The 121,896-nt window shown below is 46.3% G+C and overlaps 12 protein-coding genes across 13 annotated transcripts; 7 read left to right on the top strand and 5 right to left on the bottom strand.

The window, feature by feature from the left end:
* Positions 1–1,936: 1,936 nt before the first annotated feature.
* On the bottom strand, positions 1,937–7,353 carry CACFD1 (calcium channel flower domain containing 1; the record flags this gene model as incomplete). The annotated part of the gene is made up of 5 exons (XM_079544731.1): positions 1,937–2,030; positions 2,449–2,556; positions 2,640–2,765; positions 3,135–3,207; positions 7,230–7,353. The coding sequence occupies 5 exons, from the start codon at positions 7,351–7,353 to the stop codon at positions 1,937–1,939; spliced, it is 525 nt and encodes a 174-aa protein (XP_079400857.1).
* Positions 7,354–10,135: 2,782 nt separating this feature from the next.
* Positions 10,136–27,893, bottom strand: ADAMTS13 (ADAM metallopeptidase with thrombospondin type 1 motif 13; the record flags this gene model as incomplete). The annotated part of the gene is made up of 30 exons (XM_079544917.1): positions 10,136–10,294; positions 10,568–10,752; positions 11,082–11,258; positions 11,726–11,872; positions 12,216–12,525; positions 12,842–13,046; positions 13,605–13,784; positions 14,371–14,500; positions 14,856–14,973; positions 15,682–15,871; positions 16,055–16,184; positions 17,922–18,057; positions 18,478–18,659; positions 18,907–18,987; positions 19,667–19,787; positions 20,648–20,793; positions 21,015–21,141; positions 21,672–21,735; positions 21,847–21,998; positions 22,405–22,509; positions 23,170–23,320; positions 23,866–24,000; positions 24,318–24,464; positions 24,792–24,916; positions 25,004–25,087; positions 25,486–25,625; positions 26,001–26,142; positions 26,340–26,620; positions 27,448–27,514; positions 27,819–27,893. The coding sequence occupies 30 exons, from the start codon at positions 27,891–27,893 to the stop codon at positions 10,136–10,138; spliced, it is 4,392 nt and encodes a 1,463-aa protein (XP_079401043.1).
* A 623-nt stretch (positions 27,894–28,516) lies between these two features.
* Positions 28,517–32,351, top strand: REXO4 (REX4 homolog, 3'-5' exonuclease; the record flags this gene model as incomplete). Its single annotated transcript, XM_079544707.1, has 8 exons — positions 28,517–28,693; positions 28,934–29,382; positions 29,660–29,815; positions 30,011–30,204; positions 30,356–30,444; positions 30,723–30,797; positions 31,488–31,562; positions 32,259–32,351. The coding sequence occupies 8 exons, from the start codon at positions 28,517–28,519 to the stop codon at positions 32,349–32,351; spliced, it is 1,308 nt and encodes a 435-aa protein (XP_079400833.1).
* A 561-nt stretch (positions 32,352–32,912) lies between these two features.
* Positions 32,913–43,647, bottom strand: STKLD1 (serine/threonine kinase like domain containing 1; the record flags this gene model as incomplete). Its single annotated transcript, XM_079544588.1, has 19 exons — positions 32,913–32,960; positions 33,850–33,929; positions 34,257–34,394; positions 34,886–35,039; positions 35,880–36,010; positions 36,371–36,499; positions 37,108–37,242; positions 37,780–37,896; positions 38,804–38,887; positions 39,554–39,684; positions 40,184–40,344; positions 40,445–40,557; positions 41,046–41,161; positions 41,357–41,427; positions 41,845–41,949; positions 42,575–42,649; positions 42,961–43,005; positions 43,460–43,555; positions 43,633–43,647. 19 exons carry the CDS (start codon positions 43,645–43,647, stop codon positions 32,913–32,915), a joined length of 1,944 nt encoding a protein of 647 aa, XP_079400714.1.
* A 903-nt stretch (positions 43,648–44,550) lies between these two features.
* On the top strand, positions 44,551–54,694 carry SURF4 (surfeit 4; the record flags this gene model as incomplete). Its single annotated transcript, XM_079544721.1, has 6 exons — positions 44,551–44,598; positions 50,954–51,140; positions 52,272–52,348; positions 52,957–53,000; positions 53,946–54,132; positions 54,428–54,694. 6 exons carry the CDS (start codon positions 44,551–44,553, stop codon positions 54,692–54,694), a joined length of 810 nt encoding a protein of 269 aa, XP_079400847.1.
* A 2,879-nt stretch (positions 54,695–57,573) lies between these two features.
* Positions 57,574–60,536, bottom strand: SURF2 (surfeit 2; the record flags this gene model as incomplete). Its single annotated transcript, XM_079544815.1, has 6 exons — positions 57,574–57,657; positions 58,413–58,582; positions 59,156–59,359; positions 59,782–59,885; positions 60,038–60,192; positions 60,450–60,536. 6 exons carry the CDS (start codon positions 60,534–60,536, stop codon positions 57,574–57,576), a joined length of 804 nt encoding a protein of 267 aa, XP_079400941.1.
* A 170-nt stretch (positions 60,537–60,706) lies between these two features.
* Positions 60,707–63,846, top strand: SURF1 (SURF1 cytochrome c oxidase assembly factor; the record flags this gene model as incomplete). The annotated part of the gene is made up of 9 exons (XM_079544630.1): positions 60,707–60,769; positions 61,040–61,118; positions 61,237–61,364; positions 61,740–61,822; positions 61,911–62,102; positions 62,629–62,701; positions 63,007–63,169; positions 63,434–63,515; positions 63,780–63,846. The coding sequence occupies 9 exons, from the start codon at positions 60,707–60,709 to the stop codon at positions 63,844–63,846; spliced, it is 930 nt and encodes a 309-aa protein (XP_079400756.1).
* Positions 63,847–64,956: 1,110 nt separating this feature from the next.
* Positions 64,957–68,344, bottom strand: RPL7A (ribosomal protein L7a; the record flags this gene model as incomplete). The annotated part of the gene is made up of 8 exons (XM_079544706.1): positions 64,957–65,107; positions 65,556–65,625; positions 66,024–66,154; positions 66,472–66,551; positions 66,898–67,038; positions 67,376–67,525; positions 67,948–68,068; positions 68,249–68,344. The coding sequence occupies 8 exons, from the start codon at positions 68,342–68,344 to the stop codon at positions 65,003–65,005; spliced, it is 894 nt and encodes a 297-aa protein (XP_079400832.1). The 3' UTR covers positions 64,957–65,002.
* A 374-nt stretch (positions 68,345–68,718) lies between these two features.
* On the top strand, positions 68,719–73,445 carry MED22 (mediator complex subunit 22; the record flags this gene model as incomplete). 2 transcript variants are annotated; one of them, XM_079544603.1, is made up of 4 exons in its annotated part: positions 68,719–68,841; positions 69,045–69,125; positions 69,467–69,675; positions 73,253–73,445. In XM_079544603.1, 4 exons carry the CDS (start codon positions 68,719–68,721, stop codon positions 73,443–73,445), a joined length of 606 nt encoding a protein of 201 aa, XP_079400729.1. The 2 variants fall into 2 exon arrangements, with proteins under 2 accessions (XP_079400729.1, XP_079400728.1); XM_079544602.1 differs by having other exon boundaries at positions 73,247–73,445.
* Positions 73,446–75,109: 1,664 nt separating this feature from the next.
* Positions 75,110–77,567, top strand: SURF6 (surfeit 6; the record flags this gene model as incomplete). Its single annotated transcript, XM_079544579.1, has 4 exons — positions 75,110–75,203; positions 75,566–75,781; positions 76,391–76,482; positions 76,899–77,567. 4 exons carry the CDS (start codon positions 75,110–75,112, stop codon positions 77,565–77,567), a joined length of 1,071 nt encoding a protein of 356 aa, XP_079400705.1.
* A 470-nt stretch (positions 77,568–78,037) lies between these two features.
* Positions 78,038–96,726, top strand: CCDC180 (coiled-coil domain containing 180; the record flags this gene model as incomplete). The annotated part of the gene is given in 39 exon segments (XM_079544629.1): positions 78,038–78,074; positions 78,077–78,123; positions 78,466–78,605; positions 79,857–79,939; positions 80,290–80,402; positions 80,500–80,628; positions 80,785–80,895; positions 81,163–81,258; positions 81,520–81,683; positions 81,931–82,057; positions 82,061–82,065; positions 82,827–82,906; positions 83,062–83,150; positions 83,671–83,793; positions 84,367–84,540; positions 84,805–84,920; positions 85,597–85,723; positions 85,883–85,922; positions 86,026–86,261; positions 87,173–87,390; positions 87,865–88,040; positions 88,503–88,689; positions 89,135–89,260; positions 89,806–89,950; positions 90,174–90,290; positions 90,608–90,694; positions 90,836–90,949; positions 91,278–91,462; positions 91,754–91,820; positions 92,140–92,282; positions 92,795–92,869; positions 93,083–93,149; positions 93,757–93,898; positions 94,215–94,375; positions 94,586–94,723; positions 95,510–95,621; positions 95,772–95,877; positions 96,183–96,321; positions 96,595–96,726. Coding segments are annotated over 39 exon segments (4,674 nt in total).
* A 1,075-nt stretch (positions 96,727–97,801) lies between these two features.
* On the top strand, positions 97,802–102,943 carry GBGT1 (globoside alpha-1,3-N-acetylgalactosaminyltransferase 1 (FORS blood group); the record flags this gene model as incomplete). The annotated part of the gene is made up of 6 exons (XM_079544525.1): positions 97,802–97,863; positions 98,584–98,646; positions 99,475–99,525; positions 99,612–99,647; positions 101,583–101,717; positions 102,259–102,943. 6 exons carry the CDS (start codon positions 97,802–97,804, stop codon positions 102,941–102,943), a joined length of 1,032 nt encoding a protein of 343 aa, XP_079400651.1.
* Between the last annotated feature and the right edge of the window lie 18,953 nt (positions 102,944–121,896).

Raw genomic sequence — 121,896 nt, 5'->3', positions numbered from 1 at the left:
AGAAAGCCAACACCCCACATACTGCACACAGCCAAAGGACCAGCCCAGAGCTGGGGGGCTCTGAAACAGCAAAAATTTTATTAAAACACGTTGCATCTGGGCTGGCAGTTCTGTACCCCAGACAAGCTGGTGTCAGAGCAAATACAGCACAGAGGCCCCGGGGGGAAAGGGCTTAGCACAAAGCAGCTGCCCAGCAAGGCCCTGCATGTGCAAATCAACTCGCACCAGATTCCTGCCTGGTGCAAATCTTCACACCTCCTTGAACTCCAGCAAAGAACCAACAAGGAGCAGTCGCTGACAGCTTAACCCCCCAGCCTCCAGGGACAGCACTGCTCCTGCTGCAATGCCCACATGCACCAGTGCCCTCCAGCAGCAGCTCTCCCAAATTGCAGGGTGACCCCCCACCCCGGCACCCCAGTAACACAAAGGGGATCCTGAGGTGCCAGCAGGCAGCAGGCATAGGGCCAGAGCTGCTGCCTATTTCCACTGAGCACCAGGCTCAGCAAGGAGAGCCATCTCCTGTCACTGCAATCAGACAAAGGGATCAAAGGAAGGACAGCACGCTTTCCAGAGACCCCTGAAATGAGATGATGCACTCTGACGAGTCTCATCAAAATACTTAAATAAGCAGAAATAAATTATTCTCCCTTCTCCTAAGTAAAACAGATGGCAATCAAGTAAAAACAAATAAATTAACCCTTCCCCTCCCATCCCCCAAAAGAAACTGCGATGAGAGGTGGGGAATCTGGACCCAATGAGCAGTTCTGTTCGGCCTCAAACAAAGCAAACAGAATCAGCACTGCTGATGGTGCTTGGAATAAAGCGGCACCCCACAAAAATGGGATTTTCCTGTTTGCAAAGCAAGGATTTGCCTCCTTCCCATACAAAAACCAGCCTGGGTTGATGCAAAAAAGCATGAGCTCAATGAGAAAGGCTGTACAGACAGAAGCCAAGGGCTGGTCCCACGCTCAGAACAGACTGCAGGAGCAGACACAGGAAGTGAGAGAACAGAGCAGTGTCTGTCTGGGCTCAGAGGGGACTCACTTGCACATTAGCAACCATCCCACCTGCAAACAGCCTCCATTTGCCTCAAGCAACACAATGCCTTTTCAGCCTTGCTTCTCTTCTTGCCCAGTAAAAGAGTGAAGCTGAAGAAAAGTACCCTTATTAAGATTACATAATTAATGCTTATAATTCAAGTAAATTGCATTATCTGCCTGAAGCTGTATCCAGAGAAAGGGCAGACTGTGCTTCTCTCCTCTGGAGGCATTACTGTCTTCATGCTTGGCTTATTTTTTTTGCTGGAAGTCCTTTACTGTGCAAAGATGCCTCCAATGTCTGACCTAACTGGACCCATATTAAAACCTGCATGATGAAAAACACCAAGTGCAAGCATCAGCAGGTACTGCTAAACACTGCATTCTTGTTTTATGCCCGGAAAGAGCCACACCAGAGTGTGCTGCATTAAATGTGTAATGTGCAGCAGCACCCTGGGCATGAGACCACTGGAGCCAAGGAGCTCCAAGAGCAGTCCCCAGAGAGGGTGCTGCCCACACACAGTCCCCAGCAAAATGTGATGGGCATTAAAACAGAGAAAGGCTACGTATTTAGGCTTGTACAGCAGCACACAAAGGGCCAGCACCTCTGCCCAAAAAAAGAAAAAAAAGAAAGAAAGAAAGAAAGAAAGAAAAAGAAGGACCGTGAGACATTTGGTTCTGAGTGGCAGGAGGAGGGAGCAGCCAAAGCACTGAGGTCCAAGTGCTGGTGTGTGAGGGGGGCACAGCCCACCCCAGCCCTGAGAGCTCCAGTTGTTGCCATAGTGTCCAAGGAAATCATGGAGTGACAGAGACGGGGTGGGCAGATGGGAGGGCAGAGTGGGTTCCCAAATCTTCACCACCATCTCAGGGTCCAAAAGGTCACCCAGGGCTCATGCACTTCACAGAGCCTGTCCCTCCAGGCACCCTGTGAGCTTCTCTTCATCCATTTGCTTCTGCTGCTGGTGGATCCGAGCGTAGGAAATGGCATCTCCCCTGCAGAGAGAAGGGACATCAGGGTGATATGAGCACCAGGCACCTGTCAGATCAGTGCAGCACACAGTACAAATGTCTCCCAGCTTGTGCCAAGGCCTCTCCATACCAAGTGACAACAGGAATGAAATGAGACTTGCTGGCCCTCCCCAGCCTCACCCCAGTTGGGACATGAAGGTTTTCCTGAAGCAACCTACACTGAGCTCCCAAGGAAAAAGCTCAGAGGTTCAGCAGACCCCCAGACCTTCTTTCACGGGGTTTTGTTTGAAGAGAAAGCACGCCAGCAGGGACATACCCTGCAGCAGCATTCACACCCAAAAGCATGGTTGATACAAGAGGAAAGCACAGCCTTCCTTAGAGCTGGGGCAGCAAACGGGGCAGGACTGGAGGTCCCCTCGTCAAGCAAGCAAATCTTTCTTACTTCTTGCCAAGAGCTGACAGGCCATAAAGCACCCCGGTCGCAAACGCAATGGCATTTCCAAAGAGCGTGGTGAGCGTCAGGCTGAGAATGACAGGGAACACGGCCATCCTGGAAGAGAGACGCAGCCCTGGGGTGGCATGGAGACACAGCACCCCACACACCCAGCACACCAGCCCTGGCAGCATCCTCACCCGCAGTAGAAAGCAGCTTTCTGCCAGGCCCGCAGCTTGTCTGCCCTCGCAGACACGGCGTTGGCGAACTCGATGAACTGGCAGCAGAATGGAGCCTCACACAGGAACAGGACGAAGGCGTTCAGCCTCCAGGGAGAGCACATGAGAGTTAGTGCTGCCCGCAATGGGGTCAGCCAGCCAGCCCCCAGTCCCACCGATGCTCCAGAGTGGGCAGAAACGTGTGGCAGGGCTGGAACCTGCTTCATTCTCTCCCATTCTTGATAATTCCCAAACCTTGATCCTAGATTCCAGCCATAAAAGGGGTGGGGAAGGGGGTAGGCAATAGACAGGGCTATGAATAAAAAGAAAACGCCCTGTCTCCACCCAGCTAGTCAAACAAGACCCAGTGATTCACAGATAGCAGCATTTCACCCCAGCTCCCCGTGCCTCAGTTCATAGAGCCCAATGGACAGAACCTCCCTCCCAGTGGAAAAAAAGAACAGAAACTCCACTTACATCATCCACACACCGGCTGCAATGTTCAGTGGGTTGATGGTAACACAGTTCCAGAGACCAGCAACAGCACAGGCTGGGAAAGAACAGAGACTTTCATTGACACAAAGAGCAACCCAGTGTGCAGTGAGACCAGGCCGTCACCTCTGCAAGATAAGGTTTTCTGTGCAAAGGAATTCCTGCTTTGTCCCAGGATGAAGAAAGAGGACCCTGCAGGCACACATGTCTGAGCAGCACAGGGAAAAACTCAGGAAAAAAATAATAAGAAAAAGAGTTGTAGCACCAAGGTGTTAGGACTGAAAACAGAAAAGGAGAGGTGAACCCCATCACAGCCACAATCTCCTAGTTCTGTGCCTCACTACTAGAGATGGGCCAAAAAATGCCAAGTCTGGGTCTCCACCTATTCAAATGGAAGTGGATGCTGACTAAAGCAAGGCTCAAAATAGCTCTGTGCTCCTGAATTTGTAATGCAAGGAGGGGAACCAGCCGGCAGCATCCACACACCTGCCTCCTGCCTCATTAAACTTGCAAAGCGTTCCCTGCACTTGATATGGCTGCTCACCCAGGAACCTGATTCCCCAGTAAACAACAGCACAGCACAAAACACCAGCTAAAATCTTACAGCCTTTAAGCTTTCCTGGGATGTGGAGCTGAATAATGAAGAGATCAAGCAGCATGTCTCTGAGATGCAGGAAGTTTATGTTCACATGTGTTTTGCTAAGGGAATCCCTGTGCGAGGCTGCTCTGAGCAGTTCTGACCTTCACATGCCTGGCACATGTTTGCAAGATTTCTTCTAAGCAGTCATTGCTGAATCCTCAAGGTTCCCTTATATACCATACTGAGAAACAGAGCTGCATGCCTAGGACCAGTGTGAGGTCATCCCACAAGCAAGCAGACTCCTATTTCTGCAAAACAACAACACAACTCTTATTTTTTAAAGGATTCTTAGGTCTACCCCATAGAACTCAGGGAGTCCTGCAAGAGCAAGGTTCTAACAGAGTACAAATGCCAGAGAGCACGCTGCCAGCCATGCTCCAACAGCATCTTTCATCCTCCCATCACTAAGGGACAGTGTCAGTGTCCCCACACTGCAAGGGGAAACTGTGGCACGATGTTGGGATGATCTGCTCACAGTCACACATGCAAACAGCTCGAGAGTTGGCAAAGCAAGCAAGCAGTACTGCAGGGAGCAGCAACAACACGTGGAGTTTTATAACTCTTCTCTCTGATCAACGAACCCTTGGATGCTCATGGAAGGAGAGCTCGGGATTTTTGTCCTTAGTCCTTTCTTTTTTATCTAGCCAATCAGCCCTGTTTTGTCCCCAAACATCCCAAAACAACCCCTGAGCAATAAGGTCCTTGCAGGAACCCCAGCTAAGAGCTCAAATCTATTTGCCAGTGGACCCAGCAAGCCTAAGCCGAGCAAGCCCCTGTGTCAGCACAAACACCAACCAGAGAGGAAGGAGTCAGAGCTTTGTAAGCACAGGAACACTGCACTCGATGGTGGTTGCCAAAAGCCAGAGATAATGATTTGGTGACCTTGGCTCTCCTTTGCAGCACAACACATCCTGCAGCAGCCTGGCACTTCCTGGTCCTGCTGGGTGGAATCAGCTCCTGCTTCCATAGCCAAAAGGGGACAGAGCTGCCAGCTCAGTGACTTCTTTTCATAAAACAAAGGCTCAGAAGAGACACAAAATTTAGATAATGCTCGATGGCACGTAAGCTATGGAAGACAGTCCTGCCATTTGTTTAACAGCCGTCCCATCCTGAAAGCCCTGGGGGAGAACAAATAACTGGGAGCTAAAATGAGGAAGAAAAAAAAATAAAAAAAGAATACCCCCCACAAAGACTCTATTCATTCCAAGCAGCTGGTCACTGTCTTCAGTGCAACTCTATTTTTGCTCCTGGAGCATTTTACAAAAGCCACAGACTCTCATCCTTTTACAAACGGGAACAGAAGGGGGAGAAGGGACTCGGCCAAGGTCACCAAGCAGTCTGTGCAGGAGCCAGCAGCAGATCCAATGTTTGCCTTGTTCCTGCTCCAGTCCCTGCACCTTCCTGATTTAATCCTGTGGGCCACAGGTGTTTGCAAGCGCCAGGCATTGCCTCCCCACTGCTAACGAAGTTTCTCATCCTTCCTGCAGGGAATTTTTCATTCTGTAAGAAACATCCCAGCTCTGCAGCAGCCACAATCCAGCTGCCCAAACTCCTTGTAAATGAGTTCCGTTCCTCTGGAGAAACAAGAGGCAAAGTGCAACCTCGCAAGCTGTTATCTGCTCCTTGATCCAGCTGTCCAGCTCCAGCAAGGTGACCCGAACAAGGAGCGTGTTGCAGTCTGCACTGCAGGATTGCTTTCTTCCATGGCATCCATTTCCCTGCTCCTAACAGCAGCCATATCCACAGCTGCCATGGTCTGGACAGCCCTGGTGGAGGTTCCTGATGCCCTGAACTACTGGCAGCCCTGTGGACGGCTGCTTCGCCCAGAAACACCCACAGATGTAAAACTCCTAGAAAACAAGCCAGGAGTTCGGCGTAGTTGTGAACAAAAGGTTGTGAAAAGAATCCAAGCATAACTCAGCTGCTTCGAAAGCTGAAGATAGAGGGGGGAAAAATTGATTTCAAAGCGCTGTGCTGCTGCTAAGCCAGGGTTGAGCTGCTCTGGCACACGGCGTGGGACAGCAGCCGCCATCTTGGGCTCCTCACCCCCCATCCTCACCCCACGAGGGAAAAGGCCACATGAAGGGTGATAAGATTCTGGTTGCAACCCCAGCCCATGGCAAAGCTGCTGCTCTGGGAGCTGCACTCCGACGTGTCCTATCCAGCCTCCTGCCTCCATTACTGATGTGCCTCCATTACTGATGTGCCTCCATTACTGCCTCCCTTACTGGGGCTGGAGGGGCCTCCACCGTAGCCACGGGGCCCATGGGCAGTGTGTTTCACCTCCTAAGAGTGGCCCTGCAAAATCTTTTCATGCCTCTTTCAGCACCTCGGATATAACACAGACCACAGAGGACCACGGGAGGCTGCGTGGAGATGCCTCAGGGTACAGGGCTGGGTAACAAACCCCAGGGCCTGGCTCCATCAGGTGGCAAGGCACAGAGGAGGTCAGGACCAGCCGAAACACTGCAGCAGAGGGAACAGATCTGGGCTGACAGTACTGGCTGAGAAACACTCTTGTTTTAACACTCGAGTCATGGACCCAAAGCAGAAGTTCTCCATCCTGCGCTCTGCAGGAGATCAGACTAAGCAGTCATAACAGTCCCTCCTACTTTTAAGAGCTATTAATCTCCTCACAGAACACAGCTGATTCCTGGCAAAGGTGCAAAAACTCTTTCTCTGGGAAAATTTTCATCAGCACCAGGTAATTCCCAGCCAGCCAATTCGCTTCGCTGCGCACTGTCTCCTGTCTTCTGCATGTCCAAGACTAAACCCCTTAAAAAAACAAACAGTGCAAACCAAGTTTGTTATTTGCCTTCAGAAAACACAGCCAGGGCCCCTGTGATAAACAGCAGGAGTAATGGGAAACATGCTCTGACACTCAGAACAGGGAAGGAAAATAAGTGGAAGGAACACGCAAACACCTGACAGCCCAATAGGATGAATCAAACCCTGTGGCCCCAGTTCAAGCCCTGCACCTGACCCTGCTGAGCCTGGTGCTCGCCGTAAAATCTTTGTCTGCTTTCTCTGCCCACAGCCCTCCCACAGGACTGGGGCTTGGCTGCTGCTCCCATCGCTCCCGGTGATGGGAGATGATTTTTATCCAAGAATAAACTCGAGGATTTGCAGATCCCCCCAGTGACGTCCCTTCTCCCAGGTGCCGAAGTTCAGCAAGTTCAGCAAGCACAAAGCACATCACTCATGCACAAACTAAAATCACCCCTGCTTCAGACATGCCCGCAGCTCTTCCTTCTGCCCAAAACACAGCAAAATACACGCGTAGAGAAGTTACAAACCTGCAATCCCAGATTATCATTCCTTGGCCCGCCTCCCCATGCACAAACCTAACCTAACGACCAGCAGCACGACCCCCGACTTACGCTTTTGCATGCATGAGCAGAGCCAATGGGGAACTGCTGGCTGTAAGAGGGGATACTTACACACGCCCCCGATGACCCCGGCAATCCTGCAGAGCCACCTGTACCACCAGGTCATGCCATCATCAGCGGAGGAAGATGCTGGCTCAGGGGCTGCTGCTTGGAACTGCTCATCCTGAGAGCTCATGGCCTCACTGCTGCTGGGGGGTCAAAGGGCAGCTCCCCGCTCCCCACCTGAGCCCCAGCAGCAAAGGATGCCCTTCTAGGTGACACCCCCCCGTCCAGCAGGACCAGGAGATGGCCCCTAACCCAGCCCTGCTGCTGCTGGACCTCTCCTCGCACCCCCATACAGGGCCGGGCCCCCCAGGGCTGACAATAGAGGGTTTCTGACCGCAGCAGCGATGCCAGCGGCCATGGGAGCAGCCTCCACGTCTCCCTGCCTATTGCATTGTGGGTCCCCTCCTCCAGCAGGGAGGGCTTTGATGTCACACTCATTAAAAAGCCAGTGGGCAGAGCCCGCGTGTGCATATTCATTGGAAGCAGCAGCCTGGGCGGCATGCACACTGTGCTGGGAGCTGGATTGCTTGGGGCGGCCGCTCTGCGCAGGGCAAGGGCAGATGAGTGCATGGGAATGCAGCGGCAGTGAGCCCCAGCACCTCCTGCCAGCCGTCAGGGGAAGCTCTGGACACACAAACCACTGCACGGAAGTTTGGTCTGGGCTGATAATGCAGCTCCTTTCCCCGCATCACAGAGGGAGGTGGTGAAGGTGCCTCATTTCTGAAAGTTGCCCGTGTCTGTTGCACCGTGCCTCAGCTGTGCGGCCAACGTGAGCACACAGCAGTCTGTGCTCTGCTCTTACCTCCAGCCTCACTCCCTTTCACCCCTCTGAGGATCGAGCTTTTGCTCTGGGAGAAAGTGAAGTGATTTGGTCTGATGTCACACAGTAAAGCCAGAAGCAGAAGCCAGCTCCAGGTCCTGCCTCCCCTTTCTAACCACTAGATGTTATCCATCTACAAGCAAAGAGAAATATGATTTTTTGAACGAACATGAATTTCATGTGAACGCTGTTACAGAAATTGTGCCCTCAAGGCAAGACAGAACCACTCCCCTTAGTCTGAATGGAGTTGGGTTTTTGCTCTAGAAACTGGGAGCTGAAGTAGGACTTTGCATATCAGAGATGTCCCAGTTGGCAACGTGCTGGTATCCAAACAGCTGGTATGGTGAGGCAGCATTAATTCTCTTAAATTATCAAGGCAACAGCTGCACATTTTGCAAATTAACATGGAGCACACAGCCAGTGATCAGAGCCCATCCCTGCAGACCAGAAACTCTGCATAGTCGATCTGGAACAATAAACAGTAATGAGGATTGGGATCCAGAGCAGAGGGGGAAGACAGATCCCATCTGCTAAAAGGTTACAAAAAAAGAATTAACAAAAGGATTTTTTTTTTTCTTCTGTTACTGTTACGTCTCTGGTTAGGCAGGAAATAAAGGCCCACTGCCTGTATCACCCACACACTGCAGTGGAACAGCTGATATATTCAGCTCCTCAAGGATCTTGCTTAAAGAATCTACTTTCAAGCTCTTCCAGGAATGGAATGTAAATCTGAAGGCTGGCAAGCAAAAAAACCCAAACAAATCCAGGCAGAACTAGCAAAAATAATCACTAAGAAGACAGAAGAAAATAAGATTTTGTGGTTGTAAAAAGACATCAGAGAATTCAATGAAAAGAAAGCAGAGGTAGCATCAAAATTGCCCAAGCAGAACAATTTATTGCATCTGTCATGAAGTGTAGAGGCAGGTATGTCCAGCCAGGCTCCAGGTTTGGAAAAAACCTCTTTTGTAGGATATTGGGACATTGATGGGGATGATAGATTGGTACCAAAGTAGAGAACTGTTGAAAAGGTTAAAAATGTTAAATAAAAAGAATTTTAAATATGTATTTAAATATATATATTTAAATATATATTTAAAGTCAATCTTGAGTGAATATTTGTTGCTGCTCTAAAGCACATCTTCCTGTTACGACTCATATCACACAGTTTCAACAGCCTCTCTTGACACAGTTCCTGTGGGATGCAGATACAAGTAGATTATTAGCACAGCTACTGTTATTATCTGAAGAAATATCTCTAGGCATCAAACCCATCACTAAGAGACAGGATTATTTCAATTTCCCACAGAGAAGAAGTACTAGCAGCACTGTTAGATCTGTAGAAGCAGAGTCATAGATGTGGTGGCTGGGGAGGGACCTCTGGATGTCATTTACTCCTCCCATGCAAAGCCAATTATCACCAGTACTTGATCAGGCCAACTGCTCTAGTTAACCAGGCCCACTGGTTAGCAAAGTCCTGAAAATACTCCATGATGGAGATTCCATCAGCTTTGTAGGTGACTTTCCCTAGTGCTGCACTACCCTGCTGGGCAAAGAGTCTTGCCCTCATACACTTCTCGAGCTGCTAGGACTCAGGAGGATTCATCTTCTTACACATCTTTGCCTTCTTTTTCATCTTCCAGAATTTCAATAGGCTTCATTTTCAATGGGCATTTACACTGCAGGAGAGTAAACATCACTGTTAAATCATCATCATAACTACCTGTGGTATAGAGAGGTTTCTAAGCCACTGAGAAACGAAATGATTGTCCTAAAAAGTCACAGCATATAAACAGAAGCAGGACCTTGAGACTTCAGTGTCCAAGTCACGAATTTCAGACAAGTGAGATGCATTAATGCCAATTAACGTAGAAAATCTGCATTAGAACTATTTGTGAACTATTTGGTGGTTACATGCTTTTGCATAAACTTTCTAAGTATTAACGGAGATCCCAACGGAGTCAGCAAACTGTTCTTACTCAGTAGATGGGGAAACAGCTGTAAAAGGTTAAATGATGTGTGTGACATCAAGCAGTGAACAGGCAGCAGTGATTAATTGGAGCAGTCTTTCTCAGTGGAGTGGCCCTGATCCCTTTTATTTGGGTTCAGCAGCATGATATTCAGCCCAGAAACTGGTTTGGTGATCCTTAACGTTTTCATGAAATTCAATTTCAGCTTGGCTTCCTGTTGATTGCCAGAAGAATTGCTGTTTCCCACGGAACACCGTTGTCTTCATGGTGCTTACATCACGGATCTGCACGAGGAAAGACCAAACCATTCTATCACAGCAGCCTACACCTCGAGTACCCACAAAACTGGGGTCTTGCCAATTGGTTACTCAGGGCAAAAGCTGCCCTATTCAAAAGTTAGAGCAAAATATGGTAGAATTCAATATTGCTCACTCACACCTACATTTACACAACAGTCTGACCCTCCTGGGCTTTAAACTCGGCACCTGGATGGAAATCTCTAGTGAGCAGCTGGGTCCTCACCCATCTAAACTACCTCCTCTAGGTTTCCAACTCACCAGGATGTAATTAAAGTTTGTTTGGTTGCTCTGATGGCTCAGGTCAACATAGAGGCCTCGGATAGCTATGTGATGCTGAGGAGCCACATTGATGAAGGTCCGACACACCACCTCTTGTTTTTGACCAGGTGATTGAGTAGGATTCACTATTTCACCACGGGGACCAAACAGCTGCTTGTCACATTCTGATAGGGAGCAGAAGAGAAAATGATTTAGTGGAAGTGTCCAGTATCTCTGGGAAAAAGATGTTTAAATCAAATGCAGACGGAAAACACTCTCTAAAGATTTTCATCCGGGAAACTCCAAGCATCAGTAAACACCTGCAGGGAGCTTGGCTTTAAAACAGAAAGGTTGTCCATAAACAATATCCATTCCAACACTCCTTGAAGAGGAGCTTATTAGCTCTTAGAGATGGAGCAAGGCTTCAATAGACTTCCATAGACAGACATGACCTGTGGAACTCTGCCACGGGTCCCTTGAATCTAAAGCAATAGTGAAGCTTCCAGTGAAGTACCTTGGTAATATCTTTTGGTTGCATTTCTGCTGTTGTACTGAAGAACGACCCCATTTCCTGGCAGCAGAACACGCTGTTTCACAATCAATGTATTTGTTCTGGAATTTATCAGAGACAAAATCAGCTTCCTGCAGCCCATTCGCCACATCATTCGTCCGGAAAACAGCACAACCTCACCTGGAATGGATGAGCACAGGGGTTAGAAACACTTCTACTTTAAGTGAGACAGGTCTGAATGCCGTTCAGCCTCCCGTATTACATGGGTCAAATCAAATAATTTCTGTGTCTTGTCCCTATCTCATGAAACAGTTAACTAATCTATCTGTACTGATTCCAACAAGAGGGTATACATTGCAGAGTTTGTAACAGGCCAAAGTAGGAAGCTTCTTTAACCCCATAAGGTACTTGAATCCCATACCTACCAGCAGAAAAAAGAAGAGATCATCGTGCATGGAGAGGAAAGATATCATTTTAAGTGAATCTTATCTGGCAAAGACTTTGTGAAACTGAAAAAATGGTTTCAGAGATTATGCAGGCTCCATCCAAGATAGCAAGAACTACCCAGGGCACCAAAAGCATGCAGGAAAATGAGGTGCACATTTCCCAGCAATCCAAGCTAGTTCCCACTTAGCCCTGGGCAGCACCTGCACTGCAGTTGAGGGAGCTCTCCAGAACGTTGATTGTGATCTCCTCTCCTAGAGGACGCCCAATAGCAACAGTGCAGTCACTGCTCCCTACACCCGTCATGTTGATGATCCCACTGGTATTAAGGAAGAGCTTTCCACAGATGCCTGTGCAACAGAGACAGATGAGAAACACATCCAGCTGTTAAAACACCGCGCTCATTCTTCTCATGGCACTGTGAAGAGATGAGCACCAAGTATGTTCATCTTCTGAGTAAAGCACAGGAGGAGCCTGCTGCCCAAAGAGTCCCAAGTCAGGAGAGCCTTGGGAATCCAACGGAAGGCTGTCATTGTTCCTGGCTTAGACAGCATGGAGAGTTCATGGCATGCTGTCCCCTCGAAGCAGGAGCATTCCCTTCTGTGCTCCTGTCTCTGTATGCCCATAGGGTCACTGCAACCCCATCATAAGCAGTTAGCACCCATCTGTACCTTTTGGTAGTTTTCTCCTCACCTTCACTGGTCTCCATCCGTTCCTGAGGGACAGCTGGCAGAGCAGATGAAGGAAGAATCAGGCCTTTGTATCTCGCCCCCTCAGCATTTGCAGTACTCATCAGATGCACGGCTGGTGTCACTGCCTGCAGTTCTGCTCCATGCAGCCTGGTGTCCATGCTCTGCTCAGGACAGGGCCCTGCAGAGCAGCCACGCAGCACAATGGCCTTGGGGAAGTGCCTGCAGAAGATGGGGCTCACGTGCTTGTGAGTTAGCCGGTTGAGGCAGAAATCGTGCCGCGTCTGAACACCGTTTCCACATGAAGTTGAACACTGCAGAGTAAGAAATCCATAGGTCTTTATGCACGCATTTCAGCTAGTATTCAGAAATAAATAACACTGGCTTGCTCAAGCACGATCCAGAGTTCTGATCTTTTGTTCACTGATGCTGTTCTACAACTTGACTTCTCAGTTCTTTAGTTTTATCGTCTGTCAGATGGAAATAATGAAGCTGGCCCACCTCCCAAGGGACCCTTTAAACTATAACTTTGAACCACAGGACTGCTCCCCCCCAAAAATCCAAGAAGATCTGCATTTGAGAAGAAAACATGCCTGAGGTCACTATTACACAGCTGGAAAAATGTGATACCTCTGTCCATTCACTGAAGCTCCATTCATAAGAGCACATTCGGATGACACAGGGAATGGTGGTAAGGGGCTTCTCTGACTCAGGACATGAATGCTGCTCCAGCAAAATCTCTTTGCCTTGCTGAATCTGCACACAGGTGACCAGCTGAACAGATAAGCCAAGCCCACAGCTGGAGGAACAGGGGCCACCTGGGGTTACCTTCCATCTGACAAAGGACAAGGAGGAGAAAAATCAAGTTAAGGATGAAACCCTACCCTCTACTGTTTCTCACCATAGAGGATGTAATGCAACTCCCTCATCCTTCTCTCTTTTCTGCTTCTCAGCAGCTTTCTTCACCCATCCACCTCACACATTTTGCTGCCTAAGTACTTACAAGGCAGCCTCTGGAACAAGGTGAGGCATTCTGGATTAGGTTTGGTGTTGGGTCCAAAGGAAGGGCACTCGTATTTTACAGGGAACACACAGACTCCAAACTGAGTCTTACTGCATGTCCATCACAATTTCCCTCAGGGTGACATACACAGGCTTAGCAGCAAAAATAATCATATCTCCCTCCAAAATGCACACCACTCTGAACGGCCAGATCAGAAACCAACTTAGGGTTGGTTCATCCTGGGAGTGGCATCCTGTAGCAAGCAAAAAAAAAACCAACTCAGACACCAGTAGCTTTCCAGTCCCCATTTTACAATCCTAAGCCATAGCCTAGATCACACCACACACATGTACAGACAATTGCTCGTGTGGCCCATGTGACCATTTTGACCTTGGGGGGCATGGCTCCAAGTTACACAGCTCCTGCTCTTCTGGACAAGGCAAACCATCACACTGACTGTCTGCCACAATCTCTTCTTCCTTGTCTCTGGTTTCCCTTGCACAGTAGAGGACCTTCTGCATCACGCCTCCTCCACAGCTTACACTGCACGAGCCCATTTTGTAATGCCACCTGGGAACAACACAGCCACCAGTGAGTATCTCCAGCTCTCACCCATCTTCCCTGGAATTTGAATCCAATTCTATCAAAGTACACCTGGGATTCTGTTAATGCAAACATACACACTTGAGAGATACCAGTCACCTCACTGATGACAGTCTGCATCGCTGTAGTTCCTAAGAAAAGTGCAATCAATTTCCTTTAGTTCTCAGAGCAGCTATTCCAGATTCTTAGAGTGTTTAATGTTAGCTACTTTATTGTAGCTGGCACATATGTCACCACATTTTGCAGTTACAGATTTGTTCCCACTTTCTCAGAGTAAAAAAGGACCAAGAAGTTTTCAGATTTGCTGTGGACTCCAACTCCAAAGACTTCACTTAGTTCTTATTGAGAATTTACCAATCCAGAAAACCCTCTGAGTTTGATAAGAATGAATCACTGCTACTGTTTTTGGAGCTGTCTGACCAGGGCAATCTCTGCTTTCAAAGCAGAGAAGAAGAAAATTATATCCCCAGAGTAGCTCAAGCCACGTCACTGGGCATACACAGAAGAAGGAAAAACCTCTCACTAGCTCACTGTCTCCTGGTAACTGCTTTACCTTGGTGGGCAGGGACTGAGATTGCAGTCTTCCAACCTGCTCTCCGGCTTTGCTATTGGATGACAGTTTTCTTCTTGGGTTTTTTCTTTGGTGTCAAAAGCCACACACGCATACTGTATCTGAGTCTGACCTAGAAAATGGCAAAAAGAAAAAAACACCCTACTGCATGGCATACATGCAAGGTTTGAAAATAAGCACATAGTGACAAAAGTAGTGTCACTCATATCTTTGTCAGTGAGACAAGAGAACTGTCCTGGCACACTCATCCCACCCGTTTCCCCAACTCTGGCAGACAGCAGTAGCACCCATTTCCCATTTGATGCCAAGCCTCCTTGTCTCTTCTTGAGATACAAAAAAAATTGTGATCACAGCTTCGCATGCACATTGATCTGCAGGGAGGAAATGATCAGCTCCCTGGGGTTCTTAGGTTCTGAGCTCACACGTACACCCAGGTAACATTTTCTTGCAGCACTGAAGGATCTCACCTCCACCACAGGACACTGAACACTCTCCAGCCAGAGGGCTCCAGACGTAAACACTCTGGTTTCCCAGTTGGATATGTCCAGGGGGCTCTGCAGCCTGAAACAAATCCATGTCTTCCTCCTCAGAACAGAGCAAAAAGAACCAGGCTGACATTGACACCTGTTTTCCCAGAGGTCCTGATCTAATGAAGGCAGGGGATACTTCCAGATCAAATCCACAATATATTCAGAGGCACATTTAAGCTCTATTTCTATTTTTGCAGACCATACAAGTTTAAGCACCAAGAATAGCTAAAGACACCCAACAGCCCAAAGCCAACCTAATTCACACTACTTGAGGCTGAATAGAGATACCTGAGACTGAAGAGAGATGCCTAAAGCAGTCTCTTCCCCTCTGTAAACTGGCAGTGGTTCTCCAGAATGGATTTGGATCTGTGATCCACTGCTGAGAAGCCCTCTTCCCTGTTGGCAATCTTCCCTCCCATATCAGAACCTCTCTGTTTGACAGTGATGTATTTGTCAGTGCAACAAAGGTTGTTTGAGTTTCTGATTTTTTTTTGGGGGGGGGAAGGGGGCTGAGGAGAAACAAAGAAGGAATGTAGTCCACAGCTGCCATAAACAAACCACTGCTAATAACTGTGGAATCTAGCAGCATAAATTAAGAGGGACAGAGCTCTCTAAAGTCACAAAATTAACCTTTAATTGGACAAATTTCCTTTGGGTAAACCACCCTCCCAGACTCCACTAATAAAGTGGTTCCTTCTAACTGACACCCTCGTGTGGATCACAAGTGCAAAGGGTCACCTGAATGCCAAGCTAATAAACTCACTTTGTCCCATCCCAAAGGGCAGACATTAACCACACACGGCACAACAGAGAGTGGTTTTTCTTGTGCAGAACATAAGCTGTCATCCACAACAGTCTCTGATCCGTTATGGAACTGAACACAGGTCAAATTCTGCTGGGCAACACCGCTTCCACAGACAGCAGAACATTCATCTGTCTGCGATATCTTCCACCTAAATGGGAAGTAATTGTATCACCTTATTTCTCATCTGAATTATAGAGATTTGTTGCAGAAAAGGGCCAAAGTATTCAGCTTCTCTATTTCAAGAGCCTACTCTGGATGTGACAGAGGATGGCTGCTGGAAATTCAAGTCCTTGCACAGTGAGAATTCAGCTTAGCTTCCAGGAGCACTGACCTGTATGGGCATGGTTCCACAGCACAGGGTTCATACCCTGGAAGGGGTTGTAGGAGTTCCAGACACAGCTGATTTTCTGTTATTTCATTCTTCGTCTGATCAAAGCACACATGGTTCACCAGTCGCGTACCTTGGATGTGAAAGCAAAAGGAAGGGAATTTATAAGCAGTTTACCTCTATTCTAGGCAGATCCTGTAATTTCACTTTAACCAAATTATCGGCGTAAGAAAAAGAAATTGTATATTTGGGAAGTAGACTTCCTATACAACTCATATTTCTGATGTAACTTTTCCTCAAGAATCTTCCAGTGACTTTCCAGGACAACCGTCTCAGAAGATGAGAAGTTGGATGGATAATCCACTATCAGAATTGAAAGACTGCTTACACTGGCCGTTTGCAAGAACAAGGTTATCAATCATAATTTGATCCAATTACTTCTAATGATCTTGATGTCTGATTGATGAAGGAAAGGTTGCTGAAAAGAAACCCTAGCAGTCAGCCATTGGACTTGCTGTAGAACTAATCGTGTCATACCATCACACTGCCCGTGTGTGATCATCAATATCCAAAACCAGACAAGGGATAGTCAGAAACTGCAGACTTTCAGTGCCTGTGGCATGCAAGTCATAGAATATTCATAATCTACTCCCATAAACAAGATTTTTAACAGTTCTAAACATAAAAAGATGCCCAGTTTAAAATAAACTTGTCCCAGATTTGTGGGAAGACATTACAGTACAAAGCTTAATGGATAAACTGCAAAGAGCCTCCATTGCAGTGAATGAGCCGCCCACAAGGCATTCCTGCATCCCAAAGAACACGACTCTGGGAAGAAAATGTCAGGAACCAGACAGCAAGGTTATCTTCTCACTACCCTCCTGGTTTTGAAATAATGTGAGAAACATTGGTGATAGGTGGACGGTTGGATGGATGATCTCAGAGGTCTTTTCCAACCTTGGTGATCCTACGATTCTAATGTTTATTGATGAGGAGGGCCTGAATTCAGCTTTCAGCTCCCAAGACACAATTTTCTCTTGGTTTCTCAATGTTTTCTGCTCCTTAAAGTCTCAGCTTTCTCATTTTCCTGTTTGTTACCACATTAGCTGGGAGGGCTTCACACATTACAGCATTTTGAGTTCTCTAATTCAGCAATCACTTCACCTACAGAATCTGCAGGATAAACAGTCCAGGCATAATTAGTCTTAAAGAATGACTTCCTTAAGTGGTCATTAATGTATTTACTAAATTCTTGTCATAAATGCCTTGAGAAATTTGCCAGTGTCACCTGTAGGGTGTGGTAAAGAAGATGTCAAACTGTCTACCAGAGTGTTCTGTTACAATCTGCGTTATGATTTCTACAGGGAGACAGAAAGGATTAGCCATGACACAGGAATAGAATTCTAAGAAGGAAGCTGTATAATTAGTTCTGAGGTTTTAACTTGACACCAGATACCACTGTGGTCTCAAACGTTTGACGTTCAACCATCTCCAAATTACAGTCTTCAGTAACTTTGAAAAATCTGAGAGAATTATTCAGTTTTAAAACCAGAAGGTAGGCCAAAACCAACCTAAAAATCCTCTTCTGAATCAAACATTTTCAATACCATTTGGATGATTCAGCTCATTTGCCAATCTGCTAATTCAATTCAAATCCTGTACTACTCTTTTCCTCCACTCGCTTTGGCACTGGCAGCTCCAGTTCACTGTCTGTAATTTGCTTCACATTTAATTTCAACCATTGAATAACTTCTAAGTAAGTGTCTCACACTGATAAGTCACATTCATTTCTGAAGAACTGGGTGATTATCAGCCAGCCAAATTAAAAGCCTATCCAGACCTTCATAAGAAGTAAAGACTGCTGCCTCACCTCCTCCACAGGTCACTGAACACGGCCCCTGCTGAGGAATCCACCTGTATGTCAGATTCTCTTTTGGCACAAAGTAGCTGAAGGTGATGTCTGGGTTGGTGGCATCGCCATATTCTTTTGCATACCTCCTATAAACCTGGTGAAAGAAAAGGTGGTGGTCAGTACACAAATCAACTCACAATCCTTTCTCAGGAGAGACATGAGAGAAGAAAGTCCTTCATTCTTATCCAGTCCTGAGCCTCAATGCTACAACAACCAGTTCTTCCAAGGTACAGTAAGAGTGAAATCTGTGCACTAGGCAGTGAAAAAAAAAGATTAAGCCAAGCAACAGGTTTGACCTGGTATGCCTTTTCCATTCCCTAGAGCTGCAGAAAGCCTGCAGGAAGCACACCCTCAGCATTACCCGGGAAGATGACCATTGCTCTGACTGAACTCCAACTCCAGCAGTCTCGGGCACAAAGCCCACTGCATCTCTGTTGGCTGCACTCAACAGAGCCACACAAACTCAGTATGGCCAGTTCTGACCAGCCCCTTTCCAACTCTGCTGTTTATTTACCTGTATTTCAATTTCTTCTTGTGTTGGCCCATCCACATGGATTTCCTCCAGGCTTGGCAGGTTGTCCTTGGTGAGAAACACTTTGTATTCAATCTGTCTGTCCTCCAGAACTGAGGGATAGGAGACATTCAACGAGATTTTTCCCTTTCCAGCAACCACGTATTCACCTTTTACCTTCACAGCTAGAAGAACAAAGACTGCAGTGAGGTTAAGAGATTTGGTGCAGACAGAGTCCCTCAGTGCTGGCAGCCACAGGTTGCTCATTTGCTAGAAACCAGTTTGATTTAAATCAGATATTCCAAAAGAGAGCATCCCACAAACAAATAAACTGCATAACCCAGAACTTCCCTCATGGATCCTGTCTGCTTGCTTTCACAAACTTGTTTGAGCTCTGCCTGTACCCCCACCTCTCCTTTTCATTCAACTCACCCAAATGTGTGAAGAGTGGTCTCTGATTGATAACACGGACTAAGGTGGCATTATAAGGCAGGGACAAAAACGTAACGTACTCTGAAAAGGTGGAAAGAAAGAACATATGGTCATGATCCCCTCCTGTACCTGTTTGAAAAAGGCAGAGGATTACAGATCAATCCAGCTTTGCCTTATTAGCAAAATATTTCTTGGAGGACAAGCCTTGTAGGCAGCAACAGGACTCATTGCAGGCAGGGGTTATAAAGGCAATACTCATTAAATAAAGACACAACATCAAAGGCCACTTAAATTCATACTGATCTTAGCTCTACCAGCTTGAACACAATGGTAATGATGGAAAGAGCCAACAACTGAATTTTCTGTTCTGTTCTCAGCTTTCTTTTGTTCTTCCTATGTTTATATGCTGATACGTCTGTGTGATACTAAAAGAGCCAAACCAGTTCTCTAACAGATGTTTGTGCTCTCAGGCAGCACCTGATAGAGCTCTCAGACCCCATAAACATGCAGGACTTCCAAATGGCTGCATTTCTTGTCCCTACCCAGAGAAGAACTGTGAAAAGAAGTCACCATGCCCCCACAACAGCTACACCCCTGTTACAGACCTCAGCTGCCTTCTCTGCTGGCTACCCAAACTCCATCACCATACGCTCCATAAAATAAGAGCAAGCAAAACAGAAAGGAGGTCACAAAGAAATGTAAGAACCCCTAATATGCTCTGCATCTCCTACAAGTAGCACTAGGGCTGAGGACTACACACCTTTAGCTTTTCCTTCTGTGTAAGATCCACTCACTTCCATGCAGGTGGTATTATCACCCCCACAGACCTGGCAAGAGTCCATTGCCTTCTTGGAGTCCATTTGGCCATCACACCCGAATGCCTGAGCAAAAAGGAATGTCTCTTAAAACTGGCCTAATTCTGAGAAGAAAGCAAGCAAGTGAAAGCAACGTTACCTGAATTTCTCAAACTTTTTCATCTGTAATTTTGAATTTAAGGCACAGCTACATTTTACACCTGGGTCTGCATATGTACAGCAGCATACAAAACCAGGGATTGGAAAGTCTTAGCTAAGAGCACAAAAAAGTTTCATTAATTGTGTGACATCTTCTTTCCCATAAGAAGCAGCCCAGAAAGATTTCTCCTGTGACCTAAACCCCAAATCCACACCCAGCTCACATGCTTCAGCCTGGCCCTCAATCCCACAGAGCTCAGAGCAGAGATTTTATCCTCATTCCCATGAACAAGAGAAATTCACACAATGCTGCAGGAGGATCTCAGCAGGCTTAGCAGCAAAACACGTGCAACTGCTGAATTTATGCTAGAGGCTTTGGAAGCTGCCATAACGCACATATTTATCACTATTGCCAATGAAGCAGCAGATATCAGAATAGATTATGCCTATGCCCTCTGCTGTTCATTAGCTGGAAATACATGACAAAGCTCTCAACACCAGGAGAACCTGGGCATTGGGGGGGAAATTAACAAGTATACCTCAGGAATGTGAAGGAACAACACAGTCAGCACTGAGGAGTTACTGAGATACACACAACGGGGGAATAATACTGTGAAATTAGTGAAGTACTTTATCTAGAGAGCATTGGATCCAGTGACAAAACGACGTCCAGTAATCTAATAACAAAATTCTCCTATTTTGGAAAGGACTCGGTGTGAGATCCTACTCAACTGATTCCTTTAGCACAGAATGCATCAGAGCTTCCCCTGGATTCCTCAGTCACTTACTCTGCAGCTTCCCGCTACACACAGATGGAAAGTCCCATCGTCAGAGTTATCGGGCTCACATCTGGTTCCATCTATGAAACTGTCCTCACGGCTTACCATGAATGCATCTTCAATTGCCTTGCACATGTGCTTGCACTGCGTGTCCCCTGCAGGAGGCAGGCATGAGGAGCAAGTAGTTACCCTCTCAGGAGGACGCACAACCATCAAACAGTAAGAAGAAGTTAAAAAGAATCTGTCAAAGACAGTATCTAAGTTTCACCTGGAATCTAAAAGCATCATTGAAATGGCCTTTTGATTCAAAAAACACAGTAAAGCTCATCAATGTTTTACTCCACAAAGAAACCAGGGTTTCTCAGCCTTTTCTTACCTTTGGCAAAGCCAACAGCAGAAGTCCAGGTGTAAAAGGCTGGCACTCCTACAGTGAGATACAGTGGCTTTAAATCTGTTGCTGCACACTGTTCAGCCATAAAGTCAAGCTGGGTCATCGGACAGGCCTACATCCCAGAGAGAATTGTATAGACAGTGAAAAATTACCAAGCACAGAATCTTAAGCAGCATTTCACCCACTAGCTAGGGGCAGAAAGCAGTGGCTGATAAGTAAAACAGTGGAATGACTACAAATAAATAGCACCTCTTTAAAGGGAGGCTGCAGGATACGCAAAGAATTGCATTCAGATGATGCTCTTTGCTGCTTACTAAAAAAAAAAAAGGAAAATAGGACCAATGTAAAAATGTCCTTCCAAAGAAGATTAGCATCAAATGAGTCTCTATTTTCCCAGTGCCTGTCCTACTATAAAGGTGTAGAGAGAAATGCTTCCTTACAAGTGAACAATGCGATTAATAAGTACTGCTGTTATCTTCAGGCACAGTGGAACAAATACATCAGACAGAGGGAAGCTGTATACCAGATTTTAGTTCTTCCCACAGCAACTGGCTGTAAAAAGTACAGTCCCAATCCACACAGCTTTCAAAGGGTCAAGCAGCATTAAGAGAACAGCTCAGAAGATGCAATCAGCTGCCAAACCTGAGTACTGCACATCTCTGCTTGAAGGCTGGCACCCTGGCACTCCTTCCCTCCAAAAGCAGGCCTGAAAATGACAGGAAAAGACTCTTCTACAGCAGCAGGCTCACACCAAGCAAAGCTCAGACTCCTTGGCTCTGAAAGGGCCAAAAGCCTTTGCAAGGTCCACACCTCTTACCTGGGGTTATTGCAGAACCGCTGCCTTATCCGAACTCCACCTCCACAGCTGCGGGAGCAGGAGGACAAGGGGCTCCAGCTGGACCACTGCCCATGGACTACAGCCATGGGATTTAGTTCCTTCAGAGAGCTGCACTGTCCCTTGGAGCACCACTAAGACCAAGAATACACAAAATTGGCAGCAGCACCTCATGAACCCAGCAGCTCTGGCATCTACAAGCACGACATAAATCTCCGTCGTTAGGCAGGCCAGTCTGTCACAGAGATGAATGAGGCACTTTTCCACAAGAGTCCCATTCTTAATTGTAGTCTAACATGAGGTTGGAGTTGCAAAAAAAAAAAAAAGCAGCTGATATGTCATTTCAAGTAGAAAGCAAGCCTTAGAGAAGAGCTGTTATCAGACTATGGGACTGCAAAGCAACTCCAGAGATACAGACAGTGTGGAAACACCAAGATCAGCTGGTAGCAGCTTCATGGCCTTAGCTTCTTGGCCAAGAGAGAGCAAATCCACAGCACCCACATCCATTTTTGATTATTCAAGCATCAGCAGCCTCCTTACCTTATTGATGCCACACTCAGTACCATCCAAGAGAGGAACAAGAAGCCGGGTACAGCTGGATTTGTCTCCTGGTTGTACATGGCATGAGAGAGCTTTACATATATCCTGGTGTGACGAGAGAAACAAGGAGGTCAAGAGGTAACTCATCAACACTGCAGTCCCAAAAGCTGCTCAGTGCACGTCCCAGATGTTTGGTTCCCCCATAGTTATCCAAAAAGGCAAGCAGGTCCCTTAATTTCTCCTGCTATTAGTGAAAAGTTGTGTGCACATCAAATGACCAGCAATACCAGTTGTAATGCTAGAAGAGGATCAACTAAAGCAGTTAAAGTTTCACGCAAATTAGTTCTTCCTCATTAACAAAACGTGTCCAGATGGCAGCTATGAGCTATGCTGCATTTCTCAGCCATGAAGACTTGCACAATTGCAGGGAAGCTGAAGAGATCCAGCAAACAATCACTTCCCAAGACAGAACCCAAAACTCACCTGAGTAGCACAGCCAGTACTAGCACTACCAAACCCAGTGTGGACAGAAGGTTCTGGGTACTGTGTAAAACTTAAAGGAGCCTTATGTAGACAAAAGCAACGATGGAGAGAAGAAAAGCATTTTAAAAGCCTTTTAAGGTTTGCTTTTTGCCAAAACAATCTGCGGCAGAAAAGCACCTTCAATCCCTTCATAATAACAACATCCTGGCCCTCTTCTCCTGAATGCTAGCTCCAGAACATTTCCCAGCTGCCCCCAACAAGACACACAAACTTTCTACCTACAACATTGCTGTCAGCAAAGGTGCAGGCGGTTGCAACACTCCCAAAGGCTATTTTACATTGCTCATCTGCTCCATAGTACAAGCCAGGCTTCCATCCAGGGATGCTGCCTTCCATGTCCGGCAGGTCATTTAAGCAGTTTGTTTGGCCTGTGCTGATACAGACATAAAAAATATCACTTTCCCAGCTGTGCATAGTAAGGACAATGACATGTTTGCAAACTTCTGCTGAGTTTCATTCTGGGAGTTGGCTGCTGCTTTCCCAGACAACACATGCTTACTGTGGGCTGTGATAGATTTAGCTGCAGCAGCTGCCTGGAGATGCTCACAGTTCTCCATTGCTGAAGTTAAAACAAAAATCCATGCTTGTTCTACCAGACAGCTCACAGTCCACAACGTTTAAACCTAGATTTTCTGGCGTTTTAAATAACATTTCCAAGCTGAAAAAGTGTCTGAGGAGTTCAAGACAGCCCAGGTCTGTTAGTCACTAACCAAAGTAATTTCCAGCTACTTGAATAAAAGACTGGGTTTAACCTCAGTGACAGCCTCAAGTGATAAGAAACAAGCAAGCAAGTACATCACAGTTCCTCATTTTCCAAGAAAGTTTTGTTCTATTCCTTGTACTTCCCTGTTCCTTCCTAAGCTGGCAGCACAGGGAGGTGCTCCCACACATGCACACCAAACTCGACCATTCCCTTACCTGACAAAGGCCAGGAATTCTTCTCGGCTACACTGTGACCAGATGAGGTCAATGCTGTTATGGCTGCCTGCTGAACCCATGATGTAACCACTGCTGCTGCACTGATTCCCCTCGCCATCGTGGGGGATGCCAAGACTGTAACAGAAAAAACGCTGTGCTCTGAGAAGGAACCCAGAGGTTTTGTGTTCCTGCAGCACCTCTGTTATCTCTAACTATCTAAGCAAGGGCCAAGCTCCCTCTTCAGAGCCTTTCCTGCTACAGTTGTCATAAAAGCTTATAATTGTCCCAGAACTTGCAGAAATGCAAGGAAATCTTTACAAGAGTTTTAAATAATCTATAGGAAAGCCAATGTTGTGACAAGAGATCTTCTTCTTTCTCCTGAATCCTTTAAAACAGGGAGTGTTCTCCCCTGAATAAAACACACTGCGCTGCTCTGGGGCTTTCCTACTGACCTGTGCCCGATCTCATGGGCTATGGTGACTCCCAAGTCAAAGCCAGTGTCCTGGGTAATGACGCAGCTCCAGGAGGAGGAACAGACCCCACCTAACTGAGTCACTCCACGTAGCTCCTTGTTCCCATCAGGTAACTCCAGGTCAAACCTAAAGTAAGGGAGACATCCAGAAGAAAAAGCAAATAGCCACTGCAACCAATAAAGTCGGGACTAGATCTATAAAAGAACTTATTTGCACCTTCCTGACCTAACTTTGCTAGCTAGCATTTTTCCTGCAAATACAGAACTCTCTGGGGCAGGATGGTAGGAGTAGAGTCCCATGAATGCCAAACTACACTAAGGACTGGAGAATCAGCTCCAAACGGAAGAATCAACTCATTTTCAAAGGCTCTGTGCAGATCAGTGTCACTGTGTTGGTGACTGGACAGCAGTGGCCTGACTTCCAGCCTCTGACAGAATAGGGGAATTACAGTACCTGGTCACATACAGGACAATGTCAGCATGCTGGGGATCAGAGTCATTCTGGGGGTTGACCTTCTTGCTCCACTCACAAACACTGATCAGCGAGGAGGTGATGTTTGTTGTGATGTTCACATTCACCTACAGTTAAAGCACACATTTGCACACTGCATACAGGTTTTAACAACCCACCCCAGACAACACTCGGGCAGAATCCTCCCTGCTTACCTCTGGCTCCCTCAAAACAAGCATTTGCATCAAATGAACCCTGAAATGAGCACCCAGTGAGGCGTCTCGCAGCAGTTCTGCCCCCTGTCAAGTGATGGAAAGGATTCCATAAAGTGACTCTCAATACCTGTTCCCATTTAGAGGGGTGTACTCACTACAAAGGTAACACATCTGGTAATTATAATGACAAACACAAAACCAGGAAGTGACATAGATAAACTTTTGCCTGATATTACGCATGGAATTAGATCAGTAATGGAATGAAGATCTTCTAACATTCACTTTTACTCATGCAGCTCCTTCTACTAGGGTAAGCTCGCTCCCAAAGAGACACGGAGGAATTCCCTACAAGTAAGCAATGCCCTCTAATAGGAGTGGAGAACCTCAAACACCTCAGAAAGAACACTCACAGAACTGAATCTGTTAGCAACAGTGGGAGATCTCACACTGGAACAGCAATCCAAACAGAAAGCTACACTCACAATGTTCAGGTTGGCAAGAATATATCGCTCCGTGTCCTCTTGGTGGTACATGTAAACATCAGGACCTGCTACAACCATCAGCTCCAGATGTTTGACAGTTCCATCAGCCCTCTTTTGTAGGCGAGGAGCAAAGTGCCCTGCTGAGCAACAAAGAGGGACGCAGAGTTTAAAATGCCAGGCAGCACAGAAGATTCTAGAAGTCCATTCTCTTTTCCTGAAAGACTAAAATAGTTCTGCTACCATTTCTGTGGTTACTTGCCTAAGTTTCCCACTTCGGATGGTTTCCTTCACCTGTCTTCATCCTTGATAACAAGTTTTTATTATCAAAATAACAAACAAACACCTAATTGAAAATGTGCACTATTTACAACTCCCTAAGGTGAGTAACATACATCAAGTAAAATCATATATTTGCAGATGCAAAACTTCCTCTTTCTCCTCATTCAAACAACCTCGCTACCAGAAGCCAGTTTGTCAAAGCAGAACCACCAGAGCTTCCTCTGCATACACCTTACCTCTTGCTGTTTTTGCCCCTGTTCCAACACTTCTGAAGAGAATGTGGGGACTGGAGAAGCCAAGATCCTTCAGCAGAGCAGTATCTTTGCTTTTGACAGGCCTGATATGAATCTTTTCTTCATCTGTAACAATGACTCCTTGCTAGAGGAGATGAAATTCCACCTCTGAGTTATTGCAGACATTTGCTACAACGGAGAACCGTGTGCCATATCCTTCCTGTTTCTTCTTTGCTCAGACTTACTAAATGGATGGTTCACACATGTTTGGGGTTTCAAACTGCAAGCCTGCAAAGGCTGTAAATGCTTGCAGAAAAGCTGATAAGCTCAGTGCATACTCACCAGCTGCCCTTCACAGTAAGTGACTCTACACTCAGCCCCAGGAGGTGCCAATAGATTTCCACCTGCAAAGCAGTTGCCTGAGAATCGCTTTATTAAGCTAAAGGAAGAGTTCACCACTTGATCGATCACAAAGGAAGAGGAAAGAAGGGTATGGTCCTCCAGAAATTCGAAGGCATACACTTCTCCCCAAGCCTTAATGGAGCAGCGTTGGATCCGACATATCAGCCCAATCTGCTCTTCTTTACAAGGGCAATTCGGCTGAGCAACAACAAACTCAGGTACTGAAACACATGAAACAAACAAACAAACAAAAAGAACAAGGGAAAGAGTTATGAAAAATAACGATACACGCGAAAGAAATGTAACGATCTGTCTTCTCAGGAAAAATTATTCTCTGAATGACAGCTATGGCCTTTTGAGGTCATGCTGTCAATAGGCAAAGAACTTCTGTCTCTTCGTCTGTTCCAAAGTGAGGTACTCAGACTGGGAACAGAAAACAGCTCTGGGACTGGATCCTGGATGATCTGTGCTTCTCTCCCCCAGTGAGAACAGTTCATTTGGCAAAGGCTGAGAAAGATTTGCTTCCTCAGACGTTAAATATTACTGAGTGAGAATTACCACAAACTGAACAGAGACGCAGGGGACAGCAGTAGGTGAACTCACAAATTGACAGCATCCTTGCTTTAAGAATGTGACAGTTCAAAATGTACCTTTATGCTGAACTATCCAGAACGATCCAGACCTAGAATGCTCCACCTGTGCATTTCAAAATATTAACAAGTCTATTTAAAGCTTTCTTAGTCTATACCTTCCCATTCGGATGACTTAGATCTGTTAATCTCGTAGGAAAGTACCAGTACAGAAAATAAGGACTACGGCTGAAAAAGATTTGTCATAGCTCCTTAAGAAGATTTTAAATGCTGGCCCAGTTCTTCGATCGCTTACACACTGAGACTGGATTACCTCACTGAGCATTGAGACTCAGAAATGCTAAACGCATGTCAGAGCAGGGTTAGTTTAAAAGCGTTCTCAGTGTTATCAAATGTACAGGATTAGGAATAAACTGACAAATGTGTTCCAAAACCAAGAAGGAAAGAGCTCTGCATACCATCAGACGCTGAGCTGGTTCCAAAATAAGAGAAAATATCATCTGCATCCAAAGCTCTGAGAAATCTCTGCAAAAGAAGGATAGCTTTATGTTTTTTAAGCAAAACAAATGGACACGAGGTTATTATTTAACCGAAACGAGCCTGGAAGGAACGTCAGCAAACAATTTAACAAGCATCGATGCCAAGGTCTAATGGTTTTATTTTGCACTAAGCGTATGCTGCACTACGGCCACCCAGAGGAAATAGCTTTATCTTCTTGATTAGTGAGGTCTGATACATCTTGGCTTAGAACACGTCGTGTTTTCTCTTCTTTTTCCTAGAAATAAAAAAAGGCTTCCTGGAAACAGAGCTTTCTGGAGGTCAGGCTTACCTCTCGGAGGATGGAGGGCCAGCAAAGCCCCAGAGGGAGCATTATGAGCGCTCGGATGGTCAGACTGATGATCATGCTGGAGGGATTGCAAGCAGCACCGCAGAGCAATCTCTGGCCCAAGGGTGATTAAAATGTTCGGTCTGAGGCATCACGTGGAACGGAAGCAAAGAATGCCGAGTTTAAATAAACAGGAGAGATGATCGACTGCAGAGGGGGACAGTCGAGGGGGAATTGAACTGCTGCGGGAGGATTTACAGGAACAGCTGGAGGGGGAGAGCTTTTGCACAACATTTGCAACTTCATTACAGCCAAAGAGCGCAGCAACGAGAGCAGCTTCGGGCCAGCTACAGCAGCCAAATAAACAACCAGCGATTTGCGCGGGGAAAGGGCTCTGACTTGTCGAACCGTGCGCTCCAGCTCGCCAAACCTCAGCCCAGCCGGAGCCCCTCGGGCGAGCTGTGACTCAGGGCGACGTCCCGCAGGCCGCGCACCCCGCAGCGGAGCTCCGGCCCGCGCAGACCCGCACGTGAAAGCTCCGGGCGCCCGCCCCGCCCGCCTCAGGGTTCGCCCCGCGGTTGGCCACCAGGGGGCGCCCGCGCAGCCCCGGCCCAGCAGCGGAACGCAAAGAGCGGGGCGCCGTTCCCCGCCGGGCGCTGCACCGCTCCCATCGCATTACCGCCCCCTCGCCGCGGTCCCGCATGGCGAAGGCGGACCCCGAGGCGGCGGCCCGCGGGAAAGGCCGGAGGAGGAGAGCCCGGCGAGGCCCCGGGCAGCACGCGGGGACGGCCGCGCAGAAAGGCCCGAAGGCGGCGGCGGTGGCGGCGCTGCCCCGCAGCCCGCAGGAGTTCTCCTCCAACTGGAAGGCGCTGCAGGAGGTGAGGGCGAGCCGGGCCGGCTGCCGTGCTCGTCATTAACGCAGCTCCACGCTGGGTGTCATCGTTTAAAAAGATTCTTTGTGCCTAACAATGACCCACGGGTATGGGGCTTTGCAGCCAGCCAGAGCCCTGCTCTGCTTCAGTCCTCGCAGCACTGATGGCGGGGGAGAATTGAAGGGAGGCGATCAAGGAGATAATCTGTCTCTCTTCTGTTTCCGTTTTTTTTTTTGGCCCTTTTAGCTACTGAAGCAGAAGGCAAGCAGCTCGAACGCGCCCATCCCTTCATCTCAGACTTACACCAAGAAGCAGCATCCGCTCAAAGAGGGAAACAGCCAACAGGATCCAGGCACCAGGGATGAAAACGCGTTGAAACCCAAATCCACAAATAAAAAGGACAGGGGTCCTGCTGCACACAGCCCTCCTTCGGCCAAGGAGAAATCCAAGAAGGCTGCAACTGACAAGAATTCCAAACCTAAGCATACAGATAAGAGGGCCAAGAGTTGTGATGGCAGCACTCCTGTGGCTGAGCCCAAACCCAGCAGAGCTGAAAAGAACAAGAATTTAAACGGCACCAAAAGCGATGGGAAGGGCTGCAAAGAGAAAAGGAAAAACGGCAACGTTGAAAAGGAGAAGAGCGACGTGAAACATAAGAAGAGGAAAGCTGAAGATACAGCACAGCAGCCCAAAGAGTGAGTACTTCAAGCATCAGTACATGCATACGAAAATTTGCTTTAGGAGGTGTACAGAGAAGTATGCTCCTAATAGCTGTGCTCTTCCAGGCTTTGTTTTGGGCAGCAGCAGGTGCATGCTATCCCTCCTCCCATTCAGCAATGAATCTGCACAGATGACAGTATGGACTACTTTTCAGAGAGCTGATTTCTTGATTCTAAATCTGCTTTTTGTACACTGTAGAGATGCACAGTCACTTTAAGACTACTTAATGAAATTAAATTTATACTTAACCAGGGCTGACATCTGGTTTGATGATGTTGATCCAAAAGATATCGAAGCAGCAATAGGACCCGAAGCAGCAGAAGTTGCTAGAAGGAAACTGGGACTTGAACCAGGCCAGTCCAAACGGTCTGTGGAGCAGGTGCTGGTTAAAGAGAAGTCTTCTGGAGGGTGAGTGGTGTTCCAGCAGGAAGCACAGGCATCAAGATTACCTTCTAATGACTGCAGACAAAGTTTAAGCTGGTGTCTGAGTCTGCTGCCAGTCAAACTGCTGAGTTTTTCCTGTTTGTATCAGTGTGTGAACCTGGCAGCTTTGCTGTGCGGTCCCCGTTAAGAGATGCATCACTGAGTTGTCCTTTCTTTCAGTCTTACAAGAGCTGTAGCTATGGACTGTGAGATGGTGGGAGTGGGACCCAACGGCGAAGACAGCATTGTGGCTCGTGTGTCCATCGTGAACCGGTTTGGAAAGTGCATTTACGACAAGTACGTCAAGCCCACAGAAGAGGTGACAGATTACAGAACGGCCGTTAGCGGCATCCGGCCTGAGCATCTAAAGACAGGTTTGTACATGGATGGTGCAGGACAGGTTGGTGTAAGCACAGTCCCAAAACACAGAGCTGTCTTCATCAAAAAGACGCTGTATTTTAACTGTAGGTTGCTCAGATGTTTGATGTGTCTAATGCAAAGTGTTTCATTGCCTGGTGTCTTTAGGTGAAGATTTTAAAACGGTTCAGAAGGAGGTCGCTGATATCTTGAATGGAAGGATTTTAGTCGGGCATGCATTACACAATGACCTGAAGGTAACAAAGCTCCAAACGCTGAAAATTAATGAATTTATCTTCCTGGATCAGTCACATAACACAGCTGAACTCAGCTGCTGCTTTTTTAACTGTTAGCTCGGTTTCTTGTCCTCTCATGCAGTACCAAGTGTACCCCTGTTCACGGCACCAAGTTCTTCAGCTTCCACACTGATCTTAATAGCTCTGATTTGGATACGGAAGAGCAGCAAGCTGTACATTCAGCTGTGTACATTTTTATGTAGCAGCATCCTTTACACTGGAAATACGATTTCTTTCAGGTCCTATTTCTTGACCATCCTAAGAAGAAAATACGCGACACGCAGAAATACAAACCTTTCAGACAGAGAGTCAAGGTAAGAAAGTGATGGAAAGGAACCCTTGATTAACTGACACCAGAGCTGCTGACTCCAGCTTTTAGCTTGCTCACTCCTATGCTCGCCTCACTTGTCCTCATTTCTTCTTTCCAACCTGAAACAGGGGTCTCTGCTTTTTGCTGGTTGGAAATACAGATCTGACTGAATGCTTGGTTAGTATTTAAAGCATGGCAGTGTTACTTTGTTAGTTGCAAATATTACGTGCAGTGCCTCTGCACAACATTCAACAGTCCTCCCACTCCTTAGCATGCACATGACCTTCGTAATGCTGTTCTGGAATGGCAAAATAAGATTATACAGTTCTAGTAAGTTATAGTTATGGTAAGGATATGTAATACTCTTAGCAGTGTCATTTGCACATGGATATTAAGAAATAGATGGTTTCAAGTTTCTACTTAGACTCCAGAAATAAAGGTATAGGACCTTATTTTATATTTCATAGCTATATACTGTTTGTTTTCCACAGTAAAACACCTCAAATATAAACCTGTGTTATGGTACTACATAGAGAATCCTCTAAGCAGTGCATACAGATGTGCATAAGCTTCATTAATTCATTAAATGAAGTAATTCATTAATTCTCCTTGCCAGTTCACCAAGGGAGGCTGTATAGACACGTAGATAAATCAAGCAGTGTGAGAAAGCACGATTCAATCTTTGTATTTGTAGAGTTCACGGCCATCGTTGAAGCTGCTCTGCAATAGCCTTCTAGACGTCCAAGTGCAGACATCAGAGCACTGCTCGGTACGTATCTCCTCAGTGCAGCCTTTTAGGGTAGATAAACAACAGGGTGCACGTTGGTTCTGGGATCAGAGTTCAGTCCAGTCTTGTGCCCTCATTCTCACTTCACAATCAAAGTCAGCAAGCTCTGCTTGGATACAGTCACATAAAAAGATTGCCATCTAGGCTTTCTTAGTGGCACATGCTTCATCTGTATTTTTAAATACTGATTCTTACTTTAATTCTTGTTATTTTAAGATCCCCAGGGAGAAAAATAAGGTCAAAGTTCCAGTTGCTTACATTAAAAGCAGTATAATGCACTGTTGTGCCGTGATGAATAGGATAGAAATAAATGCATCAGTAGTGAGAGCCTACTCTCAGCAGTTCTATCCTCTTATCCAGTGAAACATTGAAGCTAACAGGTAAAGAAGTTGGGAAAAAAAAACAAGCAAATTGTGAAGGTATCTCCAAGATCCTGTAATCAAGACTATTTTTTCATAATGATTTTCCAAGTCACAATCAGAGAATGCATGGCACTGTAGTGGGCAACTTACATGCTCACCTTCCTGCACTAGTCACTCAAGATCTGAATCTAGAAGGAGATTACAAAATGTTACTTGAAAGGATGCATTCAAATGAAAGATTTCACTGTTCATTAATAATAACATTTTAAAATCATGTCAAGCCATGTTTTAAGCCTCCTGTTCTGTTTTCTTTTAGATTCAGGATGCACAAGCAGCTATGAGACTGTACACCTTAGAGAAAAAGAAATGGGAAGCTGCTCTTAAGAACAAAGCTAAAGACAAACCGTGAACCTTGCATGATTCCACACTGTGTTCTTTAGCTGCATTTGCTGCTTCACTGTCAGATCCCAGGCTACTCAGAACTAACAGCAGCAATTTGATAAAATACAAACAGAAGCCCAGCAGAGTACATGAATGTTGCCATACAAGAATACTGCCCCTTTCTGGATAGGGCATGCACCTAATTAAACAATACTGCCAAATACCTGCATTTGTGAAGTAGTTCATCAGAAATTGCAAGGAAATAAATACTAAATGAGCAATAAAGAGAGAGTTTTTAAATTATGATGGATGCGAGAAGAAACTGATATTGCTTTACTATTACTCTCAAGACTAAAACCTTTATTTTGGATATTTTGGAAGTCTACAAAGTAAGGCAAGTTCTTAAGTATTGCCATTAGTCTCTCAGTTGTGGTAACTAAGCAGAAAACAGAATTGTTTAAGTACTGTTAATAGCCCAATATTAATCTTCCTGATGAGAAATATCTTGTAAAATACTTCAGGGTGATCCAAGCTTTTATATCTGAGCCAGAAGTCTGCACGTCTTGTTCTTACACAGGAAGCCTTTCCTTTACTCCTGCAGTTTCAGAAGTGCCGTATCCACAAGGCTCAGAATCTCCTGGAGAGAAACATGAGAACTGATAAGACCACCTTGTTGTTTTAATTATTTTTATACTTCTTTATTAATAAAGAACTGTGTTTAAAGTAAACCTTTAAAACAAATGATGTTTTAAATATTTGGGGTGTGATCTGCAAAATCTAAAGCAGTTGTAATTATCAAACTGAATACTAATGCAGTGCTTTCAATAATCTGAACAGTGGAAGGTAGCAAGGTACAGGTTCTGGAGAGTTAGCAGTTGCATGCTACAAAGTGTACTGCTAGATTAAGAGATTCATGTCTTGTTTGTCTGCCTCATCTGTCAACATGGAACATAGGGAACAACAAATTGCATTTACAACAGGGAGCTGCTTTCTTCTCATTTCTTGTTGTTGTTTTGTTTTTGTTTTTTAAATGCACTAACTTATAGTTTCTGCTTTCATTAATATGCTTCAGGCAGTGCCTGCAGGAGACAGTGGAGAAAAAGTTTGCTTCCTTCTATCTGAGACAATTTATGTAGGCAGACTAAGTGCATAACTAAAAAAAGCAGTGTCATAAGAGTAACCAGTTATATTGCCTTGCTGGGAAAAAGACAGCTTCTAATTCTCTAATTGATGGCTACCTGACAGCAAGCCATTCTAAAGGAAATTTTAGAATAACACATTAAATAGCCTGAATAACTTTGTTATCTGTTCACAGTTTCTGGTGTTTTCACAGTTTGTTTTTCCCTTATATGACTGTGTTGGAATTTAACCCTTCAGGCAGACCATCAGAATTGTATTTGTACAACCTCACTGATCACACACATACAAACAACTCTTCTGTAAAGTTCTGCAGTGTGTAATTCCAGCATTGGAGAATGACAAAGGCTGTAACATTAGGCACCCTTTATTGTCTGACTTCTACGTACCACGCTAGATGGAAACCGGCTTTTGATTTCAGACAGCAGCTCTTCCATCTGCTGTGACACCATTTCCAGCGTAACGTCATCTAGAACATAAATGAAAAGGATAATTCATGGTTACTAGTATGATTTGCAGTGGTTTTAGCAGGGACTAAAAGGGAGCAGAAAGGAAATAGGTCGACATAAATAGAATGCAAAGTGAAGTTAGAACATTTGTACGTTTACAAGGGCATTTGTAATTATTCAGTGACAAGAAAGAATGGGATGAAGTCACATTCCAATTCATCCTCCCTCATCAGATATATAGTAAGCCTTCCCAGAGAGATTTAATTTACCTGAGTAGCTACTGCTTCCAAACTTTGTTCTTTTGGGGGGAGGGGGAAGAGACTGGACAAGAAACGCCATCGTCTTACCGTACTGAGCCATCTCATTAATCAGCACGCAGATACTTTCCACCACCTCTGGATCATCACAGAAGAAGCGGTAGGCATCTTTGATCAGGTTTATTCCATTGCCTTTAGAATCTGTTATAAATCTGAAAGCTGCTATTTCTGAAAGGGAAACAAGTGCTGCTGCACTAACTGGGAGCTGCAGACTGTGCTGTTTGCTTTCTGGTCCCTTGCCCCTGACAGCACACATAACATTTCTCCAGGGAGTCACGTCCATTTTTTTCAGCCTTTCTAAAAGTTATTCTGAAGATTATTTGGACAAGTAAAGAACCATACATGCAGCATGATGCTGCATAGCAGAGGTAAGATTTTTGTATTTATTGTTTGTCTGAGCTCTACCCATTTATAGTGTAAATAAAGTGAGAACCCTCAATGAGTCTGTGCTGATCTGCTTCTCAGACATGCATGCCACAACCACAAGAAGAAAATAAATTGCACTTCCAGTTTTGCTGTCCTTCCTCCCTGTTCTGCAAGAAAGAAATGATAACAAAGCAGAGCAGATGACAATCTCAATTCCACTATGAGCTCTTGAACTGATAGGAAATGTCTACATCTGAGGTGATCTGCAATTAACAAAAACTGTTCAGCATTACCAGATAGCCTGAGAAGGCTTGCTAATGCCAGGCAGGTATTATTCACCAGCATTGGTTTTTCCAGGTTCATCCTAAGTGCATCCATCAGAAGCGCTGTTGTGGGCTCATAGTCACTTTCAGTTAAGAAACCTTTAAAACAAAATAAATCAAAACACTATAATGTTTTAAATACTCATCTCAATTTCTGCCTCCTGTTTTTGAAAGGACATCTAACAAGGCATCAAAAGAAAGAAAGGGTGTGAAAGCCCATAAAACTGTCTTAGAGGCCTAATAATGTCCTATTGCAAGTTCCTCTAGAAGCCTAGGAAAAAAACTTAGTATGTCTTTTGTGTCAGGATTTCCTTGCACTCTCCAAGCTAAAAGGAATGGAGAATCCCACTCAACATATTCTAGTGGTAGGCATTAAAAAGGAGAAGAGTGCACTGCTCAATGGGTCCTTTTTCATCTCCTCTTGGGGAAAACAATGGTAGGAGCACAGGGCAGTATGTAAACATACAGTATTCTTGCATGTGGGAGAAACAGAACAGTATTGTAAAGATGCATTCATTTGTGTGCATGATGATGAGAGAGATACATGTTTTACTTTTTCATCTGAAACACTGCCAAATCACAAAGCAAACGGCCCTAAACAAAACCTGTATATATACACACACCATGATAGCAGCACATAACAGAGTAACACAAGCAGGACTCTTGGTCTCAAGAGACGCCCGGCAGGACGCTCTGCACAACATGAACTGTTGTGGCTGTGGATCCTCGCAGTATCAACGCATCAACAGCATCTGGTTACGTAATTGCCGTGGTTCTTCCAGAACAGCTTCATTACAGCGACAGAAGCGAGCATAAGGGGGTTTATTAAGAGGCGAAGTTTCTGACTCTGCTGCCACCTGCAGAGCCTGCGGAGGCCGAGCAGTCTGCATTTCAAGAACCAACCGACGGAAGTATTTGGCCTCTTCTATGCGGAGGGGACAATGAAAATGCCTTGGGAAAACACACCTTGCAGGGACAGTGCCCACAAAACCGAGCAAGCTGTCTTCAGAACTGCTCCGTTCTTGAGGTGCTCCTGAATGACCGCAGTGACAACGGGGACAGCACTTTGCAGCACCACTTGGTCTACACTGTTCTCTAAATTACCATAACAAAAAAAAAGAAATGCATTGAGGTATTTAATCAAGTAATACTGTCACAAGCACAGTATATGCCAAATTACATCAGTAAAACATTAATGGGTGATGGCACTGGAATAACACATTGTTTTAGCACAGAAAAGGAACAAATTCAAAATGTGCAAATCAAGTTCTACAGTACTACTAAATAATACAGGCTATTGCAGAAAGCTGAACTTCTCCAGGAACCAGTTTCCTCTGCCACTTAAATTATATTTGGACGCCACAGCAGGAATCTTCCAAAAATAACATAATTTCAGACTGAAAACAGTCCACAGGGTGGGCATTTCACATCTTAGTGTGCATATCTTCCACTTACCACTCACAGCCAAGCTCCAGAGAACTGCACAGCTTGAGTGGCAGATTTGCTCATTATGAATAAAGTTTTGTAAAATTGACAGAAGATCTGAAATTAATCCAGCTTTCCTTAGATTTTCTGCAGCAACCTCTAGAGGGGACACAAAAAAAAATCCTATGAAATCTAGCATCTTTGTCCTGCTCACCGTCCTCGCAACAGATAACTCCAACATATTAAACAGTGTAACAAAAACAGTAAACATATCACAAGAGAAAAGAAAACAGATTGGATTCTTTAATGCAATGTAGTTAAGCAAAGTCTTTAAGTGACTTTTTCAAACAGACCTTAGCCAATCAATTTTCCTTACAGATCTGCAATTGAGAGAACAGAAAAGGAACTGAGAGGGGAGGAATTCCCCCGCTCATAAGTGTTCCCAACTTCAGTGGAAATCACTTCATCAGAGTTTGAAGACAACATATGAAGTTTGGTGTTACTCAGTAACATTAGTTGTATAAGTGTAGATCCTTCCTGACACTTTGTACAAGTTAGCCTATGGAGGTTACCCCACTTCTGCTACATCCCTACCAACAAAACACTCTTCTGAATGAGCGTTCTGATGAATGTTGAACAGACACTGCAATGCGCCTACAAACACCCCATCTGTTTTGCATGTGTCTCAGACTACATAAAAAAGTGGGAAAATAAGAATATGCACCCCCCCAAAAAAAAACCAAACAAACAACAACAGAGGGACCAACCGTCAGCTGAAATCATCATCAGTAACGGGCAGATCAATGAAAGAAATCCTTCATCTTCAGAGTGCCTTCTCACCGTCTCTAACAGAGAGTTGGTCACATCCTCTCCCAGAATCACCACCACATCCTGCTCTACAGCTGTCAAGCATTAGAATAACACGGATTTCAGTGGCTCTGAATGAAGTTTGAACCTCCTGCTCTCTTCTTAAATAGAGCATTCAACTAACAGCATTTCTTCACCTAACAAATCCTAAACCTATTTAAAATTCTTTTCTTTTTCTTGAAATATAACTCCTATTACTCAATCCTGTAAAGTAGTCAGTTGCCAAGAAAAAGGCAGAAGGAACAGTCTGAGAAAGCAAGATATGTGTGCTTTTATCCTTTGACATTCAAATAACAAAGCACTGAAAATCTCTTACTCATAATAAGAAACAGATTTAGCAACCTAAAACCAGCATCCTGGATTTAAAATTTACACTTTAGCACAGAATTGATTTATGTCTACTCTAAAGAAAGCCCATGGGAACCTAGGCTTTTATTAAAGCTGGATAAATTCTTCTCTTACCTTAAATTTAGATCCTAGGAATATTTCAGAACCCATTTCAAACTTTATTTCCTACATTTAACACTATAGGCTGCATTACCCAGCATTAATTGGAAGTCTCATAACTGTACCTTGACTAAGAATTTCAAGCAATAATCTGCAACCATCTACTTGTAACTTGAGAGAATCTATATGACTCTTCATGGCAAAAGCAATCAATTCAGTGAATGCTAGGAGGCAGGGCAGAGCTGTGGGGAAGAGAAATAACTTGAGATAACATTCAGTTAGACAATCAGTTGCTTGGATTGCTCAGAAGATGGTTAAGCTTCAAAACATGAGAGTTTCAGTTTCAAATAAATTTGAGACCCTGCAAACGATGGGATATTTCAAAACATGGCTGAACCGAAGGGAATAATAAACTTTTCTTCAATAAGAGTGGTGAGGGTGAAGACAATTCTGAGGAAAAAAGAAAAGTTGTTCTTTCCTTTTTGTTCTGCTGATGATGAAGCAAAATTGCTTCTGGCAGACTGTGGCAAAAGCAGGCAAAATATATGCAGGTGGGCCAATATCCACACACAGAAAGAACTGAACTCACCCAGGTGGTGAATGAGCTCTCTGGCTGCACAGCACTCCTCAGGAAGCAGCCCAGCCCCAAGAGATGCTCTCGTGTGCCTGGCCTTTAGATGAGCTGGGTCCCTTCTGGTCATGAGGGGAGCACAGGTGCAAACAATTTGCCTGTGCTCCATGGGCAGCCACAGCCCTTCAGCAGGTGCTCAATCACCAGTTCACCCTGACCTAACAGTTCCCTACACTTACTAATTACAGATATTAAACACTTCTGTGTTTTATTTTTTATTATATGAATTACCTTCCTCAATTAATGGTAATTTGACCATTCAACTCAGTTCCCAATTTAAACATCACTATGTTTCCAATGCCCATTTTTCTTACCCAGTAAAATACCTCTACGTTTCAAAAGAAACTTTTACAAACAAGTACCAACACAGTCACCTCAGTGACTGGTCTGTTTCAGCACATTCAAAAGATCAGAAAGAGAGCAATTTCACTACCATTGCTGTGAGACTTTTTTCTTCTTCCAGTTATCTCAAAAGGTAAGGAAAAAAAAAAGCACGACTGAACAAAGCAGGACCTTACCACTTTTATCTCCTACAAAGCGGGCGAGGTGCTGCATGGTTCTAGCCTGTGCTTCTTCTACATCCCAGAAAGCCTGCATGAATTCTATGTTAAAAAAAAGAAAAGGAAATTCTTCTCATCATTTGAAACAAAACGCTGACAAAAAATCACTCAAACTGTATCTATTTTTGTGCAAGACACAAATTCACATAAATGGAAATAATGGAATTTGTGACTGATGAAAGGGAAGCCCTTCTTCCCTAAAGCATCAATCACTAAATATTCCAGTGCATTATCTTCCATCTCAGTGACCTCTGTACTTCACGCACACTTTGGGGAACTGTTAGATCACTGAATCAAGGCAGGGCTAGGGGCTTTAAAATCACTCACGTGGCCTTTTACATTAAGACAACCTCATCCTTGCTCATAAAGAAAACAGCAGAGCAGATCTTTTGTTGGCATACATGGGCAAACATGGCAGTATATAGGCAAAGTAAGCATGGTTCTCAAGCTTCCTGAGAAATTATTTCTGGCCCCATTTGATGTGCACAGTACAAAGAGCTGCTAAACCGAGCAGGTTGCAGACGAGGCTGTGCAGTGATTTTTCCACTGAAGAGCATGCCATTTCAATTGAAATAAAGTGAAATCATTCATTTCCAAGCAGAATACATGCTGAATGGAAAAGACATTGGTTTCTTTCCTACCACAAAAAAAAAAAAAAAAAAAAAAAAAAAGGCTATTCTATTCAATTTGCCTTATTTTTCTTATTACCTAGAATGCTTCCAATTCCCCCCCTAAGGAACACATCTATTACACAAGAAGGCAAAGAACTCCTGCGTTTTATTAAAGATGAACCAGCAACAACCAGGCATTCCCCAATAAACGGCACATCGATCAGATCCCTAGAGTTAGGAGAGACAAAAGTAGTACCAATATGTTAGATTGGTAAGTTACAGAGAAAGTGCTACAGGCTTCATTTCATTTTGGCATAAAAAGTTAAATAATACTGCTTGAAGAATAGATATATATATACATATTTTACAGAACTTACAGAATTTACTTAAAAACTGTTGATAAAAAAGCTAACCTTAAGCAAGCCAGACTTGGGCTTTAACTTAATGGCTTTTTTGAAGGATACAGTACCAAAACATTCCACTGCACACTGAAATGTATACATTCTCAAAATGCAATGTGTTGCCTGCAATAAGATTTTACCATGCAAATCTCCAAAACAAGGACGACAATCTGGATGCCCGTTTCTAGAAGCTGAGCACCAAGTCTCCCTCTCTCTCTTTTTTTTTTTTTTTTTTTTTTTAAATAACTTTGATTCAAATCCTTTCAAACAGTCTTTGTGAAGGTAGGTGGGGTTTAGGACATGAAGGGAAAGCATCAAGAACTCACTTTGCTGTGGGTCTCATGCTGGGCTGGATCTGTAGCATCATGGATAAAATTGGGAATAAAGGCAAAGGACTGTTATCTTCATTTTGCATTAGGGGCAGAACTCTTTCAAGATGGCTGGTATCTCGTCTTATATCCTGCAGTAACAAAGTGATTTCTTCTGCCTGTAAATAGTACAGGAACAGTAGAGCCTTCCCACACTCAGTTACAGATGCTCTGCGGTGGGCTCATATTTTAAATCCATAATGAAACATCATTACATACATTCAAAACTAAGCAGGTCATCATGTCAAGCAGGATGCACCCTAGAGCCCAGATGTCAGACTTATCACTGAAAGAAAAACTGAATGCTTCAGGAGCCATCCAACACTTGCAATCTGTGGAAACAAGAATCCCAAGGTAACGTTGCTGACATTGTGCTACGCACAGCGCTGCTTGTGCAGGCATGAACTGCAGGCAATAGTTGTATGTCTACGAGTTATAGAGACACGTAGCAGAGTGGTGTTCGGTGTTTCTTTTTTTTACTGTTGATATGCTGCAGCAGAATGAGAGAGACACTACAACTAATAAATGATTTTTCAAGATGTTGCTGCTTCTATATCATGCTAAAAAAGGATTCCAACTGTATTTGTTGCGGAGGAGCTTTGAGATTTACAGTTTTCAATTGTGAACACAGTTAATGCTGCAGGCAACTGACCATGAATATTCTATTCATATTTTTGAAGAACAGTTGTGGTATAATGTGGAGGAGGGGAAAGCTAGATAACTTTGTGGCTTGTTTTTCTCCAAAGATTAAGAACATCCACCACAACTGAATCTTTTAAAAGTATTGTAAAAGCACAGCAAAGCAAAAAGACATATCTACTTTCTTCTACTCTTATTTTCCATTTCCATTCATCGGTCATAAGTGTTTCTGTACTGAAGTCACAAAGCTTGAAGGATGCTTCACCAGTCACAAGTATGTTTGATGGCTTGAGATTTCTGCAACACAAATATTTTCCATCAGCATGTGAAATCAGGTTCTAATGATATATAACTACACATTTCCACACCTTCACAAATTAGAAAGTAAAATCACTTCATAATTGAACAGCTGTACTGAGCCAACAGCCTCAGAACAGTGAATGAAGAACAATGAATGACTCATCAAACAAAGAGAACGGGATTTCTGCTCACCTGTGGAAAATATTTTGCTTGTGTATATAAAACAAAGCATCCACCATCTGTCCCAGAAACTTCAGCACCACCTGTTGTTAGGTATATACATGAAAGCATAACATACACAGAACAACATAACAAAGAAATCAGATATTCAACAAGAGAATACCATTGTTTGAAGTAAGGTCCAACCAGCAAGTACTATTTTCTCCAGATAGATAAACATGCTCATCACACAATGGTGTGCTCAGCAATAACAATTAGCCGCATTTTTCATGGATAAAAATGTAAAATGGGGAAAGATGTAATTGCTTGAGAACAAGCTACACAAAGAGTTAGTGTTACAGAAATGCCACGGTGATTAAGGACAAAGCTTCCAAAAGCACCCTCCAGCAAAATGCTGTGCTTTGAAGGTCTTAGGAATGACTTCTAGAAAGACAGAGGATGAAATATACATGCAGTGAGATTCAGTCACTTCGGCTAGGTGCCTCTTCTGTACAGTTTACCATGTCTGCTATTTTCTCCGGCTTCTGCCTTTTTGTCTTGATCAGAGATGAAAGATCTACTTGGCCTGAGTGCTGCATTACCAGACAGAGGAATAGAGATGATATCTGTAATAAAGCATCACACCAAGACTGACTAATTGCTTGCAGATAATGACATATCCAGTAAGAAAGATAAAACCAAGGACTTGGCCAAGCTGTGATGTTCACCAATACCAAGGCGTCCCGAGACGTTTAATTTCTCACAAAGCAGACAGCATTTATATTAAAAACAGAGCATCTATTGTTCAAAACGTTATCAAGTGTTTCTTATATGAAACCACATGGGACAATTCAAGTAAAAAATATACATCCATAAAAGCCAACACGAATTTCATCTGAGTGCTATCTGTGCATAAAACCTCAGGATTTTTGCCTTTCTACAGAAGAGGGAATTTTCTTGTTTTGCTTTTATTTCTCTAACACAGGTTTACTGCAGATGGGACAAAAGCAGCTCAAAATCAAGTATGCATTAGAAAATAGGACAGCAGCAGCAGACTTCAAAATCAGAGCCAGCATGCAGTACTGCCATATGATGGACACCAATCCATAGAGCTTCATAATTCTCACCATGATTATTCAGAAATTAAAAAACAGGTTAATTTCATACTAAACAACCTCTTATCTTACACCAATGATCCCAAACATACCTATATGCCTACATTAACAACAACTAATCCTAGTTAATTCTCACCTCATTATCCCAAGTCACAAACAATTCGTTGTAAGCACAGATGTTTGAATGATGAAGTTTTAGCAAACCCATTGCCTGCACAGATAAATACAAAAATATTGATGAAAAAACCTACATACTCCACTTACTTTAACCTATTTACTGTTGTTAGAAAAGGTAATAGGAATTCAGCTTAGCGCCCTGTAGTTTTGTTTGTGACTGTGAATCTACACATTCAAATATAGGAACATTTAATAAAAAATTCTGGCTTGAACTCAAGCAGAGGGCAGGGAGAACACCTGAGATTGTCCTTCCCCTTATTTACATACTTAATGCTCAGATAAAACGTCGTTCTGCTAAGAGCTTGGTCTCTGCAAGTGAAGCTAGTGAAGAAGAATTGCAGATACCTCCTTCAACGCCTCATTTGCTTGCTTTTCATCAGTGCATTCAACCTGTACCAAACAGAAGACAAAGTTGAGATTGTAATATGGTGAAAATGAAACTTTGAGGAAGTACAATCTTGCTGAGATTAGAACTGACAACTGAATACGAACTGGCATAAGTTTAAAACGATAACTTGAATCTCTCACGATTGGAATGGTCTTGTTTTTGGGATATAGACAGAAACAAAGCTATAAATGACTGTGACAGCAGGCCAGCCCTCCTGCACTGTCAAAGCAGCAGCACAAAACACACTGGGTAGACCTACTTTCTGCAGTTCAATGTCAGTATTCTGGTAAGCTTTCCTCAATATTCTGGTCATTTCCAGAAGCACAGCAATGTGTGAGGTATAAGCTTACCAAACAGCCAAGCTGCCCGCCATATTCACCTGTTGTTATCAGAAGGGGCCACAGAGATGAGCAACACGCAGACGGCGTCTTGTTTTCATAGCAACCGCCCTCTCACCTGCTTTATTACAAATCTCTTCTCCGGGCTTCTTTCCCCTTTCAGCCCCGCTACCAGCACGGTGCCCAACGCCCCGGGCTGCAGACGCTGAAGAACCTGTGGGGCACAGACAGAGCGCCAGCAATCAGCCAGCCTACAGACACACGGACCCCGCCGGGCACTTGGGGAACCACCTCGTATTTCTCCATGGCGAGACGGGCCCGGCTTGGAGCTTGAGGCGAAGACAGAGGCGGGGCCGTGGGACGGGCTGTGCTGCGCTGCGGGGCCGTGCTGTGGGGCTGAGCTGTGTGACGATTCCCGCGCCGCCGTTCCCGCCCAAACTGAGGCGATGGCGGTTGGCCCCCCTCACAGCACGGGCTGGGCGCAGCACCTCAGCCGTTTCTTTTATTTATTTCTTTTTTGAGAGATATCTTCCCGGATGAGGGTTTCCAGTTAAAACAGGAAGAACTCCCCCCCGACTCCCCTTCGGAATAAAAAAAAAAACAAAACGCAACCAATAGAGGCAGGAAAGCCGCAGATGGCAGCGCAGCCCCGCGCGCAGGGACTCAGCCGGGCGGTTCAGCCGCGCCGTTCCCCGTCGCTGCCCGCAGTGCTATCGCTGCTCTGAGGCGCAGCCTGAGAGAAGCAAATCACGGGCAACTCCGTGAGGAGATAAGGAGCAGCGGGCATCCCGCCCTGCGTGCCGAGCCGTGCTTTTGGTCTGAAAAAACAGAGCACAGCTTTAATACAGCTCTACAAAACTGAGGGAAAAAGGAAGCCCGGCCGGCCCACCCGCCCTCAGCGCTTTGGACACCCATACACACACACGCACCCCATCCTCTCAGCGGCCGCCGCGAGCCCTTTAAGCGCGGAGCGGCAGCGGTGGTGCCGCCCCTCCTGCCGGGCCCCGCCCGCCCCGCGTGTGTTGGCGCTGCCGCCCGCGCGGCGCCTTTAAGGCCTGGCCTACGTGGCAGCAGCAGCGGCGGTGCGGCGCGGCCCGGCGCTCCCCCTCCTCTCCTTTCCTTCCTTCTTCCTTCCCTGCGGCCGCAGCCCCTCAGCGTGAGGCCGGGCCCGAGGCGCGCGATAGCAGCGGCGCTCCTTTTTCCGCTGCGATGGGTCAGAACGACATCATGAGCACCGCGGAGGACTTCGCGGATCAGGTGGGTGAGCGCTGGGCCCCGGGGAAGGCCTGGGGTGGGAAGGGGGTGGTGAGGCGGGCTGAAGCCGGGATCCGGCGCTGAGGGAGCGGCTGCGGGCTCTCACGGGGCAGAGAGGCCGCGGTGTTCCCTGCCCGCCGGGTGGTTGAGCTGGAGTTGAGGCCGGCCGGCCTCCTCCCGCTGCTGGGTGTGCGGGGGGAGAGCGGGAGGCCGAGGTTTGCCCGCGGGGTATGTGGAGGGAAGGCGATGGGCTCCATTCCTGGTGGTGTGTGAGGCCTTGGCTGCTGGGGAGGCTCCCAGCGAGGAGGCCCTGGCTGTGGGGTGCTGTGCTTGGGGCTGGGGTGGGAGGAAAGCAAACGAGCAGGTGTTGTGTCGGTGCTTCTCACCTTGATTTCAGCCATTACAGGTTTCTGTGAAATAGAAGCTTATAATCACTGCATGCGACAGCAGGAATATTGTGTGTGTAAGCAGCGGTAGCGTCAGAAAGGCTTTCATTGTTGTAGTGATTTGTGTAATTGAAAATAAGATCTAACATCTAATAACAGTTTATCACATTCTTTTGGGAAAACCTTATTCTACCCATCTGTGCAGTTTAAACTTCTGAACAGTCAGTGGTACAATGCCTGCAGCACCAAGGGCTGTGCTGTCACTGCTGGGAAGACCTGCTCAGCATTTCCTCCCTGCCCCGGATGGAAGACTCATTTTAGAGCTTGTGGCGTGTGGCAGCACCCAATTTAATGAGTGTTCTAATTATTTTCATCAGCCTGTACTTACCCTGTTCTCTAAAGGTGAATGTAAGCTGTCAATATAGCAGTCAGGTTGCTTGCCAAAATTTACGCTGTTGTCCTGACCTTTTTATAACATCTCTCTGTTTGTTCCTGTGTGCCTATTTCTAGATGTCTCTAACCCCCACTTTTCATAGTAGTGAAAGCTCTTTTGTCCAGCAGAATTATGACTTGCTCCCTTCTGAAATGAGTTTTAAATGGCTGATGTGATTTGTGTTTGAGCACATACTATTTAAAGATGAATCTTTCCCTTAGTCACAGAATTTGGGGTGTTTACATGCACTTACCCATCAGATTGCAAAATAACTGCTGCCTCTCAAGTAGCTGAGATGTTCCTGCTTCCAAATGGCTGCCTCCTTGCTCAATCAGATCATTTCAGTGCTATGCCTGTTGCTAAAACTCGGTATCACACCAGTATGGGAATGGAGAGTGTTACCAAACAATAACCTTTGGTATATGTTGTGAAGTGAGCACTTGACATTATGGAAACTTAGTTCACATTGAGTTAAAAGAGATAATTAGGGCATCTGGACTGTCAGTATGTTGAATCTCTTAGTGTGGGAGTTAGAGAAGTTGAGCAATTACATGGGGGACCTGAATACACTCTCATTGATAACCTTGCTTTCTTCCTTGTATTCAAAACCTGACAAGTCTTTCTTTCTGTAACATAAAGCACTGTGAGAATGTTGCAGCTACATCTGTGGCTTATCAGTAAGTACTGGGTATGTCATAAAAGCAAGAATCATATTTTCCTTAAGTTCAAACACTGAGGCTTAATTTTTCTCCAACGCTTCAATTTCCATTTGAATCAAGAAAACTACCTGTTAAATGTCAAGATACTCATCAGAAGGTTCCCAGGAGGTAAAACAAGTGGCTCTTGATTCTCAGGTGAACCATCCCAGTAGAGTGGAGTACTGCATTGAAGACATGGCCTTGCAAGGCAGCTAAGCTTGCGGGCCAGCTAGCTGTCACTGACCAGAGCTGTCCCACTTTTCCCAAGGCCATGTTTCACTTTCCTTCTCACACATTAGCACTTACCTGTCACTAGCTTGGCAAGCTGAACTGGCTGAAAGAATTCAAGTCTTCATTTTCAATTGGCTCATTTATCTTTATGCTTAGGCACCAGCCCTTGCACAAGAGGATTACTGGAGTGGAGGACTGGGGTGATAACAAGGTGGCTAGATCATTTGTGATGAACACTGGCCAGTAGATTAGTTTAGCACATATCTGTAGCCTGTGGGTGTGCAGTAGTGATACTTGTTAAAATAGCACATATTAAGCTTGTCAGTGCAGTCACCGTGCACTGTTCTTATGCTGACAAAGAAAAGCTGTATGTAGTGGTTGTTTAAGCTGGAGAATGGTAGGCCTCTCTTTTGTAATCCCCATAAAGCAAAGCAAATCTCAAGCAACTTTTCTAATGTCTGCAATAATCTTTAGGAATGTGGGTGCCTGGTATTTCTGCCATTCTGAAGAGGAAAAAAAAAGGACAAAAATGCAATGAGACATTGAGTCATTGTACTGCAGTGAAAGGACTGTAAGGGAGAACCAGGCTGGGGTTTCAGTTAATTTTCCTATGTAAATGCTGTTGCATGTTATTCAGCTAATTCTAACATTTCTCTATCCCATTTTGAAGGTAATAAAAGGGAGAAGAAAACATTTCATTGTTAGTCTGACCTTTATATTAAGGAACTGAATCTGGAAGCTCTGGCTTAGTCATGCTGGTGTACTGATTCTTTATCATTCTAAACCAAATGCAGCCTATTCCTCTCAGGCTGGGGAAGACTCTTCCCATGAGTGGTGACAGCAATATGCAGTAGATGACTAAGAAATATCATTCTAAGGATTTGATTGAATAGTTGTCTTGAAAAGGGAGTTGATATAAAGCACATTCTGTAAGTGAAAAGCATTGTCATGAGAAATCTTAGTGCAGTTAAAAATGTGATTAAGACTAAATGTTCTGGTGGATCAGAGCTCTCTTTTTGCCTTTTGTTGATGAGGCTCTCATACTTATTTGTGTATGTGATGGCTGCTGCTGTCCTTGTGGTTATTAGGTGAGGTCTCCACAAATTTTATACCCAGGTTGATGAAAACGTAGCAAGCATCCTGCTCTTGAAAATCAGTGGTATCTACTAGAGCTGTCAGCTCACTTGAGAACAAAGCATCCCCTTAACCAAAATCACAACAGATCTTTCAAGTAGATCTTCATCAGAGGCTCTGAACTGGTAATGTTCTGAAGCCCAGAAGAGTTTTTCTGTACTAACAGATGGTTGTTCAGCACTGTGATCACAATGCATGATGAACACATAAATGAGAAAAGTCTTTGTGTTTAGACTTTGGACGTCTTCATTGTCGAAGCACTTCTGCTAAGTTCGGTAGAATCAGACTCACAAATCTGGAGGAAAATGAGAATTCTTGCATGCTTACAGATTTGGAGGTGGGAATATATTTGAGAGAGCATAGGAGTTGAAAAAGGATCCCTCTGTTACATTTCTTTGAGCCTGTTCCTTTCAAAGGTTTGAATCTTTCATGCCTCATTTTGGAAAAGCAGGTTTTGAACAGAGTTTGGATATTGGTGTCCCTGGATCATCCTGTGTGCCTTTGCATGTCAAACTAAGAGAAGCATTTAAATCTATTTGCCCTCCTAATCCTGTTGGAGGGGGAAGTGGCAACAGGGAGCCCCTCTGCTGTATGCTAATGACTTGACTGCCATCACAGCTCCAGCTGTTCTCCTGTCAGACAGTTTTGCTTTAGTATTTTGTTCTTTTCCCAAGGTGATTGACTCTTGCAGGGAGGCAGCGTGTGCTAAGAACAATTGCTGCAAAGCCCAGAGCAGAATAAGCCGCCTGATTGCTGCACATGGAGTCTTTAATGCTGCCACCTCTGTCCATCTCAGCACTTCATTTTTGCTTAAGTGCATTGTGTGCAGTGGTGTGTGTTTTGAGACCCCTGTACTACCTGGCTGCATTCATCAGCTGCAGAGTTTCATGCTACTTTTTATCTATGTGAATCATGCACCAGCATAGGAAGTGGGCTCAAAATGCAGCGTGTTCAGCTACATGCTGCTAATGTTGTGTAGAGACGAGATTGGATTTCTGATAGCTTTAGTTCAGTCCTACTTCCAGAGACCTGTTTCTTTAAATTGCTCTGTCCTTGCCTAAATTACTTCTGTTCTCTTCTTGTCATGTAACTGCCACACAAGACATCAAGTGAATTTGACATAAAAGAATTCAGATATTCTTCTTTCTGGATCTTCCTCACCAGTCTCTTGGTTTTTTTTTTATCCTTTTTTTGTTTATGCAGTCTGTTTCTGAAGTTTGAAATTTGCTTTAAACTGGCTACGCATCATGGCTTCAGCTCGTGTGTAGCTACATAAATGCAGCCCCATGACTTATGGATGTCTAGAGATGGTGCATGTCGTGATAAGGTTGCTTAGCACTGCGGCTGCTTTAGGCCTCAGTCGCTCTGACTTGTCTTCAGCTGATTGGACGTTCACACTTGTGTTTAATAGATAGTGTTAAATTCCTGTTACATGCCAAGAGAACAGGTAAATGCTAAATGTCTTTTTGGCTCTCTGCTCTGTACTGTTGGCAGCTCTTTTAGGGAAGAGGAAGATGAGATAAACTTACGTGACCCACTTCAAAAGCCGCAGAGATGAAGTCTGGCAGTGGATATCTTCTGTAATACTTCCTTCTTTTTTCAGGCTTTCCACAGCAGTGGTTTATTTGTTTTTTCTTTCTGCTTTTCTTACTGGTGCTCAGTCTCTGTCCTCTTGCATTTCCTTCTTGTGCTTCATCCCTCTTGACCAAGGTTACCTGTTTTGCAGCTTGGCAGGGAACTATTACCTTATTTTGTTTACTTCTGGTTTTTACTATTTCCAAAATAACTTCATCTGTAGTATTCTTCACCTCAGGCTGTCCAAACACACAGTGAAATAAGAGAGAGAAGAGAGCTGTAAACCAAGATGTTTCTCCTTCAGTGACAAAGATCACAAATTCTTTTTCTGACTCATTCATCCAACTGCTACCATGGCTTTAACGAGTCTGAGGTAGCAGCCCCAAGTCAGAGTACAGCTGTGCTTAATGTGCACTTAGTTAACTCCAATCTTGACCCTTAGACTCTGGATGCATACAGTACAACTAGTGTAGTTTGTTCGGATATTAACTGTTAAGCATGTTTGCTAGATCGTTTTTTCTTGTGATAATCTTCAGTTACAGAGTAAGCAAAGCTTTTAATTTCCATAGGATTTGATACAGCCTTTAGTACTTACTAATTAGTGTGATAAGTGAAAACTTGCAGAAATGGTTTTCGTGTCCCTTCCATTCACTCCCATGTGTACTGAAAGCTTCCGGAGCCTCAGACAATATTCTGACCAGAAATAAACTTATTAGCTGTACTGACTAACCCGAAGACAAAGTGAGTTCTGAATCAGGAAAGAAAAGCTTGGTCTGCCGTTTCTTCCGCTTTGTTACAAAGTTCAGTGCCGTCTGGCAAAGACCTGTGCACATGTGGCCTTCCCCATGCCCTCTTCATGCTTCGTGTGCTTTGCAGTGCATCAAACTTTGTGTGGGATGCTGGAGTTCTGTTAAATGGCTCCTCCTAATTCCGCATTGGGGATTTCTGGTAAGTCTGGCCGTTCTGCATGAAGACTTGTAACACAGGCATTGACTTTCACAAGTGTCAGCCTGCCCAAACTGCTTCATGTGAAGGTGGAAAGCCTGCTGGTTGATCTTGTGGAGTTAGTTTGGGGTTTATTTACATGTGTTACTTACTAGACAGCTTTTGCCTGAGCAGCAGTGCGCACTCGCTCCACGTGTCTTTCTAGAGATGTGGCCAAGCCAAAGCAGTGTGTGCAGCGGGCAGCTGGGTGCTGCCTTGCATTCAGAGTGATAATGCCTAGTGGAAATCTCCTTTAAGTAATTAATTAGCAATTCCTTTCAGGAGGCTGTGTGACAGTGTTGAGCACTTGTCATAATCCAGATGCAGTATGCTTTTCTGTGTATATAGGTGAGGTTCCACATAGACGCATACTTTGCAGTGGTGCCTCTATGAGCTGCTAGAGGGAACTAGCTTGGCAGAAAGCACATTCATGGTTTTTAATCTTTCTGCAGTTAGCCCTCTGTCAGCCTCACTCCCTGAATCAGTTTGTTACAGGGTGTTGAGTGCCTGAGCATGTGGGTGGGAGTAGGATTGCCCTTTCAGCTCCTGGCTATCTGATAGATCTGTTGAGCTGTAACATGAAACTGAGACAAACTAAAACCAAGGTCAACCTTCCTCCAGTAAGAGCTCCATCAGAACACAGTTCTAGTTACACGGGTGCTGCTGGAATCTGCTTTTCCCCAAGTCCTTGGCCAAAATCCTCTTCAGGCAGAGCATAAAAACTAATTTTCCCCCACTTCTCCCAAGTGTTCCTAAACTGGAATGGCGGAGAAATTCATTAAATTGTAGCGCCAAGCCTGTGTTTCCCTCTAGGTGTTGATGATGGTGTGTGCATGAGAACGGTGGATCTCTTATGCCTGCAGTATCGCCTTGCCCTCTGTCCTCCCTCCCCTGCTAACTGTGCTGTCTGCCCGCAGTTCCTGAGGGTGACAAAGCAGTACCTCCCCCACGTGGCCCGCCTGTGCCTGATCAGCACCTTCCTGGAGGATGGCATCCGCATGTGGTTCCAGTGGAGCGAACAGAGGGATTACATTGATGGAACGTGGAACTGTGGCTATTTCCTGGCCTCCATCTTTGTGTTCGTAAATCTCTTCGGACAGCTGAGTAAGTGGCTCTAAAGCTGTTAAGGTGGATGCCTGAGCACTCCAGTGTGTCTGCCACCCCGTGGCTCATGCAAGCACTGTGAATCATGTAAGCACGGGACACCTCATTGATTTGTTAACAGCCGTTAATAGCTTAGAGTTGAGCTCCACAGGCTGAATGAAAAGAACTGACCTGCTTCAGGTTTTCCTGGAAACCAACTGCAGGAATATCTTGTGACCCATTACCTTTGAGTCAGGTGCCAGGAGTCTATTAGGACAGTTTTATTTTCAATTCTGTACATCCATCTATAAACACTCCCACAATTCTGAGTTCTCTAAGTTGAATAATCACATTTTCTTAAATGAGGCACTGGTAAGACTTTCACAGTCTGCTTTTTTTTTTTTTTTTTTAATAGAGATTAATCTCACTGGCAGAGTCTTACTCTGCAGTTGGTGCACCTCAACCGCAAGAGAGTGCTTATATCAAAGGTACTCAAAGCCCTAACGCAGAACATCTGGATATTTCCTGAGTGAAATTGGTGTCCAGAAATTGAGAGGAATAACATCTTATCTGTTTACATTATGTTCTTCATCTGTTGTCCTTGATTGCTCTGCTAATTTCAGTTTTTGTGCCTGGGTTTGGTTTTTTACCATTCTATTTCCAGATTAATTCAATGTAGTTAATAGTTCCCATGTCAGTGCTTTTTGTTGGAACACTTGAGGAAAGATCTAAAAGCTTTCAAAGCAAAAGAGTGCAGCATGTTTGCCCTAACAGTTATCATTAATAAAAGAATAAAAAGTGAAAGAGCAAAGCAGAATCTCACCTTGTGATGAGTTGAGTTTCTCTGCAACTTCTTTTTTATGCTTTAATACTGACAGCTGCTCCGGAGTGCTGTGTACTGTGGGCTGCATCCAGCATATGCTTCCTCTTTATGAAATAAATGGGATTATTCCAGACATAGTGTTTTTGAACATGTTTAAAAAAGATGATTCTGAAACTGATTTGTGTCAGCGTGCCATTAATCCTAGCTGACTCTCCTCAGCACAGCTGACAGAGATCTGATTCTGCTCAGTTCAAAACAAGTTAGCATTCCTGCAGCATCTTTTCCTGTGCAAGCCAGAAGTGTAACTGTGTTCAATTTCCCCAACTCAGGCGGCTGTATCCTGGTGCTGAGTAGGAACTTTGTGCAATATGCCTGCTTTGGACTGTTTGGAATTATAGCATTACAGGTAGGAGGCTTGAGTCTTCAGACCTTTTAAACCATAGCTTTCAAGTCTTCTCTCTTAGCTGCAGTATGACCAGCATATTTAAATACCCAGAATTTTTATCCACCCTGGCCTAATGCCAGTCCTCAGTGACATTGAACTGTCTTGCAGTTTCTGTTCTTCTGGCATGTCCAACAGATCCTTGGATATAATTGTAATTAGTCAGCTGGAGCTGTTGATTCGATATTTGACCTTGACCAATTTAGCAGAAGTGACTTGCAATTTACCTGTACATCAGTAATGTACCAAGCATGGATCTTGCAGTTGCTTTGGCGTTCGGCACAGTTATTCTGAAGGACTGTCCACTGTGACAGAGAACCTTTTTAAGTTGAAACGTTTTTGTCTAAAACAGATGGTTTTTGTGGGGGCTGAAGCACAAGTTAAATTCTGGCTTCAGTTCTGTTTTACACTGACTCACACGACTGTGGTGGTGTAGTTTAGCTTGTTGCCTGTAGTGTAATGTACTTTAAATTGACTTTTGTATGGATGGTACATGTTTGAGAATATAACAAATATGCAGAACTTCAGCACAGTGTACATGGTGTTTTCAACTTATTTTATTCTTTGCCTAGACTATTGCATACAGCATTCTATGGGACCTGAAGTTCTTGATGAGGTATGACTACTTCAGTTTTTATCAAAGCACAACAAAAGCTTTTGTCTGTTGCTTCCATTCTCTGACAGAGAATTATCTTTGGACGGAGTGCTGGAAAGATTTTACAGATGGCCTGCTTGTATTAATATCCCAGCACTTAATATATATACAGCACTCGTATAAGCTATAGGCAGCAGGTTCAACACTGCAGAAGGAAGAGACTAATCCTGATCCACAAAGATCTAATTGCTGCTGTGCCATCCTTGCCGAGAGCTCGGGATCTGGATTGGATCAGTGAGCTGCTATTTCCTAAACAGTTAAAAGAGCAACTGTGCTTACGTGTGAGACCAAAGGTGTTATTTGAGAAAACTGGAAGGTTTAGGTAGTAGGATGGTTTCTGGGATTTTGAGTCTATATCATCTTCCATAAGTTGAGGACAAGTTTATTGATAATGATGAACTTTCCTGTAAAGTGTGGAGTGGTGGCTGTTACCTTCTCACCCCTCTCCCCTGAGGGTAGGACAGGGGTAGCAGCACAAGATCTGTGCTCTTGGGCTTACTACAACCCTGTAAATGTGTAACTTCTCCTAGCAGTACTGCTCTTCTGTGTTCTCAAAGCAAACTCTGGACTTTTTGGCATATATAGTTAAACCAGAGGCACAGAATAACAAATGCTAAGCAGCTGTGCCTGAACTGCATGTGCCAGACTTCTCTAGCAGGCTGTGTGTGTCTATGCAGGCTTGTGTAAACCTACACTGTGTACAAAGCTGCTGTTTCAGCTGCAAATTCTCATGCAGGCACACAGTGCAGGTTACAGAGTAATCACTTCTCACTAGCGTTCAGATTCTTAAGAGTTAAAATTGTCAGATAAGACTTAATAGTTTGTATTTCTCTATAGATCCAGTTGTGTTGGTTTTGTTTTGTTTAAAAAAGAAAGCTTTTATTTTCCACTTGTATCTTTTTGTAGGAACCTTGCCCTGGGGGGAGGCTTGCTGCTGCTTTTGGCTGAGTCACGCTCAGAGGGGAAGAGCATGTTTGCTGGTGTCCCCACTATGCGGGAGAGCTCTCCTAAGCAGTACATGCAGCTTGGGGGCCGTGTGCTGCTGGTCCTCATGTTCATGACACTGCTGCATTTTGATATGAACTTCTTTTATGTAAGTATCGTGAGTGAAAAGTATGGGTTGAGGAACTGGAATACGGTGCTACCTCCCAAGTTGGCTGTCGGTCTTACTCATTGCTTCTCATTAAAGTCTTTTTTAATTAATATTTAGAAAAAAATGTTACTAGATTATCTGTACTAAGACAGCTTGCTCTGATGAACAGCTTATCCATGCTCTGATGTCTGTGTATCCATTTAAGAGACACAAAATCTTACTTGGTGTGTTGGTGGGAGCGTTGCTTTTTGGGTTTTGACTTCTTTTTTTCTTTTTTAACCTCCCCTCCTTGCAGATTCTGCAAAACATTGTGGGCACAGCCCTGATCATCTTGGTGGCAATTGGCTTCAAGACGAAGCTGGCTGCCTTGACTCTAGTCATCTGGCTTTTTGGCATCAACATCTACTTCAATGCCTTCTGGACCATCCCAGCCTACAAGCCCATGCACGACTTCCTCAAATATGATTTCTTCCAGACCATGTCTGTAATTGGAGGGCTCCTCCTTGTGGTTGCACTGGGTCCTGGTGGAGTCTCCATGGATGAGAAGAAGAAAGAGTGGTAACAGGAATAGCAATACTTTTTGGGACATAACATGTTAAGATCAGAACTGATTCTGTATGGATTCAACAAAAACTGCCAGCATTTTACACATACATGCCCCCTTCTTATTAAAGGCACAGATGTTTTGAATTTGATTTACGATGGCACCAGTAATATCATAGATAAAATCCCATTTCTTCAAGGAATGTTGCCTAGGCTTATCATTCTAACTTTCTAGATTTGGAACTAACCCAGCAAACCTGCATTTTGCTGGTACTTCAGTGAGTTGCAGTAGAATGGTTGCTCTCTTTAAAGTCAGCATTGTTTTAAAATTTGGAGTACTGTGAGAAGTATAGCTGTACCACTCAGTGTGATGTTGGATTTTAGCTATAACTTAAAAGTGGATCCCCTTTTTCACCCTCATCAGATCTATCTTGTGTATAAGGAGTTCCACTGGTTATAGCATTGCTAATCAAGGTGGAAAGCCGTGTCAAAAGAACTCATGGCTATTTTGCTATTCAGAGGGCCTGTAAATCCATTATTACTTTCCTTATAGCAAGAAGGAGGTCTTTCCTGCACCCAAATGGAAGGCAAAAAGAAAATCCTGAAAGTAACTGTAACCTCCTTTAGGTAAGAAAAGGGAGAGTTTTCCAACAAGTTACGGCTCTGTTCTTGAGGGGTCATATTCCTTCTTGCTTATGAGATTTTAAGAGGGAAGGGGCAAGGTACTCCTGAAGAGACAGAACATTAGATGCTGGTAGAATTCTGTGCCAAAAGAACTTTTTACTCAACGCTCTTTTCCCAGAGTTGCCCCCTCCTGGGTTCCCAAGGAAGCGAGCCTAGTTATGCTGCACGTTCCATAATAAAAGCTCCTTTCTGCTATTAACCAGTTTCCACCCATCGTCCATCCATGTATGCTCCGAATTCACACCTGAATTGCAGGTTACTGGTGAAAGTATTTATCCAGAACCATGGAAACTCCCTTTTTCCCCGCACAAAATACATGCAAGATGAGAGCAGTCAATCTTCTAATTACTATAGTCTTCTTGCTTTTTTGATTCACTTCTGTCAGTCTCAGCTGCAAAAGCTTCAGCTGACTGAACAGTGGAAGGGTTGGAGTGCTGAGCTCCAAGTCTCACTCTTCCCCATGATATCTTGGGCACACCTGAGATGCATAGGGAAGGAGCGTGGAAGTCAGCTGTGTGCTGCCATAGTCCCAGTTCTCAACTGTGTATTACAGGCAGTTATAGTTGAAGAATGCAAGTGCAAAGCCTGCACAGTGAGTAAGCAGTCAGGAGCGTAACTTCCATGTTCAGAAGGAAGGCCTCAGCTTAAAAGTGAGGAGAGAGCAAGGCTCTGTTTTTACCTCAGTGCCACAGCCTCTGTGCCATGAACATGCTTAGTGAATGCTGCTTAGAGGAGGCATTTTTGTCCTCTGCTGGTAGATAAACCTGTTTCAATGAGATCATGAAAGCACTCTAGATTTTTAGAGAGCATGAGCCCTACCAACTTGCTAACATTACCCTGATTTCTTGTCTCCCTTGAGAAAGCTGCTCTGCTATTTGTTCAAGGAGCAATTCAGCTGAACCATCTCCAGCAGGAACTAATTACCTGGGTTACCTAGTAAGGATACTGGTTTGGACAGTTCTCCTGAAGGGTTATTAGGTGAGAAAACTAGGCTAAATAGAACAGATGGCAAATAGAAGGGTGCTGCTAAGTGTTAAAGCAGTGATTCTGTCATCCTAAGGGAAAAGCATCCCATGTAACCACAGGATGTGCTGCTGCTGAAGGGGGGAGGAAGATGAGTATTTGGGGGTAGATGAGAGGAAGCCAGCATTGAAGTTCAGGTCACTTAGAAGGCTTCCTTTTAAATAGGTTTTGCAGGAGAGGTTTTTACCTCAAGTGTTAACTGTGCCTGTCTCTATAGCAAACTAAACTAGTCCTTTCAATTCCTGATGTGCAGCACAGGATGTTCTTTGCTCAGTTTCACTGCAGGTCCTATAACTGTTAGACTACATCAAGGCAGCCATTCTCAGATCTCTCAACTGCTGTTGGTGTTCGTAGTATTTATAAATTGAATTTCTGTAGGTAGCCCTTAGTCAGCTTCCTCAGCTTGTTCTTTGTGTCCTGTCTAACTAAGGAGCTGGATGATGGACTAGTCTGAAATACTGACCAGTTTCCTCTGTGAAAATAAAGAGTCCGACTTCCAATAAAAGACCCCAAAAAGGGAACTGTTACTGCCTCTTGCAGCAGAAGTATTCTAGTACTGAAGAGGCACTGTAAGGTGGAGGGCATTACAAGGTATTTCTAGGCAGCACAATATGTGGACTTACAGCTGTGAGTCCTGGTACAGAAGATTCTGGTATCTTATCACTGCTGTATTCACACATCTCCCAAAAATACAGTGACCTCCCCCAGTGGCTGAGAAACAGGATGTCAGTTATCAATTGGCTCTGCAAAGTGTTCTGGAATTCATTCTGAATATATTTTTGCTTTCTATGTGGAAAAAAAAAATAAGTATAAATTCTCATTTTATGCTGTATTTTGTACCTTAGTTGTGTTTGAAAATGTTTTGATTTTTGAAACAATCAAAATAAAAACAAATGGCATCTTTGTATCCACTTGAAGTGTATGACTAGTGACACTTAAACACGCATGCTTTTTCTCTTTGGAAAGAGTTCCAAGCAGTGGCTCTGCCTTTATGTTACTGTATTAATTCTTGTTCTGTGAGTAGTGGATGGAGAGAGCTTTAACATGCAGTTCAGTTCCCCCTCGCTGCTTCTCCCTGCTGTAACAGTTAACTGGAACGGGCAGCAGGGCTTACAGGTGAACGCTTTGGTCTTGTGCACCACCTGGAACTGTTACACAAGACGCTTCAAGCTGCGTTTTTATCATAAAAATTTATTTACCATTGGTTGTTTTCTTGAGCTTTTTGGGTTTTTGATGACAGCTCTTGAATTTTTTCTTTGAAGGGCCGGACTGTTTCTGTAGAAAGAAAAAATCAATCAGCTTTTTCCAGAAACTAAACCCAGCCTTGCCCCAGACTGCTTAAAGAGAAATCAAGTGTGCTCTCCTTTACCAAGAGACAGAACAAGCACAGCCCAGGGCACAGGGCAGCCATGGTGGCTTTTTGCCCCATCCTGCACATGAGCATCTCTGAGGTTTCATCAGATGCAAACAGTGGCCCTCTCCCCACAGAAATGAACCTAAACTTCATCCAGCCTTAACCTTTCAACTGATACAATCAGAAAGGATTCCTAAGAGAGTTTATTCACCTTCATGTATACAACGTGTCTGCTTCCCAAACTGAGAAGGATCTGGGCATACCCTCCTGTAAGCACACCCAAAGGCAGGACCTGGTCAGCTCCTCAGGTAGGAGCAGAAAAAGGTGTAGGATGAGTCCATGACTTTGGAACTGTTTAGCTGTGTGTGTGTGTGTATGGAGAGGATTACAGAACCCACAGTCTTACTGTCAAGATGGTGCAGCAGGATTCAATCAAAGATGAGATATTTATACAGGAAGTAAGATCCCCAGTTGGAGAAGACAGGATAAACATTTACTGCTACTAATTCACACCTCAGGATGCAAGTCAATGGCTGGCACATGGAGAAAGTATTCTCCCAAATAGATTTACACCTTCTGCTGATTCTCAGACAGGAACAGATCCGAAACCACCTACAGGATAGCATGATGGCTGTTCATGCTCCCCATCTGCTACACACAGCAAAGTGACTCCCACCTTTCCCCTCTTGCCAGCTGCTCTGCTGACATCCATTCTGTCACCATCTCCATTCACGTCACCGTTCTCCCTGCTCAGCTCGGCCCCATCGTCCTCGCTGTCTGTTGCAAAACCATCTTTGGCCTCTGTGTTTTGTGGAGCTGCTGGGCTTTTTTCTGGGAAGAGTCCAGCTAAAATACAAAGGTTTAGTTCAGATCAGTTCTTTGTGCACACAGGCTCGTAACCTTATTTTCTGCTCATCTAAGCTGACTCTGGCCTCCAAGGATTAGCCCATCATATACATCACTACTGAAATACTCAATAACAAACGCACTGAAGTTTTATTAGAAAAACGCCTGGTGCTCTCATTAGCCCAGATCTGGGAACCAAGCAACACAGGCAGTTCTGGGGTCTTAAGCTCTGCTCTCCTGCAGCAAGGCAGTGTTTTCCAGATGTGAGTGGAACAGCCTTACCAGCTCCTGTCAGGCTGCGGGACTTGCTGAGAAATAAGGAGAGCAGTGATACCTAAAGCAAAAAACAGCGGATCCTGTATCCCTCCCTCACACCTTATGGGATCCAGCTCTGTGTGATAACTGCTATTTCACATTTGGCAGTGGGAAGCTTTTACCAAATCCAAGAACCTCAAACTGGATGGAGGTCACGCCTCCAGCATGCGAGCAGACAGCAGCAGTACCAAGGTGCTGTGAGGCAATGAGCTGACAAACCTGCTGCAGGACACACACGATGGCAATGTTCTTACTCACGTGGGTACAGATCGCTCATGCTGTCGTCCGTCTCCTCTCCATCCTCATCCTCGTCTGTCCTGGGAGAGCTGGGCTCCCAGAATTCTTCTGTTCTGTGAGGCTGCCTGCTCCCATTCGTTTGGTCGTCAGCGCGCTGTCTCTGCTGCTGCTTCTGCCGCAAGCAGGCAGGGACATACTTCACCCCTTCCTTCTGGCACTTCTCATCTAATGGTGCAAGGGATTGAGCAGCACTTAGCAAAGCTGCCCAAGCCCTGAGTCCTATTTACTGCCGGGTCTACTTTACATTAAATGTGACTCAGAAGCACGTCAAGCTCCAGTACATGTTCACATAATCAACATGAAAGATGTTAATGCAGATACTCTTAAAGCTGGACGTGTTAACCCCTACTCTGGGGAATCTTTTGTACCACTCCTTCCAAATAAGAATGCTCCAAAGTATCTGCTAAGGAAGCCAGCTGATCCCTGCTCTCAGGACCTTCCTTCCCAGCTGAGATGCACACACAGCAATTGCAGCAAATTGCTGTCAACTAGAGAAAACTTACCCAATCCCTTCATATACGGCTACTGGAACTTCAACAGCTCAGGGGAGAAAGCAGCTTTTCTGAAGGTACAGCCAGCCAACTTACATGTTTTCAGTGCCTTCTGATAGCGTTTCCCTTGGACGTGACGCAGGACATGCTCTGGAAGCTTGTTGATGTGTCTGAGAGTGAGTTTGCAGAACAGCTGATGTCTGAGACACACACACACAAAAAGAAAGAGCCACGAACAGACTTTAAGCAAGCTACCTAATAACCTTTCACTTACACATACCGTGCTCAAATGTAACAAACAAGCAAAAGATCTTCGCTCAGCCACTGAGACTGAATGCACTGGAATACCCACAGGTTCTTTGTGCTGGGCACAATATGGGGCTCGAAGGTGCCATAATCAAACTCTCTGGATGTCTTTATCAGCCGTCGGTATTTCCTGCCGTCGGTGTAAGCCTGCAGCTCCGACAGTCGGCACGGCAGCTCGTGGCCCGTCAGCCGGCACCGCACCTGAGAACGAGGAGTCTCGGTCAGAGAGCTCAGAGATGACCCGGGGGAGTGCAGGGCAGGGCAGGGCAGACCCCAGCTCCTCTCAGGGCCTTCCTCCCCAGCCCTCCCCGATTTACACAGCGGGAGAAACCCCTCCGGCCTGGGGGCTGAGCTCAAGCGGCCTCGTTCCCCTCGTGGGAAGCGCTCCAGCCTCTCCTCAGGTAACGCGGCCCCAGCACCCCCCTCCCCAGCTCCATCCGCAGACTGCTCCTGCCCACCTTGCCCGACTCCGCGAGGCTGAGCAGCGGGTGCTGCCGCAGGAAGAGCCGCACCTCCTCGGGCACCTCCTGAGCCACCTCCGCCATGAGCATGCCGCAAACCCCCACCTCACCATAGAGAGGCGCTGCCAGACAGGAGCCTCCTCACTTCCGGTACGGGCCTCGACGGGAAGCGGCGGTACCACAGAGAGGGGGAGCTAGAGGGGCGGCAGCCGGGGTCAGCCTGGGCGGAGCGGAGACGACGGCGGCGTTGCCCCATGGCGGCGTGGGGGCTGCTGCTGTGTGCGGGGCCGCGTCTGCTGCGAGAGCGAAGGGCCGGGGTGAGCGCTGAGAGCAGCGGGAAGGGCCTGGGTGGGCTCTGAGGGGGCGGGGAGGGCCTCGCTGGGCACCGAGCGAGGGAGGAGGAAAGGCGCTCGCCCGGCGTTTATTTGAAAGCAAACGGCAGCGCTGTGTACGTGCTGTAATACAAACACATGCGTGCGGGTAGCAGATATGGAAGGGTCATTTGTGGTGGTGGGACAGCCGATAGCATCTAGATGGAACGCGTGCAATGCAGAGAGGCTGCAAAGGATGTTGTTTTGTTTCCTTAGATACCGCATTGCTTGCTCAGAAGAACGTTGTTTGGGTTTCCCCGAACGAAAGCAGGTTCTGCTGTGACCCAGCAGAGAGGTGAGCAGATCTGTGTGGGGTTCTGTCGCTTTCAGCCTCACACTGAGGTGCCATTTCCAAAGGAATTTATCAGCTCTCCTCCTGTTGCTGTCCGGTTTCACATTCTGGTTCTCTGCAGATGTTTGCTTGAGGCTCTGCAGCCCACGAAGCTCCACGACAGCCACCAGTGCATCTGGAGAGGACGTCTGGCTGAAGTGGGGCCTCCTCCTCGTGCCCCTGACTGCGTTCTGTCTGGGCACATGGCAGGTACCAGCCAGCACATGCTGCATTTCTTCAGAGATGAGCGCTTTGGGGCTGTCAGGGTTTCAGTCTCGGGCTGATTGCTATAGATCGTGCCATAGGCAGGGCAAAGATTTGCTGATATTTTACCTTTCTGCTTTCCTACTGCACACTGGTGAGGTTCGTGCAAGTCTTTGATGGAGAGATTCATATTTTTTTTAACACTTTTGTTACAAATATTTTCCCCAGACAAAGTCAGCAGTCTCCATTTTCATATCTCAATTTGTTTTGTTTATGGTCAGGACAAACTTATGACCAGGAAATAGATTTTAAGGCTTGCAATGATCGTTACGTTGCTCTGGTCTACCAATAGGAATTCCTTTTGTGTTTGTGTACTTCCAGATTCAGCGTCGAAAATGGAAATTAGATTTGATTGCACGGCTGGCATCCAGACTTTCCTCAGAGCCCATCCCTCTGACATTAGAGTAAGGAAGCTAAGAGTTGCACAGTAAAATCCCGCCGTGTAATTTGCCTATCACAGCTGTGATTTTCATTTCATCTTGTTCTCTGCAGCCCTATGGAGTTGAAGGAATTGGAGTACAGGCCTGTAAAGGTCCGAGGGCATTTTGACCACTCCAAGGAGCTCTACATTTTGCCACGGTCACTTGTGGACCCAGAGCGAGAAGCCAGAGAAGCTGGGAAGCTGACATCCCATGCAGAAAACGGAGCAAATGTCATTACTCCTTTCTACTGCACAGAACTAGGGTGAGTTAAGTGGTAGCTCACACGAGCAACTCATTTCTTTTCAAATATCTCAATCATAGAATCACCTAGGTTGGAAAAAGCTTTGGGATCACGATATCCAACCATCAACCTGGGTCCTGTCCTTAATCCTTAGTGCCACATCCACACCTCCCTTAAATACCTCCAAGGATGGGAGCTCCACCACTCCCCTGGGCAGCCCCTTCCAATGCCTGATCACTCTTTCCATGAAGAAATTTGCCTTAATATCTAATCTAAAGCTGCAGCTTGAAACCATTTCCTCCTGTCCCATTATTTGTCACCTGAGAAAAGAGACTGTCCCCCTCCTCACTGCAGCCTCCTTTCAGGAGCTGCAGAGAGCGATGATAGTGATTGGGTTTGTATGTCTACCTCTCCCTTAAAATGCATCTGTCTCTTAGGTGCTTGAGTCTTGATTCCAAATCGTATTTATGTTCTCTTATGGCTGTAGACAGGAGCAAGAATTTCCTTTAATTCATGACGTATATTTGTCCTGTTTATGTAACTCTAGAGTCACAATTTTAGTCAACCGAGGATTTGTGCCCAAAAAGAAACTGAAACCAGAGACCAGGCTGAAGGGACAGGTAAGAGGGATACAGGGAAACCTTGCGCATTACTTTCTGACCTGTGCTTGCCCAGAGATGCTTTTGACAAACCAAGAAAGGCAACAGCCACGTTCATGAGTCACTGCACTTCTTAAAGGTGCCTTTTCTCAATGCCTTTGATGAAGTAAACAAGGCATCTGCCTTTTTCCCTGCTGTGTTACAGCACCGTAGCACAACCTGCTAACTTCCTTATAACCACACCCTGCAGGTGATGTACTACCAGGTCCAGGTATGCTAGAAATGAATCTTTGAGAGATTCCTTTTTTTCCTCCTCTGCATTTCAGATTGAAGAAGAAATCGACCTCACAGGGGTGGTGAGGTTATCAGAAAAACGGCAACCTTTTGTACCTGAAAATAACATTGAAAAGAACCGCTGGCACTATCGGGACCTGGAGGCTATGGCCAAGGTGACCGGTGCTGAGCCCATCTTCATTGATGCAGATTTCAGTAAGTCACAAAGGAACCCAAATCCACAACCAATTTATGTCAGTCTGCCCCTTTTCTCTGTGATGTATTTCCAGAGGTACTGTGCTATTTACCGTACAAGGTTTTGAAGCTACAGCCGCTGGCTTTGCTGGTAACTTGGGAACACCGCTGCCCACAGAAGTGGGCTGTCTTTGGGACTCACACTCAGTCAGCTGCTCACTTGGCAGAGCAGAGGCAGCTCAGGGCTTTGCAGACCAAACATTTGACAGTGTGCTGTACCTACAGGAAGCACAGTGCCAGGAGGGCCCATTGGAGGTCAGACAAGAGTGAGCCTGAGAAACGAGCACATGCAGTACATCATTACCTGGTAAGTTACCCAGCCAGTGTCTGACTTCTGCTTTCTGTTGAATCCACTGAAAGCAAGGAAATAATTTTTTCCTGGCATTCTTGCTCCTGCATCAAGGAGACTGATGAGATCTTCAGCTGCAAACTGTTTGAAGCCGAGTGGTATTTCCCAGATAGTCTGAAATAACTTTAGTATTGAACTGCAGTTGATTTAGAGAACTTTTAATCAATTTTGGAAATACCAGGTAGATGTTTTGCATTGTTTTTTTTTTACTTCTTGTCACAGGTATGGTTTGTGTGCTGCAACTTCCTTCTTGTGGTACAGAAAATTCATACAAAAAATACCTCTATGAGGGGAAGGATTAATTTCTGCTCTGCTGTACTACAGTCAAGACTGCAGCCTGATCAATCCTGAAGAAGTCAGTCTCAAGGCACAGGACTTCCCAGCTGATGCTGGCAGCAGTTTGGAAGCGGTGAACTTCAGAATTAGTGATGGGTGTTGGCACGCTTGCTTACATCAGCTTTCTGGACATGTGCAGAATGCGTTTTTGTAGCTTGTGACCAAACTGTCCAACAGTAGAAAGCCTTTTCTTCTCCACTGCTCTATTTTCTCTATTCAGTGTAAGCAAATGAGGGCAAGGGATTTTATCAGTCAAGATTTTTCACATGGCAGTCATTCCTGAAGCCAACACAGGGACACTGCAGCTCCATCAGGATAAATAAAACAGGCCTGTTAGTGCTTGCCTTGTGATTTACATTGCATGTCTTACAACTTAAAGAGGGACATAAATGCCCTTAAATGTAGCAACTGCAGACTCCAGTTTGAGTGAGACAGCGCGCAGCTTTGCAAGAACATCATCAGGGCCAGCAGAAATAACACAGAGCTGCCTCAGTTTGGGCTGAAGGCCTTACCACCAAGCTTGTTGCCTCCAAGAATGCCACAAGACCAAAGTCAACAGTTAGCAAAGAACAGAAGGGTAAGCAGAGTTAGATACTTCCTTCACCCCTTTAGTGTGCCTTCACTTGTCATGAAAAAGGCATCACAAACCTTTAAAGGTCCTGATTTGCTTAATCCAGTGAAGTGTCACAACTTTATCAACATGCCTTTACAAAATCCATGCAGCAATTAAGCCTAGGCACTAATGATGATGTACAGCTATTTCCAAGTCAGATATCTGCATTACTAAGCTAGGCTTAAAGCCAGAAATAGGCAGGCTTGTCCCATTCAGTGTAGGGTCACCAGTATGTGCAGCTGAGGGGGCTGTGCTTAAAGGAGAAGAATTTAGGGCTAGCAGAGCAGCCAAGGGAAACTGTTCTAAGGGAAGTAATAATCTGTGCAGCCTTCTGTGCTGTTCTATCCAACTGTTTTGTTGTAGGCAAATAGAGAAGGCAGGCAACGATCACTTGCAACCCACTGACTGCAACCCTCATGAATAGAGACCACAGAAATTTCATCTGGGGGTTTATTCTCTTTATGTACACAAACCATGGTACCAAATCAGTACATCTTTAGCCCAGCTTAGTAGCCAGTTCTTTAGCCTTTGCTTTTTCAAGCTTGGCAATGCGAGCCACAGATTTTGGACCCAGGACGTTGCCACCCCAGTGACGACGGATCTGCAAAGAAGGAAGAACAAGTCAGAGCCCTCGTACCATCAGCTGAGCTCCTCATGCACAAGGTTTGGAGCCCCCCCAGTTAGGAACTCCCACACGGTTTTTAAGCAGTGAATTACATTCTGGGAGCAGCGCAGATGTGACAGTGTAAAGTTTTTCCCTGTCATCGCATTAATTTCAGGACTTCAGGGATGGAATCAAGTCTAGTGAAGTAGATTTCTTTACACCCCTCTCCCTGCTTTAGCTCTATTTGCCTCTAAGCTGGTGACAGCGTTCACCTTGTATCCCACCAGCAGGAAAATAATCTGAATACCTAAAAAAACCCTAGATACAGTCTACACCCAACAGGCTCTAAGCTGATCTCACTCCAAAACAGCAATCTGCATCTTAGTGAGAAGCTACTGGGGATGTTCCCAGTATGAACCTGAAAGACAAGGGCCACACATCTTACCTCATCATATCTGTCATTGTAGTTGGTCTTGACAGCCTCCACCAGCTTTGCAAGTGCACCCTTATCCTCCCTGTTGGGGACAGTTGCATTTCTTTAGAGCACCAGTTTCATGTTTTCTGTTAAGTCTTTTGTCTTGGAATTAAGCAGCTCGTAATACCAACATCATTTTTCAGGTTAAGTATAACAAAAGGATAATCACACAAACCATCAATGCTGTAGAACTTACAATGCTTATAGTTCAGCTTATACATGTAATATTAACACACCCATTTGAATAAGCTCAAGTGATCTCTAGCTTCAGGATTTGACAGACTGCTTCATACAAGGTGACAGAGTTCATGCAAACTCCGTTGTAGCTCTTTACACTGCACAAACTCAGATTTGACATCCATCTGCCCTATGATGTAGGCTTATAGGCAGTTTGTTTTCTCCACTACAGTGAAGCAAATCAGCACACAGAATACTTACGGGTTAACTTGGGTGAAAGCAACACAGGTACAAGTTTTCCTGTGCACCAGCCGCCCCAGCCTGGCCTTGCTCTTGATGATGCAGTACGGCACTCCCATCTTGCGGCACAGAGCAGGCAAGAAAACCACGAGCTGAAAAGAGAAAGAGAGTGTGTGTGTGTGCTGTATCACTGCCAGGACATTGAGGGGTGTTGCAGCTGGCCTGGGCTGTGGCAATTGCTCAGTGTTAAAAAGCTCGTTTTGCTCTTCATTGTTGACTCAGGTGAAGAAATTCATACATCATGGCAAGGCCAAGCCTCGGTCTTAGTCCAGGAAAACTGAATATGCATTGGAGTTCTCATAAATAAGTTGATAGTTTGACTTAAAATGCACTCTCACCCCAAATCCACTCCTAACCTCAAGTGCAGTTGTACAGGCAGCCTCTCCCATGCACCATGGGGTGTGCTTACCTCAATGGGGTCTACATCATGGGCGATCACCACAAGCTGAGCTTTCTTGTTCTCTACCAGAGTTGTGACAGTGTTGACACCTAAAAAACAAATGACAGAAGTCTGTTTCAAGTCAGACTCTTGACCTGAGCTTTCATGTAAGCATTACAGAATCTGCTGCTTTCACAGCACACCTTTCATGAGAACTTTTCATATCCATTCAGTAGCACAGAGAAGATTTTCCATGGACAATTTGCTAAAGCTCAGGGTTAAAAAGCTCGTCTATTTCACTCTTCACTTTGAGCTCAGGTGAAGAAATTCATACATCACTGCCATAGCATGTCCAATCCTACTTGGCTGGAGCAGAGCACCAACTTTTCTCATCTATTTTCTCTCCAAAAGACCACATTCCCATGTATGCAAGTAGGCAAGTTCATATACACTTACCTGCCCGGAGAACTGGTGGTCTCTTAGTTGGAGTATCTCCCTTTCCTGCAGCTTTCTGCTCAGCACGAGCCAACAGCCTCTGTTTCTTCTCTTGCTTAGTCTCTGGCCTGTATTTGTGCGCCAGCTTCAGAAGCTGTGTGGCTAGAAGTGAACATGAACTAATCAGTAAAGCAACTTGGAAATCTCAGCGTTGCCTTTTAAAGAACTCAAGTGCATCAAGAAGCACCTGCTGAGGAATTCTGGGTTTGCATCCTTAAGCAGGACCTCTGACACTTCCTACCTCCCTTTTCAGAACAGTAATTTAGGGCAGCGAACTCAGCAAGCCTGCTGATCATCAGCCATCATTAAAGCCTCCCTAAACTCCCAGACACATTACAGATTATTATTATTATTTTAAGTCTTATTTTGGTCTCTTTCCTGACACGCACACATCAACCATCACAGAAGACAGAAAAGACTTGGTAGGTCACATCCTCACCTGTTTGGCGGTCCAAAGCCTGACTGAACTGGTTGATTGCAGGAGGCACCTTCAAGCGCTTGTACAGAATGGAGCGCTGGCGCTGCAGCCTGATGTAGCGGGGCCATTTCACAAAGCGTGTGAGGTCACGTTTGGGCTGGATATCCTGTCCTAGAAATACAGGCTTTAACTCAAAACCGTTCCCAGTTCACACAGTAAGAGCACGCAATAGGCAAGGGTGCATCAGAGATCTTGGTGGTTATGCATGTCAGCACTGCCATTCAGATAGCAAGTATTTTTTCACATCATCTGCACAGGTAACAAAAGCAGCGTTACAGAAACCTGAACTAGCTGACCACATCACACGCGAAAGATTCATCACAACGGGAATACAACACAAATCTTTTAGCTTGGCAAACTGTCACAGCTACCTTCAATACCAAATGGAGTACAGCTCTACCACTGATGGTGGTAAAGCAACTGCCTTTATGGCTTGCTCCACTCCATGGCTTTATCACAACGCTCTTCTATCTACAGTTACACGCAACAAAATAAACCACAGTCCTTAAAGCACTCTGCATCCCCTTACTCACCAATGCCAAAGTTCTTGGGCCTCTTCTCAAAGAGGGGATTGACAACCTTCTTGGCCTCCTGCTTCTTGACTACAGCAGGGGCAGGTGCCACCTTCTTGCCCTTGGCCTTTTTTCCTTTCGGCTGTAAATAACAAACACATATTTATTTTTTTAAAACTTTTAACACTTAAAGAACGTGCCTGCCACTCCAAAGAGATGCTTTTAAAATAACGAACAAATCCGGCTGCCTCCCAACCCAGCAACAGACTAGAACAAACCCTTCAATGTGACCCAAAAGCGTTTACAAGATGACCCGTTTTACAACAGCGATTTGCTCCCTCGGAGCACCCGGGTCCCGCAGGGCTGCCCGGTTCCCATCCCGCCGAGCGAACGCAGGCCCAGACCCGCCTTCCCCCATCCCGGCTTCGGCTCCCGCAGGCCCGGCCTGAGCCGAGCCGCCCCCCCGCGGCACCGTAAGGCTGCTGTGCACCCGCACCGCCTCACAGTGCGCCGCGGCCCGGCGAGGTGCGCGGATGGCGCTGGATGCCGGTAACCCCGTGCCACGGCCCGCTACCGCTCACCATCTTGGATGTATAATAAAAAAGGCGGAACAGGGCATGCTGGGGAATATCTATGGGGCACCAAATCTCGCGAGGTGTTGAGCCGGAAGAGGTGGGTCAGAAGGAGGGGTTGGCCGGAAGAAGCAGGACCGGAAGGGGGTTGGCCGGAAAAGGCGGGACCGAAAGGGGACGGGACGGACCGGAAGAGGCGGTAGGAAGGGAGGAGGCGGTCATGGCACAGCAGCGAGTGCTGCCGCAGAGTAAAGAGACCCTGCTGCAGTCCTACAACAAGCGCCTCAAGGATGATGTCAAATCCATTATGGATAACTTCACCGAGATCATTAAGACCGCTAAGGTGAGTCAGGGTCGCGGAGGGAGCACCGAAACGCCTGATGGTAGGGTGAGGACAGCAGAGTCCTGTGGGCATCGTGAAGCTGAGCGATTAGGCTTAAAGCCTAGGGATTATTGGCGTAGAAAGAAATGAAATGCGTTGTGATGTAGCAGCTGTGTGTCAGCGTTTGTGTTCATAAAGATGAATTTATACGTTTTTGTCTTTAGATTGAGGATGAAACTCAAGTCTCTCGAGCAACCCAAAGTGAACAAGATAACTATGAGATGCATGTCAGAGCTGCAAACATTGTGAGTAGTGCTTTCACGTTCACTTCATTAGGGACGCATCATTCAGGAGCTGTTTGGTTTGTTATTGTATGTAGACAAGCCTTTATAGCACTCAGGAGGGCTGCTGCCAAAAGAGCGACCTGATGTTTGGGGCAGTGGTGTGGTGAATCCTTTCTGTGGGGCAAAGCTTGCTTGCCTGTGTTGTCAGCTACTAGCTTCTGTTGGAACTCTCACCTGTTGGGGGAGCTCCTGTGTAGTCAGGGATTGAGCAGGAGGAGCAGCTTGGGGGTCCTTGTATTACAACTGGCATAAAGTCCTGATTAAAGATATTTACTATCTGTGATTTTTCTTCCTTTTACGAGGTTCGAGCTGGTGAGTCCTTGATGAAACTGGTGTCTGACCTGAAGCAGTTCTTGATCCTCAATGATTTCCCTTCTGTAAATGAGGCCATCAACCAGCGCAACCAGCAGCTGAGAAGCTTGCAGGAGGAATGTGACAAGAAGTTGATTGCGCTACGGGATGAGATCTCCATTGACCTGTATGAGCTAGAAGAAGAATATTACTCTTCCAGGTACAAATAGGGCAGTGGACTTCTGTCTAATGACACCAGCCCTTCTGGGGCAGTTAGTCCAAACAAACAAATAGTGCTTATAGCATAGGTCTTGAGACTGTTCCCAACAAAATTCCATTTCTGTTCCTAATTTGGTCAAACTCTTTAAAGTTTAAAACAACTGCCTCTTTCTTGCAGATATCCTGCAGGGTAGAAGTGTCATATTGGAAGAAGTATTCTGAGCATCCAGCTCTAGGTGCCTGCCTTGGTTGGCTAGACGTGACAGATGATGACAAAGGAAACCTAAGCAAATTACTGCAGAAGATCAGTTTCCTTAGGGGGTGGTATCCTTCTGGAGGAGTCTCTATCTCTAGAAAAACTAGCTTGCTGAGCTGGGTGCTGATCTTAAATGAGATGCTGATGTTCCATGTCCTTGTTGCAAGTTCTTTCACAAGTGACCTGCTCACACAGTGTGCCTTTTACCTTGTAGTCCACTGCCCCAGTTGCCTGGTGTCTTTTTGAGGTGAACATCTGAAATGAGCAGAAATGACATGCTCAGTTTCATTTAATTATGAAGTATCGTGATAGGATTTTTTATGAAAGATTTATTAGCAATTTGCTTGAGGAATTTTTAAGATTTTAAAAAGACTTTTTGCATAGGAAACAGGCTTTAGATAATTCAGACACTTTATTTTTTTAATTTTTTTTTTTGTCATGCACTCCAGCACTTCTAATTGATGATGCAGTAAATGAAAGCAGGATAAAATAACTGAGACTCAGATTATTTTGGTTGCACTGTCCAAACTAAGTGAAGCCAGTGCAATAAAGGAGTGAATTCTAAACAAAAGCTCATCTTTTCAAAATCTTACTAAAAATTCTTGTGACCAGGTTTTCCACTTTTGTCTCTCCTCTCTTTCTAAACATTCGGAGTGTCTGTAGCTCCAGATAAGTCAATTAAAACAATAATTGCACACTATACTTGGCAGTTAGGCCATTGTTTATGGGTAATGTATTTTAAGAGTAGTCTTTTAAAGAGTTCTTAAAGACTTAAGGTACTGATCTGACATAGCTTAGAACCAGCTATGTTGTTTAAGAACATATAAAAGTTTGGAGTTGTCTTTCCAGCTTTACTTAGTTTTTTTAGGGAGCTGTGGCAAGGGATCCTAGAAGTGCCTCAGAGAAAAGTGATGATCACAAACTTAAGCACCACTCCTGGCCTTAGCAGGTCAGGGATGTATCCACTGCACAGACTGCAGCGTGCCAGAAGCTGCATCCAGAATGACAGTGTGGAGTGAAGTGCCTCGCGAGTGCCAGAGGTGCTGCTCTCACACTGAGGCTGCCATGGCCGTGTCTCAGTAGTTTTCTGTTCTGAGCTGAGGAGTTCAGACCACGCTGGCATGGTCTCTTCACCTGTCTGGCGCTGCATCCACCTGAAGCAATCCTTCACAGCAGAACTGATGTTAAGCACAAACAGCTTTCTTTCCTGACACGCTAAAGTGGATCTGCCTTTGTTTTCATTCTTGTGAGGGTGATCATGAGATGAGGAGACTTGGCTTGTCTACAGAGCTATGATCCTTCTATTGAAACCTCACGCCATGTAGCACTTAATCATTGCTTTTAGCACTTAACTACTTTCCTGTGCTATTTCCTGTCTTTTTCTGCACCAAAGAATTTATGTGTGTAAATACAGAAATGGTGATTTATTGAGAGTCCTTTTATAATTAGAATATTACGATATTTTAAATGAAATTTTATTGCCTAATGTGGGGAAAGGGTTTCTGTTATGTCACATAGCCTTAGAGTGTTGATTGTGGTTAACTGGTGATGAATGCAAAAACTAATTTGCCCACAAGTGGGCATTCTGTGCTGACCTGGGAGCCTGGTTGGGTTTCCTCTCTGTACCCTATTACTTCCCTGTGAGCTTAATCCCACAGGATTTATAAAGAGTCCTGTGAGGCCACGATGTTGGTTCCATACAGCCATCCTGCCAAACTGTTCTCTGATGCCCCAGATTCCCTGAAGGTCGCTGGTGAGTTTATTTGAGGTTGTCAGGTTGTCCCTCCAGGGAAGGCTGTAGAAAAGTGGGCTCTCTGGAGCAGCGTACCTGCAGGTGCTGCAGAGTTGTAGGCTGCCCCACGCTTCCTTTCTTCCTATGTGTTGTTCCCAAGAGCTGTAGAAGGACCATAAAAGGGAGTGTCTTGTGCAGCAATTGCCACCACCATGGGTCCATGAAACTAAAGCTGAGTGGGAATCTTCACTTTCAATTTCTGTTCGAGTATTTTCCTAGAGCTGCTTCTTTGTGCACATATATTGCTGTGCTCCCTGAGGGGAGTAGAGAAGTCCCTTCTGCACACTAAGAAACCTTCACTCAAAGGACAGAGCAGAAGGTTGAGTGGTAGTGCCTTACCACTTCTGGTACGAAGCCAACTGGGTGATGCTGTCAGAAAACACTACAGATATTTGGTGCTTGCAACTGGCGCTTTGTGTGTTTGTTCTGCAAAGCAGTAACCCCCAAGTCCAGCTTGCCTTTCCTCATTCTAAACCCCAAACTTGTATTTATGTTCCGTTGCTCCCTCCTCTGAGATCACAGGAGCTGTCTTTGAGTGTGGACTTAAATCTCAGCATTTCATGTTTGTGCAATTTGAAGTGTCTCGTATTTCTGCACTTAAAGTACTTTGCAATGCAACTATTCAAGTCCATACGTAAAAAAAAAATGTAAATAAAGTTGCAACAACAAAATCATTTGACCCACTGGGTTTGTTTTACTCCAATCACAAGCTGCTTTTTGCTCCAGCACTCACTTTGTCTTGGGGGTCTCTCTCGTGTGTGCAGCTCCTTCCTCTCTTTGGAATTTGTTCTGTTTTTGTTCCAGTTTCTTCCAATGCTTTCCTTTTTAGTTTTTGCCCTTCCACATTGTGTTTTCCTCAGACCACAGTCAAGACTTAGACAGCTGTTTACTTTCCCACACTGCTGTATCATCTCATACTGTAGTCTGGAGTCCAATCCAGTAAGCTGCTTTTGTGAGGACTGTGGTACTGCTGAAACCTGTAGAAGCTGTCAGTGCTTCAGAGGCTGGGGATTTTCAAAAGAAGACCAGGGCCTTCTGTGGGACGCTTTAGTGAGGTGGTAAGGGTGTAAATAGACTTAAATTTAGAGCACGATTTGTATTTGTTTTACCCTCACATAGGCTGTTATGTGATTCCTAGTGAAATGATTAGGGATCTGTGCCTCACTCAGACTAGTAGAACTCCTGTCTTTGGGGTGCCAGAACCTCAGCCCAGATCTATCTATGGACTGCTAGTGTCTGGATTAGAGCTGAGACTCTTTCAGGTTGTAGCAGCAGCTTTGTCTTTGAAATTTCCCTGATCCTTACTAAGCCTTTAAGATTCAACACCAGCCTTTACAGGGTATTTTGGGAAAAAACAGTGTCACAAGACTTGGGATGTGAACACAGGCCTTATACCCATGAACATTTTTTTGCCATTTTCTTAATGCTTTGCTTCTGTCTTGCTTTTCTCCCTCTCCTCTTTCCTTCCTCTCCTTTATCATTGTACTTGCTGCCTCTCCTTACTGTTTTTTTTGTTCTGGAAAGCTACAGTCTATGTGACAGCAATGATCTACCACTGTGCGAAGCCTACTGGAGGGAAGACTTTGACACGCTGTCTCCTGAAAGCCTCTCCATGCCTCTGACAACTGCCACAGCAGAGCAGAGTGTTGCTACCTCTCAGAGCTCAACCCCATCACATCCCCACGTGAACGGGCATGGGGCAGGCCCGACAGACCACTCCTGAAGAGGATTCTTTGCTGCTGGACACATTCCTCCTGGTGGCACTGAAGAAGTCTTCCACCTGCTGTGCTGAGCAAGCATCTCCCCATCGGGACAATGCACTGGAGCTGTATTTGCAGGTTTCTGCTCACTGGATAGCCACAGTGCTTTCTCCATGCCTGGGACATTGCCATGAGTGTTCCTCTCACTTAAAGTGATAAGTGAATACAAAGCTGATTATTCTAACAAATTAGAGGTAAGTTTGGTTTTCCATGACAGTTACATGTGGAGTTGAGTAGAAAACTAGTGTTTGTTTCCATTTGAATTTCACAATAAGTACATTGTGGAGTGCTGGTAGTTGAGTTTGGTTGGTATAGAAAACTTGAGCCAAATCTGGGGATAGTAACTGTTCTGGGCCTCTTTACTCAATTTCTTATGTTTAGTGATGTTCTGGCTGCTTTAAAGCTTTCTCAGGATGCCATCAGACAACCTGTAACACTTAAGTAGGAATCCTGCAGTATTTTTCACTCAGTATTCTTCACTGTCAAAGTGCTTCACAAACTTGAACTTTTTGCTGTGAATCGTTTAAGAGGAGGCTCTCCAAGAGACCTGTATTGAAAAGCAGTGTTATTCCTTTTGGGAAGCAGAAGGCAAACAGAATCAGACTGAGGTGTTAATAATGTGACTTGCTTAAGGCTACGGATAGAAGCATGAGCACACTTTGATTAGGCTGATTCCAATGGTTACACAAAGCTTTCTATTAACATAGCTTGAACTAATGTTTATATTCTTGAACAGCTTCATCTAATGAAATTTTGGACAACTTAGGTGTGTGGAACAGAGGGGGTTGCTCAGTTTCCTTCCAGATAATCTTGGTGCTTTGTCTGCAGCTGTTGGGCAGCGCGGTTTTTCTGCCCTTTATCTCTGCAGTTGTTCCGAGTTGATCCTAAGAGTGCATTGTAGGGGATAGAGTTGGGCTGAAATGTGGCTGTGGCAGCTGTTTTACCAACAGACAGTTCAGTAGAGCTTCCCCAGCATTCTGCCGTAATGTCTTGTTTGTGAGAATGTGAGTTTGATGTACTTTCTGTTCTACTTTCCTTCCATTCCATTATTTTTTTCCTTTTTGTAATCAGGTGGTTTAATAAATAACTCTTTCATATCACTGAATTGTGTGGTTTTTAGCTGCAACTTTTTCTGACAGCGTGAAGCACAAATGGGTGCTAGGATGAGCGTTCCTGTATGGCCTGAAGAAAATCACCACTCTTGCAGTTTGTGCTGTACACGCTCTCCTATTCACCCTGCAAAGCATCATAAACCTGGAACAGCACCAAAGCTTCTGGGAGAGCAGCTGTCTGGGAACCACCCGTAGCGTTTCGCCTCGTGTTTGCAGAACTGGTCCGGCCGTGTCCTGCCCTACCACCCCAATCTGAGGGCTGCGGCTCCCCAAGCCTACAGGCAGAAGGGGGAGCCGGGGTGGGCGGCCTCCAGCAGGCAGCGGGACGGCAGAAGCAAGATGGCGGCCCTGCGCTGAGGCTTCGCGGCTCGTCGCGCAGATATGACGTCACTTCCGGCGAAGCGGCAACTCACTTCCGGCTCGTTCACTCGCATTACTTCCGGCGCTGTGCGCGGCGGTTGGGCTCCTTCCGTTGCCGCGCTTCTCTCGGGGCCGCCCGCTGCGAGTAGTCGGCGATGTCCAGCCTGGCCGCTCAGGACGCCTACCTGCAAGGCTTGGCGAGGAAGGTCTGCGCGCAGAACGGCCCGGAATCGCGGAAGAGGAAGTTCGGTAAGGCTGCGACTCTCTCCTTTGTGGGAACGTGGACCTGCGGCGTGTCTGCCTCCGCCGGGTGATGGTGTGTGGTGGTGTGTGTTGGTTTGTGGTGGTTTTAAGCAAAACCTGTGTTATGGGGTTTCTTCGCTCGAAGTTAGCGTTCTCATCCATCCTTACACGTGTCAGGATGCACGCAAGTGAATGCGGTTATTGCTAAAATGGCTGAGCACGTCTGGCTCTGCTTGGGTAACTCTTCAAGGTTCTTAAGCACCACTACGATGTTGTGCAGCGTGGTTGTACCTCAGCACTCTGCTGTACCTGAATGTTATTGATGGGGGCGATGTCCTGGTTTGTATATTTTTTCCTTTGTCTCCTAGTATCAAAGCCAGGCCAGCCAGATGATGCTGGCAGGCAGCTCAAGAAAAAGAAGAGAAGGAAGTCCAGGAAGCAAGTTGAGAAGACAAATTCTCCTGCAGTTAAACAAGAGGTGTCTAACACTAATAAACTTGCTCCAGGACAGAAAGCAGCCCCACAGGCCAACAAATCACCTCCAGTGGGTGTTAAGCAGAACAAAAATGAGAATTCTGTTACGGGTAAGAATAGCAGAATTGTCTGTGGTTAAAGTGAGCTGAGGTGGCCACGTTTCAGCTGGTTCACATGCCTATCATTTGGAAACCGTTTAAGAGATCCAGTTCAATTGAAAACACATGAGTTTATTCCATGTACATAAATATGCAGTGTGACCGCTGGGGGGCTCTCTAGAAGTATGAGCATTTCATATGAATTGCTGGTTTTTGTTTTTTTTTTTTTAATGGGTTTTATTTCATATAAATGAAATGAGTGCATATATATCATCTTATGTCCTCTTTTCATTATAAATAAGGAAACCCTGATCACAAGCTGAGTGGAAAGACGTATTTGGCATCTTTGTTTCCATTGGTGTTTACCCCCTTTTTGTTTGGGAACTACAGGGCATATCACAGGCCACCCTGGGCTGGCAGTGTTGAATGATGATGTGGATAGAAAAAGGAGAATTCTGAAGAAACCAACAAAAATAGAAGCTCTTGGGTTCATTAGAATTTCGTTTCATCCTTTCGTAACACCTAAAGAACTCTCATAGCTTTTCCCATAGCTATAGAAAATTCTTCAGTGTATCTAGTGCTGTATTTCAAGTATTTTTCTTTTCTTCCTCTCATTTTCAGATGCCAAAAGTGAACGTGGTTCCACTTCTTTTTCTGCAATAAATCTCTTGCGTCAGAGACTTCATGAGAAGATTAAAGAAGCTTCTGGGCGGGTATGAGAACCCCGTGTACCCTACTGTGCATGTGGGTGTGGTCTGAATCATCCCTAAGTCACCACATGCCTTGGGAGCTGTGATGTTCCAAGGTTTAGGGCTGGAGATAATTCCATTCCCTAAGGAATAACCAGGAATCCTGTTTATTTTCTGGGGTGCAGAAAAATGCATGTGGAAAGGTAGGGGCTGGAGGAGTGCAGAAAAGGCACTGGAAATCTGCAAGGGGAGTGTAAGTACAGGATTCTTGGTGAGAGTGAAAGGCTTGAAGTGCATTTACCGTCTGCATTTGGTGTCTGAAAGCTGAGCCCGTTGCTTCTTAAATACTTCATTTCTAGGGAAAAGTTTGAAATCAGGAACTTAAGCAGATCCCGCTTTTATCTCTGTGTTATCCCCTGATTCATATCTGCCCTTTTTAGGATGATACCAAAGAATTGCCTCCTTCAGTCCTGGAGAAGAGGCGACGAAGAAAGTATGAAAAAGAGAGAAAGAAGCGCAAGAGAAAGGAGTTGAAGATGAAGGCAAACGCAGTGAAGGAAGAAACTGAGGAGGTACCTATAGAGCCACAAAGCAAAAAGGAAGAGAGCAAAGCTGAGATTGTCTTCAACAGGATCAAAGTGCATGAAGAGAATGAGCTGAACAAGATCCAGAAGAAAAAAGAGAAGAGGAAAGGAGTGAAGGGGAAAATCACTCCTCTGACAGGTAGGAATTACAAGCAGCTGCTGAGCAGGCTGGAGATTCGGAAGAATAAGCTGGAGGAGCTCAAGGAAAAGGACCAGAAGAAAGCTCAGGATCTGGAGATGAAAATGAAATGGACAAACGTTCTGTATAAGGCAGAAGGTGTGAAGATCCATGACGATGAGGAGCGTCTGAAGGAGGCTCTGAAGCGCAAAGAGAAGCGGAAAGCACAGCGCCAAAAGCAGTGGGAGAAGAGAACAGAAAAAGTGGTAGAAAGGATGCAGCAGCGGCAGGAGAAGCGTCGCAAGAACATTCAGAAGAAGAAGAAGGAGAAAATTGAGCAGAAAAAAGCCAAGGCCCGGAAGAAAGGTCGTGTTCTGCCAGAGGACCTGAAAAAAGCTGGCTTGTAGTGGCCCAGGAAGCAGCTGGACTTGTTTCCTGGCCGTGTAAGCTGCAGTTAAAGGCAGCTGACGGGATTCTTGCGGCAGTCTTTAATGGGGCTATTCCAGCACATCAGCCTGCAGCTGTCCCAGCCTGGAATTGAGGTCTGGGGGTGTCACTGTCACCTCTCCCCAAGTCAATAATAATAATTAAAAAAAAAAAAAAAAAAAAAAAACCAACAGCAGCTACTCGTGTGTGTTTGCTGATTAGTTTTCCTATCCTGCTGAAGCACTGTTTCTAAATAATTCGTTGCTCGAGGCGTTCGCTGCACCCGGGGTTCTTTAAGGCGTCGGAGCTCCGCGTTCCCACCCGGATGTGCGGGAGCGTCCCGCGCTGCCATGGCAACGAGGCGGCTGTTGGCCACGCCCCCTGGCGTTGCTATGGCAACGGGCGACGCGTCGGGCCGTGCCGGGAGGCCGCGGTGATGCTGCGGGAATGAATGGCAGCCGCGGCGGTGCGCGGCCGAGGGGGGCGGTATGCGTGGTTCCCAACGGCGAAATCTACCTGCAGCTCTTCGAGGACGAGGTAAAGCACATAGAAACGCAATAGGTGGATGGGTTCGTTGTGCTGCTCTGCTGTTGGGCTTGCTTTAGCAGAAAAGAAGTGTAAGCCTGCGGTGAGCCCGGCTGGGGCGTTCCGGAGTGCTGCCTGCAGCCGTGCACGAGGCACTGCTTCAATTCCCTTCATAGGGAGACCACTTTCAGACGGGGGGGGGGAGAAAAAAACCTCCTAGATGTAACTTCATACATATGCTTTATTTTATTTTGCTGTTCTGTTCTGCCGCCTTTCCTGTCTCAGCAATTAATTTGATTCTCTGCTCAGTAGGTTTGGAGATGATTCCAACCCGTTTTGCTGTGGGTTTTGCAGGCTCGCTGGGTGCGATCGCTGGGCGCAGCAAGGAGTGGGAGGCTCCGTGTGCACGAGGAGCCGGGCAGCATGGCTGCTGCGGGGCTTTGGCTGTGCAATGGGAAGAAGGGGACTGCAGGAGCAAAGCCACTGCAAGGCAGGTAGAGAGCAGAAGCAGAAATTCCTGATTGCACGTCGGTGTGATTCTGTGGCTATGGGTGTGAAGCTGTAATGCTGGGAACCTTGTTTTTTGGTCACGGTGCTTGTGACAGTCTACCTCCTTTCCCCCAGATGTGAAACGAGTGCACTGAGCTGCTGCTGCTTAAAGCACAGATTCTTAGCTCATCGTTAAGGCTGGAAACTGCCACTAAGAGCATCTAGTCCAACCATCAGCCCATCAAATGTCTGTAATGATTTATGTGTGCGTGACTTTTCTTTTAAAAGGCTCTTGGATGATTATTTTGTTGTTCAAAACCACCTGGCTGTAAGCCTGTTTGTATTCCTGATACCACCTGATAGATGTAACTCTAGCAGAAATGCCAAGTCAGGGCTTGAAGCAGTGATTGAGCACCTGGTGGGAAGCAGGGCCAACCCAGGGCAGCTCAGGTGTATTCAATGCACTGAGTGACCAGAAGGGCTGGAGCCAGCATCCACCCCTGCCCAGACCTCATGTAAGGGTTGGCAGTGGAGGTGAGGATTTCTTGCTGGAGATCCCTGTGCACTGAGGCCTTCTGAAGGCAAGCAGCTTCTTTCCTTTATTTTTGTGCCCATGCCTGTTGCATTTGAGCAAATTCTCTCATGCTCCAGCCTGGGACCTTTCTGCTCTGCTGTCATTGCTGTGCTTAACAATAATACAGTAAAATATACTATTTTATATTTTATGCTCCTTTAATGGTCTTAAATGACTATGTAATTATATTGTCACTCTTAGCTAGATTAGTTTCCCATATGTTTGGGAACTGTTTCCTTCAGTTTAGTCTACTTGAGCCTTGTATTAGTGGGGACAGGTACTTTGCAGCAGTAGTACTGCTCAGCTCTACTCTGAGCAATGTTCAAAAGCAAGAAAGTAAATTAATGCCTTCATCCTATACACCATAACCCTCGTGCTGAATAAGCACACCCTCACTCCCCAGTTCTCCCAAGTAGAAGCACAGCACTGTGATAGGGAGAGTGGGGGGCAGGTAAATGCCATTCCCTGATAGAGAGAGTGGGGGGGGGGGGGGGGGGGGGGGGGCAGGTAAAAGCCATTTCCTTCCATTTGAGAAGCAATGCCATTAGTTCTATGAGCCATATTCTTTGAAGCCAGAAGCTTTCATTCACTTTAATGTTACATTTTGCCAGATAAGTGGAGTATGGTGCTAATTACAAACCTGTGGTCTCAGTACAAAGCGAGGCTCTATGTTCTGTTTCAGAGAAGCTACAGCATCTCAGGCGTCCTGCAAAAGTGAAGATGTCATTGCAGCTGAGGAAGTCAGAGCCCTCCCTGATCTTGTTGGTAAAATCTATTTCCTTTAATGTCCAATAGTTTCATTTTGAGGAGCCCCCATATGTATAACATCTTAAGCTGGAGAAAGTATAATATCGAGTTCAGAAACGATCTGATGTGTTTTATAATGATTTGTACGTAATTCTGGCAATGAAGAGTCTGCGTGTAGGGAAGAAAAAGAAGTGAAATTGTCCATCAATTCCAATTAGTGTTCAGAAGGTAGTGATGATATAAGCAGATTTAACTCGTGGGAGCTGCCGTTTTCCAGCCTCACGCCAAATGGCAGAGCTCAGAGCTTTGATTTAGCAATTTCTTGTTCCAAACAGCTCTAAGTTCCATCGTCCTCCTTTTCTTCTCAGAGGTTGCAGAGGAAAGCAGGCAAAACCTCTTGGAGCTCGTGTCAGAACGCCGGCGCAGCCGCCACGATGCAGCACTGACCTCAATGCACCACGAGTTTGCTCGTGTCTCCAGGGTGAGGCTGGGGTTGGCAGTGCAGACAGTCTGGATCAGTAGGCAAAGCTGAGAGCCTGATGTTCAGGAGATGGGGCCGACTTCTTTACTGCTTTCAGGAAATGGAGCCCTTTGTTTTGGAGCCTGGAAAACTGCTTTTGACGAAACTGACGGAATCTGATAGAAAAATGGAGGTTCTTCTAACAAAGATGGAGCTCAACGGCACTCCTGAAGGCTTTTCTATTGAGGTAAGGCAGCTCTTGCCACTGTCAGCTCTTCCACTGTTGATTCCTGTTGTTCACACTCTGCTCTGCAGCACAGCAAAGGACCTTGCTGCAGTTTCCTGATGTCAATGCATTTGTTTTCATTTTTTCACTGAGATTGAGAGTAAATCCTTCTTGCAGGATTTGGAAGAACTGTGGGCAACCATTCAGCAGGAATCCCTGACCAGAAAGGAGTGGATTCGGGAATGGGATGAAACCTTAAAGAAGGTGGAACAGAGCCGAGCTGACAAAGTGAGCTCAGATTTTCAGGAATTGCAGGCACCAGAAGGAAATCAGTCAAATAGTAACAAAACTGATTGATTTCTGGTTATTTTTATGAATTGGTATCTAATAATTTAGAATCAATATTTTAATATTTACTTCTCGATCTGTCAACCAATTAAATTTATTTGGGGAAAAAAAAAACACCCCAATTCTTATTAACATCATTGAAGTGTCAGTTCTCTAAGGCAAGCTGTTCTACAGAGCCCTTTGTGCCTTTTTGGTTCTGTTGAACAGATAACAGACGTGCTGAGGAAGTATGCTGCAAAGCTGGAGGGAATTTCCTTCTTCTTGTCAGCCGATGTGCACAGGCTCATTAATGATGAGGCCATGGTAAGCTCTCCTTATTGGGAGGCAGTTTTACCTGTAAGAAGACAGCGATCTGAAATTCACCCCCCAGAATTCAGTTCTTTCTTCTGCTTATTTTCAAAAGGAAATGATCATTTCTACCTGCCAATCCCTGCCATGTAGGGGGGGGGTCTCTATACTGCATGTCCCTCGTCATTTCAGTCCTTCATCCTCAGTCTGACATCGAGCTGGCACTCTATTCCTGTCTTATACTGCTTTTACTCCCATCTTTGTTTTCATACGCAGATGATTAACAGAGCGTTGTTGGCGAATCAGAGGGCAATAGCCAAGCTGTTCTTTAATCTGATGAAATCAGAGATGAAAAGGGAATTATCACTTCAATGGAAGTGGCGAGATAAAGTCAAGGACTGGAGGCTCATCCAAAAGAACCGCATCATTCAGAGCTTCAGGTCTGAAGTTTGACAGCAGGTCACATTTTGAAGCATGAAGTGACTGGTGTTCTTTCATGTTTTCTCCAAGTAGTAGTATTTTAATATTTTTCCCCAATGAAACTAAAAATTTAGTGTTTTTGTTTTCAACCGGTACTCGTAAGATGTATTTTGTGTTTGTGTTTCAAGCATTCAGTTCTTCCCAACACAAAATCACATCAGTGTGTTCTTCCATCCTACTCACATCCTATTTCCATCTCCCATCCAGAGAATTTATGGCAAAGGAAGAAATACAGAATCCCCAAATGGTGGAAACAGAAAAGGGAAATATGATGAACGGTCAGATTCTGCTTAATGAACAGAGGCTGGAATGGCTGCAGCATCTTATGTATGACTGAAGGGAGTACAGTAACAAAAGTAGAATTCTTGGTGTGCTCAATGAGGGGCTGGTGGTGGCAACCCTGCCCATGACTGGAAATGGAGCTGGGTGGCCTCTAAGGGCCCTTCCAACCAAGCCATCCTTGTTAGTCTTTGATGTGCTGAATGTTTTTTGTTGCACCTCAATGTGCTGTTGTCCAATGCAGCATTGAGCAGGGCTTAAATCTCTTCCATAAAGCTCTTTTTAATGGGGGAAAAAAAAAAAAAAACAACTATGTTTTGGTTTTCAGTGCACGTGTTGCACTACCAAAGGGCTATCTAGGGTGAGAAATGCAGCAACACCAAAGTAAGCCTTACTGATGTATGAAGCCTAGTAGGAAGAGGTGGACATGGATGGGTGAACATGTAAAAATGGATGATGCTGTCCAATTTCTGGGCGGGAGACTGATTTGTGTAATGTGTGAAGGAATGAAAGTTGGAAGGAATCTTATTCTGCTGCTTTTGAATTCTGTCCATTCTGACAAAAATAAGATGGGTTGGGTGCAGCACTGTGATCTTCGGATGCAGTTTTTCTTTTATAACAGACGCAGGAAAAAATGGGGGTTTAATTCCTTGTTGGTAAACAGAGGCCTTGAAAAACAGCATCCATCTTGTTTTATTTTTGTTGCTGAAATGGCTGTAAATAAAGCAGAGTAGCCTGGTTATGCTGATTTATAGTGTTTATCCTTTAACAACTGACTGGGTTATCTCTGAAGAGATCTGATATATTGTTTCCTATTTTGATAGTGATCTGTTGCCTCCAAAGGGCACACGAGCTGAGATTGATGAGTGGTACAACTCCCTGGTGGATTTAAACAGAAGTATAGGTATGTTGGGAAATCAGCAAACCAATCTGGAATCCAAGCAGTTCTTTCTGTTGTCTTTTTTTTCTTTTCCCTCTCAGCAACGAGATGAGTGCTTTGAAAGTATGTTTGCTGTGTTCTGTGAAATAGCAAAGTGCTGGCGATGCTCTGTTTTGCAGATGCCCACAATATGCAGTGCACAATGAAAATTCGTGCCCAGTATGAGAGTGTCCAACAAAAATGTTTGGCAGAAGCAGAGCTGTGCAAGGTCAGTACCACAGTGCTGTGAAGTCCTGGAAGGGTTCTCGGTAGCAGTATGCAGTGTGTTGTTGCTATGGGTTTGAGGATTGAGATAAGAAGATAAATTAATATGATTCTATGATAAATTAGATACAACCAGTGCTTTATTCTGCTAGAATAGCTGCTGTCCATTTCATTTCATGGTAGCATTAGTACTTGAAATGCATAGAAGCAATAACAACTACCGGTGACGAAGGAAGTGCTTAGGTAGAGGGCTCAGGGTCAGAACCCTCAGTCTTATCTTCAATCTGTCTCATCCTGGGGAGAAAATATCACCCCCTCAGCTCTGTTTGTCCCGATGTCTGAACTGGGTTGTTCTGCTCGCTTCTGGGATCTGGGAGGCTGAATCTTTGCTTCAAAACGTGTTGAATAAACTGAATACTGAAGCTGTAGGAAGTACAGATCATTTTAGCCCATGTTCATTTTCTTAAAGCCACATGATGTTGTGTTAGATTATATGTATGTCAATAACTTTTTTTGTTGTTCAGATTAACCTGTTGAATCTGAAGGTATGCACACAAAAAGAGGCTGAAGAAGTGGTGGCTTCTGACTTGCTTCTGTTGACTGAGAAACTGCGTTGTCGCTTTGAAGAAGAACTGGAGCATATGGTTGTATGTTTATTACATCTACTCTTATTCCTCATCAGGAATAGCCTGTTATTCATGTGCCATGGTCTGAAATGCTGAGTGCATCTTAAGCTATTGGTGCCTTGCTGTAGAGTGATTGAGTACCTGTCCCATAAGTAACACAGGCAGGATGTGATTCAAGGGAAGAGTTAATGACTGATGGTTTTGTAATAGATTGTCAGGGATTGGATGGCTATAGCCCATCTGGCCTGGAGGCGGAAGGATGGGTTCCCAATACTCCTATCCTGTATGGTCCCATACGTGGTGGTGACTGAGTGATTTCTCCTGAGATAAAGGATGGCAAAGTGCTTCTGGGGTTGTGCAGATCTTGGTGGTTCTGTGCTTTACGGTTCCAGAAGAATAAAGAGAAGGTTTGATGGCTCAGCTTCTGAAACTGAAGTCCATATCCTTATCTATTTTACCTGGACTGTTTTTTCCTCTCACGGTAGAAGAGACTCTGTTGAATGCTGATCACCTTTTATCACATCATTTGTCCCCTTACTCTTGTATTTCACCTTCTTGCCCACAGTTTTTTAATAACTGGGATGTATTTTTTAGAGAGGCTTTGAAGAGGTGGCTAAACACAATGAGCAGAATTGCAGAGACCTGTACAGCTACTGCCAGGAGGCCAATGTTCTCTGGGACTTCCATCAGCTCAAACTGTCCCAGCAGGAAGGTGAACTGCAGAAGAAATTAAAGGAATGCAAATGGAAACAGGATAAATCCATTCAGGTATTATAAGCATAAAAATAAGGATACGGTACGATGTAAAGAAAGGACTTAATGCAGAGGAGCCTTTGGAATTCAAAATGCCTAAAAAGCATAGCATGGCATAAAAATGTAATAACTGATTTTATACTGGATTTCCTCCATGTTACTTTCATGCTATCAAATATGCTTTTGGCTTCGTTCCAGTATTTATTTTTTAAGCCTAAATAGTTATGAAGCATGTTTAGTAAGAACCCACTTTTACTGGGTTCTTTGTATTGGTTTCAGATGATGGAAACTAACCTGGATATCATTTTGGATAAAATGAGAACAGCGAGCTCTGAGAAAAAGCTGAAGAAATCTTTGGAGAATGCCTGTTCTTGTTTGGATGGCATCAGAGCTGGGTATGGATTTTGTAGTGCAAACTTAACTGGGATATGTGAAAGTTGTGTTTATGCTGTAGTATCATGGTGTGGAAATACACTGCTCTGTGCTTCTCATAAGAACATGAAGTGAAACAGTTTCCATATTGAGCAATGTTAAGGCGAGCAATACCTATGTGTAAGAATCACATCAAATCAGGCATACACAGCTCTACATGCTGGAGATTTTACCCAAAGAAAGACTGAGCAGCTGGAGAGGGTGCAGTCATATCTTCACACCCAGATGGTCTTTCCTCTTGGTCAGATCTGATGTATGTTAGAAAGCCAGGAGGACCTGAGAGGCAGATCCGTATGAACACACCTCACACCGAAACTGCTTCTGAAGCTGTTGGTTCAGCATTCTTTATTTCCATTAAGACCATTAAAATCCACCAAACAAAAGCAAAACACCTTTCAATGTTAGCAAGAACATCATGAGAGGTGGTGGCTTTTGCTCACTGATGTCTTTATACTGAATTAATCCCTTACTAACGAGCCAGGATGTAATTTGTTCAGGTATAGTAGAATAATTGATCCCAGCCTGAAGCACTTGTGACATTTTGATCAAAAACTTTTGGATTTAAGGACACAGTAGTCATATTTCACTTTATTTTTGTACATATTTAAGTCTCTTAAAAGACAGCTTTGAATTTAACAGGTATGAAGCATCCAACAAAGTTCTTATGGAGAAAGTCATGGGTTACCCAGAAGCCATTTTACAGGAACTGATTTCTTACAGTGAATCCCTCAGCCAATACTTCAATGTAAAAGAAACCTTCAAACAGGTATGAAGAAGACAAACTTGTTTTGAAGTCTCCCAGGCACATTAATTTCTTTAAGACTATTGTAGCTTGATAAAGTAGATCTATTTTGCAAAAGAACCTGCATCTCTTATCAGCAAGCTAGTCCTTACTTTAGAATTGTCCTGTTGTTGTTCTTTCTAGAACTTGGAAGGAAAGATAGACTCCACATTTCCAGGTCGAGGTAATACCTTCATAGTACAAATAGGCCTTCTGCTTGCTTGTGTTTCATCTGTATTTCTCTGGATTGTGGTCACTAAAACTCTGCTTTCACTGGAAATGATTAGATGAGGTTTTGGATGCTGAAAATCAGGGGGAGCAGCAAACTGAGAACGTTCTGCAGGAAAATGAAGAAAAGCAAAAGGCTGAGAGCTCTCAACAACAGAATGAAGAAACAGATATTCCTGAGAACGAGGAGGTCTTTGCACAGGAAAGTGAAGAAGGGGAGGAACAAGAAGACAAGAGCATTTTTCAAGGGAGTGATGAAGCAGGGGACACAGAACAGAGGATGAGCGTTTCACAAGTGAGCAAACGAGAATGAATGTATTTGAAAGTGACTGAAGGTTTTTGCAAACATAGCAAATAGAAGGTCATCTTCTTGCTGAAGTCTCTTGAATTCCTTAGCATGTATTTAATTTGTACATAGAGAGTGTGTCCATGATTATTAAATAGTATTTCTGCACCATAAGGATTTTCAATGTTGCTTTTGGCTGAAGGGCATAAAACAGTTCATAACCATTCCTTATTGTAGCAGAAATGCCAAGTCAGGGCTTGAAGCAGTGACTGAGCACCTGGTGGGAAGGCAGGGCCAACCCAGGGCATCTCAGGTGTATTCAATGCACTGAGTGACCAGAAGGGCTGGAGCCAGGATCCACCTCTGCCCAGACCTCATGTAAGGGTTGGCAGTGGAGGTGAGGGCTTCTTGCTGGAGATCCCTGCATACCTGAGGCCTTTTGAAAGTAAGCAGCTTTTTTCCTTTATTTCTGTGCCCACTGCTGTTGCAGTGAATCCCCACTTGTTGCAGCCTGGGATCTTGCTGCTCTGCTGTTGTTGCTGCACTTTCCATCGAGTTACACTCATGCACTGCTTTAATCCTTGTAAAAACATGTAGCAGCTTTAGCATGTGTGTCTGTCTTTCTTCCTGGTTATTCTTAACCTAAGCAGAATGATTTCAGATCTGTTTGTATCTCAGTGTTATGTTTTAAGGTCTTTAGTCCCATTAATTCCATTTATTACCATAACAAAAGCCTTTTAAAGCATTTATCCTGCCTGTTCAAACTTACCAACGCATTCTCTGTGTGAGTTTGTCCAAATTTGGGGTCAGAATGTTGTTCTTAATGACCATAGGTTCCTGCTAGTGCACTGTTGATTATTCACTTAATTTAATGTAGCACTGTTTGAGGCAATGGATGATGATTCCCAGTTGTTTCCTAGGACACGTTCAACAGCAGCAGGGTGGAAATCTCTGAATTCACTGTTGAGACCTTTTCCACTTCCAGTGGAAACACCTACACTGTTCTTGGAGCTGAAGAGGCAGGGAAACCTGATGTCCTGGAGTCATTTCTTACAAAATATGATGAAAAAGGATCACTTCCTCTGTGCTTGGAACATGCAGTTATCAAAGAAACGGTGTTTGTGGAGCTGAAGAAAAGGTTAGTAGGAAACTGTTTGTTTTCCCTTTAGGTAATAGAAACATTTCAGCTCTTTGGGAGGGATGTCAAAATAAGTATGCAAAAATTATCTGAGTATTTTGGTGTTATTCCTTTTTTAATTGGTAAAAAGAAAATAAACTTTCAGCAACGCTCATCACACATGGCTCCTGAATGAACCACACAAGCATTTCCCTCTTGCAGAACATTCCTATGTTAGAGAAAATTCAGTGAGTGAACAGAAATAGTGACAGAGCATTTTAATAGCAAGTCAAGCTATTTCAGTATTATAGATATGTAAAATACATATGTGTATTGTTCATAGCAGTAGACAAAATGAGCAGTGCTAACATTGTGCAAGTGTTTGTGAGACCACATCTTCCTGTAGACAGAGTTAATTTCTTACATTTAACAGGTAGAGTGCATTTCTGTTTATTTCCTACATTGAGGAACACTGAGTATGTATTTAAATCATAGGATTCGCCTCTCCTTCTTTGAACACTTGGAGAAGTGGTTTGCAGAGTCCTTATCCAACTCGTGGGCCACTGTAGATGCCAAGAAAGAAGAGCTGAGTTCAGAACTTCAGCAGCATCTTCTCTCATGTGAACTGAGGCGGGAGAATATAGAGACAAATATCTCCAATGTCAGAGCTGGTACCTTCCTCTTCACTCTGAACTCTCTCTGTCTTCATCTTGAGATGATCATATGGGGGAAAAAAAGTGAAGAAGTGCTGGGAGAGACAAAATGCTGGGGGTGACTTCAGAGTACAGGAGGTGGAGGAATTACCGGTGTGAAATACCACTGTGCAGCCACAGATTGGTCACTAATGGGAAATCTTGTGTGAGGAGCATCAAGGATATGGGGGGGAAAAATGTGATTTAAGGCAGGTTTGTTGGTCTTTAGCCAACTGTGAAGAAGCCTTTGTGAGGAGGACAGGAAAATAGATCATAAACCAACAACAGGAGAAAAGTCAAAGAGTTGGGACTACTTCATTAGTAGCTTTAAGCTCCTCTGAGCTCCAGTTTTTGTTTCACTGATGCTTCTGGTAATGGTGGTCATGGCAGCCCATACCAAACAGAATAATGACTGTATTGTAAGTTGTCTTTTCTCATCAGCTGAACTGTTACTTCATGAAAAGCACCTGGAGTGCCACTGTGATGAGGTGGAAGAAGCTCTGAAGAAGGAGAGAGCTGAATTCCTCAGATTTTGCGATCAGCAGAATGACAGCATCCAAAACTTGGACTCTCGGATCCGTGACATGGAATCAGCATTCCTCAGGTCTCCTGTGGCTGAGAGGTCAGTGTGCCAGCAGCAGAACCGGTCTGCCTGCTCATGGCGTTGTTCTGAGCCCCTTCTGTCTGTCACAGAAGTGGAAATGATTTTTGTTCCCTTTCTCTCTGCACGGGTTACTTTTTTCATATACTTTTGAAGGAACACCAATCTTAAAGTAGATTACATGTTTGATTTATTTAGACTTTATCCAGCTTACTGAATCTGATAAGTAATAGGCTAATTGGCTTTGAAGGATGCTCTGTAACTGCACCAGCTGCTTGCTGGTGTGTGCTGAGTGTTATCAAAACAACCACCATCGGGTTAGTTGTTGTCAGAACAGTGAAATACTTCTGTGTTCTCAGATCTTATTGATCTCATAAAGCCAGGAGTCTCCACACCACAATGCTTGCTCCTCCTCCTACACGTTTTCTCTGCCTTCTCCTGCTCTCTATAGGTTAGCTTCCTCCAGCAGCAGTGTGTGCCCAGACCTCCTTCATTACCTGGATGTCATCCGAGTTTCCCTGAGGAGTTATCGGAACTACCTGGAGGAAAACTTGGGAAAATTAAGAGATTCAAATGTGGATTTTCTCAAAGGCTGCAGGTGTAGAGATATTGCTGGAGGAATGTTATCTGTACCTGGGAATCATCACTTGGTCTATTGGCAGAACAGTAAAATTAGGGTTTCTTTGTTACTCGCCTGGTTATCTGTACGTTCCTCTAAAGAACATCAGTTGCTAAGCCACAGTTGTTGCACTCTTTTCATCACTTCTGTTTTGATATTGTGTATGTTTGGTGGCCCTGCTAGGCAGGGGGCTTGGAACTACATGATCCTTGAGGTCCCTTCCAACCCGGGTGATTCTGTGTGATTCTGTGATATCTATGAAGTAGGACTGCTCAGCTACCATAAAAAAAAAAGAAAGGAAAACTTCTCCAAAAGAGCAGTGATGTGTTGGGCTGCCCAGGGAGGTGGTGGGGTCGGTGTCCATGGAGGTGTTCCAGAGCCATGGAGATGCTGTACTGAGGGATGTGGTCAATGTGGAAATACTGGTGGTAAACAGACAGTTGGACTGGAGGATCCCAGAGGTTTTTTCCAGCCTTGATGGCTCTATGATGAGTGATGGCTTTTCCTTTGCTGGCTGCTTTCAGGTTATTCGTGGAGGGAGGCAATTTTTCTCCTGAGGAGGTGCAGTCTTTCAGTAAGCATCTTCAGAAAGAAAGCAAACGTATTGACTCTTTTGAGAGGTTAATTGTGGCTGATATGGAGAAAATGGAATCGAGGTGCTTGGAGCAGGTTTGTGCAGTGCTTCACTCTTTCAGATTATGGCTTGTATTGGCATGTATAACGGGATTTATAATTGGAGCTTTAAAACTGTTCTGGTTAATTCTGGTGTGACAAATACGCGATGGAAGAAAAGAAGTAGAAATGGTGACTTCTGTTACTTAAGCTGGAAACAAAGAAAAAAAAAAAGTGAACACAAATGAGTTTGTCCCTTATTTCTGGGATTTTTTTAAAGGCTACTGAAATTATCAACCAGGCTGAAACAAGGCTCCACTGTCTCTCTATGAATCGGGACTTTATGGAGAAGATCCAACGGCTTCTGACAAATCTACGGGTGCAAATCAAATCCGAGGTACAAGCAGAAACATCAAAGTTCTGTTTGAATGAATTTTAATCGTTCCTCTTCTGTTCGACTGAGATTTCAGACAGACTTCAGAGCGAACTGACCGCGAGTAACTTCTTGTGTCAAATCAAAACTGATTTTTGTCACTGTCCTCTGAAACTGTGGCCTTCCTGCAGCTGTACTGGAATGCTGTAGCCTTGCAGCCATGGAGCTTGTTGGTTTTGGTGCTAAAGACTGAGTCTCTTACTAGCAAGTCTCGTGCTTTCAAAGATTGTGAAAATCCTGTGAATGAGATTCTCCTTCACCAATATCTGCTTCTGTTCCAGGTAGCAAATTCCAATTTGCAGGCAGCAGCATTAAAATCCTGCCTGGAGAAGCTCCATGCTTTTGCTCACCCTACAGCAGATAAAGAAGTAAGTTTTAAGCAGATGAAATGATATTATTTCGACCACATTTTGTCTCAGGCCAGCTCTGTAGCTCTTCTCCTATTTACAATACAAATCTCATTGCTTCTCTGGTGCAATGAATGCCATCTGTATTGCTGTATCTTTCAGGCTTTGACTTCTGAAGAGTTGTATGACTTTATCAAAGCAGTGCTGAAAGAACTGAAGGCAAGGAGCCAGTACCTTGATTGCCTGCTAGTGGACACAGCAGGACCATGTGATAATGTAGGATAATGTTTGTTCTCTCCCTTTTATTTAATGTTGAGTGATATTTTAATGTGCATCTATTTTAAAAGCTTTTCATAATCTTTGAGAATACGTGTTAAGATGGTGCTTATGATGATTGTGAGGATCTACTTACAACCACTTCTTAGTGTCACAGAGCCATACAGCTGTAACAGCATTTCTCCTGGAGTTACAGAAGCCTTTCTTCCAGCCTGTCGAGCAAAATAACATAAGTTTGGAATATCTATTTTACAGCCAATATCTACATGCATTGCTGACACTAGCTGCCTGCCACAACTGACATGGTTTCATTCTGTGCCCAATTCAGGAGCGCTTTGCCCCTCCTGCAGCTGAGGTTACGTTACAAGGTCCCATTGCTGCTGCCATTCGAGTGGAGCACAGACTGAAGATGATGGGGCTGGATCCTGGCAGATTTCCTTTGTTAAATCCGAGCAGAATGGGAAAATCTGCAATTGATGATTTATCAGTAAGCGTTATTAAAAACTTACTCGAGTAAGTACTTGTTTGCCTCATTATGTTTTTCTGTTCTTGTCTTTATTTGCATTTGCCTTGCTAAATATATCTCATCTCTTCACAAGGCCTCTGATAGTAATAAGAACAACTTAATGCACAACTATGCAGTTATTTACTCTGGGAAGGTGCTCCTGTTTACACTGTTGGCTGCAAATGTGACCCCATGGGTCGACCTCCACCTCAGCAACTGGTCTGCAGTGAACACTTGGTTGGAGAAGGGAGCTTGTAGCTGGGTGTTCCAAAGCCAATTAGCTCTTCCTTTTGTTTCAGAGTTCAGTCATCCAGGAGAAAATCATCAGGCCGACATCAGGACAGCAGGGGTTCATTGGAACCAGGTGTGCTGGAAGTTCTCTTAATTTATTGCATTCATCTCAATTGTAGTTCATAGCACATCAGGGAGCAGGTCGAGCTGTTCCAGGCCAGTGGCTTACATGTGAGCCCTGAGAGGGCTGTGCATCATCCTCACTGTCACCTTAGCTGTCTTTACTTTGCACTACAGTGTTGTTTTGGCTCTTAACCAATGATAGGTGCAGAATAAGATGAGGTGGGCTTTTCTTTGTTTTTTTTTTTTTTTTTAATGAGGTACCTATATTTGTAATAGCAAAAGTTGTGGAAGAAAGCTGGCATTTATACTTTGCTCTTTTTCTTTCCTTATTAAATACAAAGCAACTCTTACCACACAGAGGAAGAATTCTCACTTAAATGTATCTGATGAAGGCCCTCGGAGCTCTGCTGCTCACAAGCACACAGCTCGGAGCATCCAGAAGCCAGCTACTAAAAAAAGGGCATCAAGAGGAAGGTGAGATGTTGCACACTCGTGTGTTCTGTCCATTCTTGGAGAAATTCTTCACTGTTATTTGTGTTGCCTTTCTGCCAGTGCTTCTCATTTGGGATCTTGTGGTTTATGTCCCCGTGATCAGACTTTGGGTCTGATCATTTCAGATTCATTTCAGACTATGGGTGGAAAAGTGCTTTACTCCTGTTTATTGGCTGCTGGTCTGTACTGTGAAATTGCTGAAATACAGACTAACACCCCCTTAAACCAACGTGGCTTCATTTCTAGCTCAGCATCTGAATGGTGCATCTTGAGCTAGATGAAATTGATGAAATGAGTGAGTCTAATGGTGGCAGCAACAAAAGTTCTGAGAAGCCATTGAGGAGAGAGTCATCAACAATAGCTCCCATGTAATACTGGTTTTAGAGTTACATCTTCTCAATTTTTCTTTAATTTCATATCCATCACATCACCAACCTGCTTAAACAAGCAGAGAAAAAAGACTTTATAGACCAATATTTTTCTTGCCTTCTCAGCATGCAGAAATGCACCAAATCCGTTCTCAGTGACAAGAGATTCCAGATATTTGGGGAGATGCCTCCTGAATCGAAGTGAGTTGTGTGCATCTTCAGAAAGAAACCCATCACCTCGGGGGGGTGTGATGTGTTCGTGGGCTCACTGTTACATCTGCACAAATGAAATAGGAACAAACCATTTCAGAGATGATTTTTAAGTGGTTCCATTCCCCTGCTCTATTAGAACTGACTGGTTGATCTTCATACAGTGTGATTGTCTCTTTCATTATTATTTTTATTCATTTGCAGTACTTTTAAAGGGATTGTTATGAAAATTCTCTGGATGGGTAATAACAACTTGCTCTGTCTTGCTGAGGTAAGAAAAGTGTTTCTCCATCACTTTTGCTGCCATAGGTGTAACGTGTCAGCTAAATGATTTGGTTGTATCATAATGTTTGGGTGGCCATCCAAAAACTGCTTACTTCATCAGGCCATCTAATTCTTAATAATCCTTGATGCAGACTGTTTTTAATGATTAAGTATTTCAGGACTTCAGAATTTGGTTTAACATATGGGGGGACACCAACACCCGCATCTGGTTGTGTAGCAGTGTGTCTGCAAAGCCAAGGCAGCCCCAGTCTTCTTCATTCTAATGAATAAGTCCCCTAATAGGACTACAATACCTATACTAACATATAACTAATATTTGAGGGCATGTTACCAAGGCTAAGAGCAGTATGGTGCTAAGAGGACTGATAATGTCTTTTCAGAATTGGTAATTAAGCTGCACTGTAGTCTTGGAAACACTCCCTGTTCAAAGAGCAGATAGGAAATAGAATAAAAGCACAGCAGAAGAAGATAACTGGTATCAAATAAGAGAGAGATTGACAGCCTTCTGTATCTCTGTTACTGCTATATGCATAGATATGACTTGTTTGCACGTGTTATCAGCATCTTTTCTGTCTTATCTTAAAATCTTGAAGGAGTTCTACCACAAAGAGAAGCGTCAAACCACAATGCCTGAAGATTTGCCAGAGACATTTGAACGTTTTGCAGAAGTAATCAAACAGACTCTGCTGTCATATCAAAGTCAGATAGATGATTACTACAATTCCTGCCTTAAAGGTAAATTAATTCGGCCAAGACTTTTAATTTCACTGAAAATTGCAACGAATCAAGAGTAAAATAGATGAGTGGAAGAACTGTTGATTTTATTGGGCCAATAACATCTTTAATGTATTATCTGCAATATAGAATGTGAGGAAAGAGCCACTGACTAAGCTGATAGACCTGTACAAGGTCAAGTTTTTTAGCAAGTGTGTTTCTGTAGTCATGGGTCTCAGGAAAAGGAATGTCAGGGACAGAATTTAGAGAGGAAATTCCTTCATGTTTGACCATTGCAGTGTACGTTCACCTCAGCTGAATTTTCTTTGCTTGCCAGAATTTTGGGATCAGTTGAAGTCATTTGAAGAGGAGCTCCCTTATGTCTCCCAGTTGGCAGTTGATGGTCTTTTAAAGGAACATGAACAGAAGCTCAGCTATGCCACCAGTAACATTGAGCACTCCTTCAATCAGCAGCTGGAGGACTGGAGGAGCGTGAAGGTATCCAGCATGGATGCATTGGAATGCTTCCAGTCTAAGCAGTGCTGAAAGCATCAGGATTGTTCATAGTTTCAAACTCTTTAGGATCCGTAACGTTATATGAGTTCTTGTTAGCATGCTTTTATATGAAGTGATCGGTTTTACTACTTTCTCACTATGACTCCATTGCACCTTCTTTATAGAAAATATTTCTTACGTGTTTGCCTGCAGGCTGCACGTGAGAATGAATTACATCCCTCTCTGGGACATCCAGACAACTTGCTGCAGCTGGAGGCTTTGTGCCAGCGGGAATCAAAAGAGCAAAAGGACCACGTTGATGCTGTTCACCTCCACACTCGGATGCTTCAGGTAAGCATAAAGCCCAGTGCTTAATATCAGCTTGATAGGTGTTGTATATGCAAAGGATTATATAAATTAAATCCACTTTTCTCCTGTGCCAACAGTAAAGTGGAAAATGTTTTCAGTTTTATGCAGTGCTGTTCACACAACATCTTTAAGTTGGCAGCATTTGATTGATATATGCATGTACATGCATGTACAAGTGCACATAACCCATCATCTGTATCGTTCATTGGATGTACTGAGGAGGGGTGGCTCATCTCTCAGTGACAGAACAGTTGCATATGAGTTTATCTGAAGTAACAGTGATGTTCTCTGGTTATTTTACTTGCAGAGGACAGGCCTGGAAGGCTTTCTTTCTGTGTGCGTTTCAATTAGGGCAGTTGGTATTTGTGCAAACACACACGTACCATTTCTAGAGCAATATCTGAAAGCCCCTCTGCTCAAAGTATGTGAATTCCATTAAGTGGCCTTTGCTTTGAAAGCTGATGTTTACAAATTTCTTTTTCTACCTATTTTGAGTGCTTAACCCAAATATACAACAAATGTACATGGCAACCACACAGTACTCTGTAGGCTGTCGTGCTTTACCTGAGGTCATCAGAGTGTTTAGAGCACTGCGTAAGGCACTTCCAGATCCTTTTCTGTGCCATTTGCAGCCCCATGGCTGTTATCTGCAGCTGTTGCAAAGCATCATGGTTGGAGAGGAACACAGTTCTTAGGGAGCTAAACTGAAAGGAGAAGAGATTAAGTTATCAGAGGAACTCCTCTCAGTGGTATCCAATGTCCCAATAGGACTGTGCTGCTGAGTACACACAGAACTTCGTTTTGGCTCTGGCTGCCTTCACAGAAAAGCTGCTGCTGGAATTAGATGAAAGCATTACTATTGATGACATACAAGCACCAAGTAAGTAATGATGGAATTTCTTGTTCAAACGTGATTGCACATGCAGAAGCATTTCTTGAAAGTGGTGAGCATTACGTGGAGTTCCTTGAAAGCAACAGCATGACTGCTTCTGTTTGGTTCCTCCTGAGTATATCTTACATCATCTTCCAGAAACTGAAACACCGAAGGAGAAGACATCCTTGTTAATTCATCATAAACAAGCTGGTCTTCCTCTACAGACCTGTGGGGCTGAGCAGTTGGTCGAACGTGGGAGGAGGTAATATTGGATCATACAGGACACAGTTGTATTCCATTTCTCTTCCCTAGGCTGACATCAGGTGTTCTCCTAGTTTTGTTTTGTTTTGTTTTGTTTTTGCTCCAGTTGTTAAAATTGCTTGGTTGTTTTGCTTTACCACTATTTATCACTTTGCCTGTATACAAATCTGAGGAATGCTATGTGTTTTCCCTGTGAAAGTATGAATTCTGTTTACGGTGCAGAGCTCCTGGTCACTCTCTTCTTTTCCAACTGCGTCTCCTCTGGATATTTTTGTTGTTGTTGTTGATTTGTTTTGCTCCTTTAAGGACCTGGCCAGGAATACCCATGACCAAGCTTATGGGCGATTCAGACTGCATTATGGTCAGAGAAACGGCATCAGTCACAACAGCAAAGACTACACTGGGCCACACAGCAGCAGTGGAAGCAAGAGATGCTGTATATAAGGTTGATCGGTGGGAAAGGGCTCTTATGGGTTGTGTGTGGATGGGATGTCTGCCATTGCTGTAGATTTGTACAGATATGGATATATTTTAATATACAGAGCAGTTTCAGACCTTGAAGCAGTATTCTCCATGCATAAAAATCCATTCCTATGTCTGCATGCAATCATTTAGGCATTCTATGGTTCTAGGATCTGATGGTGGGTCTGGACTTGGGTTTTTAGGAATCATACTGGATTTCTACCAGTTTTAACCTCAATTGTTGTTCTTTGTACAGAAATACATATGTAAACTTGAGCAGCAGTTAGCCCAGATGAAGGAAGAATGCACCTCTCAGCTGGTAATGATTCAGCGTTGGGGAAATTGGTGGAAGCAGTCCATCCAGAAAATTAAGCAACTGCATACGTGAGATCAGTCAAATCTTGCTCAAATGCTTGTGTTCTACCAATAAATATCCTCTTTAACATTAAAAAGAAATAAAATTCCCATGCTGCATCTTTACTGGAGTGATTGGGGGATGTAATTAGTTCATATGTGCCTTTTCAGCTGTTGTAGTTTGGCCTGGCTTCTTCAATAAAGGGGTGAAGGAATGTTTTCCCAAGATGAGGATAACCGTGACAGTGAGCTAAAGGAAAATCTAAAACTTTGTTTACTAAATATATTAGTTATATTAGCTACTATATTTGGTATATAGCTACTATATTTGGTAAACTGATTTTTCTGTGGGTCCCTTTGCCCTGCAGTCATGGAAACCAGGCCAAACTGTGACAATCCTGGCACAAGGCCTGGGATGCAAATCCAGGCCTCGTGCGTAGCAGGCAATAACTTCACCACTGAACAACCTCTACGTGATTTGGAATACTGATGAAAAACCATGAAATCATGGCATCAGCCCATTCCGTTCTAAGAAGAATTAAATCACAGCATCCCAGCAGTTAGAAAGGTCCTCTGGGGATCGAGTCCAACCCTCTTAAGAACAATGTTTTCCTTGTAGTGATCATCACTTTATGAAGGCTAAAAGGAAGTTTTTATTGAATACAGGGTTGTTCTGTACTGCATGCTGTGGAATTGCTGACACATTGCTGGTTGTTGTCATGGATCTTGATTCCCCTGTCCGATCCAGTTTAAAGCCCTGGTGATGAGCCCAGTCAGCTTGCTGCCTGTTACATCCTTACTCCTCCCAGCCAGCCGTGGCCCATCCAATGTCAATGTGCCCATCTCTTGGAGGTGCAGCCATGCCCACGGCACACAAACCATGAGTGTGACACCATGCCAACACTTGTGCCCGTGTCACTCCCAGCACAGCCCTCAGGGTGTGCTGTTCTCTGCTGCTGCCGCCCATAACAGAAGAGAATGCTCCGCCTGACACGGATGTTACGCATTGCTCTGCTCGTGAATGCTGTCATCTCTGTTGGCAGCAGAGCCATTCCCACAGCTCCTGGCACCAAGCCTGCTGCTCTCAGCTCGCATCAGAAATTCCTCTAATGATTTCCAGAAAAGCGTTGGGATCTTTAGTCTGCCTGTCTGCTGTAACCGCATTGATCTGGTAAGCATTTGCTGACAAGTTGGTTAATGTTTAAATGTGAGTTCCCTGGCTGCAGCCGGAAGCGTGACAGCAGGTTGGCACAGGCAAGTGTATTTTTCAGGAAGTTCCTCTTCAGGTGAAAATTAGCAAAAATCACCAATCCCTTCTCCCACCCACACCTTAACGGGGCGGCTCTTCCCCACCCAGCCCTGCCTGTGCCCATTGCTCAGCAACTTAAATGGTCCCTCCTTGCTCTGCATTGCCCACGCACACAGCTGCGATCAAAGCTGAAGGGAGAAAGAAAACCGTGCAAACTCTGTTCTGTGATTTACGTGTGGCTTGCCCAGCATCTCTGCTTCAGAACTCATCACTGTGGCACACTGCTGTGGCTGCACGCTTCTCAGTTTTGAATGTTGCCCCGCTCGTGTCTATTTGTGCATCTATTTTGAAAACACGCAGAGCTCAGTTTTGTAGATCACTTGATGTAAACAATATTGAATCCTGATGTTTCAAGCTCAGTGCTTCCAGACTCCTTTTAACCCGAGCTTCCTGTTTATACCTTAGCAGCGCTGTATGCTGTTAAAAGCTGAACGCAGTGTATACTACACTAATGAGTAAAGAAGTTGAGCAGTTAATTACTTATCACAACTTATGCCAGATTCTGAGAACATCTTGGGAAGCACCAGGAATATATTTTTCAGTGCTGCCTGTCTTAAAATACTTCTTTGCTATTGCTTACAGGGTTGCAGTTGGGAATTGGAAAGTGCACTACCTCCCATATTACCTTCCCTGCCCTAGAATCTTGTAAGTCTCCCATTTTGTATGTAATAAGTATCATAGATCACTGCTACAAGACCTGAATTTTGCTGACAGTACACCTGGTTGTTAACAACTGCTCTCTTTTATTTTATGCAATAACGAGTCTATGATTAGTGTTTCTCAAATAAAATGATGGTGATACAGCCCTGTCTGTTCAGTCTGCTTCCTCTCCTGACCAGCCCTGCGTTTGTACAGCATGAACAAAGGTCTTGAGGTCTCATTTGTTGTATCATCACAGAGTTGGGTTCGTTATCAGGGTGTGATCACACGCATACACCTGTATACACATGATCTCACTGCACTTTAGGATGTGTGCATCCCAGGTTGCTGGATGGAGCGGTGTAAGTCAGAGGGGTGAGATGAAGGGTCACACAAGGAGTTCAAACAGAGTGGTTAAAAACATTGTCTCATAGGTTACTAATTTCCCTGACTGCTGATCTGAGTGTGGTGTATTTCAAGTAGCTCAGCCCTCCTGGGGAACAGGAACAAACGTGCAGGGAATGAACACGTATGTGACCAGAACTGGCAGCCCCAACAACTGCGTGCTTCGCTGGTTTTTGACCACTGCACTGATAAAATCACAGACTCAGAGGGCTGCCATCCTCTCCCCATCCCTGTTTTCTTCTGTGCTTGGCTGTAATTTGCCTGGCAGCCCATTAAGATGTGCACAGGCAATGCCCAATTGTTTATATCTGTGCACAGCAACTGGAGTGAAAACTGGGACGAGTGTCTGTAAACCAGCAGGTCCTGAAGTTAAACCTGTGTCCTGTTAAAATAAAAACGTCACAGAACCTTCATTCTCCCGTTATGCAGCTCCAAGGAACTCCTGTATTTGGAAGAAAAGCCAGTCCAGCTTTTCCCACAGTAAGTAATAGCTTTTTATTTCCCCTTGTTCCTCCTTATGAGCCTATTTTGTGTATTACTCATTGGATATTTCTTCCTTTTTACAGATTATTTTATCAGCAACCAAGAGTGCTGGCTCCAAAGTAAGATTTTTCGTTTACTATTTGTTTCTTGATCCTGCATGTTACAGAGCTGCTGGGTTTGGTTTGGGTGCTTTGTGGCTCTCGGACAAAGATCTGCTATTGGGAAGAGATTGTTCTCAGAGCAGTCAGGCACTGGCACAGGCTGCCCAGGAGAACGGTGTATTTATGTCCCCAGAGATGTTTGAAGGATGGGGGAGGTGTGACACTTGGGGACACAGCTTGGTGGGCAGTGCTGATGGTCTGTGGGTGGTTGGACTGAGTGATCTTAGAAGTTTCCCCCAACTTTAATAGTTCTGGAGCCCTCCTCACTTGTCCCATGAGGAGCCCAGCTGTGTGGGTATGCCTACAGCTGCCCATGATGCTCTAAGATTGATCTCAGTCACTGCATACTTGCTTCTATACCAACTGTATTTTCCTAATTAATACATCAGCACAGTCAGCCCATCTACGTATTGCTGCCAGGGACTCTGAGGTGAGAAACAAATCTGACTGTTTTCTGACTACTATAACTTCTGGAACTGCACTGTAGCTTTAACCAGCTGTGAGTGAGCTCTGAATCCATTTCAGGACAAAACCAAGCAGGTGCCTCGTATCACCTCCAGCAACACTTTCAGCCAACCTGCTGGATCTTACCCTGGAACAAATTACAGGCACTCCTGCAGACGAGTCTGTCTGGGAAGCAGTCAGAGCAGTGAGCTTGAACAGACAGGGAGGGTTTTGGGCAGCAGCAGCAAGACGTGCTCCTGTCAGCTTGTGTTTGTCAGTGGTCTCCTTTGGGCCAGCTCCCATGGCCTGACTCTTATCTCCAGCACCTCTGCTTCGTCAGCTGTTGTTAATAAGCACACCCTGTAGGGAGGCTTTACCTGGCTGTTGTTATAAGCTGTGCTGTGGCTCAATGTTTCATGCCTCCAAACTGGAATAAATTAATGTGCACAATCAGCCAATGTGTTTTGGAGTAAGGGAGGAGAGAGCAGCATAGCTTTGAGTGCACTGCTTCCTAATAGGAGGTGTCTGGGTGCACACCTTCATCGTGTCTGTTACTACAGGAGAGAGTTTGGTGTCTCTTTAGCTGCCATTGCCTCGGGAGCATGACAGGTGGGAGACTGCTCTGGCCTCAAAATGTGACCCTTCACCATGTGGCCATCACCAACTTCGTTAGCAGAGTGACACAGATTGTGGCCCAGGGGAATGTGAACAGGCGAGGGGAAGGCTGATGTTGTAAATAACATCCTGCTTAAAAAAAATCAAAGAGGTGGGTAAGAAGCCCTGAAATGAAGGAAGAAGGCTGGAAATAGCATTGTGTAACAGTCACTGGCTACAATCCGGCTCTGCTGTGTGTATATTCAATAGTTCCACTTCCCCCACTCAGAAGATCAAGGATTTTCTGTAGCTGTTACATATTTGAATGCCAGTTCATACAAAGAATCTTAAATTCTTTCTGAATATGTTAAAGCTATATATAAATAGTGGGGAAAAACAACTGTCATGCCACAAGCTGTGTTTTAATAATTCCACAGCCATGGAGCATAGTTCTGTAATGATTTATATATTAGTACTTGCATTTTAATCCACTTGTAGCCATGTGCACCAGAGTGATAACAAATGTGCATAGCTTCCCATTCTGAGTCCTGAGGTCATTAAACTCCCCTCAGCAGATAAGTCCTGTAGGCTTAAATGAGATTTTGGTGTGTCATCACTACATTTATTTATTTATTTATTTATTTATTTATTTATTTATTTTTACTAATTCCATAGACAGTGCTGAATTTCACCCCAGGAACTGAAATTCCATGCTGTATGACATTAAGAGCATAGGGAAAGAGATCTAAACACCATACTATCCATAAGAAGTCAGTGCTGATGTACTCTCCAGTGTTTCTTCCCCATTGGCTTGAAACCAAAGGTCATGTTTTGTTAACATTCCCCTTTTTTCAGGCGTCAGGATGTGCTAACAGTCACACCATGGTTGGCCCCCATCATTTGGGAAGGCACCTTCAGCCCTGAGATCCTGGACAGTGTCTACATGCCATTGAATCTCACCATAGGGGTGACAGCCTTTGCCATTGGAAAGTAAGTGAACCATCTGGGGGGAATGCAGTTCTTGGCTGCTTGTGGAAAGGTACTTTGGGCTCTTCTTGTCCTCAGCAGAGCTGAAGCCTGTTCCGATCTGCAGCAATTTTTTATGTCTATGTAGAATGCCTCCTTAGAATGGTTTGGGTCAGAAGAACCTCAGGGATCACGAAGCTCCAACCCCCCTGCCACAGGCAGGGCCTCAAACCTCTACATTTAATACTAGACCAGGCTGCCCAGGGCCCCATCCAACTTAGCCCTGAACCTTGAACCCATTCAACCTGACCTATATGCTGTGTTCATAATCATACGAGCCTGTAAAGTAACCTCGGCACTCAAAATATCTGCAGAAATTAGAGATGTAGAGAGGTGGTTGGGTTGGCCAAAGTGGGGACGATGGCTTTGTTTGTTGTCCTCTACCCCTCTTCGCTCTATATATAACACGTGCATCCCTGCAGCAGTACCTAGTAACACTCCCTAGACTTCATTCACTGAAGTACCCTCCGTGATCCACCATGCAGCCCCATGTTTGTCTGTACAGATACACGAGGTTTGTGGGCCGCTTCCTGGAGTCAGCAGAGATGCACTTCATGAAAGGCTATCGAGTGAACTATTACATCTTCACTGACAACCCCGAGATGATCCCCAGCGTCCAGCTGCAACCTGGCCGAAGATTTGATGTTGTGCACGTCAAGAAATACCCCAGCTGGCAAGAGATCTCCATGCGCAGGATGGAGACTATCAACCTACACATAGCAGAGAGGAGCCATCAGGAGGTGGACTACCTCTTCTGTCTGGATATTGACATGGTGTTCCACAATGCCTGGGGGGCTGAGACCCTCGGTGACATTGTAGCAGCCATACACCCTGGTTATTTCAATGTCCCTCGAAGCCAGTTCCCATATGAGAGGAGGAGCTCCTCAGCAGCCTACATCCCTGAGGGAGAAGGGGACTTCTACTATGGAGGAGCTGTGTTTGGAGGGCTGGTCAAGAAGGTCTACGAGTTCACCAAGACTTGCCACATGACCATCCTGGCAGACAAAGCCAACGGGATCATGGCAGCCTGGCAGGAAGAAAGCCATCTCAACAGGCACTTTCTCTCCCATAAACCCTCCAAGGTGCTCTCTCCAGAATATATATGGGATGACAGGAAGCCAAAGCCCCCTGAAATTTACCTCATACGCTTTTCCACAGTAGATAAGAACTACCAGGAGGTAAGAAATTGACCTCCTGATCCTCGCAGAGAGATGTCCTCCAACCTGCTGAATGTTAGCTCCCAGAGAAGGTGTCCCACTGTGGGTAGTTTCTCTGGAGAATGAGAGCCTTAAAGCATTTCAGAAGCAGCAGCCAAAGTGGAAGTGAGAGTGGAAAGGTTTCTAGGTTCCTAATCATTGTAAATACAAGTGTAGCTCTGAGAGCGGAAGCATAGCAGCAGGTATACAAAGGGTGTGCTGTCAAGTAGAAGGCTGTCCTCACAGCAAGGCTGCAAATGCTGTTGTTTGCATATTTTCCTGAAGCTTTGCAGAAACTTAGGCAGGATCAAAACTTTGGCATCCCTATGGAAAAAGACCTTTCCACTTAAAAAATACTTCAATCACCCTGCTTTTAAAAAAATTATTATTATTATTAATTTTCACATACTGTAGTTCAGACACTTGGTAAGGATCAGCTTGCCCCCAGTGCAGGTTATCCCTATTAGTGTGCAGCAGTCACAGAGCTCTTCTCAGCAGTGAGATGCAGGAATTCCCGACAGACCAGCAGTGCCATTTCACACAGCACTTACCTTCCACTTCCAAGCTGTTTTGGGCACCCAAGTTCAGACTGAACTGGCACAGTTCAAACCCAGAGAGCGTTGTGGGTTTGTTCCAGTCACAGACTTGCTCTTCACCTTCTTGCCAGCTCACACGTCTCTGGGGCTCATATAATCTTTTCCATGGTGTGAGAGGTCCACGTGCTTACTCTCTGCTTCAGCCCTCTCCAAATTTTCTGAGCGTTGTAAAACAAATGGGCCAGAAGCTGTTGGAGCTGACAGCCAGAGTTGGAGCATTTCCTACAGACAGGGTGGCTTCACTCCATAATGAAATGCTCTCTTGGATCTGTATGTTCAGCTGGGAGCTGGAGGTAGGCTGGGGTTAACCTTTTCTTTGCATGAACGTGATGAGAAGCTGACCCAGGCACACTGCAGCCTTCCAAGCCTGCGAGCTCATGGGGCAAACAGGTGGGGAGGGTGTCCAAACACAGGGGAACAGCTGTGCCTCACCAGCAGCAGCTGCAAAATGGTTCATCAGTTGTGGTTACAGGGTGGAGGTCTGTGTGTTTACTCCCTGCTACAGCACACTGGCTGTGAGCATCTTCCCTGTGAGCTCCTGAGGAGTGCTGCCAGTGGGCACTGTGGGTCTGTGCCAGCCTCACTTGCCAGGAATATCTTTATCCCAGTATTTCCAATCAAAACCAGGATTGTTACTGACCATCTTCTTGTTCTAAAACAATTGTGTCCAAAGCTCACACCTGACTCTAGGGTCTCATTATGTCAGTAACTACATATGGGCATATGGAGCCCTTTGCAAGCCAGAAGGAGCTGTCTGGTTTGATCTCCTGTGTGGGGTTAGCCAGATAATTTTATCTCCTGCTGTCAGTATCAATGTCATAATACAGGGCTGAGCTGTGCTACATCTCTTAGAAGAGAATTCAGGCCCAACACAAACATCAAGTGATACAGAAGCCACAAAGCCATAGTCAGCTCCTCCTGTGCCTTAATTCTTCTCCAAGTCAGGCTCTCTTTCTGGCTGTTGGATTTTCTTCTGCCACGCTAGATTATTCAGATTCCTGTGCAGATATTCATATTCATGTCACAGTTCTGCTCACCAGGGCTGTGATTGGAAGCAGTGCCCAGAGACACCCATGTCTTTGGGGAGCAGGAGACTGGCTGCAGGAGGATGCTGCATTCCCCATTGTGGCACACTAATTGATGAGAGCCTGGACTTCTGCCATCACCTCCTTAATCCCCTTCCCCAGAACCAGGCTTTGCTTTTCACCTTTGCATTGTGCAGCCTGAGACCCGTGGGCTGGGGGGAGTTTCACAGAGCTCACTTTCTGCTCTTAATTTTTCACCAATGCTCACAGGGAAACTGAGGCACATAGTAGCAAAGCATGGCGTGGTGCTGCTGCGTATGGGGGCTGCCACAGGGGGACAATGCTGTGTCTCATGTCCTTATGTCAAGGGAATTTAGACTTGGAAACATGCTTGCTGTACTGCATAGAAAGTGAATCAGCACATACAAATAAATTATCACCCAAATTTACATTGTCTGGGGGTCTGATCGTGCTTTCAAGGTATTTCTGACTCAAGAGTTTCTTGTCCTTAACCAAGCATCACATCATAGCTTGTTGCTTTCCCAAGGGTCCCTTGTTCTGTCTGTCTCCTTCTGCTTGACTGGAACAGACCCATCATTCATTGTCCATCTAATTTAAGAGCGCACCTGACAGCCTTCTCTCCTTGTTCCTGCTGAGGACAGGCATGGTGCAACCATCCCAAAGGAAAACCTGCTTTGGGGAGCAAGAAACAGAAACTTCCAGCACTGAAAATGATCTCAGGTGGGAGAAGGACAAGAATCATTTGCACAGAGCCACATTAGCACCTTTTTTGCTTTTTGGGTTTTCCTTTATCCTCCCATAGATGCAAAGCGAGGTTCCTCCCCAGAGAGGATTTGTTCTGATCCTAAAGGGCAGCTGTGGGCACTGGGGGTCCTTTTTGCTCACTCACACTTCCCCTGCTCTGCTTCAGCTCTCCACCCAGTGAGGGATCCCTGGGGAGAACCACGCAGAGAGCAACAGCTGCTCTCTGTGTGACAGTGACAGGCACTGGGGGACAGCAGAAACCAGAGGGCTCTGCAGCAGTGGGTTGCACTTCACTCCCACTAAATCCCCACAGCCGCTAGCAAAACTCATCAGGGCAGTGAGTCCTCAGTGCCTGCCCACCCCCAGCTCCCTCCTTCTCTGTGGGTAAGAGCGCTGCTGCACTGACTTGACTTTTCGTGGGCTATATTTAGAATAAACAGAGATCCACCAAATGTCACTGTCTCAAATCGAACTGCTGTACAGCCACACGGATAGAAAGGCAGCTTTAACCAGCAGCCACTGCCTGCCTTGCCCCCTACTCTGAGCCTTCAGCTAATTTACAGCAAGTCAGATGAGTCCAAATGATTTTTTTTCCTAGTGAGTTTTGCCTGTAGCAAATTACATCGTTACAGGCCTTCTGAAATATGTATTTTCCCCACCGTTCAGCACTGACAGTGTTGCTATAATTAGAAGGACTGCTCTGTAGCAGCATCTAGTGCCAGAGAGAGAGCCCTCGCAGCGCCTTTTCCTTTCACGGCTGTGCTGCTTATCCAGAGCCTCTGGTTCTGCTGGTGTGAAGCCACAAAGCCATGAGATGCAATAGGTTGTGCTGTGCCACCAGCTCCTGCCATGACCCTGGTGAGGTTGCTCCGGGGGGGGCTGCGTGCAGTGGTTCCCAGCAGCATGGTGGCCAGATCAGTGTCCCCAAGCCAGGAGCATCACTTGGCTCCATCCCGCCTCCATGTTCACTTGCCCAGGGAGAGTGGCATATCTCTCACTTCTGACATCACTCAGCGATAGCACGTGTCATCAGCCTCATCAATATAAACTATGAGCACTGGAGCCTCACTGTTTCCAGGGCAACCCCGCTCCTCTCAGCCTCCGCTGTCTCACCAGCTGATGCTCCATGGAGCTGTACATGGAGACTTCCAGCAGCTTTTTCCTAGGGCTCCTCCATGCCCCCATTCTGGGCGCTGGGCTGAGCAGAGCCGGGGGCTGAATACTGTGCGCACAGTGCAGTGCTTTGCTTGCATCGTTGGAGGTGTTGTGCAGGGCACAGCCTGGCAGCGGCGCACGGGGGATCTCTCCCAGCAATGACCCGTTTCTCTGCCCTCAGCTCTTCTATTTATAGCTTTGCACAGCAGCACCGTGCTGCCAAAACCCTGCAAACCGCCGCTCGCTCCACCGTGAGGCCTGAGAGACGCTTTCCTCTGCGGCCCTTGCAGCTCAAACATCCCAGGGCTGAACCCGAAGGGCCGTGAGGTGCTCAGGGCACGGGGATGAGGGTGCAATGGGAACAGATGCCTGCAACTGCCGTCGCACCCAGGAAACAAACGTGCAACCGTGGAGCTGCAGCCCGAATGCACAGGCCTGGGGTCAAGTCTACATCCACGGGGGGTTGCTGCACACCCACGGGAGCTGACGCACACCTCGGGAGCGGTTCTGCACCCCGGCGGGCTGATGCGCATCCACGGAGGTCTCTGTTTGTGCGCCCGCTCCCGAGGCAGGTGCAAAACCAGGGGAGCAGATCCGCGCGCAGGCGGACGGGCATCCAGGCGCACAGCCTGGGAGCAGAAGTGCAGCCCCGCAGTTGGCGTCCTCGCGCGGTGCGGGAGTTGCAGGCACGCAGGTACCGCGCACATCCCCGCTCCGCGCCTCTCTCCGGGCGGAGCCGCCGTTCCCCGCCCTCCCTTCCCAGCCCGCCCGTCCCCGCCCCGCACTCCGCTCCTCTCTCCTGGCTGCGCTGCGCGCTCCGCGCTGCCGGTGCCGGCGGCTCCCGGTGGGGCTGCGGGGCCCCATGGCCGGCACGGAGCGGCCCCGGCCTCCGGGCAGCGCGGAGCGGCGCTGAGCCCCGCGGAGCCCCGCAGCGGGACCGGCGCCTCTCGTAGCGCGGCCCGCGGAGGCTATGAGCGGGGCATGATGATGATCGACAGCCAGGTGAGCTGAGCGCTTTCCTCTTTCGGCTTTGTCACTTTTCCCGGTGCCCGCGGCTCCGCAGCGACAGGGGTTCCCCCTTCTGCACCCCGGCTGCGGGGCTCGCGGGGACCCACGCTGTGCGTTTGGTTTTCTGCGTGCGGAGGGGACGAGCGGAGCCGGCAGGAGTGGGAATGAAGGAATGAGAAGGAGAGCGGCACAGCACGGGTCGGGTACGGAGGTTGCTGCGGTGCTGCGGCCGTTCCTGGCTGCGTGCGGGGCTGCAGCGCTCAGCCAGGTGGCACCAGGAGCTCCCTGTCCCCGCTCCTGTGTTTGCGAGGCTGAACGAAGCCAAATCGGGCCTAAAGGGGCAAAAGCTCTGTGCTTGCAACTCCCGTGGTGCTTTTGAGGCAGGAGAGCGTGAACCAAAGGCAAAAAATCCGATGGAAGGTTCCTCATCTTCTTTTGGTCCTGATGCTGCTCTGATTTTATACTTTTTATTCCCCACTTCTTATTTATACTTCTCCTTTATTTATTTTTACTTTTTATTCACCTGCTCTCTGGCCCTGCAGAGGAATGGGGTCGGTGCCCACGGGGTGATGGGAAGGGAAGTGGGCAGTGATAGCTCCTAGGAGTCTAGAAATGGAGAAGGGAAAAGGCTGATGCTGCGATGGAAAAGTGGGATGGGAGCCATTTTTGGGCTGGAAAAAAACATGCATCCCAAAGCTGCCTTCTGCAGCAAGTGTATCTGTTTGGTCCAGGCCTGGTTTGCCTTGCCCCAGCACTGTGAACAGAAGCTGAATTAGCTCTGGTGGACGTGAGCGTGTGAGGCAGGAGCTGTGCCAGCATGTGTGTGTGTGTGTGCTGGAGCGTGGCGTGTGCCTTTGGAAAAGGGCATTGGCAGCCAAAGTGCTGGGTTTGCATCCTGGCACTAGCAAGGGGCAGAAGCAAGACTGCGTGGCTGTGGGCTGGAGGGAGAGCCAGAAAGCCAGAGGTGTAAAATCGTACAGAAAACGATGTCCAGAGCTCAGCCTCCCAGCTGTGCTGCGGAATGAACACTGCATTCCTATGGAGTGCATCATCCAATGTTTGCCTTCCTTCGCTGCGTATACTTAGCTCCATTTTGCATGTGGGTAAACTGAGGCACCCAGCGGTGTCACCAATCCCAGGGGTGTGTGTGGCACAGAGTGCACGCCCTGGCTCCCAATGCAGGCCCTGCTGGTGGAGGTGAACGCTTGGCCATGTCAGGGGTGCGATTCCTTCAGCCCCATCATTTTTTGTGACTACAGGGTGAGTGGAATTTCCAGCTGCACCCACAGCCGCACCCGGCCAACGTGGCTGCGCAGCGGCATTCTTCGCGCCTTGTACGTGTTCCTCTCCCTGGTTGCTATGAGAAGGACCCACACAAACAACCGAGTGCTGCAAATCAAACAAGCTGAGTAAACAAGGAGGGTTCCCCCTCCCCGTCTCTGATCTAATCGCTGCAGGTGTGTTCCTCGGGGAGTCATAACACCTGGATAGAAGGGCTTCTGAGGAAGGGAAGGTTTCAGCCTTGAAACCAAAACTTGCACGTGAGTGGGGTCAGAAGGTGGCTTCCAGCTGGCAGAGTGATGCACAGTCCCTCCCCAGCATGGCTGGGCTGCTCCATCTGGAGCTCCCACTCATGCTTGTATGTGTGACCATGAGCCGGGGATGCAGCAGCTGCTGCAGAATGGATCCCAGTGTGGGACGCTCGGTGCAGTTTGTTGTCAGTTTGCTTTGTAGGTGCCTTTGGTGTGAGCAAAGGAGGGGGTTTTCAGGGCTATTTGTTCTGGGCATCCTGGGGAGTGTTTTTCAGCTCCTCACACTGCTCTTGCTGTGCCATCCCCTGTATGGTGCCTGGCTGTGGGACTGTGAGAAGCAGGGGTCCTGATCTTGCGTTGCTCTTAAAAGTGATCTGCACTATCCATCGGAGCTGGCTTTGCATCTGATACCTTTCCCATTGCTATAGCAACACATATCTCACAGAGGATGCTAGCGTGCTTTCCAAGCTGAGAAACTGATTCACCTGCCACCAATCTGCAATCCGCCAGGAGCTGGGGTGGCTGACTGCCTGCTGCCCACAGCTGCTGGCTCTGGGAAGAGCTGACATGGGCTCGCAGCAGCTGACTCTGCTCTTCCCCACCTCCTGCTTGAAGTTCCCTAGGATCTCGGGGTCAGGGTTGCGTGGCATTGTGTGCTGGGATCTGGGACTTCTCTCTAAGGGGGAAGATGGGGGTGGTGCCAGCAAGCTCACTGAGGCTGGGAGGGTGTTAGGGGCTATTTGTGTTCTATCTTGCCTGTAGAGGCTGGAAGTTGAGCTCCACCCGTGGCATGCTGTGGGGCAGTGGGGTTATTGGCTTGCTTTGCCTTTTGCTCTGTGTCTTTGCATGCTGCTGTCACTGCGTGGGCTCAGGGACATTCTGTGGTCTGTTACTCTTCCATGCAAACCAGAGCTGCCCCCAGGCATGCAGCGATTGGTGGCTATTGGGATGGCTGCAAGGATGCCTTCCCTGTCTGATGATGGTTGCTGCTGCCTTCGTGCATCACTCGATGCTGGTTAGGGATGCATTTGTGGGCAGTTGTGACTGTTGTGAGCTGAGTGAGCCCACGTGTGCAGGCCAGGCTGCACAGGACCGAGCAGAGCTGTGCAGCAGATGGCACTGTTGTTTTCCCTGTGAGTTATTGGGTTCTGCCTTTGTAGGTGCTGGAAGGGTCAGTGGATGGATGGGGCTGTGGGGGTGGCACAGCTCTGGTGGGAAGCAGCACTGGAGCCACGCTGTGCTCTGGACTGGCTGAGTCCAACCAGCAGTGAGGCTGCACCCGTCTGCATTCCTTGGGGATTTACACTTCACGTTCCATGGTGTCCTGACCCTTTTTACTCCCAGCTCACCCCGGGAATGCCTGCCCTCCCCATGCTTCTCTCCTGGGGCTCTCCACAGGATGTCGGATATTTGCTTTCTTCACCTTTTTTTTTTTTCTTTCCCCTGTGCTTCAACTTTTGGCTGTGGGTCAAAACCAATGTTTGTAGATATGAGCTGACGTCAAAGGCGGTTCAGCAGAGGCACGTCGGGGAATCACGGGCTCACAGGACAGAGTTCCAATCCTTGGAGGCCAGGAGGTCATCCAGCAGAGAGATCTCGCTGTGCTCCACTGCTCTGCGTGCAGAGAGCTTTGGCAGATGGGAGGAGGAAGAGATGAGGGAGGCTGCCCCAATGGGTTGCTCACTTGCTGCAGATTGGGGAGGGGAGGAGAAGCCCCATGAGCCTGAACTGATTCTGCATGGGATCAGGAGAAAATGAAAGGGGCTTTGCATACACACCAGAGCTTGGGGATGCTGGAGCATCCCAGCTCCACACTTGGAGAAGAAAGGCTGAAGGAAGAGAGAACAAGCTGCCCAGAGCTGTAGGTGCCCCATCCTCGGAGGTTCTCAAGGCTGCAGATGGAGTCCTTGGCATCAGATTTGGGTTGGAACTGGATTATCTTTAAGATTCCTTCCAACCTAAGTCTAATTCTGTGGCTCTGTGTGATGGGATTCTCCCATTACCCATCCATGGGGAGCATGAACCCATTGCTCCTCCTCTGAGTGCCGCAGGCTGGTGGCTGCCCGAGGCCCTGGTTTATCTTGGAGGAGGATGAAAGCCCCAGCTGGCCCCGAGCTCTCTCTTCAGCATTTCCATGGTGATGGGCAGGCACTTGTGCACAGTGACTGAAGCATCAAAATTCACCTTGTTCTGTGAAATATTTAAATTGTGGTCTGTCTTTTGCTGGAGGACTTTTCCAAGTGCAAACAGGGTGCTGGTAATTAAGGACGGACTGAAATGCACCGATATGTTGATTTTTTTCTGGGGACAGCTTTTGCAAATTCGTGTGCCTGGGCACTGCTGTCCTGTGCAAGAGCTCCCAGCTCCTGTGCCAATGACCTGCTTGGTTTGTGGGTCAGATCCAGCACCGCACTTGCAGGTTTCACAGCCTCACATTTGGGTGGCTCCTCAGCACTCACGAAGCTGTGTGCTGCACTGGGTGGCTCCTCCTGCTTACACAAGTCCCCTTGGTGTTTCTGCCACTGCTGCTTGAAAGGGTGTTTAGTTAATAGGATTATAAAGCTTTCCCGTCGTTAGGCAACGGAAATCAATGGTGGGCCTCCGGGGTTGAGCCTCATCCGATTTGCAGCGGTCGCTCGATGGCTGTGCATGGTGTGGGATGGAGGACTTGCACCTCCCATGCTGTGTCCCACTCCTGTGGGATGCTCCCAGTCCCATGGCACTGGTTGTTTTTCCTGCTGTGCACCTACTCCAGGAATACGGACCTGTAAGAAGGTTACCCAGAGAGGTGGTGACACCCCAACCCTGGCGACACCTGAGGTCAGGTCAGGGGATGGGATGGGATTCTCAGCGTGCTATAGGTGTCCCTGTTCATTGCTGGGTTGGATCAGATGGCTTTGAAAGGTCCTTTCCAACTCAAATGGTTCTATAAAATCTGTCCATGCAACAAGTGTTGTGCTAGAACGAGCTGGTTAGAGGGTGACCACACATGGTGGAGACTTCTTTCAAGCCCCTTGGCCATACAGCAGTGTGAGGAGGGAGGGCTGGGGGAGCCCTGGCTATTTGCATAGGGCTGGGAGGCTCCAAGCTGCTGCTGCTGTGGCTCTTATCTCTGAGCCTACGGTTTGCTGTCTGACAAGTGACACGGAGCAGAGATGGGGACCTGCAGATAACCCCTTGGCCACGTGTTGGGTAGGGGAAAACATGCAGTGAGGTATGCTTGAGCTTCAGATGGTGAATTGCTGGATGCTCCAGCTCTGTCAGGCGCTTCAGGTCATGCCTTGTGCAGTCTGTGAGTCCTGTTTGTGTGCAGGTCCTGATGGACGTGGCCGTATGCCCAGAGAGCCACCCCGCTCCTGCTGCCAGCCTGGGCTCTCTCTGCAGACGGCTGCTGCTCCAGCCTGGCTGCCAGGTGGAATAAACCCTCACCAAGAAATAATCATTGGTGACAGCAGGGGCTGTCGCGCTTGGCCTGTGCCTGCAGCCCTCCGTGCCCTGCAGCACTGCTGTCTTATCACACAGACACTGTGTGCAGCAAAGATCTCTGTTCCTGTGGGGGTGACACAGGGATGGGTGAGCCCTGCTGCCACCTGTGCACAACCAAAGCTGCAGCATGTTGCCCCCAGCCCAGGCTCCGTCCCCATCTCTGATGTCGTTATGGAAACCCAATCAGCCCGTTGCCATGGCAGCCTCCAGCTCTCCTCCCTTCCAGTGCCATCCCCACTGTGACAGCTCAATGTTAGCAGCTCCCACAGGACCGATTCCAGCAGGATGAAGTGCTTTCAGTGCGAGATGCAGCAGCAGGATGGCAGCACTGGAGCCTCACTGTGCTGCTGATGCAGGGAAATGGCCTCAGAAGCAGAAGGAGGGGGGGCTGTGGGTACCTCCTAGTTCCTGCCTAGGGGGAAGGTCCTCCTTTGCATCCTCCCTGGCCTTCCATCCCTGCTGCTCTGCGTTGCTGCAGTGACCGTTTCCATGGAGACCGCATCCAGGGACTGTGATGGAAAGCATCACTATCCCTCGCCATGGGGCAAGGGAGCTCCGGGGGTGTGCTTCATCCCAAGGGGATGTGCTGCTGGAAATCCCTCAAGTGGAAAACGTGTGGAGGAATCCCAAGATGACTAATTGGCTCCCTTTTTTAATAGCTGGCATTGGTAATTGCTGCTCTGTGCTGTTAAAGGACTGTCTGTGCTTCACGCGAACTGGTTTTGCATACGTTTCTATTCTGGGGGAACTGGGGAATTCATTCAGCTCAGGGTGCTGACCAGCTGTGCTCCGCTCAGGCTTAAAAATGAGCTAAGTTTATTCTCTTAATTCATCTGGGACAAGACAGACATTTCAAATGGGACATACAGAAGCACCATGAGCTAGATACCGAGCTGCCTTGGGTGTGCATGAGGAATCGGTGTCCAAGCCCTGGAAAACCCACGTGTCCCATCCCATGCCCAGCCCCCATCTGTGCCCATGGCTCCCTGTAAATGCACATTTCTCTCGAGGGATGCTGCCATGTTGAGATTTCTGTGCTTTCAAAAGCAGATTTCCTCTTTCTTTTACTGATAAGCTTCAGAGGGGAAGAGCTGCTGGGATTTTCCATTTGCCTTCCCCTCGTCACACTGCTTTATTTCCTCTTTGCCTTTCCATCAGCCTTGTGCTGTGAAAATAAACCAGTCGGCTTGCATCATTTCTCTGAAGCAGAGCATTCTCCTCCATGCTCAGGATGCAGCGATGTTTGGGCTTGTGGACAATACTTGGGGTTGAAATTTCCTTGCAAAAACAAACTTGCCATTGTTATTTGTGGGAATTCTTTAGTTTTATGGAAGCCTTTGATGCTTGAATCCACCAAGCATTGAGGCTGGCTTTGCTCAGGTGGGCCTTTGTCGCTCGGTGTCAGTGTGACCGAGGGGTGGGCACTGCATTTTGGAGCATTCAACATGTTTGTGCCACAGCAGTTGAGCTGGGTGCCAAAATCCTCCTGTGTGGAATTGTGTCATTGAAACCTTCACCCACCTATGCAGAGACTTAACTGTGCTCCGTTATGAAGTGCCCCCAAACGATGCGCGTGTGGGGAGCAGAGACAGCTCCATTTATTTGCCCTGTAGTTGCTCTATTCCTGTCAAGGCAGAACTACAGCTATGAAGCAGTGAGGTCCCGGCATGGGTTTTCTCTGCTGAATCTGCAAGAAGCAATAAAACCCCCGTGCAAAGCAAAATGGGGAAGCACTGGGGTCTGTGCTGGCATTTCTCACTCTGCTCAAGGGCTGCGGGCTGAGATGGTGCTGGGGGGGGGGAGGTTCCTGCACATCTTGCAGGGCTGCCCCACTCCATGGGCTCTAGCAGTGCTTGGGATCTACTTCTGCTGCTGCAGGGTGTGGGATCACAGCTTCCACCCGTGCCAGCCAGCCTGGAGGTGGAGTGGCTCGGTGCTGCTGTTCTGATATCTGTGTGGGATCACCCTGTTGGGGCTGCTGAAGTGCTGGGGGAATCTCTGTGTTCTGCTTCAGCTGAGTGGCAAGTTGTCCCAAAGCACCTTGTGGGCTTCTGCTTTAGGAACACAATGTGCCTCGGTGCTGTAGATGAGGACGGGACGTTTCATGCCGTTTCTGGGGCTGCACGAGTGCCCTCATTCTGCATTTTTGTGTGTGCAGCTGTGCATCCCATCATCCAGTCCCAGTGCTGTGGGTTTGAGCTGATTTCAGAAGCAGCTGTTCCTGCATCCAACCCCATGTGCTGCTCTGCCTGGCACTCCCCCAGCACGTTGTGCTTGGTGTTTGGCTTTCCTTCATGGTCTCCCTGTGGGGTTTGTGGCTTTGCTGGAAGGGTGATCCCTCTGGAATCATTAAAGCTGCCTGGCAGGGGTTTAAGGGATGAGACACAAGGGGTTGCTGGTCTTTGGGGACCAGCACAGTAGATGTTGGATGTGCCAGAAGCACATGTTGTGGGACAGCCACAGCTGTCCTTCCTTGCTTGTTGCTACTTGGGGGCATTCCATGGACCCAAGCACCAGTGAGAGAGGGGAATCCTACAGCTCCTTCACATGGGCTTGGTGCTGGTTTCAATCACCGTCCTGGAACCAGAGCTGTGGGTGCTGCCCATGCTGGGTGCAAATTGCACAGCCAGTGATGGCAGGATGAGGCATGGGGCAGTCTCCCATGGGAGCATGCGTCACTTTGAGTCACTGGACATGGTGACTGTGCCAGGATGTTTTCTGAGCTGTGGCACTGCCTCGTTGGCATGGGAGGGGCAGCTCCCAGGTGCTGCCAGCTGGGGGAGAGCCCTGGAGGCAGCTCCCTATCCATCTTCTATGGACAGGAGCCTGTCCCAGAGCCCCCATGCAGTGCTGGGCTCCTCTGTGCCAGCTACCATGAGCATCTCCCACCCTGTGTCATCGCTGCAAGGCCCAGCAAGACGGGCTGCAGTAAGGGTGGAAAATCTGGTTTGCTTGAGGGCGGTGGGGGTTTTCATTGGCTTATTCCTTGAGTTTTGCATGGCCTCTGTGCTGGGCACAGCTGCCCTGCAGCAAGGCACCAGGATGTTGCATCTCTGGGACACACATCTCTCTCCACCTTGACCCACTGACACCATTGGTGCAAATCCTGCAGTGTCTCTTGGTTGCAGAACCACCCTGGTTTGTGCTGCTCTCTTTCAGTTTTGGAGCTGTGAGGAGTGGAATGAGCAGCCCATGCCGTGCTCACCCAGGCAAAGCTTCCCATGCAGGAATTGACCTCTAAGCAAAAATCACCGCTGCTCACTGCCTTAATTGAGTGCCACCCTGGATTGCCAGTGCCATCAGGTTCCCGAGCCCTCTCCGGGTGTGAATTATTTAAGCCTGGCTGTAGTCCTTGGAGTGTAGGACGGCGCTGATCCGACAATGGGCACCAGGGATGAAAGAGGAGAGGGAAAGAAAAGGGGAGGCTCCAGCCGGGCTCAGGCATGCTCCCTGTCTCACACCCTCTCATCCTTCCAGCTCTGCCTGTTTGCTGCCACAACAGCCAGCGGGAAAGGCTGTAACTGCCGCAAGACACAATCTGATCCCAATCAGAAATCAACAGCCGGCACGACCTGTTGTGCCTCGGAGACAATGCGCGGGGGTCCGGGGGTATTGTATTGTGCATGTAGATGAGGCTGGGAGCATCACTCCGAGCCAGCACCCAGCTCGCCCCGGAAGAAAGAAAGAAAGAAAGGAAGAAAGGAAGAAAGCAAGAAAGAAAGGAGCGGTGGAAAGCGGCGTGCCGCGGCATGCTGGCACAGGGCTGCTCCGCCAGCTCGGGAGCATCGCCCGCCGCACGCACACCCGCACACACCGCCTCCCGGCGCGGCTCCTCGCAGCCCTTTGATTTGCGGGGAAGGAAATAAAAGCTCTCGGAGCGACGGCAGCTGTTGGCAAGATGCGCTGAGAAAACCGAGCAGGGAAAGGTCTTTGCTCTGCCTCTCCGCCCGGGTTGGAGCTGCTGCTGGACGAGGGGCGGCGGAGGAGAGAGAAGAATGAGCAGCCCCTCCGTGCCGGGGAAGATGGAGGCGAAACCTTTGTTCAACGTGCAGAAGGCGCTGGTGCAGCCGGTGCAGATGTGCATGTTGGACATCCCTCTGAGCGTGCAGGACGACGACGTGAGTGGAGGCGAGGCCGGGGCCGGGTGGGTGTTCGGGGGGGCAGCCAGGAGCCGTGACCCCACCCCGGGGCTGGTGAACTCGTGGCAGAGATGAAGGTGGCACCGCCTCCGGGTGCAGCCGTTCTTTCCCGAAGCGCCGTGTTTCGAGACAGGCTGTGCGAAGCTCTTGCAAAATGCATCATGGAAGGAGGGGTCTGGGATGCAGACGATGCCTCCCTGCGTGGTGGTGGTGCAGAAGGGTGGGTTGGCTGCTGGTGTCCGGGCTGGGAATGGCTCCGCTTTTCTGGCCGCCCTGCCCATGGCGCTGACACACAGCAAAGCAGCAGGGCTGCAGCATCCAGGCAGATAAACTCCTACGCTTGGATCCGCCTCTTGTCACCTTAACTCTGCCCATTGCAGGAATACACCAGGAATCTGACTGTGGGGGAAAGGCCCCCCTGCTAAACCTGATGGAGAGCCCCAAAAAGGGTTGAATGCTTTCCAGAGCTAACAGGGGGTTTAGTGGGCAGTTCCCCAGCTGTGTGAGAGTTTGGGATGTGCTCCAGGTGCTGGTAGCATTGAGGCAAAGCTGATGAGCAGGGGAAGCCCATGCTCTTACTGTGCTCTTCAGTGTGTGTCCTCCCCAAAGGTGCCTGTAATCAGCAGTTTCTTGCTGGTGAGCAATTAGTGCGTGGTGGAGAATGCTACCTTCTCTTCTTCTCCTTCTATCTGTGTGCTCACAGGGATACAGTGACATGGAGAGGAGCGCTGGAAGCACGGAGGGCTCCCTGCGAGCACCTTGCAGGGGTGTGCAGCCCCAGCCCCTCCATCCCAGCAGGGATGGAGCTCCTATATTTAGAAACAGCCTCGGGCTTTTCCAGCACCTACAGTGCTGCTGTGCTAATGAGGATACCTGTGTTGGCCACTGCAGAGCCAGCGGGGCGTGGAACCTTGGGAAGGAGGAGGGGAGGCAGTGAGTGATGCTAAGGAGGGGAGGGAGCTGCTGACCTCTTGGTTGGAAGCTTTATTCTCATTTAGCTGGGTTTGTCAGCAGCTTGCACCATGCCATAGCGGCACCTGGGGCTGGGTTTCCCTGTGGTGTAGGCTGGGATTGGTGGAAAGCAGATCTGGAGAGTGGAGCCCACCTGGGCAGCAGTCAGGATGGAGCAGGGGATGCTCTCCATGCTTGGAATGACTTCCTCTTGCTAATCATATCCATGGTTTTACTGGAGAATAATAACAAGTAATGATGATCAGGGGGGTCGGGCACTGTTGGAGGGCACTTCTGGCTTGCCTGGGTTTTTCACTGTTCCTTGCTCAGCAGTGTGGTGGGGCATCCCTGCCCTCAGCCCCTGTTGGGCATTCACTCCGCTGTGCAGAGTGGAAAGGGTGAGTGCATTCTGATGAAAACTCTAACCATGGAGAGCACATTCTCCATATTCTCACTTACACTGGGGCTCTGCCTGTGTGTTTGTAAGAGGGACACCCATGCGAGGGATGCTTGCTGCCTCTGCCAGCAAGTGTGGGTGAAGTGCCTGCACTCATACAGCCAATGCCTCACTGTGCTTGTGCAGAATTTGGGAGAAATTTAGGTGTGCACTGGAATTACACTGGGATTTTGGATGCACACACCCCAGTGAAGCTCTAATAACTGAACAGGGTCCAGGCATTTATTCCAGCAGGGAGCAAGCAGCTGAATATTGCCCATGCTGCAGGGCTGGCCCCAGCCCAGAGCTGCTGCTTCTGGGTAAACCCAGGCAGGTCTGCAGGGATGAGAGCAGACGCTATGGGTCTACCTTATGGGAAAGGATGCAGCACTGTGCCCTGCCACTCTTCAGTGCACCCAGTACATTTCCCCTGTTGAGTTTGCACTTTGCAGCCCGTGATGGGAAGGGATGTAGTGATGTGTGCTGCCCATGCCCACATTTGGGTGCTGGCAGCTGGATGGGGAGCATCGCCCCAGCCACCCCCAAGCTCTTATTTCCACCTTCCCTGATGGCTTTCCATGGGACTGTCAGTCCTTCCCTTCCATAGCCCAGCCAAAGCAGTTGCAACATTTCCCCGGATGCTTCTCTTGCTATTATGGGTAGGGATTTCCAAAGCTTTGCTAATAAAAGAGTAACAGTTTCTATATCTGGGAAATGGGGAAATCAATGAGCGGACTGTCGTAAGCGACATAACAGCTTTTTGTGGCAGCTCGGGCAGTTCTGTAACACGATGGAGCTGGAGGGCAAGTTAGTTAGTCAGCTTCATCGGCAACATCCGCTCTCGTGAGTGATGGGACAATGCCAGGATGGGACCATCTCATCCCTAGGGGTGTCCCTCTGGGGCTGTGTGTCCTGGGAACACTCCTAGGAACCATGGGGTGAGGTGACCCCGCTGCTGCCCTCTCCGTGCCCCCCAGCCCACCCTGGTGCCCCCACATCCCCTCTCCTCAGTGATGGCCTCGTCAGCGCGGTCGTTTTGACTTCAAAGCAGTTCGCCAACATTTTCCACTCCACTGGGCTAATTAGTCAAATTACATTTCACATGCTAATTTATTCTTCTGATATTATATTTTTTTCCCAGTGTACTGGCATAGAGGGGGAGATAAAAGCTTCGTTTGACCTTAGAGCCAGGCCTGGGGGAAGCTGGAGATGGAAGGGATGGTTCGTGCCCAGGTTTGCTGTGACACCGCTCTTTCCCTGCCTCTTTTAGAGACCTCATCCAGGCTTCACACGTTTTAGCTGACTGTTACCTTGGGTGTAATGCACATAGAAAAAAATCTTTCAGATCAGTGGTAATGAGTTACTAATTTCTAGCTTCATTACTCGGAAATGCACCGCTCTGCAGCACCGGTTGCACCGTGGAGTGCTGCGGAAATGGCAATCAATGAATCCTGGCTGGAGCCGGTGGGAATGGAGCGATCTTCCCAGCACTAATTGGGCATTGAAGCTGCCCTGGGGCTTCAGGCTGACAGAGATGGCTGTGAAGGGGTAGGAATTGAGCCTTCCTCTCCAGACTTGGAAGGCTGAGTGCCGCCGGCATCCCATGGGAGCCTTTGGGCAATGGGGTGAGCTGCAGACACACGGCATGGAGCCTCCCATCCCATTGGGGAACCCTTGCTGATGGCCGAGCACCCAGCACCCATCCTGTCAGCACTTTGTTCCACACAAGGGGCTTTCACCTGGTGGAAGGGGGATCTGGTGCTTGTACAGGTCATGGGGCAGAGTCGGGTGCTGGTCCAAAGCCGCCGCTGCAAACAGCCCCACAATGAATCAAAGGCTTTGTCGTGTTTATATCAAAGGCTGTTTCTTTTCCACTGCCTGTGTATGGTAGATGTTATTGAGAAGAAGGAGCTGAAGCCAAGCACTGGGACTGTTTCCTGACCACAATTACAGTCAAAAACAACAAATCCCTCCATCCCTCCTCTTGGCCAAACTTTCTACTGGGATGAATCATCACTTGGCTTCTTTGAGGAAAGCTGGAAACTGTGCAAGAAGTCACCCAGGCTGAATTCTCGTCTGCAAGGGCAGAGATCCAGGAAAGCACTGTAAAATCCCAGGGATTCTGGGAATTCTCCCAGCAAGGCTGTGCCCATCTATCCAGTAGCAGCATTCCCCTATTAAAGAGATGGGGCAGAAGGTCATCAATCACTGCTGCCTTTGGCAGCGCTGCTCCCTAACTCGCACTGAGGACGTGATGTGGTGTTCAGGGTGACATCCTCAAGAGTTTCCCTGCTGCTTTGCTCTTTCTCCTCCCCGCCGCATCAGCACCAGCTCTGTCTGACGGCCAAAGGCAGGAGGCCCTTCTCCTTGCAGCTTTTACTCTGCAGACGTGTCTCTGCAGAGCAGATGCACAACTAATTGCCTGGAGCCAGACCCTGCCCTGCCTTCAGATGTGGCTTCCCCAGTGCCCTCGTTTCCTGCTGACATACACTCCGCTCTCATCGTGCTCTGAAATGTCCCAGCATCGTCACAGTGAGAGTGCAAATTAGGGCTGAATTTCACCACTTGGGCTGCAAATAGTGCTGAGGAGCTGCTCAGCTTGGAGCCCTGGCCTCCGTGCGATGCAGACAGCCCCTTTGGTCTCAGTGTGATGTGCTCGCAGGACAGCTGAGTGCTGCAGCCCATCACGGAGCACAGCTGGATGCAGCCAGGGCTGGCTCTGATGCTAACCCAGAGTGATTTCATTGCGTGATTTTGGTATTTATGCAGTGAGGGTTGGCTCCGTCCCGCCTGGCAGAGGAGCAGCTCTCGCTCCATCATATGACCGTGCTGTAATGTGCTGGTGGCTCCGTTTGGGCAGAACTTGTGATATTTGGTATTTTTAACTGCTGGGGCCACGTGTGTGGGTCACACAGGCTGTCTGAGAGGGGAGCTGCGGTGCGCGGCCGAAACCTTCAGGTGCTCCCTCGGTGCCGATGGTGGCCAAGGACAGCATCCCCAGTGCTCCTCTTCCCCTGTGCCTCCATGGTAAGAATCTTACTCTTAAAAAATAATCCTAAAAAATACTCCTGTTTCACCCTTTTCTTCTCCCCTTGGGCATCTCTGTGTGTTGCTATCAGAGTTCGGGTTTTTCCTTTTGTCATAGGAACCTTCCCCCTGCACTTCTGCTTCCCATCCTTGAAACGATGTGCAAGGTAAGAGCTCCAGATAGGGAGGATGGAGGAGAAATGGCCTTTCGTGGCAGCCTGGAGGCTGTCGGACCTGCACAGCTGGGGCACTTGTGGGGCATTGGGATGGGGTCTGAGGGATGGGAAGTCCCTGTCTGTGGAGGTCATACCGAGGCAGCCCCCGAACTGCTGGAGCCAGGAAATGGAGACTAATCCCTACTGAAAAGCAGCAGAAAATCCCGGATTTCCCTTCCCCTTTGGCAGAGGGATGGGGGAAGCACGAGGCAGGAGAGGGACGGGCTGCAGGGCACAGCTCCAGCTTTTCCTACTGCACAAAGCCTGCGCCCCACCCTGCCCTCTATCCTTGGTTCTATCCTTGGTTCTTTTGGGGTCAGCCCAAGGCACGGCTCTGGCAATTCTGCTGGCTGCATTGCAGCAGCAAAGCCCCTTCAAAGACCTCTGACCAGCCTCCATTTCCAGGCTGCACAGTAGAGAGCTTTGCAAGTGGCACTGAACGTCCACTGAGTCTGGGAGGGGAAGCAGAGCTCTGCAGGGCTTTGGATTTTGCAAGAAGGTGACTCAGTGCATGCCGGGCTGGTGTTGCACCTGCATGCTGCCACGCTGCGTGTCATGGAAACACTGACACAGCTCCTCAGCAGTGCATTGCAAATAGAAATGGGGTAATTA

This window comes from Tetrao urogallus (genome assembly GCF_951394365.1).
Source record: "Tetrao urogallus genome assembly, chromosome: 19".
NCBI classification, from domain to species: Eukaryota; Metazoa; Chordata; class Aves; order Galliformes; family Phasianidae; genus Tetrao; species Tetrao urogallus.
This window is presented reverse-complemented; position numbering and strand designations above follow the sequence as displayed.